Below are 144,179 nucleotides of genomic sequence, written 5' to 3'. Positions count from 1 at the left end.
GTATTTTCATCTTTTATTCCATGACATAAAATACAGCAGTAATACACCCTCATGATTTTTTTTAAAGCCTTTACTTGTCTTGAAAAATATTGCTAGACTACTAAGTTGTCAGGGACAGTAAACATCATCACAGGAAAACTCTTCTACTAACTAGTCTGCTTTCACAGCCTTGCCGGGTTTATAATCGCATTCTTAGAAACTATTCTAATTCAAGCTTTTTAAGATAAAGGCTGAAAGAGTTGTTGGAAACTTTGTGATGGTGATGTTGCAATCACAGTGTAGTTCACATATAGCTGTTTGATGTAATTTAGGCTTTAAAATTCATAAATGTTGAGTTCATTTGTGAAGATAATCATGATGAACAAAACATGTAAGTATACTGATCTTTTGTTGAACATAGAGCTTATTTTGTTCAAGTATCCAAAAGCCAATGTAAATATCCTGTTGTGTTTTTATTGAGGGAACCACGGTGTTGCTAACTTCTGGGAGGGCCTGCAAAAATTCATCATCACTGCAGAGCTGCATTTTCTATCTAAATGTAGTTGATTGTCAACATACCCTGGTGCTCTCCACACAGTCACCAACACACTGTCTAATAAGCTTGTACACATCACTGCTTTTGGGAAGCAAAGCAATCTCAGGTGCAGCTAGGATGGTGTCAATTTGGAAGAGTGGAGTAATGCCCATCAGTGCGGCGTTAAAAGCTTGAATATTGCTGAAAGACAATGGTAATGGTAAGCATTAAAAAAGCATGAGACCATCTTTATAAATGCATCTGAGAAACAGTCAAGTAAACCTACTGAAGCACCATCTTGCGAAGTGAATCAAAGATCTTGTGCTCCCAATAAGCATAGAATTGAGCCATGCATTTGGATTTGCCAGTGCTGGTCCCCATAATCAGACTCTCTATCTTGGTGAGGAGTGGACTGATAGCTGCATACTTATTTACAAGAAGGTTCACTGCCTTTGCCCTCTCACACTCAATGAAGTCACAGAACTCCTTAATTCCTGGAACAACAGACAGATAACACATTGCCACTATGTACCTGATGTGTCTGCTTATGGGCCATATTTCGAATGACTATATAACACTCTTAACCTGGTAGGTATCCATTTTTATCTGCCACTGGAAATTTGAAAAGGTTTGCCGATTCAATGGATTTAAGTTTTTCATCAATGTCTCGTTCATTCTTCTGAATTTGGTTCACAAGGGACTCAAATTTTGAAATGGCCTGGTTTCCACGTTGGACGAATTGTGGTATACCTGTAAAACAATTAAAAAATTTTAAGAAATTACATCAGTTAGAACTTTCAGAACTACAAAACTAGCAGCTACAAATATTATTATGGGGTATGCAAATAACTGGTATCCCCTGTGTAACACACCTAGAAAATTCCAGTTGACTCTTCTGCACCCAAAGCTTAGCACTCGCCTCAGTTCTTGCACCTGATCAGCCATTAGTGAGAACTCAGCATCATTTAGATTGTCTATCAGAGAATGGTAACGGTTTACTAACTTCTTCAGTCCTTTTATGTGCCTACATGCAAAACAAACAAAAAAAAGGTCAAAAAGCTTCAAAAAATATTTCAAGGATGTCTATTTTGGTCAAATGTCACAACACATTTTTTTCAGGGAAAAGTTAGGGAGACTACCTCAGAAACTTGTCTTCCTGCAGAGCAACATTTTGTGCCTCACTTGGTGTTAAGATGCCCAAGTAATCCAGATACTTGGTCTCAGCTATGATCTCCTGCAATTCAGGGGCAAAATTGACAGAGTAGCACAAATCCTTTTCCACAGCCTTCTCTGACCCCTGAGCAGCCTGCAATCACAGCCATATTAACATATAAGCACATTTTTATGTACACGTTAGCTTCGAGGCAGAGGGGAACATAGACACTGAGAGTACTTGTCTAGGCATTTTAATATTGTAATGGCCATTATAATTTTTCACTGCTATCTTTTTCTCACAACTGACAGATAGCTTTCCCTGTCATTGCAACGTACGATATTGAGCTGTGCGGAGTCTACACAGACAGCCCCAGCACTGTTGACTGTGATCAGCACACTTCTCTTCATCAGGAGGGACAGAGTCTGATTAGTCTCTGCTCGCCATTGGTTAAACAACTCAGTTTCATAGTCCCTCATACGCATAGCCACCTCTAAGAATTTGGATACCACCTGCAAAATAAATGAAAAATAAAAACCAGTCAGGACATTTTCATTCATACAGGTTGGGGTTGCATAGAGAGCAAAACTACACATTTTCAAAATTAACCCATCATGGATTGCTTGAACGTGTGTTGTTGTAACCCTGAATACAAGTCCTGAATAATGATGATGGTTTTCGGATCACCTGCCCCTGATTGGACAGGTTTTTAGGAGGCATTTACAGTACATAAAACCTACACTGTTCTTAAAGTAAGTCACACTCTTGGAACAGAATGCAGAGACTTCAAGGCATGTTTTAAAATTTGAATCTTGTATGAAAATGCAACACTAGTGGGACACTTAAAAATGATACTATGCAATGGTCAAAGACTTCCATCTGAATGTCCACGGCTGTAGCAGTGGTGCTTTAAAGGGAGTGAATGTAAAGATGCACCTCTTCCAAGATTTTTACAGTGCAAACTACAATATGATTTTAACATTTAACTTTTTTAATTGTTTTTACACTCACTTGTCATTCTAGTAACAAAAACTTTACTTAAGCAAAACAAGGACTTACTGCTTTTCCCTCTTCACTGTCCATCATCTCACGTGCTTCCTTGAAACGTCTAATGGGGTACCTCATGCGGTCTAGCAGGAAACGCTCCCAAATAATGGCTCCTGCCACAGGAGGATTATTCTTATTGAGCGGTGGGTTATCCTTGAGCTTCACGAATAGGTCATTTAGAAGGTCCATCTAGGCAACAATACCAAAGAAGACACATGAGAATAGCAAGAAATGCAATCTCTGTATCACCATGTCAACATTTAAATCAAACATGTCCTTCAAAGGTTTTTAACTGAGGCACCTCTTTGCAGTACTGAGCAAGAATATCATTAAACTTCTTCATCAACTGATTGTTGATGGCATCTCTGGAGCGGATGTGTTTAAATTTCAGCAGCAGGTCAAAGGCTGCCGATGAGGAACGTAGCGTCTTGAAGGAGTAATTGATGAAATTGATAGCTTCTCTTTCAATTGCCTTAAACAAAAGATACCAATTAATACAGCATAAATTTCAAAAAAGAAAAAAAAAAGAAAACTGACAATGTAGTTGCTGTCAGAGTTGTACCTGAACTTCTGTTCTAAATTCTTGCATGACCATTTTCCAACTGCTCATTTTGCGGACGTCAAACGGGTCAAATGAAACTTCCTCAATAGGTTGGACGAGGCAGTTTACACGGTGTAAAACCTCATCTATTCTCTTTGGATCACCCGTCACTGCTTTTAACTCCGGTCCAAAAATAATGTAGAACTCATCCAGAGTCTATAAGTGATTATTAATTTGGGAGAAGGTTACTGTCTGTGAGCAATATTTCCTTGGACAAATTTCTTCACGTAAAATAGAAAGTTATTAAATTAAATATGCTTGGTCTGATTTGGCTTACCTGCAAAATGTTATACAAGTCCTGGCAGATTGAAGCCATATAGTCTGTTTTTTCAAACAGCTTTTTGCGATCAAATTCCCAGCGGGGATCTCGGTCTGATTTCTCAATCCGTGCACGGACCTCAAAATAACTGGCCTTCCACTGATCCAGGACTTGCTTTCCATCCTGAGCCTTGGCTTTGGCCACCACCCTCTCGTCTCTGCAGAATATTAATGACTGTGGTGATTACAATCACTGCAATTTAACATTTTTTGTGTGAAACTTCTGATTGTATAAAAGTATAATCCTTTTTTTATTTTTACCCCAACAGAATTAATTTCAAACTCAAATGCTACCTTCAACATTTTCATATTTTTGTGCATGTTACTGCTGGCTTGTGGTTTGAGCTACTTTTACAGATTTTGCTTACTCACTTAAACAGAACACGGACATTCACGACTCTTGCAACCCGTTCAGACAGTTCCCAGGCAATGCGTTCCATCAGAGATTCCAAACGCTCATCTGTGTTGTAATGCCTGGATAATATCCAGATCATACGCAGCCCGTTCATCAGTTCAGGAATAGTGTCCAAGACCACTTTGAAATCCAGTCCTGTGACAAGGTTCTGTAAATAACAAAACACTGATGAGAAACACTGTATTTTTGAGCCTTGTTGTTCTGATGACATCAGCAAATTTTGTTTTTCATCTTTTCTAAAAGAAAAAAATGACAACATACAGATTCGAAATGAGGATGACTAAATATTGAATTTTTATATCGGGCTGCTTTGTTGTACTTGTACCTGAAGTTGTGTCTTGAAAATTGAAGCTGACTTCTCAAACTGAATTTTGAGACGCTCACACTGATTTGTTTTTTTGTTTTTTTTTACTGTAAAGCTGCTTTGAAGCAACTGATATTATAAATAAACTTGATATTTCTTTTAAAGACTACCCATGGTTACTCCTCACCCTGAAATGTCTCTCCAATGTGGTGAGAAATTGTACATTATTGACAGACTCCTCATGGCATTTGCTAAGCTCAGCTGTGGTCTTTTCCAGTTCCTGCATTATGAATGAGTCGGCACGGGTCATCACGTCCAGAATCTTCTTCACCACTTGCAGGTTCAGCTGCTCACTCAAACTACCGAAGACAGCAACACGTTCACGCCAGAACTCAATTTCTGCCAAAGGACCAGGTCCCTTTAAAAGAGAAAGAACAATGAATCAGTTAATTGTTTAAATTATCTGTTTAGGTTGCACATCACCGATCTACTGAGTATAAAATCACAATGCAACAACAAGAATTGCATCATGATTAGTTCATCTAAATTTCACAAACCTGTGGTTTCTTTCTTTTCTGCTCTTCAATGACAATTGTGATTTGTGTGTGCCAATTCATCACACACTGCTCTAGTTTCTCCACCATGCCTGGATTAGACAAGAGCACCTCCACTCCACCCTCCAAATCCATGTCTGGAATGTGCAGTTTAAATTCACCTATAACATAAATATCAAAATATTAAGAAGCACAACTGTTTTGATCAGTGATAACAATCAGAAATGTTTCTTGAGCATCATGTGACACTGAAGACTGGAGTAATGGCTATTGAAATTTCTGGTTTGCCATCACAGGAATAAATGACTTTTTAAATTATGTTAAAATAGAAAATAGCTATTTTGAATTGTAATAATATTTCACAGCATTATTATTTAAATGTTTAATAGTACATGCAATCTTGGTGAACATAAGGGACAACTAAAAAAAAATTAAAAAAGACTCAAAAACTCTTTAATAGTAATATGTATGTGTATATACAGTATACATTTTTCTGACTCTGAAAGTGAAACTATAATACCTTCAAGCTGCTGTAGGGTTTGGTCTATGACCTGCAAGAATTTATGTGCGCTGTGGAGCAGATCATCTCGGACCTCAAAAGCCCCACGGGGTTCTGCAGGCTGCTGTTTCTCATCTCCTGTTGTCTTACACACTGCGTCCCTCTCTTGAGAGCCAGCAACACCATGATAGCCACCATCAGTGAGCCTCAGCTGGTTCACTGAGAGAAGAGGGATGTACACCTGCAAAGAAAGCATTCAATAAAGATACACACTTCCATAGTATAATTAATGATAATCCATTTGTACGGGGATGAGATAGTTAGTCACACACATGGTTGAAAAGCCCTCCAAGCATCATCAAGGGATGGTCATTCATCATGCCAAACTCAATAAGTTTAGGCATCAAATTATTAGCCTCGTTTATATCTGCAGGTTCAGTGATAGTTTCTGGATAGAGTAAAACACGGGACACATCAGTTAAATAAGAAATCTTTCAAACACACGCACACACATTTTGAGAGCACTCCACCTACCATTGGTGTTTCTCAGGAAGTAGAGGACATTGTATTTTTCAAACCTCTGTGGGATATTGTTCACGTCCACATGAAGCTCTACGTGATACACAACCTGAACCTCAATCTTGTGATAACAAGAAACAATAAAAATAAAATTTGTCAAAGCATTGTTAAAAATAAACACACAGATGATCAGGGGCCTGTTTCATAAAACACGTTTGCAAAATAAGCTAACGTTAGGTTTATTTCAGTTAGTCTGACGTATTGTCAATTGATTTGGTTCAAAATAAGCCAAACTAACTGAAATAAGCCTGGGTTGTTTGGTAAACATGTTCAAACAGCGCCCAGATCCCCTACCATTCTGTTTAATAAATTTGTAAAATAAATATTAGACATAATTAATAAACTGAGAATTACATTGGGAGGTGGTTTATTCCCTTTTGTTGAATCTGACAGGCCCTCAACTACAGGATCCTGACTCTGATGAGAATCTTCTAGATTTGAGCAGTCCTGGCTTTGTCTGTTTTGACCATTTCTGTTTTCTTCAGTCATGTGCGGACAATGGCAAATAGAAAAAGAAAAAAAGAAAAACTTTGTGCAATTTGCATTTATCATATTGATAATAATAACCATTTAGGAAGCACACTCACTGTCAGCAGGGGTTATCTCTCTGTTTGAGATGAGGGAACCTTCAGACAGAACAGATGGGCTTCTCTCAGGGTCATTTTCTAGACAGGGAAATCATTTTATTTTCAAAAACGTAAAAGACTTGGTACCATTTGTTATTTAACATATTAGACCTTCCTTACGACTTCTTATTAATAAGTGAGCAAAGAGATATATTTGACTTTTTAACTTCAGATCTCAGGCACGCGAAAGTTGTTAGAAACTGTACACTCTGAATGGCAACAGATACATTTGCGTTGACATGAACACGTACCTACAGGAATTTCCACTTCGACCTCCTCTTCTCGTATATTCTTGAAGAAAAACAGCGCTGAGGGCGCCTCTTCCCCTGTGACTACGTTTAAAAAGTGTATGATTTTCTGCTCTTCCTCTCCATCACCGCGACTGAGTAACTCCTCAAAGCAGCCTGAATCAGGCAAGTCTAACATCACACATACTGCGTTTTTAATCCACTCCACTCGGGGGTCATCATGAGGCATTTTTGCTCTTCTTTGGGTGGGAATTACTACATAATGCAAGTTTGTAAGTTGTATGAGAAAACTATTTAGACGGTCTGTGTAGCAACCGAATGCGCGCTCTGGTTTAGTTGACGTTGCTATAACAACAGTAACACTGCGCGTCACGCGCGCACTGATGACGGTGTTGTGTTATTAATTTAATTCTGAATCACATTAGTTATTAAAAATAGAGATCAGAAGAAAACGTATTATACATTTCTTTTGATGTTCTGCATAATTAACATTTAAGTCACGCTGCTAAAAGTACACCTGTCTTTATTTTTATTTATTCGTTTTTTTTACGTGTATTTACTTCCTTGATACGTTCACTACGGAAGCGTATTGCATTCACTTGAGGAAAAAAAATCTACTGTTTTTCTGAATTAACGAGTTAATTATCTCAGAATTACGAGATAATTTTTCATGAAAAAAAAAGTTTTTGCTCTGTTTTTCTGAATTAATGACTTAATTATCTCAGAATTAAGAGATAATTTTTCATGAAAAAAGTTTTTGCTCTGTTTTTCTGAATTAATGACAATTATCTCAGAATTACGAGATAATTTTTCATGAAAAAAGTTTTTGCTCTGTTTTTCTGAATTAATGACTTATCTCAGAATTACTTTTTTATGAAAAATTATCTCGTAATTCTGAGATAATTAACTTTATTTATTATGATCGTTAAAATCATAATCAGCTTAATTTCATTAAATTGTACTCACAACTTGCTTCATATTCTGACTCTTGCATAACATCTTACATGAGTGACACATCACTGTGAACTCACGAAGTCATTATAAAAACTGAAGAAGCATTAGGAAAGAAACAAATATAATCAAGAAATAAATATATGACACACTGAAGAATGAAAAATGCCAGACACGGTATATTTACATAATGAACATTTATATATACAGGCATACACAGAGAGCTGTTTTAGCAGCAAATATTTTATCTCAAGGCATGACTATTTTTACAGTATTAATCTGCTTTTACATTGTAATAGCTAAGGTTGTATTGTTCAAAAAAATTCACAGAAATAATCCCCATGACAAATGTGAATTCTGAGGGAATGCCCTCCTCGATTTCTATGGTTGTCACAGTAGTACTTATAACAATAATACATTTCAAAACCTTTAGATAAGTTTTAGCAAAAACGTGCCATAGCCACAGAATGTGTGCCCCAAATCAGGTCCTGGATTACTCCCAATAATGCACATTTTGTATGTTTCCACAATCAAACACATCTGATTAAACTCATCAGCTCATTAGTAGAGACTCCCAAGACCTGAAATGGGTCTGTCATACAAGGGAGACATCCAAAATGTGTACTGGGTACCAAGGCTGTAATAATTATATTACATTATATTGTAATAATTATATTGTAACTAATATGAGAAAAGCCAAACACAGAAGAAATTTAAGATCATTACATACACCTTTCACTGATGAAAAACAGAATCAAGAAAGTGTTTTCTTTGAAGAACAAGATTGATAAACAATGCTCTACTCCCTGACAAAGTCTACACAGTCTAACATAGCTTCCCTGCTACACTTTAACCCGCATTTGGCACAGATTTATCTAATATATGGCTAAAATATGTTTAGTCCAACAAGAATGCATGTAAACTGTTACCATTAATGCCACATACTATGTGTGTTACCATTGAAAAATGAAAGCAGGAATTATAGTGACACCGTGGTACCATTTATATCACCCACATTATTTTTTAGCATCATCTTGATAGAAAGTAGCATCACAGATTTAGCTTGTACATTCACCGATCTTTGAAACTTTCCTCTTCTTTACTTTTACAAAAGTACTAGAAGCAAGACTTTCAAGGGGATATTATGAGGAATTTCAAACACAACTTGTTCACTCATCTTCTCTGCCAGCTTATCTTCTAGCCATCTCCAGGGGCGTTTGTTGCTGGCATGACTTTGGGTGTGTTTTTACTGTCCTCACCGCTTAAATTTGTGTTTTTACTGAAGCTCACAGCCACAGCCACAATAATACCAAGCAGCACTGCAGCTACAACTGCTGCTATTATCACTTTGTACTTAATATTCTCCCAGCGCTTCTTCTGTTTCACCTTAGTCGAGGTCTTTGAGAATTTTTCGCTCTGAAAAAAATACAATCATTAAAATAATTATTATATATATATATATATATATATATATATATATATATATATATATAGAGAGAGAGAGAGAGAGAGAGAGAGAGAGAGAGAGAGAGAGAGATTCTTGATGACACAGATGTGGAGTTTTTCTTCATTCTTTATCTGAAAAATAAGAGTGGAAAAACATGCAAGGCTTTGTACTTTTGTACTGGGTGTTTTGTTTTCTTAACTGTAATTATAGTCTTTGTTTGGCCAGTAACTGGCACCAACCACAGTGTAAATCTTAAATCATGCTGGTTCATTCAGGCCAAATGAGAACTGGCCCTCCGACTGAGCCTGGCTTCCTGGGGTTTTTCCATTTATTTATTTTTCTCTTCTCCACTAGTGTCACCTGTTAAGTTTTGGTTTCTTGCAACTGTTGCCTTTAGCTTGTTGTTAGGGTAAACACATTTGATCTGTATTTAACTGGATGACACTAACTTTGCAACATCAACATTGAACTGAATTGAGCTGAATAATGACATTACTGCATACTGCATTTAACTCATTTCATAATTTTCTATTTAATTTGTGATACTGACAGTTATTCAACTGAATTAAACTAAACTGAGATGAATAATAACACTGTTGTGCTCCTTTACAGCCGAAACTGAATTTGTTGCTTCTTAACTGATAAATTTTACAACCGTTACAGTTAAAGCTGCTTTAAAACAGTATGTATTGAATAAAGCTCTATATAAACAAATGTGACTTAACCAATCAAGACTTCCAATGGGATTTTTAGTATGTTTGTATGATAAAACATGAAACCAAAGTGAACTTGTTGCCTGACCGCATGGTACGTACTGCACAAACAGCCTGCTACACTATTACACAAGTTTTGTTCATTTCATAACAAAAGGAAATGGCTTTCTAAAATTAACAAGGTAAACTAAACTCAGGATGCAAATTGTACACTCTTTTTTCCGTACACCCCACCTAGACACTATTTATAGACTCCAATTTGACATGCCCTTTCTTTCCCTAGAAACACTTGAAATTCCAGAAACCTAGTTTATGATCATAAAATTCCTCAGCAAACCATAAAACAAGATCATAGAACCATAGAATGCAGAATTAATTGAGCAAGCTTTTTGTTAAGCCGTTTTAAAGGCATAAATTAAATTATATTTATTAAATGATAATATAAACTATCAATATGATAATATAGACTAACATGTTCAAGTAGTTTATCAGCTCGGTCCTCAAGCTCCCCGAGTTTTCCTGCACGCTCGTCAGCCTTGTTCATGTTATCCAACATGATAACTTTGATTTCCTCCACATCCTCCTGGGCCTGACGGAGGCGGCTCTGCCCATTCTCCTGGAGACAGATGAAATAGATTTATTGGGAAACACAGAATGACTGGCAAACATTGTTTACTTAGCGTACATTATCATCAATAAATTTCTGCAACAACATAATTTTCCCTATGAGAGACTAAACTGTCCTATTAGATGTTTAACAGAAGAGAAACGCAATTGATGACTGATTAAAAACAAAAAGTTGCAATGAAGACTTCCTGGACATCTGCCATGATAATAGGCTTGGAGTTCTGTTGACGACAAGCACTGGGAATGGAATTCTGGAACAGAGCCTCTGCTTTCTCACAGTTTAAGATGGAACAGCGCAGGGGAGAGACAGAGAAACTGTGCTATTTCATCAAACCCACAATGAGGCCTTTGTGAAAACAACATGGCTGAGAGCCACGAAATTCATGAGATCCATTTAGAGACTGCGACCTCACTGACATTAGCAGTCTACAGCATCACATTGTGTATATCAGCTGAGTCAGAATGTTAATTCCTCTCTTTGTGCTCAGAAGGATGCAAGTGACTTGAGGTCAAGGTTTAGTTGATGAGTGGCCCATCGCAGATGGGAAACTGTCACACAATGATCAATGAAATTATTCATTTTACAGGAAATAACACTTATTATTCATGCCATCTCACGTAAGAGCCGTACACAATAGAACAGTGATTCTCAAAAATGGGTCGTAAGTTTTAACAGGAACAGCAGGGACAAAAAACAATGCTGGATGCAAATTGTAAAAAATGCAACTAACATTATAATATAATTGCGTTTAGAATATCAAAATAAAGTAGTTTATGTTTTACAAGTAAGGAGAAACCCATATATTGTTTTGTTGACACTGAAGGCTAAACTCTAGAGTAGCGCAATGAGCATACGTTTTTAAAAATATTAACAGCATGGAATTTCAAGAGACATTTATCATTGAATAATAGACCAATTAATACTTTAACGTTTTGATTTAAAGAATTTTGTGTTTACATTTTTACTAGAAACAATATATAATCGGTGTATAAATAACCACATATGGATGCTAAAGCAGAACAGAAAAACAACAACTTCAGAAAACAAGACTGTCATAAAATAAATCATAAAATGGGCCACACACTATGCATAAATAAATATCAGTGTATAAATAAATATGTAAATATCTGGATACCAAAGCAAAATGAGAGATATAGTCTTATGGATTTAAGTAAACAAGTTTGAGGAAACAAGATTTTAGTAAAAATGTTGCCATGAAACGGACCACACATTGCACAATAAATAAATACAATTGTAATATACTAAAGAAATCTTCATCTTTAAAATAGTAGAAGCACAAAAGCTCAAACAAAAACTTATTACAGAAGAGCATGTTGATAAACAGTTTTTCATCACTCTTTGCTTATGAACAGAACTACAGGATACACATCTCTTTTTACATCCTTTCTTTGACTTCTTCCTTCCTCGTTTGACTGCTATATTGTCACGGTGTGTAGGGAGGAACAAGGAACACGCATAGGAGGATGAAACTCAAACAACATACTTTACTGGCCATCAGGCAGGGCAAGATACAGACAGGAACACCGGGGAGTAACGAGTAAACCAGACGAAATGGCACAACACAGACAGGACTATAAATACACAGGTAAATTAACAGACACGGCTGGACAAGGATAAACTACTAATGACATGAAACGAGAACAGGAAACAAACCAAATAAGGGCACAAGAGGCAGGAACACATGACACACACGGCAGTTCCCTGACATATATAATGAATATGGCATTTCCTTCAGACTAGGCAAAATCCCCTCTCTTATGTGTTTCAACTCAACACAATGTGTCATGCTGTCACTTCAACCCACCTGAGATAAAAGCTAACAACAATAAGGGTTAAAGAGCTTCTGAATGACATTCAAATGACATTCAAAAAACTAGTCATGTTTAAAAAAAAAAAAAAAAATCAGACAACTTAAAAACTAAAAACAGTTGTCTGACTTGAGCAATCAATGCTAATCAACTAGGCCCTATACTGTAGGCTATCTTATCCCTCAAATTACGTTTGAGTGAAAACTGCTATTCTATTGTCAAAACAGTAATCGTCTAGTCATCAAAATCAAAGTCAGTGTATAATTTAACTTTCATAATGCAGTGACAGTTGATATAGATGATGAAAGTAACTAAACCTGCGTAGACAACAGCATTTAACAAACTTACAGCAACTGTTTGCAGGGTTTACATCGAGTCGACAGCATTTACCTAACAAAGATGCTTTTAAGTTTGATCTAAACAGCTTGCTTTTAAACGTTCTTCAGCCGTCACGTGGCCATATTTTTTTATTTTAATAACTAATGGGATCTCCAGCTCAAAACGAAACAAAAAGAACATAAAGCTTCAAAGACAAAACAACTTACCACCATTGTTTAATCTGTCGTTGTTAATACACCATAAACTGTAGCCGCATATACTGCATCTGAAAGATACACCACCAGCTGATACGAGAAAATAACCGAAGCTCGATATCTTACAACTTCACACAAGTCTTCCAAAGCTAATCCTCCACTCTACTGCTGTCAGGAAGTACGCTGTTGGGCGTGTAGTCGAACTGCGCAGCTGCGTGAAAGTGCGTGTAGTGTCTTCTCTCGACTTGCTATGCTGCCTCTGTATGCTATTATACTGTGTGTTTGTTTTTTTTCTTCATGTACCAGAATGTGCACTTTAAGTGATTCTCTATCAGTTGTAACGGGTACAAGGTGGAAAACAACGATTTAATAAGAAAGATGTGCGTCAAAATCTTGTTTAATTTGTGATAATTTTAGCACTTGATTATTATTGTATAATAAACCTGGTATTGTGACTGACTTTGGAGTAATTTGTTCCTCTTTTGTAAGTTTTGGATAAAGGGTCATTCTATGGAAATGTCCATTTTTCTGTCCCTAGCCTAGGAAGTCAGTCAAGTTATCCACTCATCTCTTCATCAGAAGTATATCTGCATTCTATACTCACCGTCTCATCATCCGTTGAATTGCTCTGCTGTCAATAAACACCACTACTTTGTATTAATCCTTTGTGTGAAGTCTGCTTCCCTAACAACAGTAAAATGTTTATCATGAAATAATTCATGAATGCTTTCTTTTTAAATAACCTTTTGCAGTTTTGGAAATGTGTAGTAGTCTTGTGTGTACTATTCTTAGATGTATACTGTAGTAATGTGTGCTATTCTTTCTTAACATGAAGTGTTATTTTGGTGATTTTATTATACTAAGCTCCCCCCCCCCCCCCCAGAGATAGATGCATGTTTCACTCTTAAGGTTTATTTATTTGTTGGTTTGCCTAAATGTTTATTTTTGTAAAATGGTCTTTTGTGCTTTCCACCACACATGCAAATTTGGTTGATTGCGTAACTGCAATAAAGTAAAACATGATATAATGTATTTATATTATTTAGACACTTAGGCTATAGTTTGACAGAATGTTCTAATTCAATACGGGAATTCAATATGGGAAGTCAATTTAACATTTTCTTATATTGATATTATTTCTTACTCCTTAACAGTTCATCAGGCTCTTAATGATTTAATCTGAGCCATCATTGGAATATCTGAAGGTTTCTCCATCACTCATCATTAGAACCCATTGGCTCTCGATTCTGACTTGTACTTGCTCTTATGAAAAAGCACCATAGTTCTTAACTGTAGCATTTGTTATAATAAGGCTAGCCTATTAATCATTAGCAGGCCAATAATGACTTTTTTTTATTAATCTATATTGCATTTGTTATGAGAAACAACAGCCTTTAGAAACAATAACTACATGCCACAGTTGTAATATAAATCTTTAGGGAAAAATCTATTCCCTTAACAGATTATCTATTATAAATTCTACAAGTTAGACAAAATTTACCACACTAAATAAGCCTACAATAAAACGTGATGAATTATAGTAAAGGTGGTCATGAGTTTAAGAATATTTTAATGTTAGTGCTGGTGCAATATTATCTGTTCTCCTCTTTTCATCAGTCTTTTTAAGTTTGTGCCTTTTTTAGATAATGTTCGACTTTCTCCACAGCATTTTAAAGTGGCAGTTTCTCAATAGAATTCAAGTAGATCGCATATTTTACCATCAGCTTCACGATAGGAACGGCTCGCGCAAATCTTCTCACACTTCTCGAGGTGAACGCGCACAGAGTATAGGGTGATTCGCGCGCTGCTTGTGCACAATTAAAAGAACTGCGCTTCAGTCATGTTGTGCTGATAAGCGCTCCGTTCGGTTCGTATGTGAGGTTAGCGCTTATAAAAGGTTCAAATAAGTAATAAATAGCCTGATTCTAGGTTTCCGTACTTTAAGACAATTTGCTGTAGGCCTATTCCACATAATATGCAATAAAACAATAATAGGCTACAATATGATTCGTTAACACGTGATCTTGCTGTTCTTCTAAAATTAATCCGTGAGTAGGCCTACAGTTTACAAGCCCGTGGGAACGGATTGCGCGAAAGCGTGCACACGGGTTATGAATTTGTGAGTACGGATTCAAAAACCGAGGGTACGGTTTACAAAATCTGAGCGCACAGATTGGAAATTCGTGGGTACGGTTTATTAATCCGTGGGCACCGGATTACACACACCTTTCAAAATCTGCTAAATGTTAATTATTTTACCAAAATAAGAGGAATAATACAAAATGCGTGTTATTTTTTATATAATTCTGACCTGAATAAAATATTTCACATAAAAGATGTTTTCATAGTCAAGAGAAAATAGTTGAATTTATAAAAAATGACCCTGTTCAAAAGTTTACATATACTTGATTCTTAATACTGTGTTGTTACCTGAATGATCCACAGCACAGCTGTGTTTTTTTGTTTTGTTTAGTGATAGTTCATGAGTCCCTGCTGTTCTTCAGAAAAATCCTTCAGGTTTCACAAATTCTTTGGTTTTCCAGTATTTTGTGTATTTGAACCCTTTCCAAGAATGACTGTATGATTTTGAGATCTATGTTTTCACACTAAGGTCAACTGAGGGACTCATATGCAACTATTTTGGCCAGAGGAGAACTGGCCCCCCAACTGAGCCTGCATGGTTTCTCCCAAGGTTTTTTTCTCCATTCTGTCACAGAGGGAGTTTTGGTTCCTTGCTGCTGTCGCCTCTGGCTTGCTCAGTTGGGGACACTTAATTTCTAGTGATTATCGTCGATTTGATAGATACTATTTAAACTAAACTGAGCTAGACAATGATATATCTGAATTCAATAATGAAATGCCTTTAACTGAAAATTGAATGTTTAATCTTATCATTATACATTACTGACACTCTAACAGTATCAAATCCTCCAATGTGATACTGTTAAGTGCTATTACACAATCTGTATTGTTAAAAGCACTATATAAATAAAGGTGACTTGACTTGACTATTAAAGAGGGTTCAAACGCTCACTGATGCTCCAGAAGGAAAAACCATGCATTAATAGCCTTTTGAACAGAAGAGGTGTACATTTTTCTCCTTTCGTCTAAATATACATTATTCAGGTTGCAACACAGTATTAAGAATTAAGTGTATGTACCCATTTTTGAATGGGTCATGTTTATGAATTCAACTATTATTTTCTCTTGTGGACACAGTGTAAACATCTTTTAATGCGAAATGTCTTATTCAGGTCAGTATTAAATAATAATAAAAAAAATAACATGCATTTTGTATGATCCCTCTTATTTTGGTAAAATAATTAACATTTTGCAGATTTTTGCAAGGTGTATATGTAAACTTTTGACTTCAACTGTATATGAATCTAGAGTACACAATCCACTAACTATAAAAACACATTATTTTCTGATTGGTGTGTACATCACTTAAGTTTGTTTGGTGGCTTTTGTATATGCTAAGATCAAAACTTGCTTTTTTGTCCCTCTCTAGAGATGTAATGCTGATTGGTGGATGTACCGAACTAAATGAATACAAACTCATACAATAATAGAAAATTGTTTACAATTAGTGTATTAAGATTTAAAATGAGGGAGAGGAAGTTAAAAAAGAAAAAAAACATCATACTCACTTTTGCTGAGAGATCAAATTTTTATTTACAAAATATCACATTTCCCAGATATTTGTTTATGCTAATAAGACTCAAATCCAAGGCACTTAAAGGGTTTTTAAATTATTACCTGTAGTAGATGTAAAACTGATTCAATGTCTTGATCAAAAAGGTTTGTTTATAATAATGAGGGTGAATAACACATAAAAATGCTTAATGGAAGCAACATGAGATACAGCATAATAAGAATCAGGTTTACAAACATTCAACACAGTCAAGTCATTCTGACTACACAGACATCCGATGCCTTGACTTCTCCGAAGCAAAGTGCATAAAGCTACCCAGCAAACAAGAACATTCAGAGAAGCGATTTTTCATTGAATTGAGATATGAAAGTGTGTTAGCATTTTTAAATAAAAACTGCAAATTGAAAATTACAGTACAGGCTCTAAAACATTCCTCCGTTCTAGAAACAGGAAAAAGTTACACGTCTTGGGTTTCCCACAGTGCAAGGCCAAACTTTTGATGCAGTACTCTTAAATTCTGATTACAGTACTGACTGTATGTGGTACAGTGCAAGTGATACACTGCATGTCAAATTCACTGCAGTGATTTGAGGATACAGAAAATACCCATCATTCCTATCGAAATGACCTTGTTAAGGTGCTCTTGTTCCATTAAAAAAATGTTAATTCGTTCTATAGGATGAAAATCTGTTTATCTGTTTCTGAAGTTTGGGGCATTGCCAATTTTCAAGATTTAAGACAGGAAAATTACCCTAAACATCTTACAATTTTATAATTTCCTCAATGAAATTGTGTTTTTGTGTAATGCAACAGTTATAAGAACACATTTTTGTTTGACCTTTAACAAATAACAATTGTGGGCAAAAGCACAGAGACAGTGACCCATCAAATACAAAATATAGACACTTATTCAAAATATAGATCTAAAAGTATTCCATAATTACAAGTAACATCTTATATAATCGAATCTAACAGTCTTAAATATACTTCATAATTCAATAGATAGAACTTTCACCCATTACCTTCCCAAATCAATGCCAGTATATGACTATTTCTAGGGTACCTTCATTATGAATAATATTGCAAGTATTTGTATACAGCTGTGGCATTTTATCAGGCTTTAGAGAACCATAAAGACAGCTGAAGTGGCCACTAGGATGATCTTTCAGGAGGAGAGAAGTATGAAAACAGACAGCATTGCATCTTTCAAAATCCTCCACTTCAAGGTTTCGAAGCTGTCATTACGGAAGCTACTCTTTTTAAGGTGGTGTTATACCATAAGATATGAAGGTATATGAGCTAAATGTGCAAATGAAAGATATGCGTGTGTGTTCCTGAAGTTATGACCTGTGCTGGTGTGTGGACATGGTTGCATATATCTGTATGTGTATGTGAGAGTGTTTGTAACTGATAGAAATCCTATGGTGGTGGTAGAGTGGGAGGTTTGGATGCGGATGAACCGGTTGGGATCACACCAGTAGCAAGAAATATGATAACCAGTACAATGATAAGGACGATCACAACAATAACCACGATCAGTTTCACGTTCTTCCACCAGTAAGCGCGAGCAACCTTCTGAGAGGTGTGCTTGAAGTTCTGAGCCTAAGAAGCAGAAAAAAGACCAGTACAATGTCAGCTAGAGTGGGACTACCGGAATTATTTACATTATAAAATATATTAAAATAGAAAACAGTTATTTAAAATTTGAATAATATTTCACAATATTACTGATTTTTTCATGAATGAACATAAGAATATTTTTTCAAAAGTACTGAAAAATATTACTAACTCTAAAATTACGAATGGTAATGCACATTGTAAAAAAGTGTGCTGGGATTACAGTTGTAATATGTGATTAGAATCAAACTTTTTGTATTGAAAAGACACACCCCAGCTTGCAGGTCTTCAGATTTGCCCATCAGATCATCCAGTCTTTCTCCACGGGCCAAGATCCGATCTACATTCTGGGTCATAATATCCTTGACCCCATCCACTTGAGACTGCAGAGATTGAACTCGATTCACATCCTGTGAAGACTCTCCTTCTCTTGGTTCCTGCATTGAGAAGAATTCAAAACCAAGACATGATCAAAATAGCTCCAAGAATATGAAACTCTAGAACGTTTGTAACAAGTTATTTTGGGCAAAAGCCAATAGTTAAAAAACAAAACCAACAAAACAATTATATAGGCTATAAATTGATCAAAAACCTACGACTAGTTCACAAAAGTAGGTTTTCTAAACAATCTCAAATGTGACCTTGGACCCTGGATCAGTCATAAGCGGCAATTTTTGGAAATTGAAAATTTATCCATCATCTGAAAGCTGAATTAAATAAGCTTTCCATTGATGTATGGTTTGTTATGATTGGAGAATATTTGGTCGTGATGCAACCAGAGGCGGACAGTAGTGAAGTATTTTTACTTTGCTTTAAAAGTACTTTTCAAGTGGCTGTACTTTATCAGTGTTTTTCTTTAGAAAACTTTACTTCACAACATTCCAAAGCATAATATTGTCATTTTTACTGCACTACGTTTCATATTAAATATCATGTAATACTTAATTACATTAGAAATCTATTACGTTCTTACTTTTACTCAAGTAAAAGTAATTCAAAGATTTACTGGCGTAATAATCAAGGAACTTTGCTGCCGTATTAAGGGTGCAGCAGGCACAATGATATTACGCAGCGCCTGAAAGTAGTCCCTAGCTATATCATAACTAGTTACTTAGCTGGGGACTACTTTCAGGCGCTGCGTAATATCATTGCGCCTGCTGCAGCCTTAGTACGGAAGCAAAGTTCCTTGATTATTACGCCGGAATGAGAGTATAGTTCCTAGCCATATCGGCCTAGAAAATCACAACTTTTCATTTTCCGTCAGTCTTAGTACTCAATATAACTACAGGAGAATCAAGCTTTAAATAGGGAAATTATCAAAACTTTTTGGTCATTTTTGATGACCAAATGCTAATGGTCTAATCCGATTCAATGATCTATGCTAAGCTAAGCTAAAAGTGCTACCGCCAGACACAGAGATCGGCTGAATGGATTCAAAAACGGTAGTTGTAAAATGAGCCTATTTCCAAAAACGTGGAGTGTTCCTCTAATATCCTAATGATTTTTGGCATAAAAGAAAAATTTATAATTTTGACCCATACAGTGTATTGTATGTAATTAATGATTTGATTGACAGCAGTGGTTCTTGAGGCAAAGATGTTCAGTATGAAGAGATATCAAATATGACATGAATGTGCGTGAAACAATGCATAACATACAAAAATTTACACACACACATAAAATGTGATAACATCAAAACCTTGTCTTTTTAAATGCATATGAATATATGGAGTGCTACATTTAATCAGTCTGATATAAGAAAATTCATGATTTAAGCAATTAAAAACATACAGTAAGGGCTATTATACAGTGCTGCCCATTTCTATATTCAATAAAACATTAATCTCAAGAGAACTACATTATATGAAAAACTGTGCACAGTAATGCCTTTACATGAGAGATCATTAATTGGATTAAAATTCTATATACATCACCTACAGCCACTGTCATCACTAATGGACTAACATCACGTAGCTTCACACTGCACCGCGGGACTAGACAAGGATGCCCACTCTCTCCCTCATTATTCACCATTTTTATCGAACCGTTAGCAGTAGCCATCCGCCAAAACAGCTACATTAAAGGAGTTCAAACATTAAACATACAGCACAAAATCAGTCTTTACGCAGATGACATATTACTATATTTACAAGATCCCTCATCATCATTACAAGAAACAATTAAACTTATTGATTCATTTTCGAACATTTCTGAATACTGTCAACTGGAGTAAATCTTCCATTCTTTCATTAAATCACAATAGCTTGGATGTGACATCCCAGACATCACCTATCCCTCTATGCACCAATCACATCACATATTTAGGCATTAATATTTCCCCCAGGCTGTTAGTCTTAATTTCACCCCATTACTCAAAACAATAAATGATGATCTTCAACGCTGGATGAATTTACCATTATCCATTATGGGCAGAATATCAGTAATCAAAATGACTATACTCTCTAAACTAAACTATTTATTCTCAATGATCCCAACACAACCCACTCTCACCTGGTTTAAATCTTTAGACTCAATTATGATCAAATTTGACAGGAAAAATAAGACCCCAACAATTAAACTAGCTACTTTACAGAAACCAAAAACACAAGGAGGATTGGAAGCACCACATTTCTACCACTACTCTCTGGCTAATCAGATTCAACAGATATACAAATGGATTCACCCAAACTCATCAGAAAACATATGGCTAGATATTGAGCAAACAATTTGTAAGGATATTCTAATTTCTAATTTACCATTCTATAGTCAGACAATCACTCCTGTTTTAAAGCACCAACTATAGCAGCAGCTCTGACAGCGTGGTGGAAATTTCACCAAATCACAAACACTCCTCTTGTACTTGGAATATCCAGATTATACAATTAATAAAAAGACACTTAATTTGCACACATGGGCAGAAAAGGGCATAACACAACAACACATCTTTCAAATAAATAATCTGGCCTCATTTTCATATTTGGTTCAGGAATAACGGCATCGGGAGTAATAGTTTTTTGGAATATCTACAAATCAAATCATCTATCCAATCAAAAATCAACATTCGAACCGCTAATCTAGAACTTTCACCTTTAATCTCAAGAGTTAATTAATATATCGTCCTCAAAAAATCTACTCTCCAAAATATACAGAATAATATTTAAATCAGACATCAACACATTAAGTTTACCACATGCTAAATGGGAATCAGACCTATCTATTGCTCCGGATGCCGTTTTCTGGACACAAATCTGTAAAAATATCTACTTTATGACAAAAAATGCCAACTTGCAACTTATACAGTATAAGGTACTTCACAGAATCCACTTAACAGGACAGAAATTGTTTAAAATGGGATTCACTTCAGAAACATGTTCACATTGCACCCAAAATTAAACAGATACTTATGTTCACGCTCTTTGGTATTGTACCCCAATTATACATTTTTGGGAAAAAGTCACTGAATCATTATCCGTCACTATGGGATGTCACATCCCAAATTCTCCATCAGTTTGTTTACTAGGCGATATATCTATAAATCAATTTAGACAACACAAACAGTCAGTTACTCCTGGTAGCGCTAGCTATCGCCAAGAAAACTATCTTCATGAACTGGAAATCAAGAAAACCCATACATATTGCATCCTGGAAAAACCTACTAATTGATTATATCTCAATGGAAAATCTATCCAGTTCATCTCATAATACAGTAGAATTACACCCCTTCTGGTCAGCTCTCATCACCCTCCAGCAGTCATAAATCTGTTGACCTTCTTTGTCTGAGACCAATCACAACAACACATCCCCACCTAAACTACTATTTGAACTTAATTTGAATATTAATCTTTGAGTTTTGGGAAGGGGTGGAGGACAACATCGATAAGATTTATTTTATTTATTTTTCTCCTCTTCTTCATCATCTTTTTTGTTTGGCCTCCGGTCCCCAGTAGGCTATGACATCCAGGTCTGTATCTGGTGTGGTGGAGTTGCAATACGGATGGGTGGCTGTGAGGTGGGGCTTGTGTCTCACCGCCGTCTCCCTGAGCTATCGCTTCCACTGCCACTTGCCCAGGTTGGTTCTGACTTGCATGCCTCACTTTTTTTTTAATGCATCACATATCAGCTTAAATACATGCACACCTGTTACGAACCTGTGCATGTGTGTGTGTGTGTGTGTATATATATATATATATATATATATATATATAAAAAAATAAATAAATAAATAAAGGGAAATGGGAAAATTATAAAATATATATATATATATATATATACACACATACACACACACACACAGGGTAAGAAGTGCATTTAATAACATTTGTTGTCTTTATTATTACTATTATTATTATTATTATTCGTCTTTATTTATTTTTATTTTATTTATTTATTTTTTACACTACTTATATCTGTTATCAATCTATTATGATGAAATTTCAGTTGTATGCTTCCTTCCCCAACCCTAGACTCAATGACAGACACATGCGCACACACACACACACGCGCGCATACACACACACACGTATGCTCACAGACATATGAATGCAAATACAGGAGTTAATCAGAACAGACTTGTCATGTTGGCCATCAGTATATATATATATGTTTATTTGTCTGTGTTTCTGCATTTTGGCACATGTAAATATTGTCACCTTCTTTACTTAGTGTTTTGTTTTTTCTTCTCTTACATGTTTGATCTATGGGGTTCTGTATTTGGTACATGTAAACATTGTCACATTCTTTACTTGCAAAATAAAGAAAAAAAAAAAAAGATGTGAGATCATGTGTGATATTGACAAAAGCGATGCAACAAGATAGCTTTAACACATTCACAGCTCGAAACACTGTAACACTGGTAAACGCAACGCAAGACCCCATAATAATCATATTTTGCATTGTTCATTTTGCCATTTGAGTACTTTTTTCTCCCCATGTTTAGCCACGTTAAACACCTTTAAGTCCTCTTACACTGCTGAAAGTTCAGAAACAATAGTTGTTACCAGGAAACCAAAAGCAATGCTGTGTCACTACCTGTCCTACCCTTTCTATTCTAGTCACTGGCTGAATGTGTTGGTGTCACAAGGCCTTCAGAATGGCAGAAAGCTATTAGGCATCATTGGATACTGATGGCCTGAAGTACCATTATTGTGGCAAAAAGGGGCCATGTGATATCTATTACTACAATGCGATGACCACAACATAATACAAAGTAAAAATAGATCCCTCTAGTTATCCATCTTCTCCTTCTAACACTCCCTCTAATAACAGCAACCAAAGGTTTTCAAGATCAGACATCACAATTTCAAACCCCCAGTTCTTCAAAATGCTGTCGAAGAACTATATTTAAACCACAGTCTCACAAACAACTGCAGAGGATATCTTATATTGTGGTACTGTTGAAATTTGCACACACAAAAAAAGGTCTACTGTTGGTCAACTTCATCTTAAGCAAGCCAACATGCTGATCTCACACTTGTGGTTCACTTCAACAGTCAAAGGCGACGTGTGATGTGATCAGCATATTTGTAAACTCCAGTTAAAATATATTTAAATTAATAACCATTTAATAGTGTTGAGCTCAACAGTCGGTTGTCTTGTAAAGCGGTTATGCTTCACAGCTCAAAGTAAATTCAATCTGTGTAAACAAATCTGTACAAGAAATTTGTCATGCAAACTGGATGAGGCTTAAGTATAACAGTATTATCTAAACAGCACATTTATTTTAGAAATCTCAAGCAAATTGTCGACGTTAACTCACAAAAAGAATGTAGAAATAAGTAAGTTATAACTTGAAAATCGAGCTTCGCCCGCTTTCGTCGACCCACATCAACAGATAAAACTAAAACTTTAAAAATACCAATCTGACCTAGCGTAAAATTACTACTACTAAAATATGATTTACATGGACACAGATAGGAACCGAGTTTACACATTAGGTTAGTTAGTTTTAAATGCAATAAGCGATGCAACAAGAAGCACCTGTTGACTATTGTTCATCTCGTAACTTACCGTGCTATTTTGATCAGCCATGGTTTCACTCTTTGGTGTTTTAACTTATTCCAAGTAAAAATGAACAATTGGACTTTGTCCTTTGGAGTCGAAATGTTTGTAACCGTTTCTTCGAATAATCGACAGATGTAAACAGCGTCAACACTTCCTGGTCTTAATTCAGTCTTTTCCTCCAGCGAACGAGTTCAAGTAGTTGGCTTGGGTCCACCTCCCATAACATCCTCTAGAGGGCGCTGGATTCATGACGCAGAAACACGCGGAGACTCTTATCCAGCCATTAATCTGCACTTCAGGAAAGACACGATTGTTCTCGTAAGGCCACACAGACCAGTGAGTCAATTGGACTTTTCAATGTTAGTTATGTCATGAAAGTTTATTGTTAAAGTAGTCTTAACTACTTCAAAACTATTAGACTCCTATGAAGAAACAAAACTCTTTTCTTATGCCAATGTAACAATTGGCTCCACCTAAATGCCTCAAGCATTACATGGATTCAAGTCGAGCAGTACACATGACATCATACTAGAAAACAATACATAAACAGATGAAGAACTATCCAATACTTTGAAAAGTTTTATTTTTCAAAAGTAGATGTAGAACATACATTGAAAAGAAACCAAGTTTTACAATTTAAATAAAAGATTTTTAAAAGAGACACTGACAACAGTAACTTCATTTTTACAATCACTGTAAAAAAGTTATCAAAACAGTTCAATCTTAAAAGCAATCATATTACTCATGCTCTGCAACCCATGTTGTTTTTTTCCTGGTACATGTTTTTGAGCTTTCAGTTTCACTCGGGAAAAAAATATTCTGTGGTAGTTCCCTGTACTGCATTTTTAACATGATCCTGTCATCATTCTTCTCCTGACTATACTGTTTCGGCCACACATAGGTATTTTACATGACAAAGGACATATAATGAATTTACATTTTGATACAATTAAAGACTTTTATATAAAAGATCTGTATCAGTTTTCAGTGGCCTTGTTTAATGATGATATCGGTCATGCCATCAATCTTGTGCAGCTCCAAGTTCTGTTGATGGAAAGAAGAGCTTTTAGATTTACAGCAATCAAATGTTGTGACAATTCAGTAAATCAGAAATATGTAAATCAAGTTTCCTCATGTAAGCTACAAAACATTCAATGCATACTAATGCAAGACAACTATAAACAAAAGACAACATGCTATTATTAAATCAACAACAGACCTCCATCTACATTAGTTTTTTAAATCATTCCATATAACAAAGTACTACCCACTTTCTCATTAGCCAAGTGCAGAAGGGCCACAAAAGCCAATGGTACTGAGAGATTGGTAGCCATGGTTGAGGGAAGCCTAGGGGGAAATGAGAAAAGAAGAGTTTATGTACAGTACATGGAAGAAATACTAAGGATTGACATTTTTCTTGCATGAGCCAGAACAGTGAAAAGATACAAAGCACCACGTTTAAAAAAAAAAAAAAACATACCTTTGTACAAGATTCCTGACAGACTGGCTGAATGATTTTTCTCCAAGTACTTCTGTTGCTTCCTCACTGTCCACCTGCTAGAAATGGTAATTTAAGCAATTAAAAAAATAAAAAGGTTCGAAACTTAACTGAAACACACTGAAAAATAAAAAATAAAAGTGCTTTAATAAGCCCAGAAAGTTACAATTACAAACCTTTGCAGTTTTTTCAGGACTCTCTGTTAGCAGACCCCACATAGTGGTCTTCAGCTTCTTTATGTCCATCTTTTTGGCCGTCTTGGCATAGTTTATCTCAATAGTGTTTACCTAGAGCAAACGGCAAATACAATTTATTCACGAGTCATCCATCAAAAACATTTGAAATAAAAATAAATAATGTAGTGTAGTGAAGTAGCCCAACATCTCTACTCTCATCTTACCTTGTGAGGCTCAGGGACGAGACAGTCCTCTCCGTATGTAGAGATGTCATCTATGTCCAGAGAGAAAGGGGTCGGTCGGACTGCTTGGGAGTCATCGGGTCCTTCAAAGCCTTCCACATCCTCACTGTCCCCTTCCTGTTCACAAAAACCACTAATCATTTAACAGACCATCTTCATGACTACCTATGACATGACAATAGTGTGTGGTGTACCTGAAGACCAGGACAGAAGTTGGCTGTGTCATTGGCGTTGTTGTAGTCATACTCTCCTATGTCCTCACCCAGCTCTCCTGATAATCTTTTCTTTGCTTCTGCTCTAAACTGGAGTGAAAAAATAACCAGTCTTATTTGTAAGATGAACAAAATGAACCAATTTGGCAGTCAATCTCCAGTACAGCATTCTTCTAACGTTGTATTAGATGTGTCACAACCAATATTCTGTAGGGTACACAGCAATGCAGACAGGAGTATTAAACATTCAGGAACTTACTGTGTTGGAGGGTTTGAGGCTGAGCTGTGACAGGTTACTGGGTGAATACTGGAAGTCCGCTGGAAGCGTGGTTTTCTTATTGCTGGTGTTCAAAGCTGATTTACTAATAGTGGTTGCTGCCTGGAAATAAGCATATCATTGTCAGTTTGTCGCCAAGTAGTCTGCTGCTGCTTACTTGTACAAGCTTTTGCTGGAGGGATTAAATTGCATGGTATGAATTGTTGTTATAAACTTTTTGTCCATTATGGTAGTCATGAAAAGACAGAATATGAGAATTAGCAAATGCAAACTTACTCTAGTTGTCCGAAAGAAATTATGAAAGTTGATATCTCCCTTAAAGTCAATTACGAGGGGATTCTTTGGTGCTCGTTTTCGAGGTTCTTTGTCTGGTTTGTGATCCTCTAGACAGAATAAAATATAAATTGGGTGAAAAATGGCACAAAGAAAAACAAGAAATTAAAAAAAAAAAAAAGTTCAAATCCACTATTTTTTGTAGTTAAACACTCCTAGGTTAATCTATGACTTACGCTTATGTCCAGGTTTGAAGAGCCAGTAGCCAGGTCCGACCCAGGTGGCCATGGTCCTAGGACTGAAGTACGAGTACTCTCTGGGCTGATCAGACAACTGCAGACACATGGTGGCAATATCCACCTCGCCAATAGGAATAACGCCACTGTTTATAACACAAATAAACCTCACAGTGATTAGGCATAACAAAACAGCACAGAAGAAATTGATTAAAATGAAATGGGCTAATCTGAAAAGTCAGAGACATAAAATACAACATGAAATGTAGCAGGTAAGGTTGAGCTTAGGTTTGATATCTAAATAAGTGAAAATGCACAATATCAAACCGTAACTATTCACTAACTGTGAATAGAGTGTGAAATAATCTGTTTGCAGTGTAACAATTAGTAAACATTTGGTGCAATACATTTTGTAAGCACTAACCGTCCTTTCTGAGGGCTCTTTGAACAAGCTTCTCTGTGTTCCTTAAACTCCTCACAGTCTCCCTGTCTGCCCTCGTCCACATCTACATCTGCGTCAAAATTATCCCCAAAATCTGGACCCGCACCCTCATCTGGCTCAATGTCTGCATTGACATCGAACGCGTGCTCTCCCTGCTTCATATTCTCAAGAAGCTGGTTGAGATGTGTGGTCTATATTGACAATAAGAATGAGAGAACCACATCAGTTTAAAACATTTAAAATCACATTATACTTTAATATAATTAATACCTTTCCAGCAAGGATGCATTAAATTGATCAAAAGTGACAGAAAAGACATTCATAGTGTTACAAAAGATTTTTTATTTTTTTTTAAATGCTGTTCTTTTGAATTTCATCAAAGAATTCTGGAAAAGAAAAAGTATCCAAGAAAAAAAAAAAGAGACTCAAAACTGTCTCACCTGTTCAGGCGTCCATCTAGTAAAGGAGAAATCTTCTAAGGATGGACAAATTGGTCTGTCCTCTAGTGTCTTTAAATGACCTGGAAGAATTAAAAGGAATTAAAAAGCTCATGCTGTCAAACATCTCAGTGTGGTCATACCTTACAACACATGCAGAAACATTTAGGCTATGAATCCAGAATATTACTTAGTAAACCCAAGACTAAACTGCTCCATGACTTTGAACAGAGTGTGATGTGCAAAGCCAGTTTACCTATAAACGGTGAAGCAGGAACAAGCCGATGGGGCACCTGCACAGGAGGCAGCTGTGACTTCAGCAAGGTCAAATGTGAAGGGAAACGCAGCTCACAGCGACTGTCTTCACTGAACAGCACAGAGAGGAACACTCCTGCTGTACTGTTCTCATCAAAGGAAGCGGCCATTCGCTGGAACATGGGGTCCACCTGTGAAAAAGAATGTTTTAGGTCTTCCTAGACTGTCACCTTCAAAAATGCTTGGGATCTTCACTCAATATTCTGGGAACAGGTCTGAAGAGCTCTTGGATTTCATCAAAAATATCTTAATTTGTGTTCCGAAGATGAATGACGGTCTTATGGGTTTAGAACGACATGAGGGCGAGTAATTAATGACAAAATTTAAATTTAATAGCATGATTTTCTTTAAAGCTATTTAGAAACAATGTGTATTGTGAGACGTGCCATCCAAATAAATTTGACTTGTCTTCACTTTAGTCATATTATTCACCTCACACTTCATCTCCGATTCAGAGAGATTGATGTTACTGAGGTTCTGCTCCACTGTCTTCTTCTGAGGTCTTTTCTTGGTCTGTTTAGCAGCCACCTGCTCTCCCTGACCACCTTCTGCTACCTCAGCCTCCTCCTCACCATCTTGACCTGGAATGAGCGAATTTATTAATACTGTGCAGGATCCTAGGCACCATGACACCATTCATCCACCAGGAAGACAACAACGACCTAACCCTCTCTGACCAATCCAACATACAGCGAAAATAATCTTGTTATCTATGTTCTTGTAATATTCAAGCAGACCCATGACTCGAATAAATACTCACTCTCTCTTGGTTTGGTCTCAGATCCCAAGCCTCCTAGTACTCTGTAAGCATCAGCGTGAACTGCATCCACCCTCACCGCATAGATTTTTGTGCTGGCGTCCAGGGTCCCCGCTGCCACCTAGATCAACCCACCAACACAGTTGCAATATTATTTCTGATAATGAATGTAAACTGGTGCTCCGTTGAAATTCAGCGAGTTTCTACCTTGAAGTTGAGCTCTGAGTCTTTCTGCTTGAGAATGTCTGCCATGTAATCAATGAGGTGTAGGCCAAATGCATTCTTTGTGGTAATTTTCTGTAAAATAATAAGGTAACAACAAGTAATAGTGCTGTTGCATTTCAGATGCACACAAAGCAGGAAAACAGTAAAGTGCAGCATAAATAAATATCAACTCACATTTTCAGTGGAAAGCTTGATGCAGGTAGAATAGTGCTCAGATATCTGTGCAGATGACAGCTTAGGGACAGCAGCAGGTGTGCCTGCAGTACTTTGGTAAAGAGAAAAAAAAACCACAAGCTTGTACTCTGTGCTGGGCTGGCTTATTTTCATTTTGTAGCTGAACACCGGGGTTTTAACCTACCTGTGGCTACCGGCCTCGTTAATGGAGGAGTCGGTCACTCCGTGAAGGTCGATGACCCTGGATCTGCGTCTTTGACGTCTCTCCTGTTCATCATCGTTTCCCTGGATATTGTCCAGCAGAGGTGTGCTGGTGGCCGACAGCGCGGCTTTGTGTCCTATTGCCGGTGAGGACCACTGTCGTGGCCGGGATGTCGGGGTACTGAATGCGCTCATAACGAAACTGTGGAACAACAATAGCTTGTTGTGTATCAATACACCTCCATGTAGCGTTTCCACCAAGTTACAGTAGTTAGCTGGTAACGTTAAACACCGGAGACCTCGCTATGTAAACAACTTCAAGTAACGTTTATTTAGCTAGCTGGTTAAGATAAGAACGAATAGATAGCAAACATTTCCACAATATTGACGTAATATGAAGTCATAAGTTTATAAACCTAAAGCGAATTCATACATGCAAACGGTTCAGTTTCAGGATTCAATAAAGCGTTTTTTGAACCCTTGTTAGCTAAGATAGCTAAACACGCTTCTGAAAACGAACGAGATTAAAATAATAAACTGTGGCTTTGAAAACATACCTTGAAGAAAGTACAAACAACAAGCGTCCAAGTTATCTGCGATTATCTGATGATTTGTAAGCAGTACAACCGATCCAAACTTTCTCTGTTCAGACAACCATTTGAAAACTAGCGCCGAACGGTTACACGCGTCATCAGTGATGTCAGACGTAAACGTCAGATTGTGCGCAAAACACAAAATTTCATTTTATTCCACAATGCATATTTTATTTGAGTACATTTATTTGATTAAATAATTTATTTGCTTTCTTTACTTAGTATGAATTAAAAGTTAAACGTGAATTATTGACAAATCACGTCAAGTTTTTAATTATTTCATGAAGGTAATATTGGAATTCAGTAGTAAATGCCTGAAAAAGCAGCATCCTACCAAACCGTGACCGGTGTTGTTGACCATAAACTGTATGTGTTGACTAAAAACGAATTTCTCATTGTCCGCTAGATGGCAGTAAAGTCGTTTCAATTCTGTTCATTATTCCTAGTGATTAAACTAAACGATTCGAGTGTCAATCAGACATAATTAAAAATAAATAAATAAATAAATAAAAATAAATAAATAAGAAACCTCGGTAAGTTTCCAGTCTGGTCCTGAAGGTCATCTAGTTACTTTGCTGAACACATCATGAGTAGCCTAATTAAGGCTAAGTTTCATAAGAGAGAAACGCACATAACGTTATATTTGTATTGTATTTGTTTAATGAACCTAAATATTCGAACGTCGTTTTATGCTTTTGATCTTTAGATTAGCCTATTTATAGCTATTACATCACTGGATAAAATAGGAGAAGAAATCCCAGTCAAAGAGATTCGTTTGAAAGGTGAATTCATTCATATGAATATTTACATATTTAATGTCCATTTTTAATTGAAAATGTCATAATAACAACACCGTGAATGCAAACTGAATTATTTAAATTAAGTAGCCTATAGGTTTTAATGAAAACGAAGATATATAATAGCCCCATTATTTACAATAAGTACATTTAAAAATAATAACATTAGTAAGACTTGGGGCCAACTTTGCCAATTGTATTGCCCTAGGGAGCATCTTACCCCAATTTACCCTATTCTATTCTATTCTATTCTATTCTATTCTATTCTATTCTATTATATTCTATTCTATGTTGAATGAACGTAAATTAATGATGGCTATTGGTGGTATAGAAGTGAGGATTCCATTTAAAAGGACAGCTGTGTTAAGATGATAAAAAAAAGAAAAAAAAATATTTTTATTGGATTGGAGTCCTGGATAAAAGCAAAACTCCTCCGTTTACCTCTATTTAACACTAGAGTAGATAAAAGAGGTATATCTACTATATTGCACCTTGAGGTCTGCATTGGTAACCTGCCTGGATAAGAGGCAAATACCTGCAGTGTGATTACTGTGATATATTTTAAATGGATTGCTGGAGGATTCCGTTGAACCATCAAGAGAATATTTTCCTCCAAAACGTGAAAACCAAATAGGCTAGAGAGGGAACAAGTGTGCACATGGCCAGTGTATATCATTAACTATGGCATTTACCCACGTTAAATGTCAATAAGGCTAGCTGGTGGGATTTATGAGTTTGCAGATAACACAGCTGTATGGGCCCACTGACCGCAATATATAAACATAACCAGATCCGCTTTGTGAATTCATGCTGATTTGGCTTTTCTTTCCTTGCTTGTGTTTTTTTTTTTTGTTTTTTTTTTTTGTTTACCTTAGCCTCTCTGTCTCTTGTTTTCTTCAAATTTCCTTCTTCCTTCCTTCACATAGAACCATATAATCTCATACATACTCTCTTTCCTGTAAGCTATAGTAGCTTAAAGAGCTTATTTTAAACGTAAAGTCAACTGATGTGTATTGAAGCAAAGTATGAGCCTGCAAGCATTGACTTTGGTGTCAACACCGCTTCACACCACAGAAACCCAACTCCTGCAGTCCTGCAGATAAAGATACATATTCATTTTATTTGGACTGTGAATACCTCGAGGAGAGAAGGAGCCTGAAGTTCTTTCCTTTCTGAGTCAGCTGGTGGTGACCTCTGGTCAGACTTGTGATTGACATATTCATTATACTGCATATGTTGCCACAGCAAATCTCTAAGGATAAACACTACAAATCTAGTAATGCAGGAACTGATGATGAGACCACAAAAGAGTTACAGAGTGAATCAAGGCTAACAAGGTTTTCGCAGTGCTAAAATAGTCACTTTAGAGTGACAGAAACAAACTTAAAGGCAGCCACAGCAGGTAGGAGGAGAAGATGAAGGCCTTGAACTCCCAAGTTACAGCAGGTAGGATTTAGTTTTTACACCGATCTAGTGGAGTAATCTTCTGGTTAAAGGTGAAAACGGCATGGAAGACTTTTCAGAAATGTTTATGATTGGCATTGTCCTCTTCTGACACTGCCTTCAGTTAGTCTATGAAGAGAGTGAGATGGCCTTGAATTTGGTATTTGATGTATTTTGTTATTTGAAGCCTTAATCAAATGAAATATTTTGATATCCAGAGTTTAACCTGCTGTAAATATCTTAATATTCCCTGCTTAGCACAGTGCCAGTTATTTAAAAAACACTGACACACTGTTCTGTTTATGAAGAGTTGTGGACAGAAAGCTTGAATATATGATGGAAACGTGTATTAATTACATAATACATAATTACTATATTGTTGTTTCTTTATTCTGGCTTCAGTAATTTCCTAAACAGTAATTTCCTGCTTTACTAGTTTGTTCTCTTTTTTTCCTGAAGAGTTTCTGGGAAAGAAAAAAATAATAATTTTGATCTGCATGACTTTGTCACAGTCTTTACTGAGATAAAGAACACAACAGCCTATTCAGCCTATTCAACTCTGGAGGTTTCCCATCAGTGATTTTCATCTCAGGTGAGGGTTACATCTTGATTTCAGCAGGGTCTTCTGCTGTGTGCAGAGTTAATTAAGGGGGAGTCTGAGAGAAAGAAATGTCATTGTGCACCTTGTGTCCCCACCAATCAGCAGTTTATATCAGACAATTTGATCGTCTCCTGATATTATTGAACCATGCTGAGCTAAAGATGAGCTCTGTTTTAAGCATTGAAACAAATGAAAGATGTTACATCTTCCAGTTTCTAATTTACATTTGAAAAATATTGCTCTAAAAATGTACAGAACTTCAGTAAAGTTTAATACTGAAAATAGTTTTAATTTAATGTGTTCTATATGAAGACAAAGATGTTGATGATAAAACTGTTTTACTATCTTGTATTTACCAACCAACCCCAATATTTCTACTGTTTTCTACTGTATTTCTACTGTTTTACCATAACTTTTATATTCAAAACTCAATATTTATACTGTTTACCATACATAACTATCACTCAAAAAGCCATTATTTATTTATTATGTCTTTCTCAGGAGAGTTGCTTTTAATAAATGGCCTAAAAGTTGAATTTTAAGATTTTTAATAAACCTTGCTAGAGTAAAACAACCTGATAATAGTTTTATTAAAATGTCTATTATTATTTTGTATCATTAATACTGTGACAATAGCTTTAGTAGCTTTACTTTTTATATGAAAGATACTTGTTGATAGATTTTATTTTTAAGTTTTTTGAATGACTGTGATTTACTGTGAGAAATTATTTCAGTCAATGTATTTCAGTCAGGCTTTTGTAAGTTTTTGGTGGGCAGTAATTCAGGTTCATTCAGCTCTCATCTTGCTCTCATTTCTACTTCATTCTATTCAAAGGAAATTGCATTCAATTTTGGGTAATAGAAATCCAGGTTGAGGGAGGATCTCTCTGTGCAATGTCTTGACCTATAAGGGGTTGGTTGATGGGATGGGTTGTGCTTTTTGGGACGGAATGACACATGCAGACACATAAGCACACGTGCACTCTCTATTTCTTAGCCTTTTCCATTTGTTTTCATGTATCTATTCAATGCATATTAAGGCTCAGACGGTCTACAAGATATATCCTTTCTGTCCAGACACACTGCTCTTAATCATGTATTCTCACTTTCCCCTTTACTTATGAATTCATAATGTGGGTCCGGTTATTAATGTGAAAATATTGCAACCAAATTGGAGACATTTAGGCCTCCTCCACATGAATGCAATCATCTGCTGCCATCTGCCCACTCTTTTTAATTTTGTCCCCAAATTCTCTGCCATTCTCCTCTTTGTCTCTATTTATTTCCTTCACCTTACAACAGTCCTTCCAGACTTTAATATACAGTAGTTGTCAAAAATAATAATCAACGAATAATAATTAGATTCACTACATTATTGTCACGGGCTGATGAGGCACAACTGCAGGCAGACGACGGTGATACAAACAAAAGGTATTTTAATTAGAATATCAAAAAGGTAGACAAGAAATCAAGCTTACATAGACGAGAACGGACGAATACACAGGGAGAACTGAAGATTTATAAAGGATGGACCAAACATTGGAGACTAATGAGATAATTGCAAACACAGGTGAACTGAATGACTAATTAAACTGAATGGGGAAAACTAGGTCACAGGGGAAAACAGAAAACCAGACATGTAACAGTTCGCCCCCTCCCGGCAAGGCGTGACCCCACACCGTAATATAATAACTGAGGAGGGAGGGTGGGGGCTCTGGAGGAGGATGTGGAGCAGGAGGGTAGCAGAAAAAAAAAAAAAAAAAAAAAAAAGACAAGAGAGAGTCCAAAAAAGAAGTCCATGGGGGAGTGGAGGGTGGGAGGAGCCAAGGGGAAGCCAGGAGCAGTTCGATGAAAATCCAGAGACCAGCCAGGAAGAGGCCCCAGGGCGGAGTCGAGGGAGGGAGGAGCCAGGGTGGAGAAGGCCTTGACGACACCCTGGGGACGACTGACGGAGATGGAGCCGATGGAAGGGGAGCCCAGGATGGAACAGAGCAGATGGAGAGCCAGGGTGACATTAAGGATCCGGAGGGCCAAGGCGGAGTCCGAGGCTCAGGCGACTGAGGTGGAGGCGGGGAACCGGAATGCCGCGGCGGAGCTGGAGTGACGGAGGATGAAGGTGACGCTGACGGGAAGGAGGAGCCTGACAGCGCCGAAGGGGAGGAGTGACTAGGTGTAGCCGCAGGAATGGAGCCCCAATGCGGCGGATGGTCGACGACTGACCAAGGCAGAGCCGGAGGGACGAGGGAGCCCGGTGGAGCAGGTGGGAGGACGGGCCCCGGTGGAGGTGATGGAGCTATGAGCCAAGGTAGAGCCGATGGTTCGGAGGGCCGAGATGGAGTCTAGGGTTCGGAGGCTGGAGGTGGAGACAGGGAGTCCTCACACCTTGGCAGAGCTGGCAGGTGAAAGTCCCGAGGCGATGGCTCAGGGCGCCCAGCTGGCGCAGACTGAGGGTGAGCTGAGGGGCTGACAGGCACCAGCGGGACTAGGGTAGAGGAACTGACTGGCTTGAGAGGAGGCGGGAGAGGGAGGCTGGGAGGGAACACAAGAGGATTCGAGCTGGACGGAACCAGCGGAGACACCGGAGATTCCAGGCTGGACGGAACCAGCGGAGGCACAGGAGATTCAGGGCTGGACGGAACCAGCGGAGGCACAGGAGATTCAGGGCTGGACGGAACCAGCGGAGGCACAGGAGATTCAGGGCTGGACGGAACCAGCGGAGACACAGGAGATACAGGGCTGGGTAATGCCTCCCCAAACCAGTCAATAAGATCCCACATGAAGATGTCCTTAAGTTCTTCGGAATAATTGCCAGTGGCCAGTTGCAGCTCACCCTCAGCTTGGGCGGGGCTTCCCTCCAAGCCCTCGATCTCCACTAGGATTCCCTCGGGGACGGACGATGTTGCCGGCTCACGCACTTGGTCAGACCACTCCTGGGGCTCAGGCTCCGGGGTGACGATAGGCTCGATCACGGGTCTCGGATCTGGCTCACGTGTCACGGCAGGCACAGGCTCTCCATCTGGAGTGGGCTCCGGCGAAATCTCCGTGCAGTAGGAGAAAGGCTGGCTGGTCACTGGTTTGGGAGTGAGGCTGGAGAAGTCCTCATCAGCGGGGCAGACGGAGAAGAATAGTCCATTGTTCTCCAGCACCCACTCCACACATGCGGCAAAGTTGTTCCGAGGACCGCTCCCGGGGAGGCGTGCCTTAGACCGCTTGCTAAGGCTGGCGATGTAAAACACACAAAGCGAGCGGTCAGGATAGTGCGTTAGGCACGCCAATTCCACAAAATCCCTGGTGTAATCTTCTAGGGAGCGGTCCCTCTGCTCCAGGCATAGCAGGGCAATGTTGGGATTATCCATGGGAAAGGGGGAGGAAAAGATAGGGGAACAAAAAATGCCGCAAAAAAAACTGTACAGGTCCGTTCTTCTGTCACGGGCTGATGAGGCACAACTGCAGGCAGACGACGGTGATACAAACAAAAGGTATTTTAATTAGAATATCAAAAGGTAGACAAGAAATCAAGCTTACATAGACGAGAACGGACGAATACACAGGGAGAACTGAAGACTTATAAAGGATGGACCAAACATAGGAGACTAATGAGATAATTGCAAACACAGGTGAACTGAATGACTAATTAAACTGAATGGGGAAAACTAGGTCACAGGGGAAAACAGAAAACCAGACATGTAACAATTATATGTTTACTGCATTATGCAGTTTACATTATTAACCTCTAAATCCGATCCTTGCAGTGCGGTTTGATATATGTTCTGTGGGTTTATTTTGTGTTACATGTTGTGTTGCATTTAGTGAGTTTTCTGTGAAAAAAAAAAAAAGCAGCAGAAGAAAAAAGTCCATTATCAAACAATTACATTATTAAATGTAATTTTCTTCCAATGTTTACCTCTTGGAATATCTTCCTTTTATTTTATGTGACTATTAAGCTTTTCTTTTCCATAAAATCTTGAAGATTTTATAAATAATGCAACTTTTACGCCTACACACCAGTCTTTTATTAATTTTCCTGGTACAGTTAATAAATACCTCAGAATAAATGAAAACAATGTAAAATAATCTCTCTAAAAATAATCTCTCATAAAAATTTTATTTATGTACATACATATTCATATTCAAGATGTAATATATGTAGATATTGGCTTATATACGTGTGTGTGTGTGTGTGTGTATTTATATATATATATATATATATATATATATATATATATATATATATATATATCACATTTGGTCCCAATAATGGACCACACACACACACACGTTTGTTTTTGTGAAAAGTGGGGACATCCTATAGGCGTAATGGTTTTTATACTGTACAAACTGTATGTGCTATTGCCCTACACCTAAACTTAGCCCTCACAGGAGACTGTGCATTTCTACTTTCCCCCCAAAAAACTCATTCTGTGTGATTTATAAGCGATTTGAAAAGTGGGGACATGGGGCAATGTCCTCATAAATCACCTTCTCCTTGTGATATCTTTGTCGTACCCATGTCACTATACAAATTTGTGTCCTCATATGTCACAAACACACACACACACACACACACACACACACACATACACACACACACAGTTTCCTGAGTTTCTTATGTCACTGAGGACTTCATTACTACAATTATCTCATGTCCTTTAGATTTTAGGGTTATGATGTCCTCGTAGTGAGAGCAATTATGTAATTCTAGCTACTAATTGCATGTAAGGGTTAGAGACTAGAGGAAAGCATTACTATACTGGCATGATGCGCTAAAATCAGAGGTGTAGGGGTCACCCCGTCCTGCTCCTGCCTTGACTGATAGCTCAGAAAGCGCTTTGTGAGAGCCAAGAGCAGATTAATACTGATGGATGTCAGGGACACTGTGAGGAGGCACGCTAAGCTTTCTGGGAATCACAGACACACTGCCACCTTAAATCTGCCAAACACTGGCAAAATCCAAACACGAGCTCCCAAAAAAAATTACATAGGCAACGGGACCAGCCTCAGCATCCTAATTTTCCATTCTGAAATTCTTATTTGAAGTCTCTTTGATTAACTTGAGTAAGAGTTTTTTTGTTGCACTTCAACACGCATGTTTCTTGTTTTAGCTCAGGTTTGGATGCGATCGATTCACTCCTTCATGTGAAGTAGCCTTTGAAAGTATTTATTGCCTCCCATCATCCACCAAAACCGGCTTGCCAAAGTAAAATCTAAACAAATCAGTCCTGCTTAGTCTATTGATTAATGTGGTAACATGTCAAGGTGGATCTGTGGTTCCTCATGACTTTTAGTGCTATCTTTTAAATGCAGGCAAATATGGAAAGCCAAATAAACATAATTCAGTTTTAGATCTTTTACAAACATAAATGTAAATGTGAACATTACAATGAGGACTGCAGACGTCAATCAAGCCCTACGAGACAAGAACTTTTAAGATAAACATAAATATTTATGACTTGTTTTTAGAGATAATGTTTGGTTGCTATGATTCCTTGTTTAATTTTATGTTTCTATTTCTCTCTTTGTTTTCCAGCCTCATGGAAATCATCACAGTTAAAAAATAAAGTTGATCAAACTGCTTCTTTAAACACAGTGTTTTTAGTATGATATATTAGTGCTTTATCTTGAATATTTTATCTATTTAAAAAAAGACAGCTGGTAAATGTCTCAACAAATTAGTAAATACCTGTGTTAAATAGCAGCCATATATTAACCAGTGTTGTTTTACTGGCTGTTTTTGGAAAGCTTTTTTAATGCCATTCTGGGATTTAATAACTTTTGTCTCATTTTTATGACAAGTTGAGTCTGTGCCGTCTCTTAATCTTTCATGCAGATATAAGAGCACATTATCTTTGTGCGTGCACAGATGCGCAGAACTTCATCTTCAAGACATTTGATATGTTCTGTTATCTTTAATCCCCTCAGAAAGCAATAAATCTTTCAGCACAATCATAAAGTGTCTCGTTTAGTTTTTTAATTTCTGCACAATTTGACTATTTTACATGCACATTAAAATTCTCAGACGGCATTCACAACAGGTTGATCATGCACACATTTCAGTTTTGGTTAAATCTACATTTTATCATGAACTTATTATAAACAAAATTCATTTTAGAATACTGAAGAGCATGATTTTAGCATAAAAACGGTTGTGCACTGATTTTATGCAATACATGTATGTTTAAGCTATACACCTAGTGAATGAGACCCATGTTTTAAGTAAACAAGTGGATTGGCATTACATGTTAATTATACACAAAGAGACGTGTTTAAATTGGTATCTGATTAAGCAGTTACAATCAGCTGGAGGGAAATGGAAAATAAGAAAATAAAAGAGAAACAGAGAGAGGGAGCGAGAGAGAGAGAGAGAGAGAGAGAGAGAGAGAGAGAGAGAGAGAGAGAGAGAGAGAGAGAGAGAGAGAGAGAGAGAGAGAGAGAGAGATGAATGGGGACTTTTGTGGAGTTACAGTAACATTTTTGTCTGTGTAGCACTTAGAGGGAACACCTGCTGCAATCATACATCTAGGCATCCAACCATGATGCTGTTTTTTTGTTCACTCACTCCAATTGTTCCTTCTCTTCTTTTGCCGGTTCCCCCTTAACATGTACTGATTTATTTCCTCCTTGTAATTCTTTTCTTTCTTTTTCTGTAGGAGTGAATGTCAGAGAGATTGTGTGTAAATCTGAGAGTGTGTGCATACTCCACTCCATGACACACTCAGTAGTCCGAGTAATAGCATGGTGACCATAACATCTGGACATGACGACATTGACTGAAAAGCCCCCAGAGACAGCTGATAAGCAGATAATTCTATTTGCAAAACAGAGAAGGCTGGTTAATGCAAACTCAATGTAAATGGTGTTAAGGAATGATGGAGACTTGAATCCTGATGACAAAGAAGTAAAAGGAGAGACTGAGTACATTTACATCCACACCAATACACTGATAACTAAATCTAAGTCTATTGCAATAACCTGTTTACTGGTAAACAACATTTACAATACTTCATTAAAAATCTGGTTATTAACTGTGATTATGTCAAAGAAAATGAATAAGAATTCCACACAGAGAATTGTTTATTATGTGAGTTGTGATGTTAAATAAGGCATTAAAAACCCAGAGTATTCCAAGATGTCAGTGAGAAAATTGTACAGACTCATATTCTCCTCTCATTCTTTTTCTAATGTGTCACATTATGGTTGCATGAGATGAAAACACATTTTTTATAATTTCTTGGGTCAAGAAGAGTCAAGAGTGTACAATATATTTCCTCCTTCCCTGCAGTGAAACACTCGCTCTGGTTGGATGCACTTAAAGAAACAGTTTACCCCAAAAAATGCTGATTTGCTGAAAATGTACTCATTCTCAGGCCATCTAAGATGCAGATGAATTTGTTTCTTCATCGGAACAGATTTGAAGAATTTTAGCATTACATCACCGGATCCTCTGCCGTGAATGGGTGCTATTAGAATGAGACATAAAACAGCTGATAAAAGCATCACAGTAATTTACATGGGTCATAAGGCAATAGGCTGCATGTTTGTAATAAAGAAATCCATCATAAAGATGTTTTTAACTTAAAAAGTGTCCTCTATCCAAAATATGTCTTTCTCAGTGCAGTTGTCTAGTCTGAATGTACAGATCAAGCACTGTTTATGCGGAAACTGTCTCAAACAAACAAGTTCTAAACAAATACGAATATGGCCAAATATGGACTTTTTCACTGGAGGAACAGCTTTTAACTTCACAAGATGTTCATTGATGGACTGGAGTTACTTGTGGATTATTGTGATGTTTTTATCAGCTGTTTGATTTTGATGGCACCCATTCACTGCAGAGGATTGACTAAGTAATGTATTATTAATCGAACAATAGGCCTTTCCTGTTTTTTCATTTTAAAATACTTATATAATTTCATGGCTTTTTCCAAGTGTTTTCAGTTTTCAGAAGATTCGATTAACTAACAGCTTTGCTTTCTCATTACTAATGCATATCCCCCTTTTCTTCCTTGGCCCCAAGATCCTCATTAGCTATGGAAGGTCTGCCATATCCAGCCTACCTGACCCCGGACCACCTGCTCCATAGCTTGCTCTCACTGCTCATGTGTGTGTTTCCCACCAAGCCTGTCGTCATCATAGTATGCAGACTCCCCATGATAGGCTTTGGCTGACCTCAATTGTCACCACATCACACTGTGCTGAAGAAGCTACTTTGAAACTATAACCTTCCAAGATACAAGCTGCTCATAATAGTTCATCTAACAACAGTGAAGGGGGTTTAAATGAATTTTCAATGGCAGACTTAAACTTGACAAGATAATTACTTGCTTGAAGAGATAATTGAACATAATTACTCAAAATACACCTACAAAAAGGACACACTTTCAGTCTTGAATAGCAGCATTTTCACTTTAAATAAAATCTAAAGTACTAAAATAGGTTATGAAAACCTATTAGTTTTTTGAACTGGTTTAATAAACCAAACAAATGAACAGTTTAGAAGAGTGAGTTGGATTATTGTTGGCAGTAAAGCCACTACAACAGTGAAGTGTGTTGGTGTATGCCTTCTTACTGAAAACAGATTAATCCTTCGTAGTCTACTATCATTTAAACTCCTTATAAGGTTGCTTCCTTACTTTGAACAGTTTTTAGCCACTGTCACTGTTGACTAGAGGTCAAGAATTAATTTTCTGTTTATAAAAATGCTTTGAGATAAATACTACTGCAAAATAATGTGATGCAGTGTATTGAACTTATTTAAATAAATGCACAGGGAGAGAGAAACCGTGAGCACATGTTCAAGTGCAAAAATATGTGTGAATGTGAAAAAAAATCTGAAGAACACCAGCGGTTCCTCACACATTTGTGTGTGTGTGTGTGTGTGTGTGTGTGTGTTTGTTAGTGTGTCACTGACAAATCATTCCTTTGGACTAAAGTTATAAACAAGCTCTCACTTAGTTGCAGTGAGTGGAAGGTGTTGATTTTATTCCATTAAACTCCACTAGCTGTCTTTGACTTTGTCAAAAATCAAAGTCAAAGACAGCTAGTGGTTAAAGATGTATGAATATACTTTAATGAACATGCTCCATTAAGCAAACAAAAAAGAGAAGCTTTGAACTTGGCAAACATTTAAAACACTTTGCTCATGAATGTGTAGAGAAGAAAGTGCAAGATGGAGTGAGGAATATCACTAATAATCACCTTTACCAATAATATAAATATTTAAGTGTCATTCATTATAATGTGTCTGTGACTTATAAAACCTTAATTATTGCAAATTCTATAAAAAATGTTTCAATGATCACACAACTAAGAAAATTAACGAAAAATTAAATTCTGTAATGCAAATAGCAGCTTTTTAGGCTACTGTGCATTGCACTCTCACTTTATTGAAATAAAACCCCTTTTTGGAATCAATTGGATTAGTGTTCTGCTAAAAGATCCAAGTGTGACTCAGACTTGCCCCCTGGAAACCATTTTGCTCGTAAATCTCCAGGTATTTACATTATGCCATGTTTCCTAACGATATTTCCAGAACCATAAAGTCCATAAAGAAATCAGATTCTGTCAGTTAACTTAGTGTTTTAATTTGGTGCTTAGGGCCTTTAGCCAGCCTTCCAAGCTTGTTTGGAATGGTGTTTGCATCTAATTGTAATTTCACAGATTTTATTATCTCAGGATCCAACCACATTTAAATGATCTTATTGTGATCTTATAAGTAGGTTTTGCCTCTCAAATTATTTTTCTCAATGTACATTACAGTTCAAAAGGTTGGCAGTAAGTAAAAAGTTTTGAAGTTTTAAACTTTTGAAGGTTAGTGGGAATAAAATACATAAGCAGAAATCAATCCGAGATTTTAAAGTTTTAGGGTCTCCCATAATGTAAAATAAAACAATGAACAGCAGATGAATGCATTATAATATATTCACATTGAAAAGTTTTTTTTCAGTGTAATGTCAAGTCATAAACAACAAAGACATTTTCGTTTGCCCTTTTGTAAAGGACAAAATACAAAAAATAAAAGTTTTATCAGCATTGTTACCTTTTATGTATTTATATGACAGGTCATTTCTCACAGAGAGCTGAGCAAGATAGGCGTAAACCTGCAAAATGTTCACAATAATGAACACAGTGAGCACACTCCTGCCTAGAGCAAAAAGGCCTTAATGTTTCCAGGCATATTTGTGTATGCATGCATGTGCATGCATATATCTTTGTGAATGTCAAAGTTGTTTTCTGTCCAGCTGGCTGGGATCTAGCAATAGTCTTTTAATTCCATTAGTGAAGGAAGGGTGAAATGCACACAGAGAAACAGGCCCTCCATCAATGTGTCATATCTGTCATATTAACAACCATTGGCTCCCTACATATTCAATAGGACTCCAGCTGTCTTCAAGACCATTGATTTAGACACAGGAAACCACTTACTCAAGATAACAGTTTGTCCTCGCCTTTAAATTTGCTGTTAGATCACATCTTATATTACAACACTTACCGTATTACATTCTCGATATATACTCTAATAGTGGCGGAGATGCAAATGTACTACACTAGTAATTCATCAGGTGCGTACTAAAATGGCAGCGCTAATGATGGGGTTTATGCAGTATTTGCAGCTTTTATTTTCCATTATAACAGCACATTTCAATGCATAAAAGGTACTTGACTCAGTCAATATGGTGTTTATATCTACAGCTGTGGAACAGGACATAATGCACCTGCACCCATCAGTGTGGTAGTTAACACCATTACAGGCTCTCACCGTGTTTCAAGTAATGTATTGAAACAGAGGCTGGTGTGTAATGCATAAGTTTTGGAGCTTCTAGAAAACACAGTGTGTTTTTTTTTCCTGGCAAACCTCTTGCAGGGAATCCACCCTACTGTATACGGCCTCGCTGGGAGATTTTGGCATGGAGGTTTCAGCGGGTTGAGGAATTATAGTTGGTAGGAGAAGCAGGATGAGGCTAATGCAGGCGTTTCTCATCCTGTGCCCCTCTACTAAGGGTCATGTTCTCGGTGGGGGTGATCCCACCCTCCTCCGGGCTGGAATGTCAACATCCCCTCCTGCAGAGCAAGTGAGAGATAGATAGAAGGGGACGGAAAGAGGATGAATGAGAGGAGAGAATGTCAGTCTCTTACTGCTTTCCATTAGACTGAATAGAGAGGTAGGAGGGACCTTTAGTCTTTGTCATGAGCAGGTGAAATCTGTTATCACTGGCTGAGGCTGCCACATTCACTCGAATCTTAAGTGAGATTGAACACAGATAGTGGTTCTGTTAGCAAAACAATTTGGTTAAAAGAGTCTATATACACTACCCTTTAAAAGTCTGGAGTTGGTAGGATATATATATATATATATATATATATATATTTGGTTTTTTTGGTAACACTTTACTTAAAGCCTTCATGCATAATGCATTGTAAAGGGTTATTAAAGGGTACAATCCATTATGATTAATATAGTATAAGTCATAATGTGTATTGTAATACATTATGTCATAAATAATTATAACAATTAATTCATTAGTGTTATAATGTATTAACTGTGGTTACAGTCATTCATGAGATTGTCCAATGCATTATAAGGTGCATTACAACAAGGCATAATTAATGCATTCAAACTATAAAGCATTTTACATAAAGTGTTTCTGATTTCTTAATGCTCTTATGTTTCTTTTGCTCACCCAGGCTGCATTAAGTTAATCAAAAATACAGTAGAATAGCAATACTGTTAAATTTAAGGTTTACTAATTAACATTTTTAAATGTCACTTATTCAGAGGATTTTCAGTAACCATCGGTTCAGTTGCAAGTCTTCAGTCAGTGTCAAATAAATGTGCTCAAATAAATTTCTTATTATTGCAGGGTATTTTTTTCCAGGATTATTTGATGCATAAATAATCCAAACAAACAGCATTTATTTGAAACAAAACATCTTGGCTGTATGTATATAATACACAACATTTTATATGTATGTAAAGTGCCCTCCGCTATTGGCACCGTTGGTAAATATGAGCGGAGCAAAGGCAGCTGTGAAAATAAATCTGCATTGTTTATCCTTTTGATCTTTCATTCAAAAAATGAACAAAATTCTAACCTATCACTGAAGTAAAACAATTGAATTTGGGGAGAAAATCTCATGATGAATAAATGTTTTTCTCCAATCCATGTTGGCCACAATTATTGGCACCCCTAGAAATATCTCTGAAATATATTCCCATTCAGATTTACATTTTTTTAGCACACCAGGGTGCTAGACAAGGAGCATGAATTTGTCCAGCCATGGCTTCCTGTTCCACAGGATTATAAATATGAGGAACACAAAGGCCAAATTCCCTTAATCATCCGACACAAGGAGTAAAACCAAAGAATATAGTTCTGATGTGCAAAACAAGATTGTTGAGCTTCACAAAGTAGAAAGGGGCTGTAAGAAAAGAGCTAAAGCATAGAAAATCCCCATTTCCACCATCAGGGCAAAGAGGTTCCAATCAACTAAGGATGTTACAAATCTGCCTGGAAGAGGATGTGTGTCTATATCGTCTTAATGCACGGTGAGGAGGAGAGTTTGAGTGGTCAAAGACTCTTCAAGCATCACAGCAGAGATTAGTTGAGTCTAAGGGTCAGAAAGCCTAAAAATCTATCTATCTGTCTGTCTGTCTTGTCTGTCTGTCTGTCTATCCATTTATCTGTCTGTCTGTCTATCTATCTGTCTCTGTCAGTCAGTCAGTCAGTCAGTCAGTCTGTCTGTCTGTCTGTCTGTCTGTCTGTCTGTCTATCTATCTGTCTCTGTCAGTCAGTCAGTCAGTCAGTCAGTCAGTCTGTCTGTCTGTCTGTCTGTCTGTCTGTCTATCTATCTGTCTCTGTCAGTCAGTCAGTCAGTCAGTCTGTCTGTCTGTCTGTCTGTCTGTCTGTCTATCTATCTGTCTCTGTCAGTCAGTCAGTCTGTCTGTCTGTCTGTCTGTCTGTCTATCTATCTATCTATCTACACACACAGACACAATATTTTAATAAATATATTTCATAAATCCATTTATAATAAACTATCCCCCGGTTTCACAGACAAGGCTTAAACCTAGTCCTAGACTAAATTGTAAGTTTGAGCTGTTTCAACTGAAATAAACTTGCACTGGCCGATCTTACAACATATCAGTGCCTTTGTTTTGTTTCAAGATGCACCCTAGTAATGTTTTTTTTTCTAAGCATGTTTATAAAATTACTTAAATGTACTAATTGAACTATGGCCTAATCCTGGTTTAGTCTAAGCCCTGTCTGTGAAACCGGACCATTATTTCCTATTTTTCACAAAGATTAATGCATTGCTTTTTGGGATTGCTTTGTTTTCCGAAGAATACATTCCTGCTGCCTTAGATTTTGGTCAAAACAGGGTGTCTGAGGATATATGCATTATTTTAGTCATGGCAGTGCATATAATGCCTATGAATGCTGCTCATTAGCAGTTCTGGAACATAAGTATGTGTGAAACTATCTTTGATCTTCAGCAGCTCCATGCTTTGGGAGCATCACATGATTTTAATGAAGTACCCTTAAAATGGCAACAAACCTTCCAAGCGTAAATCTAAAATCAGGCTGAATCTGGATCCATTTTACTAATGGTAAAAAACAATTAGATATAATAAATCATTTCGATGATGTATTATATCTATTCATAAAATGCACCGAGGATGAAAAATAATTGTTTAATTTCTTTTCTAATGATGAGATCGATTACCAAGCTGCTGTTTGTTGCAGAATTTCAACTTGATCTTTAAGTTCCCCAACAGGATGTTAGCATTAGATTAAGGACAGAAATGCTGTTTGAATCCAGATGAGTGAGAGATTAACGGTGCAATACCAAGGGCAGTGCAATGTGGGACATGAAATCTACTACAAATGCAAAAGAAGGATAGAGCGGATAGAGAAACAAATCCACAATATAAAACAGAGCTATTTTTACATGCCTACAACAGAAAAATCACCAGCACACTCCTCCATATTCCACATGCCCTGTCAACAAGAGGCAATTTCATTTGTCATATCCAATGTGCTTGCTGCAGGCCAAACACATCATTGTTGTTATTTAATCACATGTGGAGAGCTTGATGGCAAACTGAAAGAAAAAGGATATCAGGAAGGAGAAACCAGAGGGGCAGCTTGAGTCTTTTTCCGCTTTTCTCCCTCCTACTATTTCAGTTCTGACAAACCCAGTATCTGGAGGGTTTGAACCGCGACTACGAAAGTTGCTTGGATTTATTTAGATAATAGTATCTACACCAAAGTAGCATATGAGATAACTCAAATGTTAAATATTTTGGATCAATGAGGGCTATTATGAGTTAGTGGTTTAAAATACGTTACATATACGTTTAAACTGCAATTGCTCAAAATTTGGACATGCAGTCTTATGTGGGTTTTAAAGCCTGATGCATGTTCACTCCTGACATGGTCTCTAGCCTCTAGCATCAGCACTGATTCAGCCTGCCTAAATTTGTAAGAAAGAGAAAAATGTCAGTATACAAACATAAAACACTGCACACACTCATTCATATGATGTTTCTAGGCATAACAAACAAAGAGAGGAGGATGGTTTTATCTCACTTCTCAACACACTCTCAAATGCAGTTGAGACTGCTACCTTTGATTTTAAAATAAAACAATTCACAGGATTTATTGTTTATTCTTTAAATGCAGGTAACATATTTATACTTTGACTTACAATAGCATTTCTGACTTGACTAAACAACTTAAAGGGGCATAAGCGACTGGTTTTCCAATACAACGTTATAAAATGGTACATTGATGGAAATAATAACATTATTGTTCAGTGATGAACTGTAACATCTTTTAAATTGAACATATACACTTTTCACCATTTAATAACTACGAAGACAGGCTTTAGAAAGACAATTTGCATTCAGGCACTGATTTGAAAGTTTGCAATTCAAATGTTTTTAGAATAATTGTACACATATTTTATCTTCAAAAGAGAACACGTCACTCAAAATGAGGCTTTTTTTTTCTTTTTTGGTCTTATTTTGAAAGGTGTTGACATGCCTAGACCTGTTCTGCTTAGATTTAAAATCCATATTTCCTCTGGTTAGCATATACAAGGCTTTGAGAGTTGGATAGAGGCACTGACTACCAAAATTCTAGTGGAAGACCACCATCTTCCAATCTTGCTATTCCACAAAAGGATCAGGTAAAAGAATGTAAACATTGTTATAATTCAGAACTATCCTTGAAATGGCAACCTCACTGAACTGTAGGAACAAAATCCTCATATAAAGCCCCTAACTTATTTCAAGATCCTCTGAACTCTTTGAGTTCATCAGTATTAGCAGGACATTCCATACATCATCTTGTAGTCTAGCTGTCAATCATACCCTGTATACTTTTTTCCTCAGAGAAATGTTGCTACTGAATCAAAGAGCAAAAGGAGAAATAACTCTTCGGCTTCCATCGTTCTCCCTCATTCACTTAATGATTTGGTCCACTGATTGTTTTATTTAGTCAATTTTGTCCTGTCTGTCAAGTTTGAGCTATATTTATTTAGGTTTTCTCAGTTTCAGAAACTTCTTTCATCCCTAATAATTTCCAATGAGTTCTTAATGCATAAAATTAGCATGGATGCACTGATACTAAAATTGTAATAAAGATAAGCTAATACTTTTTTGCTATATAGCTAAAACTGATAAATGGCAGATGATAGAAGTAAATAGTTTGTTTTATCTTAGTTAAATAAAAAAAATCAATAGTTTCAAATACTACAAGTATTATGATATAACAATCATTATAATATATATGAAAGATCATAATCATTTGATGTTTATTTCAATTATTAGTGTTTTTAAATGACAAAGATACACTGTGTGCATCCCTAAAAACTGAATAATTCAGTAAACATGTAGAAGCCATTACTTTTAAAATACAAATATATTAAAACTTTAAAATGTATATTTGAAATGAATACTTTTAGCTCTAAATGCAGAACACAAAGTCAACTACAGCACTGAATATATAACATTGAATTCTTTAGAGATTCGCCACAAGTCTCCAAAACCTTCTTAAGAAAAGAGGGCGGCAAAACAGATTGACTTAGAGTAACTCCTTTTGACAACTTTCGTAGGAGCAACATAGATCAGCCCTGCTTAACAGACGGGGCACAACTCAACATCTGACCAGACAAACCGAGTGGAATTTCAACAAGCTCTCGATCATCGATAGCTCTACCCTTTACTGTGAGACACAGACTTTTGTCTTTCTCTCTGCTTATTAATTTCAATGGCTCATTTTGTGTGTCACAAATGATTAATGTGATCTGTCATAACTTGCTGAACCTACTTGATCTGCTTCACGACTTCTAAAGCCAAATGGAGATGTTCAAACTCTTCCCTTCAGAGCACACACAGGCCTGAATACAGATATTTTAGATAAAGCATATGCATACAAAATCCTTCACAAAAGCATACATAAATGAGAGCAAGCCAGCACAACATTGAAAGCAAAAGTGGATGGCCATTATTTTAACTTGGCCCACTGGTTCGGTTTAGTCATATCTGGTTCATTTTGTTGATGTATGTTCAGTCATACAACATAATAAACTAACTCTTTTATAATATAATACAAATACATATTTGAAAAACCGCTGCCAAAAGCATATAAGAAATATTTTCATACTTTTTAGATAAACTCATTAACAGGCAATGTAAGCTTAAACTTTCAATAATAAGTCATTAACAATTATATTCTTAACCGATCAGTTGTTAATGTACTTCCAAATATGAATATACTTATGAAAATATATGAATCAAAGTTGAGTTACATTTCTAACTGTTTACATAGACATAAAATAATGATCTGTACACTATTTCGTAATATCTGGTTAAGGGGTCAAATTTTCCTTGATCTATCTAATTAAAAAGTTTGATGTAGAAAGTGACTAAAGGTGTAAAATATGAATGATAAAAGGCACAAAACGTATGATAAAAGATGTGGGGTGGCATCTGAGACTCTGCGTGGCCTTCTAAAGGAAATGAAGTAATGTTTTACCAAGGTCCCAATCATTTCAGTCTAACCTTACCTATAAGTGCACAGATGTTGTTTTGTGAGGCTGTCACATTGTAATGCAAGCTTTGCAAAGAGAGTGTTACTGAAAGATGGAGCAGCGCCAACTCTATTAGACAACAAATCCCCAACACACAAGTAAGCACTGGTACTCTTTTTGCAAAAAAAAAAAGAGAAAGCATACGCAGAAAACCTAAAGGTACAGCAGCAAAATGGCTTGATCGATTCAACATGTCAGAGAGAAGGTGGAAAATGTCATAATGTCATAATTTAGTCATGAAAACTAAATTATGACTGGGCTTGGTGCAAGAAAACTGACATAAAATGACTTTTAAAATGATATCATGACCCCTTTAATGTAACTAATGAAAGCATTGCCAAGCATTCTTGTGATCAGAGTCTTATAGGACATTTCAAGCCAGTGAAACCAGCAGTCCAGGCCTCCTGTGCTGGATGGAAGTCAAAGCGCATCTTTCTTTCAGAATAACTGATGAACTATACCAGCTGGACTCATGTAGAGGTATGTTTAAACATGCACACTTTCATTCACACTCACTATGTTTACGTACGAACACGAATAATAACTTTAAGTGAAATTAAGCAGCCATGCAGAATGGCCTTGGGAGGGATGTGAGGAATGCTGGAGGGTGCATGAGTCTGTGTGTGAATGCTTTCATACACAGCTGTTGTCCTCGCCTCTGTGTTCTCTTCTCTTGGGTAATTACTCTGATTATATAGAGATAGAGCTGATGAGAGCAAATCCTCCTGTGCTCACACTCACATAGATAAATATGGTCCACAGAGGTGCCACAAAACCTCAACTGGCAGATGAACAAAACTTGGATTACTCTGTTTATGTATGCGATTACCTATATGTTTTTCTCATCAGACATTCCCTATGTTCATCTTAAAGGGATTGTTTACCCAAAAATGAAAATACTTGCCCTCATGTTGTTCCAAACGTTATACCATAATAAGAGTTTCAATTTCATAAAGGTTTGGAATGACATGACCATAAAAAATAACCTAATTTTGCAGCATAATAGACTTCTTTCAAAAACATTTAAAAACCTAATATTTCAGACGTTTGACTGGTAGTACTGTAAATGCCTTCACACTATATACATATATATAGATATATATGGTAACACTTTATTTTAGGGTCCCTTAACTAGTTGCTTATTAGCATGCATATTACTAGAATATTAGCCATTTAGTAATTAAGCACATATTAATGCATTATTCTACATGACCTTATTCTAAATCCCTAATCCTAACCAATACCCAAACTTAACAACTACCTTACTATTAAAATTAGGAATTTATTGAGGGAAGATTTGTGGTTAATAGTGAATAAGTGTTCCCTATTCTAAAGTGTGACGATATAGTGTGAAGTCAGATGCGGCATAAGCATCACAGACCGTTCTGAATTTCTAAAAAAGATCAGGAAACCTTATTCCTGGAATGAGCTGTCAGCACCTGCCAAACAGTCAGGCACATTCTGATCACAGTCATTTACCGTCTGGAATATTCTAAACATATTGCAGCATAACAAGCCTGGTGCCACTGTGTGAACAATGAATGCTCAGGCCCACAAACATGTGAAGAGCCAGTCTGTTACAAATCATACATTAGAACAGCATGGATCTTCCTTTTGGAAAACGGACACCACTGTCACAATCCCAGTCGAGAACAGCAGCAGGTGGTCACTTCAACCCCCCATCTCACATCTTTCCCTTTTGTCCCATAATCCTGTGTATCTCAGTATCATATTGCTGTGACTGTATCAAGGGAGGTGCCTGAAGGGCTAATTTTACTCTGGCCTTGTCCAGTGTGAGAGGAATGCGTGCGCGTGAATGCTTGTACAACAGAAGAACTACAGAATTGGCACTTGGCTAAGCAGATCTCAGCAGACAGCAACTGTTGTATCCAACCAGAGATGCAAAAATTTGAGTATGCAGCATAAAAACGGGCCAGCAAAATCACAACATCAGTCGGCTATCCCATACTCCATTCCCCATTCTCCTGGTTTGACGGAGATATACATATTATTCTTTTGTTGCCAGTGGTCAGGTGACACAAAAAGGTATCTAGAGATTGAAATAGGTATGATTTGTTTCATCCTAATCACTTGAATCTTTACAAAGAAGGCAGCTGTTGCGTCTTTCTGAGTATTATACATGAGTGTTTGAATCTTTCAGGACTGCATTTTGTAAAAGTGTCATAAGCGTAAGTAGATCATAGAGTCTGTTGGTGCCGGTGGTTTATGATCTACTCACTGTTTATGATGCATTTGAAAACGTACCCAAGAGTTCTTCAAAAACACTTGTTCTCGACCGCAACATCATAGCAGCTCTAATAGAGATTTTATATGAAAGAATATTACAATAGTTATTAATTGAATTATAATGGTAATTATTATACTCCAGCTCCCTTTTTTTCTTGACAATCAGTGTCACTGTAAATTCATATCATTGAAGTGTTCAAAAGTACCACATTTCTTGTAAATGTTAGGAACAATTCTGTTATATACTGATGTTTTCATTTATTTGCTATTGCTTAATAAGTGTTTTCCTTGATTTTGACTTGCAGTCTCTGCAGCTTTTTATTGCATTACTGAGTGCATAATTTAAAAAAGCAGATAAAAAGATGTCTTACTTAATTTCAGCCTATATAAAAATAAGATCCAATCAGTTATTTCCCAATCTATGAGCACGTTTCTCTAATATTCATGCTGTTCATCTCCAGTTCATTCCAAGGAGTAAGCCACAGTAACAGTAACCAAGGGGCGGAGCATAGCAAAGGGTCGATTTTGAAAAAATAAAATAAGCAGAAAGGAGGGAAAAAAGAATAATCGACCGAAAAAAAAATACATAGTACAAAAATTCTCTGCGCATCACATTTTTGTCCTCCAGATCTATTCTTCAGAGCACACAAAATCAGGACAGGCATTCAGAGCTTTCAACACCACGCATTTGTGTTTCCAAGCACACCTTGAAAAGTCATTTAGTATGGTTCTTTTGTATTTTCCTGTGTTGATATTGGCAAATGACATTGTTCATTTTCATTTCACAGGCTGGATCATTGCTCTAACTGACCGTGAAGCCACCAAGGCATTTTCAGCAGTATAATCTCTGCCCTCTGTGTTTTTGTTCGGTCTCAGCCAGTTTAGAGATTTTGAAGGCAGAATGTTCTTACAGAGAAAATATGCTGTGAAGTCTGCAGTAATCTCCCACTTGCAGATAAAGCACTGAAGAAACTACATGTGCTCAGGTATCATTTGAACCAGGTGGGCCATTTTTAGAGACTCAGGGGATTAAGAGGGGTACCTTCGTTGATATTTCTTAGCCTATTCCTATTCCTCTTATACTCAGGTATAGTCGATAGACCAATACAAGTGGTCCTATTCAATATTTACAGTATAATGACTCATTGTTCCACTGCATCACATGTCCATTAATGTAAACCTTTAAAATGTCTTCAGGGATCAATCAATCAGGCTTTCATTATGCCAGCACAAAGCAACATGTAATTTACATCACTTTGGTAACAAAAAAAAAATCTATGTAAATGTTCCTCTAATCATAATTATAAGCCTCATGAATAGAATGGGACAAGAATGAAAGATGAAGGAACGTTTGAAATTAAAAACACTTAGCGTGTGTGTACTCAACCAGCTAAAACACACATCTCGGTATTCGGTCTCCTTGACTCTTGTGCTTTTGCGCTCTCATTCTTGTAGGTTGTTACTGGAGTAAAAGCTGGAGGTCTCCGACACGGTCTTGGAGATGCTGCGAGAGGATGAGCCATTGGAGGTGAGCTCCCTCGAGGGGCTGTGAACTGCCGGCCTCCCAGCGGCCCCTCTGATGCTCCCAAACGTGACCTTCTGGCCATCTTCACATGGATGCGTCACGCAGGAAACGGTGGTCTCCATTCGACTGGCCCTGTACAAACTTGTCTGGGTTTGAAGGTACCGGGTGGACTTGAGCTCTAGACCCTCATAGGATCCCTCAGGGACGCACGGACAACAGTGGAATGCTTGCTTAAATCCGGCACGGAACCTGAGGAAACATTTAGAAATGTAGGAGATGATGATGATGGGTTTAAAGTTGAAAATTGACTAGAAGATATTAAAGCTTTGTTGTCTTTCAAAGGCTTTTGTGATGGATTTCTCAGTGAGGCGGTAAAACCAGGACACATTAGAGAATAATACATCACAGCATTGGACTGCATTTTATGGCACAAAAAGATGGATCATTTTGAACAATAATGATATTATAGCGAATATTACAGGGACTCTGGAAAGAGCTAGACGTGCCTGTGTGTGCACGTCAATTACTGTGTTTTCACTCCAGGTGAAATTACCTGTCATTGAGGCAACAGTAGATAATGGGGTTGTACATAGTGGAGCTCATTGCCAGCCACATGATAGTCAGATAGACCTGCTGAATGAAGGGATGCTCAAACAGATGCGGGTAGAACTGGTAAATCAGGAAATAGACGTGATAGGGGAGCCAGCAAACGGCGAACGTACATACCACCACAATCATCATCTTGACCACCTGAGGGTCGGCAAGAAGAGAAAATTTCAATATTAGTTATACTGTATGGCTATAAATACATGTTCTGGCCTTCAAGCTGATTTCCTGGGCTTTGCATGCTGCCCACATTGCACAAAAACTGGCAGAATGCTGACAGACGAAATGTCCCCTAATCATTTTCTTGACAATGAGAATTAATTTTGCATCAAAAAAGTGTAATCTTTTGTATCAGCCCGACATAGACACATTGGTTTAACCAATGCCTTGAATTTAGGTGGAACTACTTGTTGGTCTTATAAATAGATGACAGTTAGAGTATTTGGGAAACCAATTAATATTTGCATTTCAATTTTCTGCAACTAGCTTTAAAGGCACATTCAGTAATTTATTCCTCATTAAAACAAGTTTTGCATTTCTCTCATTTAAACTCACATAAAAGAATGCAGTCATATTTCACATAGACCAAGTTGCCTCATGAAGGTCAGCATTTACAAAATTGTGTGCCAATGGTACATTTAAATAACACTTTTTAAATCTGGAATAAAATATGACAAAAATGGTATTTAAAGCATGAATTGGGCTTCTTTAACTCCAACTACACACACTGGCCTGGCTATTGTCCACGCATATTCATGAGTGAACTAACAGGCATCTGGCTCTTCTAACTGTAAGACAGGACTTTCCCACTCATTTTATTCAACTTAATGTCTCATCACTGTCAGGGAACTGTCGTGTGTGTCATGTGTTCCTGCCTCTTGTGCCCATTTTTGGTTTGTTTCCTGTCCTTGTCATGTCATTAGTAGTTTATCCTTGTCCAGCCGTGTCTGTTAATTTACCTGTGTATTTATAGTCCTGTCTGTGTTGTGCCATTTCGTCTGGTTTACTCGTTACTCCCCGGTGTTCCTGTCTGTGTCTGTGTCTGTGTCTGTGTCTGTGTCTGTGTCTGTGTCTGTGTCTGTGTCTGTGTCTGTGTCTGTGTCTGTGTCTGTGTCTGTGTCTGTGTCTGCCTTGCCTTGTCCTGCCCTGATGTCCTAGTAAAGTATGTTATTTGAGTTACATCCTCATTTCCTGTGTCCTCCCTGCTGTGTGCACCGTGACGATCACCTTATTATCCATATTTTTCTACACAGAAGTAAGCTATTTTCTGTGAACGTGCAAGACTTTAGATTCATTAACTGCTACAGGTAATAGTTTTTTGCACTACAATGTTCATGATTCTGAAAATAAATTAAAATAATATTATAAGAGACACCAGTATGCAATATCAAGCAACATAACATGTTTTGTACAGCTAAAAAAAAAAAAGAAACTGGTAGCAGATGACAACTGAAGCCTCGCATTCAAGTTATATTCAAGGCTATTCAAGTTAACAATAGCCGTACCTGCACTTAAGTTACAAATAAGGTGAATAATGTCACTGGAATCATGCATATCTACAATAAATCTTCTGTGTGATGCTGCATTCATGTTTCTTCAGCATATGTCCAAAATGGTACCAAAATATATATATAAAAGTGCACCTTCAAATAACATCTTATTTTTCAGCTAATGTATCTTATTATTCACTACTTTGACTTTCTTGTTTTATCAATCTACCATAGAAAAAGCTGCCTTTGGACTGCTGTCAATAATCTCCACCTGTCCCGAATACTCTAGGTCTGTGAAAGGTAGGTCAGTTGCCTTGAACTACTCTTGTTCTACAAGGCTAGAGATTCCTGATCCTGAAATGGGCCTGAAATCAGCATGAAAACCACAGTGACACACTCTGCCAGAGGCCAGGAGTATGTAGAAGCAAATCACTCAGTCACCAGCAGACTGTTAGAGGCTCTTTGATGTTTATGAAGCTCAAACAGAAGACGGTGACATACAGGCTCTCAGAGGTAGTATGTCACATTGTGTCTACTAACAATGGTTGCTTAAAAAATAGATTAAAATATTTTGTGTGAGGAAGATGGTGAGGCATAATGCTATAGCAATGATATGTAAAGTAGATATTGAAGATGAGCATATCTTGACTTCATATCCTTCAAGTGTGGCCAATGAGGCAGACACACATACACACAGAGAATACAGATGAAAGAAGCAAACGGACCTTCTCACTGCGGGTGAGTTTTATAGAGATTATTTCATGCAGTCTTGTTTGACCCTCCTCCCCTTGTGTGTGGACTCTGTCTGCTTTGTTAACTCAGAGTTTAGAGTCTGACCTGCACTGTGTGAGTAGGCAAATGTCACAAGCTTAAAAGATGATGAAAAAAGGACGAGCAAGAGGGTGATGTGATGAAGACCTTGCGTTTGGCGTTCAGCTGCTCTTGATAACGGTCAGATGAATCTCCTGGGATCTCACTGGCCCACAGAGTCAAACCCACCACCAGGTAAGCACAGCCCATCACCAGGAGAGGGAGGAAGTAAATCAGCACTGCTACACACACAAAATACCTTCAAAGGGAAAGAAAGAAAGAAAGAAAGAAAGATACAAATATTTTTATATTAACATTATTGTAATTTCTAGATGTTGCGATAATTAAATTATCATGCGATTTTAGCATTCTTTTTCACTAACACCTGAAATCCTGTTTGCTATTTTAAGTTTCTGGTTTTCATGGGATGGGAAAAACCAACAGGAAAGTCCACACTCATTTGATCTATTTAAAGAAGTCGTGGCCTAATGGTTAGAGAGTCGGACTCGTAATCGAAAGGTTGCGAGTTCGAGCCCCCGGCCGGCAGGAATTGTAGGTGGGGGGAGGGAATGTCCAGCGCTCTCTCCACCCTCAATACCACGACTGAGGTGCCCTTGAGCAAGGCACCGAACCCCCAATTGCTCCCCGGGCGCTGCAGCATGGCTGCCCACTGCTCCGGGTGTGTGTTCACGGTGTGTGTGTGTGTGTGTGGATTTGTTCACTACTCACTGCTGTGTGTGTGCACTTGGATGGGTTAAACGCAGAGCACCAATTTCGAGTATGGGTCACCATACTTGACAATACGTCACGACGACTTTTTTTTTTTAAGAAATCTTTAAATAGATAATCCTATTGATTTTATTGATCGGTTTAATTTAACTCTCATTCTTGATCTTTTGTTTATTATTTATATTATAAGAATGCAAAACAAGGCTTATGAAATAATATACAGCAAAAGAAAAAGAAAGGTATTGTGGCTATGAATTAGACATTTGATCATTTTATCATGATTTTACTACATTAAAATGAGGGAATGGATTAGTACAATATGGCCACAAGTTAATGTGTCTATCTCCATAAAATGATTTATTTCAACCACTAAAATCATCTGAGAAATGCATTCATGTAATTGTAATCATTCCTTTAGTGAATTGGGTGCAAACAGCACATCCAAATAAATGACGTTATCAGATGGTGCAATTCATTCTCGGTGAAATCTCCTCTCTGACTGTAATGTACAATTCCACTGATTCTTTTCTATTCTCAAAACAGCTTTGCTTTGCCAAATCTCTGTCAGACTTGAGTCATGTTGCCTGTCCAAGAAATCTAGGCACAGCTCATTTCTTGCCTCTAATGCACTGGGTCTAACAAAGAACTAAGATTATAAATCAAACACAGTGCCACAGACAAGAAGTCATCTATCAAAAATGAATATATTACTTCATATTAATCCCTAAAAAGCAATTGCAAATTGCTTAATGCATAAATTATTAAATAAACCTGTAACAGGGAAACACAGCAATCAAACTGCATCACGGTTCCCTTACAGTCTAAATCTATTAAAATGCACCGCAAGTGTTTGAATCACAACGTTGACTTGCAAATCCACAGCCAGGTGACAATACAGTGTTTACTTTCTTAAAGGAACTTCTCAATAATGAAGTTTCCAAATCCACACATGAAAAATCACAAATATGAATGAACATTTGTGAATATTATGTGATATAATAATATTATATTCAGCCCTCATGAATATTAAATAGCCCAGTTTTAAAGTAATCGTAAGCTATCATTCGTGTTGTAATTGATAATTGAGACAAACCAATTTCAGATTGGGTTATATTACTGCGCTCCTATAAAAATCCTTTTTCTCCAAATTGAACAAACTAGAGATGTTCTCTAAGAGCAGACAGTAAACACTGCAGGAAATGCCCTCAGGGCCAGACTGAGAGATACTCGTATCAGGAATGCCACCTGCCAATCTGAAGACAATACAAGAGACGAGTTCTCTGTAATATTGTTGCTTTCTGCGATTCCCTCTATGAGGGATTTGAAAAATGAGGCCATGATTAATTATACTTCCATTCTTTCATATTCCTTAGTGACACAGGTGGGCTGCTGTCATCAGGAGACTTGGACTTGGCCCAATTCATCCACCCCCTTCCTACGCTAACAGCTTCTCCATGGCTGATGTTAAAGAATGTGTCCAGGAAAGATGATTGAACCAAGTACAGCTGAAATGTACCTCGCTCACCATTTCACTAACAATTAAGTGCAACCAGGAAAACAGGCACTGAGAGAAGGAAAAGAGAAGCCGAGAGACTGAGAACGAAAGCTTAACATTTCTTTTTCTAGTTTCAGGTTCTGATGGAGGTAATGGTGTTTTTTTGCCCCTGCACTAAGAATATACTACTGGTTAAAAGTTTGGAATAATTAAGATCCTTTCAAATGTTGTTGAAATAAGTCTCTAATGCTTACCAATGCTGCATTCATTTGATCAAAAACAGTAACATGATGAAATATTATTACAAAATAACTTGTTTATTTGAATATATTTTTAAATTTTATTCCCATGATGGCAAAGCTGAATCTTCAGCAGCCATGGTAAAAGAAAAAGTTATAAAACTTATAAGTTTAAGGCAACCAGCTTCAGCAGATTTCTGAGTTTTCTCAACTTCTTGTTTTATGTTTATACAACAAAAAGTTGAGAAATTTCCTAAAAAATATGTTTTTTTTTGTGGAAATACTTTCGTGGAAACCGTGATAGACTGCCATTAATTATTCCAAACTTTTTACTGGTAAAGTGTTTAAACTGTTTTTAATGAGGAAGAAATGAACGAGTGCACTTTTAAATAGGTGAGGAAATGAGAAAACATGCAGTGCTGAATCTCTGTTTGAATCTCAACTGTAATTGATTAAAAAAGGGTGAAAATCAAATCACTTATTTCAGGAGACCAAATTAACATAAGGCAATCAGTGCACTATTGACAGTTTTTTCTTATTGCATCTTGATGGTAAATTTTTGACAATTTATTTTTAAGAATTTAAAGGGATAGTTCATTGAAAAATGTCATCAGTTACTGTTATTCTCATCTTGTTCCAAACTTATATGACTTTCTTTCTTCTGTGGAGCACAAAAGTAGATATTTTCAAAAATGTGACCCTGGACCACAAAACCAGTCTTAAGTGTAAATTTCTCGAAATTTAGATTTATATAACATCTGAAAGCTGAATAAATAAACTTTCCATTGATGTATGGTTTGTTAGGATCGGACAATATTTGTCTGAGATACACCTATTTGAAAATCTGGAATCTGATGGTGCAAAAAAATCAAAATAATGAGAAAATCGCCTTTAAAGTTGTCCAAATGAAGTTCTTAGCAATGCATATTACTAATCAAAAATTAAGTTTTGATATATTTATGGTAAGACATTTACAAAATTTGATCTTTGAAAACATGATCTTTACTTAATATCCTAATGATTTTTGGCATAAAAAAAAAATCGATAATTTTGACCCATACAATGTATTTTTGGCTAATGCTACCCAGCGACTTAAGACTGGTTTTGTGGTCCAGGTTCACAAATGTCTCTGTGTTTTTTTATCTAAACAATGACAACGGGGTCTAATGTTATTTTGGACACCACTGACTTTCATTGACAAAAACAGTTCATCAAATATTCATCAAAATGCTGTATAATCTTCATGAAAGAGTCAGGTAAAAGACAGAATTTTCCTTTCTTATGTACTTCGAATTCCTTTAACTATACAGATTTAATCCATTTATTTCTTAATATTAAAAGCTAATATTGCATCTCTGCATAGAACATCTACACACAGGACCATACAACTGCAGCACTTCTGCACAGAACATCAATTTATGAATAGTGCAAAGGTTTGGCTGACAACATAAAAAGGGAGCTAATTAACATTATAAAGGTTATGCCAAACAGTGATACCATCTTGTCCCGCCCCACTTTAAAGTCATTCTGACGCCACGTACACACTTTCATGCATTCCAGTACATTTAGACAAGCAAAGTAAAATTCCAGAGAGAAAGTGATCTTTCATCTGTGGATGTGGAAATTTCATCAACATTACTGAGAAGTTCCTGTTTGAAATATTATAGTAGTTAAGTGGCGAATCGCAGTCTTAATCCATTGAGTATATTAGAATGCCATATGTCAGAACAACCGGTCAATTCACAGTCACAGGTAATGAAGAGATGCAGCAGTATGCCAGCTAGACCGATTGCTTTCAGCGTCAAAGCCAAGACTTTCTACTTGCACTATGACAAATTATCTGACAGAACTGTGTTGAAGTTGCCAGTTAAAAGAGATGGCTCAGCATCACACTTCCAATTGGTTTACACCTTTCAGATTTGGAGTGTCTGTGTTTACCATGAGCAAACAGTGTGAGGAACTGTCATGCAGCAGTAACTCACTAATGATATCTAAAATACAAGTTACTGTTTTGTTTCAGCAGCACATTTAGGTAAATGGAGCATAAAGAACATCACAATACATCTGTTATCAACTTCCTTCTCGCACAAAAAGAAAAATGAGAGTAATTAATGAAACATGCTAATAGAATGTTTGCTTTTTGAATGCCTCGCAGATAGGAATAATGAATTAATACCCAAGGTAGAACACTTTGGGTGCAAATACAATCTTTATGGCTTTTGTCATCCAAAAAAAACAAAACAGCAATCAGCTATTAGTGAGGACATTTGCAATAAAGGGAGAAATTGCCAATTATTTAATTTGAATCAGGACCCAGATTTGGTAAAAGTATGCAATGAAACCAGATGGAAGCCTAATTAGAAAACAAATAAAGGTTGATTTTTCCCTCATTCTCACCTCTGTATGTCCTCTAGCTTCTCTACTAAAACTTCCATGAGTCTTGAACATTTGCAAAAACAATCTTTGAATTTGTTCTTTCAGGATTTGGACACGTCAGTCAAGTATCAGAATAACAGGAAGGGAGAGCGACTGGAACATCTGATATGGTTTATATGTGCCGGACAGGATGATTATTCCTTATTTAGCAATACTTCACATCATATCGCTACCACCAAATGTTTGACCAATTATGGAAATGCCCAAATTGCAAAAATGTTGTGACCAGTGGCATAGCTAAGGGTTGAGACATTTTTAAGTATAAGTAAGTACAAGTGTAAGGAAATACTTTAACTTACTTTAACTAAAACTTTATTTTCTTTATATGGAGTTTGTTGAATTGTGCAATTTAAAATAGTTTATTTGTTCTCTTTAAATGCTATTTTATGTTACTTTTAGTTAGTCTACAACAATAAATAAGAATAATGCAAATTAATGAGTTAATGAAAGTAATTTGAGAGTAATAGGATGTAGATGAATACATTGCTATTTAAAAATGTATTTATTTTGGTGTAACTTGTGTTCTAGGCATGTTTTATTAATTTTATTCAGTGTGTGTAGGGTGAAACATGCTAAATCTAAATCTACTGCTAAATCTCTATTTTCATATATATTATCAATCAAAAGTTTGAGGTTATTAAGATTTTCGTTTTTTTTTTAAGAAATCAATACTTTAGCACGGATACACCAAATTGATCAAATGTGACAGTAAAGAAATTTATAATATTACAAAAAAATCCTATTTCACATAAATGCTGTTTCAATTCATCAGAGATTCCTGAAAAAAATGTAGCATGGTGCATTCAATTGATCAAAGACGAAAAAGACGTTTGTAATGTTACATATATTATATTTATAATGTTTTCTATCTCATAAACATGGGTATTTCTCATTTCAAAAGAATACATTTGTTATTGACATGTTATTGAAATGGTATTTATTTGACCCCTTTTTGCACAATGGCCCCTCTGCAAATCTCTTCTTTTTAAATTTCTATAACAGCTACCGGATGCTGCACCGCAAGTTCTTCTGGTTGAGTCTCATGGCAATTTGCAGAAATCAGTGCTGCACAGAGCGCACCCTGTCAGAATCCAGATTGAGGAGAGCTCAATTTACCCATTTTCTCGCAAGAGCTGAGAAGAAACGAGAGAGACGGAGGGAGCGAGAGAGAGAGAGAGATGAAGCCTGCAGCAAGCCTGTGGGTCGCCAAAAAAGACATCTAAGTTTCAGGCTAGGCAAACTGAAACAGACTGGCCACATGCTATTAGTGAGCTGTCAGTTTTGGCAGAGGCAGAGAATGTGTTATCTGTGAACCACCATCAAACAGAGCCAAAGAACACGATGAAAGGGTCAGAACAGTGGCGGGGTGCTGAGATAACATCATATATCTCTGCACTTTTTGTAGTCACGGTGAATTCAATTCTCAAGTTTTTTTTTTTTTGAGGAAAGATAATGTGGTATCTGCCTGATGTACCATGTAAGTTTATTCATAAGTCAGCGTGTATACAAATGCTTCTATATAATTGTGCTTTTGCAGTATCAAGTTGTTTATTTGAAGGATGAAAAGGGAAATGGGGGTAAGATGATATGCAGTGTGATGCTGGCTCCTGTTAAAGTATTTGATTCGATCTCTTTAAAATCACAGTAGTTTCTCCTGGACAGCAATGAGATCAAGATGAGACTTTTACTTTAATTGATAGTTCTGCTATTCTGTCTGAAACTCTGCTCTCATTAAAAACTTAACATGTACTTAAAAAAAGATATTCTGAAAAAGGTCTACTTTTCGCACAAATTAAAGTCAGCTGGGTAGGACTGTATGGTTTGCGATTTTACTGATTGTAACTGACTAATGAAAAAGAAAAGAAAAGCTCCAGGTTTACTGTGATTATTTCTAGGCCAAAAATTTTGTGATTACATATCATTATGACTATTAATAATGATGATAGTAATGATCTTTATTATTATTGCTATATTATAACTACAACTACTACACAAAATATTAAGTAATTTAATATTCTATAAAGTATTAAAAAATAAATCATAATATTTCACAATAAAATAAAAAAGATGCTGTATTATACTAAAAAAGACTACATAACTATAAAGCTACAATACTATTGGTAACACTTTATTTTAGGGTCTCTTAACTAGTTGCTTATTAGCATGCATATTACTAGAATATTAGCCATTTAGTAGTAGTAATTAAGCTCATATTAATGCCTTATTCTACATCCCTCTAAACTTAAGAACTACCTTACTAACTATTAATAAGCAGCAAATTAGGAATTTATTGAGAAAAAAGTCATAGTAAATATTGAATAAGTGTTCCCTATTCTAAAGTATTACTATTTCGCTACTTCAACTAATCATGCAGCCTTATCTTCTTTTGTATTCTGTGGAAAGAAAATTATGCGGGTTTGGACCTGGACCTGGACCTGGACATGAGGCTGATGTATACTAAATGTATACAGATTTTTAATTTTTAGGTGAACTATGCCTTTAAATGAAACATAACAATAAAGTAATTTTTCACTTTATTTAAAAATAAAGTGAAAAAAGTCATCTGGGTGGTCTGCGTGTGTATGTGAGAACAGAATAATATACATATATGTGTGTGAATGTTATTTGAGTAACATACAGATAATTTGTCAGTACTTGAACATAAACAGGAGCTCATGTCAGGTATGTTGCATGTGAGCTTTCATAACACACCGGACTATTTATTCTCTGGCATGTGTCTCCAGTCTGTTATAACACCCAGCACGGCGAAGCCATGAATAAGAGCTAGACACTTCAAACCCAGTTCATGTGCTATAAAACAGACCTGGTGTCACTGCTAATCAGACTCATCTATTATGTTAACGCAAGACAGGTCTCATCTCGGTTTGGCACACTTAACCCATCTGTACAAGTCATTACAGCTTCATTATAAAAATACTAAGTGCTACATCCATTCAGACGTGGACGGTGTGATTGTTAAGCATGCTGTCCGTTGCTGACAATGACACTCAAAAGTGGAATTACAAAAGATTTCATTGAGTGAATCTGTTATTTACAATCTGTGCTAAGAGTATCACATAGGCTATGTGCAGACTGGTTCTATTTCTTTCACACTAAATTAGTGTGAAGCTCTGAAGAAGCTTTGGAGATGAGCTAAACTAAAATATCTAATTTAAGACAAACAAGATGACTGCCGTATTATGAGTAATCTTTAAGCTGGTGTTGATGAACAGCTCACTGCTTACAGTGCTGAAGACAGTTTGGCTTCCAGCTGAGCGCATCCAATCTCATGTGGATCTGAAGATGCTTGTGCTCAGTTTTTACTTCCTGCATGCTTGTCAGAATCGAGATACTGTTAGACGTTACTGGAGTACAGTGCACAGCAAATCATTCTTACTCTGTATTTTTGGACTTGGTTTTCAGTAAAAAATATCTAAACATTCTAAAAACAACAAAGTACTTGAAAAGCAAAGTTGTATGGATCTTACTTTTTTGCTGTGGCACTTTAAAACTTTACTACACCTTTTCTTCATTTCTAATCCTAGGAAGAAAAAGGCACACCAATTAGATCTTGCTACTAATGATTTTATGCTTATTTGCTCTAATTAAGGGTAAGTATATCAAATGATATAATAAATGATCATACAAGATCAATAATAATTTAAAGATTCCAGTTTGACAGGCTAGATGAGTTTTATTTTCACCCAGAAAAGTTATTTTTCCACATTTACTTTAACATCTCAGAGGAGTCTTCCTGACTAGTGTTGCCCTCATCTTGCTCAATGGAGCTTGTAAAACACTATTCTCTTTCTTTTCTTTTCTTTTCTTTTCTTTTCTTTCTGCAATTTGAAATGAATATTAACTATAAAAAAAAAAAATTCACCCCAATGGCAAAAGGTTTTTTCTTGTTAATGCATAAATCTATCAAACTTTTGTGAGGTTTAACATATGAGGTAAGTTACTACAAGATATATTCACTGAAAACAGATCTTAGATGATGTTTGCATCTGGTTTTAAGATGGGTTTTCAGTGATCCGATCGCAAGTGGTCAGTCGAGACACATTAATGCTTCCACCTGGTATTAACAAGCGTTCCAAATATGACTACTTGTGTTTGGATTTTGTCGAGACACTCTCCTCAGCACACTCTACAATACATCACTTTTCCAGAGCACCGAGAGCAGTGCTCAAATACCATCCGATTGTTTAGTCTGATTCACGCTCCACTGTTTCTGCATCCAACGGCTCTATCGGATCCCAAAAGAAAGCAACAAATGGTGCTAATATACACTCAAGGTGCACTGTAGTACTACTGCAATTCATGATCCTAACTGTTATTTCAATACTAAAATCTCAAATGCCCAGATAAACCATAATCCATGTGTTTTCACACATTATAGCAAAGTCTAAATCGCTTGTGTGATGGGCGAGTGATTGCGAACTTGCAATCTGAGCCAAATTCGGGACAAATGAGTGTTTATACTAATGCCAGGTGTAAATATGGTCTTATTATCTTATTGTTCTCAAGTAAATTTGTATTATTTTAATTATATTTTTTGTGTAAAATGAGACAACAATAGAGATTAAGATAAATTAATTAATGATTCTTGCAGAAAAGTGTGAATTATAAAGAAATATACTGTTCAGTAGAAAATGGATGTGTTAGCTTCCACACTCCATGGTAGGACCACCAGCGAAAAGGTTTTATATCACAGCTCAACTGTGGTGTGAAAGACACGGTAATGGAAGAGGGGAGTTTGGGGAAAATGTGAAATGAGTTTTAGTGAGTAAGTGAGAGATGGTGGGGTGCTTAAGGGAACATCTCGGGGGCCTTAGAAGGCAGACTCCTTTACTAACTAACAGAGAAGGACTTGCACTTCTCACTCACAGCAGTAAAGACACAGAAAGAGGAATATTACAAGAAGTACACAAAAATCTGTACGAAACAGAATGTGAGGGAGAGGCAGAAACAGGTGATTGAAATATACAGAGGAAGAAAATAAAACAGAAAGAAGGGAGGGAGAGAAAGAAAATTCGGTTTTTAAGACAGGGTGTGTTAAATCATAATAACACTGGTGTCTTTCTCTACAAAGATAACAGCAATGATAATAAAGATGAAGAATCTTGTTGAGTAGAAGTTTTGATTTAGGTTTAATGCGTTCAAGTGTGTTAATATGTAATAAGTAATATTACAGCACTGGAATGTGTTATTGTTTTGCTAAGTGCTCACTGTAGTTGTTTATTAATAAGCGACGGCAGCAATGCTGTCTCCAGCACACAGTTCTCAGACACATGTTTCTATTTCGATAATAAGTCAAAGTAGTTTTTGGAAATTTTTAAAGATTTACATTTGTGTTTCAACTTGCAAATGAGCAAATGCTCCACAATAGATACCTGATATCCGGATGAGTGCATCACATTCACTATTAATGGAAACAGTTCACTTTTTAGCCAAGTTATTTGTGCAAAATCGGATTTCATGAGTTAAGCGGTTTTGTGACATCACATCTGGCACATCTGTGCATCCCCCCCACATAGCTGTCCTCACCGTGTTTCAAAACAACGCACCGCCCATGAAAACTCTTTGCAGAATGATCTCGGCTTCTATTGGGCTCGATGTTCGATGTCTTTGTGAACTATTGTCACAGCACTTGACATTAGACCTCAGCACTTCAGATTAAAGTCGATCTGCAAACAAGCCAACTTTTTGACAGTATATAACCACAGTACGGAGGAGTAATAATCATTAGTGTCTGCTCTTGTAAAAAAACCCTTGGGCGAGATTTTCAATTATGTTTGCTTTAATAGTCTTGCACTCTTGTCTTTTCTCTCTCTTAGGACCATGATTTTCCTGTGTTTACTGTTTTGTTTGTAATGAAGCTCCTCTCTGTTGTTATATAAGCAACATGTAGGGAAAAAGCAGTGCTGATTTTTGATTACTCCAAAATTAGAGAGTGATAAAGGTAATATTTACAGCAATATCCAGAAATGTTGGTGAAATTTGTTCTGGAAAAGGAATTCCCATGCACCTACAGTCATAAATCTACATTTAAATACATTTCTGAAACAAATATTCAAGCTGAGCATTTTCCAATATCAGTAAATGGTGGCATGGGGCAATAAGCAGATTAGTTAAGTGAGATTAGTTTAGTAAAGTGAGATATTTACATCGTTTTGAAGTCGAGGATAGTATACTCAGGCCAGTCGATGTAGCAGACCACCCTGCCGGGCAGCTGGTCCGTGTCGGAGTAGTAGTACTGGGGGAAGGCCAGCAGAAGAGCCAGCAACCAGATGACCCCGATGACCACCTTTGTCTGAGTTGCAGACATCCTCTGCTGCAGGGGATGAATGATGGCCATATATCTGTGGAAGAAACAGACAGATGTGCTGAAAGCTCCACATCTGTTGTATACTGAGGTGATTACTGCTTACATGTTTTTCTTTAAGCTTATTTCAAAATGAGCAAAAACAATAAAAATGAAATCTAAATATTCAAAATTGAACAGACACATTTAATATGAAAACATTTAAAGGAATAGTATAATGCAAATTTGCTGTAAATTTATTCACCCTCAGGCCAACAGAGATGCAGATGAGTTTGTTTACTCATAATAGCAGATCTGGAGAAATTAAACATCACATCACTTGCTCACCAATTGATCCTCTGCAGTGAATGGGTGCCGTAAAAATGAGAGTCCAAACAGCTGATATAGGGCTGAACAATAAATCGCATGTGATGATCATGCGCAGCGCATCAGTAAAGCCGGTTCTGTGATTAGTAGTAAATCTCCATCATAAGCTTTCAGATGGAGCAGCATTTAATACACAGAGCCGTAGTTCACTGACAAGCTACACAATATCAAAACACAAACTCCAGTCTATCAATTGATGTCTTGTGAAGTGAAATGCTGCATGTTTGTAAGAAACATCCTGTATTAAGACATTTAACTTTAAACTATTGTTTCCAGCTCAAATACAAAGTCCTTGGTCCATAATATTTCTTTCTCCATTGAAAAAGTCATCTTGCTGAATTGGGAGAGAAATATACACAGATAAATACTGTTTACAAGCAAAAATAGTCCAAAACCATTCTAAACAAATATGTTGGTGGATTTTGATGTGAGAGGACAAGAGAGGATGGGACTTTTTCACTGGATGAAGCATTACTATATATTATGGCCTCGCAAACAGGCAACTTTTTACTTCTCAAGATGTTCAATGATGGACTGGAGCGTGTAAATTACTTTTGGATCGCTGTGATGTTTTTATCAGATGTTTGGACTCTCATTCTGACGGCACCCATTCACTGCAGAGGATCATTTGGTGAGCAAGTAATGTAATGCTAAAATTCTCCAAATCTGTTCAGATGAAGATACAAAGTCATCTACATATTGGATTGCCTGAGGGTGAGAAAATTTGCTGGAAATTTGGAGGTTTGGGTGAACTATTATTTTAATGCACGTTTATGGTTCAGTAAATATTGTGTACTAAATGTTTTCGTTCTGGTTAAGGAAAATTAATTTTATGTAATCAAATAAATTAAAGTCTGAAATGCATTCAGTAATTTGATGTTAATTGAGTTCTTTTAAGTCTTAATTATAAGTCTCATTAAATAGCATTTTGTACATAAGAAAAAAACCTTTTCATTTATATTTTTATCTCCAAAGAGAAACTCTTCAAAGTAAAAGAGTGTATTCACTTTCCTTAGAAAACCTTGGTGGTGTAAATGAAGACAAACTGTCTGCTTGCGGATTTCACTCTCAGCACATTCTATTTAAACCACTTATTTTCCCGCTGTGATCTTCATTGATACTTTGCAGCTCAGGTTGTGCTTGAAAGCATGAGCTATTGTCCTGCTCTGCACTCTCAACAAGTTAATCTGTCAACACATCAGTGACTTCATCACATTCACACAGACACACACACACACACGTTGGTTTTTGTGGGGACTCTCCATAGGTGTAATGGTTTTTATACTGAACAAACTGTGTGTGCTATTGCCCTACACCAACCCTACACCTAAACTTAGCCCTCACAGGAGACTTTGTGCATTTTTCAAAATTAGATTTTCAAAAAAACACCATTTAGTATGTTTTTTAAGCCTTTTGAATTACGGGGACATATTGTCCTCATAAACCACCTTCATATTGTAATACCTCTGTCATACCCATGTCATTATACAAATTTGTGTCCTCATAAACCACATAAACATGTACACACGCACACACACACACACACACATACCTCTCTGTCCAGCATGATCTCATTGTTATCTAAGATAAATCCTCTTAAATCATTTGCTCCAATATGGAGCTGTATCATTATAAAACAGAATGAAAATGCCCAGAGAGAAAATCCCACACACACAGTTTACAAACCTACTGAGCGTCTACAATGGTGGATTTGTACAGTTTTTAGATTTGGGTTTGTGCTTTAGTAACAACAGGTATCATTATTATAATATGAACTCTGCAGTAATAAAGAAGATGTGTTTCAGTTATCGGTTATATGGACAGTGAAAATACACTTGTGGCAGGATTTATTTAACTTATTCATTTGGAGCTGGGAGAAACCTTGCAGAACCTAATGTACCACTTTCAGATAGCCAGGCTATGTTCGCATTTTATCTGAGGAGTAAAACATTGCTTTGTTTCCCTCAGAAGCTGTGTGCGATGTGTGATCTCTACTAGAGTTGAGAACCAAGATTTCCACGATGTTCGGTTCTGTTAAAATTTCTCAGTATGAAACATACAGTGATTTTTGAGCAAATGACTTTTATGAGCTGTTTCATTTTGGTGAATCACTAATAATTATAAATTGGAACAGTTTCTCAATTAATCTCACTGATTTACTAAACCGCAATTCAGTGGCGAGGCCAGAAATTTTAAAGTGATTGGACCTTGGTGAAATTAGTTTGAGTGCTTACTATCAAACTAAAGTGCATTATTTTACATAAGATAAAAATAGGGATACAAATTTCAACAGTTGGTTTTTGGCTGAAAGAGAAAATGGTCAAAAATGCAAACCAAAATATATGCCTAAATTGAAAATAAAAATGTGACTTTACTTAAAAATGTGATCCATTAAGCTTCCTACACAACAGATAGTCTTGTGTCATATATTGTTGAAAAGCATAATTGTCAAACAATATCAAGTACAGCTATTCAGCTAGCTTCACTAAACAGGGACAGGCAACTTCGGTCCTGGAGGGCCGGCGTCCTGCAGAGTTTAGCTCCAACCCTAATCAAACACACCTGAAGAAGCTAATCAATGTCTTCAAGATCACTAGAAAGTTACAGGCAGGTGTGTTTGATTAGGGTTGGAACTAAACTCTGCAGGACACCGGCCCTCCAGGACCAAAGTTGCCTATCCCTGCCCTAGTATATCACATACATTTATTTAAAGCAGGTGTTCTCATTTCAAACAAGCCCAAACTCAACATAACACACTGCATATCTTAAGATAATCATTGTAGTGGCATTACATGCTGCTTTGCTAAAGCCAAAGGATATCCGGGATATGAATATGTCTCGATGATGATGATACTTTTTTCAACACCATTTGAAAATGTTGAAAAGTTCAACCAATACACCTTTTTCCCAAGGAGTCTATTGCATTTTAGATTATGGGAGGCACTTCTGATCTGGAAAGTTTCACTCAAAAACAGTGAAATATATCATTTAAAATACACTTCAAATAATCCTTTTCTGTCAGTTTGATTGAATGAGCTGTAAATTTTCCGTCATGTTCTATTTTCAGATGGCAAGAGAATAATGTAACGGTTGATATTTTTTGGTGATATGGTATATCAAGAATATCTATGGCGAGAGCTCTTTTCAGTCCACTGAATTCTTTTCCTCCTGATTATTTTCTGTAACAGTATGAAAAAAGACAGCATACGCTGCGCATTTGTGGTCTGCTCTAATTGCTGGTGCCTTTATCCTTGTGGTTAGCGCACTGACATATAGCGCAACTATGCCTCCGGCTGACCAGTGTTTGAATCTTGACCCAAGGTCCTTTGTCAGTTCCTTCCCCCTTTCCTCCCAACACTTTTCTGTCAATCTCCATTGTCCTGTCATCTAAAAGCACAAAAAGACCCCAAAAAAAAAATATATATATAATATTATTGTCTCTGATCCCTACACGCAATTTTTACTGGAATGTTTCTAAAGCAGGTAAATACAATATTTTCTATCTGTCAAAATGATAAAAATCACTCTGAAATATCACTAAATGTTCCAGTTAATGAACATCTTTGATTAAGGCAACTGTATGTGTAATGAGGACTGGAGCGTGACAACAGGGATAAGATCCAAACGCAAGCTTTATTATACAGATCGTGGTCAAGGCAGGCAGGGTCGATCACCAGCAAACAATAACATCCAGGGCAAGGCAAGAGAGTAAACAGAAACACAGGCAATGGTCAAGGCAGGCGGCAAACAATCAATAACCAAGAGAACAGTCCAGAGTCCAAAACACAGGCAAGGCAAAAACAAGATAATGACAACGCTCAGAAATGTCCAGATAAAGCGGAACAAGACTTCGCAAAGGCCTGTTTGGCATGGCCCTCTTTATATGGCCGCCAAACAGGAAGTAACCATAGAAGCAGAGGGAGCAGTAACAGTCTGTACTAGGGCAAGAGCTCCCTCTGCTGGTGTGGCGTTACAGTATGTTACATAATACAGACATATATTACATATAAAACACCTGTGATATTGAAAGAAACAAGCTTTTGGGGTTATTCATGGTCTGTTGAAAGTAATTCATTAAATATTTTAAACTAAAAAACCTATATTGTTATTGTTGCATTCATAGAACAAATCTTTGGTTGACTGTTTACAGTTTAACCAAAGTTACAAGTTTCTCCCTTCATCCGTAAGTGTTAGGTATGGTGGGTGGGTATACTGGGAAGGGACAATAAGTAAAGACCAAGCAGGGACTATTTTACTGGTTTGGACTAAGCAGTCAGATTGACATCTCTTGCATTGACCATTCACCATAGAATAGGCCTAGCATACAACTGGAAGATGAGTGCTCATCCAAAATCATATTACGTCAATTCAATTCAAGTTTATATAGTGCTTTTCACAATGCAAATCAGCTTTACAGAATATTAAAGTTTCTACATTATATTTAGTAGTAGCTTATCAATCTCAAGTTGATGTCCATATGGCAGAAATGTACAGTAGAATCACGCAGTTAATTAATGACATGTAATCAAACAGATGGTGAGCAGATGGTTAAAAGCAATGATCATATGTTGCGATCAAACTATAGCAAAATTTGGTAGTTTTGTATGTTGTTTCAGGGTTGGCATCATCTGATGTCCTCTGAGGTCCTTCTTTTACTTATTCTTTACATTTTCGCACGCCCCCTGTCCAGGTGGCAATATTGCAGTTAAATCTATTTGATAGAAATAATGAGACAGACAAAGTTGGCTGATATTTAAAGTTGAGCCGCTCTAGTAATGACTTTATTACAATAATTTAATCACAGTGTCTAACTTCATGAATATCTCCATTCAGCAATAATAATTCTTGAAGTCTTTACATGTGATCCAGTAAAATTAATAAACAGTGTTTTCTGCATAACCAAACCCTTATCTTGGCTTTATATATATATATATATACTGTGTGTATATATATATACACACAGTACATTCTTAAGACATATTACTGGAATCAATTTAATACTTAGATCACATAAATAGACATCACCAGATCAGACTGCTTCTATATGCTTCATATATCAAGAATAAAGCATTTGACCAAGCATCCATATAAGCATAAAACATATTAAGTAAAATACCAATCATCTGAACAGAATGCTTGAGCTATCTTTCTGTAATACAAAATAAACACTTAAATTTGATGAGTATAACAAACGTTTTTAACCAATAGGGCCTATTGTAATCATACAAAACTAAATCATATAGTATAAACAGCAATCACACAATAAATCTCTCCTGAGATAAACACCCCATTTGTAAACTTTAATACATTAACTTAACATTAATATGGGATTTCAGCGAGCTGTTAACTTTGAAGTTAATATATATAACACACAGGCCGTTATTGGCCGTTATGATGAGCGGAAACAATCTCCGTTATTAACTCTTAAACCATACATTACCTCACTTAAACGGTAGATACAGTTGAGTAACATGTTATCTTGACATTATATATACATTGTGACAGGATTTACCCACCTATTTGATAGAAACAATGAGATGGACAAAGTTGGTTGTTATTTAAAGTTGAGCCGCTCTAGTAATGACAGTCTCTTCCTTGCGGCTCACCGTTACCATAGCAACTCTGGACCACACACCGTCCCCACAAACTGTCCACTCAGGATATTTCATATCACAAGAAAGTTGTAGCAATATTAAAGAAAATCATAAACAAAGAGGAGCAGATATTATATGCATAAATACCTATGTAATCAATTGTAAGGAATAAACATACACATAAAACGTATATACATATAAATACATGTGATCAAACATTCAGGGTGTCACACTCTCCCCAACAAAATTGCTCCAGACATCACTGTCCCTTTAACTCTCACAAAAATGTCCTTTCCTCAAATTTCCGCAGATTTCAGGATTTGTGTGTAAGTATACTATAGGTAAGTCTCTACATTTATATCTGTCTGTGCATATTCCAAATATCCTACTCTAGCATGTATTACTCTTTAATATTCATCATTAGGTCGAGTAGGGTGATAATGCAGGAGAAGACTCTATCTGATAGGAAAGTACAGGTGGGGCATAACCACATGTCATATAAACTGGTCCCTGCACCCCATGAGGATAATATGGCTGTCTCTGAACCGGCATCACTTGTACTGCACTTATTTCAGTAGGCGGTTCATAACTGGGTTGACCCAAGTAAGAATATGTCAAGAACCTTGTAGGATTCCTTTCTCTCTTAGGTCTCCTCAAAATCTCACTTTCAACACTCTCTTCCCTCTGACTAATCATCTGTCTAGCTTCCAGCTCCCCATCCATTCCTTCTAGTTCCAGCACAGCAGGAAAGTCATCAGGTGGCTGAAGTTCTGTGGACACAGGTAAGTATTCTCTTGGTGTTTGGAATTCAACGGACACGGGCAAGTATTCTCTCTGTGGTTGGAATTCACTAAATGCAGGTAAGTATCCTTTTGTGTCTCTTTTATTCCTTACAGGCTTATCAACGCTGTTCCCCAGTCCCCTGCCGACTCTCCCGTGGTCTTCAGATACAGGTCCTCGCCTCATGAACCCCCTTTGTAAAGGTGAGCGCAACCAGTAGTAAGTTCGTGGAGTGTCACTGTTTTCTGAACATGTATCATTTGAACTTGCTCCCTTCGGCTCTTCTGCTGGCTTCACCCATCTTTGTTTTACTCTTTTAGGTCTGCACAACTCATTGACTTCTGGAGGTGGCGGGTCTACAGGTAGGTCATTAACCAGATGAAGCAGGTTCCGATGCAAGGTACATATCATCGCCGGATTTTGGCCTCTGCTATATTCAGGATACACTTGATAGACTGGACCATTTCCTACTCTTTCTCTGACCACGTGCACTGTTCTTTTCCAGTATGATCTTAACTTGACAGGCCCACCTCGTTCACTCGGGTTACGAACCAGAACTCGGTCACCTGGCTGTAGAACGACACCTCGCAGATGCTGGTCATAGTAATTCTTATTTCTTGCGCTTGCTTGTTTACTGTTGTCCGATGCAAGTTTATATGGAGCAGCCATTCTCTGTGCCCATTTCCCTGCATAATCTCGAGGTGAGTACTGATCATCCTCCAACCTCAGACCAAACAACAGATTGACTGGCAAGTGAGGGTGACATCCGTAAAGCAAGAAGAATGAAGAGAACCCTGTCGCTTCATGTTTGGTGCAGTTATACGCATGCACTACTTTTGGGAGGTGCTCCTTCCATCTGTCTTTTTCCTTCTCTTCCAAGGTTCTTAGCATTTGCAGTAGTGTTCGATTAAAGCATTCTGCAGGATTAGCTTGGGAGTGATAGGGTGTCGTTCTTGAGATGCCGACACCTGTCATCTGCTGCAAAGTTGCAAAGAGCTGGTTTTCGAACTCACGCCCCTGGTCATGATGGAGTTTGCCAGGGTAGCCAAATCTTGGGATATAATCATTGAATATTCTTTCGGCAGCTGTTCTTCCAGACTTGTCTTTTGTCGGATACGCCTGGGCGAATCTGGTAAAGTGGTCTACCAGAACCAAAATATAGTCATATCCGGCGCGACTTCGTTCCAGGTGCAAGTAGTCGATGGACACCAGGTCGAATGGGCAGCTTGAAGTGAGACTTCCCACTGGGGCTTTAACTTGCATTGCTGGCTTCTTTTGCTTGATGCATCAGCACTGCTGGGTGACATAGTGCTCAATCTCCTTCTTCATAAATGGCCAATAAAATCGTCTCCTGGCTAGGTCAAGAACTCTTTCTGTTCTTGACCCATGTCATCGTGCAGTTGTCTCAAGGCCTGCTGCCTAAACTTAGCAGGAAGGACAAGTTGACATCTTTCGAGGGTCTTTTGATAGAGTATTCCCTCTTGGGGAACCAATTTTACCCACTCATAAATCAATCTCTTGGTGCCTCCCTTAGCAGTTTTTCTCATTTCAGGTGTCAACTCGCTGCCACTTTCCTTCAGTTTTATCAGTTCGCCAATGTTGGGATCCTCCCTTTGGGCTGTCCTCAACTCAGTGCAGTCGATGTCTACTGGCTCTGAGAAGTCTAGGCCAACTGGGACTTTGCACTTAACATGAGTCAGCCTGCCAGGTGGTACAATTACATATTTTGGGCCAACTGTAACAACAGCCTCGTGGCTCGTGAGAGAATGTTCCTGAATGAAGCTCACCTGGAAGGCTGCTGGTGCATTGGCAAGTCCAAAAGGGATGCGTACCCATTCATATAATCCCCAGGGGGTCGTGAATGCTGTCAGGTATCGGGACCCTTCAGCCATAAATCCCTGATGGTAGGCTTTCCCCTGGTCTAGGATCGAAAACCATCGGTAGCCCCCGAGACTGTCAATGAGGTCCTGGATCCGGGGAAGTGGGTGCCTATCTGGAACTGTCTTTTGATTCAACAACCTGTAGTCAATACACAGTCTCAGGGTGCCATCTTTCTTACGAACACACACTACAGGGGCTGCATAAGGAGACTTTGACTTGACTACCCACCCCCGAGCTAGCAAGTCCTGGATGTATTCCTTCACCTCTTTGTACAGGGGTTTTGGGATGGAGGCATATGCTCGTTGAACGGGGATATTGTCCTTCAAGCTGATTGACATCTGATGGCTTAGAATACACCCAATATCATCATCTCCCTGTGCAAAGGATTTTGACTCTTCATAGAGCATTTCTCTGACTAATTTCTGCTGTTCTTCTTCTAGATAACTTACGTCAGCAGGCGGGTGTCACAAATTGCCTGCCCTGAAATTTTCCTTCTCTTCTTGAAGGACTGCTCCTTCTGTCTGCCTCACTGGTATATTAACGCCACTCTCCATGTCTTTTTGGATGACGTGGACTATGGGTTGAATCCTCCCCAGGGGCGTACATCGACGAATGGTGACTTCACTTGCAGTAAGATTGTTCAAAGGGACCTTGACGTAGGGCCAGTCATTCCCTTCTATCTCCATCAGCCCTTCTCCAATGTCTAGTTGTGTCAGTGATGTACTCTCGTCACCAGATTCAAACAACACTACTGGCTCTGAGAAGTCCAGGCCAACTGGGGCTTTGCACTTAACATGAGTCAGCCTGCCAGGTGTTACAATTACATCTTTTGGGCCAACTGTAACAACAGCCTCGTGAGAGAATATTTCTGAATGAAGCTTACCATTGAATTGGCCTGTTCATCTCTAATATTCAGAGCCACCTTCAGTTGTTCTGCAAATGCTCGTAAGCCCTGTTCTGTGTCCATCTTTCCCCGTATTATCTCTTCAATGACATTAAACCCTAGTAATGGCCTCTCTAATGGCATCTTACCTACGAGGAAAGGAACTTTAATAGTTCAATTTGGATAGTCATTTCCCTGTAGGTTCACTGTCAACTCTATCCATCCCTCGAAAGGAAGCGGATCCCCATTAACAGCTGAAACGCTTAAGTCACCCCCGCCGACTATCTCAGACAGGGGTCGAAGGACTTGATCTGGGACGTATCTACTTTTCCAATTGTGATCAATTATACTAACCTGTGCCCCTGTGTCTAATAGAGCACTTACTGAGAAACCGTTTATATGACACTTAAGGACAGCTTTCTTTCCGATGAGCTGGGCTACTCGGTCACAGAGACCTTTGTCTTGGGCATAACCGTGGGTAGGGGCCTGCTAATCTTCCTGACCCAGGTACTTCCTCAATAATTTGGGGCTGAGGTTGTTCGGTCACTGCTCGCCCCCCATCAGTGGCCGTGGGTCGTTTTCCAACACCCTATCTCTCCTTAGACAGCCCACTGCACGATGTCCTTCCCCACCACATAAAAAACAATGATTGCAAGAGGTCTTTGCTACTACATTTGGGACATACCCGTCTCTGTTGCTTTTGCTGTAGCTGGAAATCGGTAACTTTGCACTGACTTTCAGTTGTCTTTCCCTTTGCAAGTGATTCAGCAGTCTTTGTAAGAGCTTCAATCTGTGCACTTAACCAACAAATTTTCTCAGTTTGATAATTTTGTCTGTTGCAGTCTATTTCCTTACCTCGGTTGGACTCACACTGGGCACTGAGGGCATTTGAAACTCTTGGGCATGAAGCATGTCCCAGCAGACGTTGTCTTTCACTCTCATCACTGGCTATCTGGGTTACTTACTGGGAGGAGTGCTTCATCTGTCACCAACCGGTTCATAAGCAGGGGTTTCAATTCTGTGCGAAACTGGTTGTACTTTGCGCCCATGCCCTGATAAACTGTTCTCAGAGACACATTTTGAATTGTTTGTTCATCATATTCCAGGTCTGTTGCAGCCTGTTTAGACAGAAATATGAGTTTTTGTTTCAGTCCAATCAGTCTATACAGAAATTGTTGGGGAGTCTCACTGTCATTCTGTCTGCCATACATTAACTCCAGAAAGAGCACTGAGCTACTTCTCTCATTCAGATGTGACTGAAGGAAACTCTTTAACTCTGGGATTGTTTGTCCATCCTTGTTCACTCACGTCCTTAAAGTTTCCTGGCTTAATGACTCTCAAGACTCCTCTGATGATGTCATTTTCACTGTGGTTTGCTGCAAGTCCCTCGTCTATTTGCTTAGTTAGACTTGTGTATCTTACATCAGAGGTACTGTCACCGGGAGATCATACTTTCCCCTTTCCCACCATTGAGCTGCTCAGGTACAGCTGATTCCAGGTCTGTTGAGCCTGATGAAGACCTGAGGGTCGAAACGTTGCTGTTATTAAATTCATTTGGAGCAGCTATTTTCAGTGTGCGGACTTCTCTCCTTTTTCTCTGCTCAGGTTCACTCACAGGTAAACTATTGCTAATTTTGGGATAATCTGATTTGCTTGGGTTAGCATTGATCTTGTATTGCATTAATGTTCTACCTAATTCTTCGTAACAGTCTACCATCTGATGGTATTCCATCTGTTGTGTTTGTGTGTCAGTGGTAAGTGTAAGCTGTGTCAAGTAACTCAGCTTCATGCAAAACAGTTTTTACATTACGTTTCTGGATTATTGCATCAACACTGTCTTTCAACAGTAACAACGGAGAGAATCCTCCATCCTCTAACTCAAGAAGAGATTCACTGGACATATAAGCAACTATATACTCAAAGCAGCACTCCTCGTCAGTCACGTCCAACCTGCTTTTTCCTGTCTGCAGTCGGCTCCAGATGATCCACCAAGCTGATCAATTCATCATGGGTGAGTTGATGAAGTCTTTTCTTGATTTCCCAAACTGTTACTTTTCTCTTGCCAGAGGCCATCTTTTGAAGATCTCGCTGTTGATGGGTTCACACTTGGCTCGCACCACGCTGCACCACTTCTCCACAGCCAGGAAACTCCTTCACTCTAATGCCTTGGTTCTCCTGCCACCGTTGAGCTGCCCTTCGTGGTCCTCGCGCTGATAACCCATCACTTGGCTGTTCTATGGTTCACTTGCATTGGATCTGCATACCAGTAGGTGGCACTAGATCCCAGACGAGCCCCCAAAATCTGTAGCACGCCCCCTGTCCAGGTGGCAATACTGCAGTTAAATCTACTTGATAGAAATAATGAGACGGACAAAGTTGGTTGTTATTTAAAGTTGAGCCGCTCTAGTAATGACAGTCTCTTCCTCGTGGCTCACCGTTACCATAGCAACCCTGGACCACACACCGTCCCCACAAACTGTCCACTCAGGATATTTCATATCACAAGAAAGTTGTAGCAATTTTAAAGAAAATCATCAACAAAGAGGAGCAGATATTATATGCATAAATACCTATATAATCAATTGTAAGAAATAAACATACACATTTAACGTATATACATATAAATACATGTGATCAAACAATCAGGGTGTCACATGTTCAAGCAATTATTGTCATGTATGCAGGATTCTTCTTTCACACAAAGGAACAATTTTGTCTCTTGTGAATGGGTGGACCCTTATGTTTGTTTACCCATGGAAAAAAGTCCCAAAAAAAAAAATTTAGCTAAATTAGCTTCTGATTCTAATCCCTATGGTCTCATTTGACAACATAATCTGGTTTACTATATTAACTCCAGGCATTAAAGGCATTAATGGAGTTTTTTGTGACACCCTCCAAGCCAATGTTAAGCAGAGTTCTTGATAAGGTTGACTGGTTCACTTCTGTTTCTTTATTAGAAAATTGTCTCTGTATCTCCTTAAGTGACTACTGGCCTCTCTCTGTGACTTCATTAAAAATTTGTTTGTGCAGAGAGTTTTGAGGAACAAACCTTTTGTACTTTTATTCCCTTCTCCTGATTTTTAATTAGTCTCTAACTTCCTGGAATACTCTAGTCTAATATTCACAACTGTCCTTTAGATTCACAACCTGAATAATGATCCATTTATTTTAATAAATCATAGGTTCAAGCCAATTGTTAGGCAGTTGTGTCCTTGTTAAGACAATTGTTTTTCCTCTGTGTAAATTTAGAGCCCCTGCATGGAATGAATATTTATGCATATGGAATATTTCTTCCTTTTTCTTTGTCTTTTCTTTTCTTTCTTTTTTTTGGTAAACTATGTGACATTGAAATAAAAATTCTGTCACCATTCACTCACCTTTATTTTGTTCAAACCCCACATAACTGACTTTCTTCAATGTCAAAAAGTCAATATGAATACAAATCTTTCCCCTTTCATTTTGATTATATGGAATAGCATGTGCAGAATATTGCCTGCTCTTTTCCATATAATGTGACGAGTCGGCTGCCTCCCCCCTTATTGTCATCACCACCCCGTCCCGTATTCGCCGCCCTTCACCAGGCTTCCGACGGGAGTGGGTGTGTGAGAGGAGGGGCGCTGAAACAGCCAGGGCTGGTGGCGTGTGATGAGGCGCACCTGATGTGAATAGAGCCTCATCACCGCCGCCGTTTAAATGCCGAGCGCGCCTCTCCTCTGGAGATCGGTCTCTTCCCCGTGCATGCACGCTGGTGTCCTCGTGGGTCCAGGAAGGGAGCGTCGAGTAGGAAGACTGCCGCACCCGTTAGACGGCCGACGGGCCAGGATGCCGGGCCGTCGAGTCCCCCAGATGCTCCGGGGGCTTAAGAGAAGGATGTCGCCGCTGAAGGAAGCTGCCGCCACTCGCTCCCGGACCCGAGAGGGGAGCGCGTGTGGCCACCGGACTCCGCCCCTTCCCTGGACCCTTCCCTCCTGAACACTGCCCTCCTTCACAAGCCCCACAGCACGACGAGGACACCAGATCCCCTGTTTATTTTGGACACTTTTCCTCCTTTGGACACTTTATTTTAATATTTTTGTTTAATAAAAACCACTCCAAGGCCTGACGCCACGCTCACTGTGTCTGTCGTTCGCTCCTCCCGCCACAATAAAAAAAAAAAGTGAAAGCGGAAAGATTAGCTCCTAAATGACAAAAAAAGCATCATAAAAATAGTTCAAATTGTGAAGCAATATGACAGCCTTGAATGTTATTCACTGAAAATCTTCCACTGTAGCAAATATTGCACCACTGACAGCGTGATGTTTGTTTTTGTTAGAGGAAACTATTGCTTTGAATTTCCTTGAAATTCAGTGCCTCAAAGTATAAAAGCAAAACATCAAAGAGAACAAAACGTCAATTTGACATTCGCAATTCAGTAAAATGAGAGAACTTCCACTCCACTGATAATGGGAAAACCTTACAGCTAAACCACCAGCAAGCACAAGCACACACACAAGCTTATAAGTGATGGGCAATCTGATTTTTTCCCCATGAATTTGTTTTCAGCCTCTCCAGTCATGCTCAGTTAAAGTGATGTCCTGAAGGACAACATGATTACATACAGTGCGAGAAAAGATGAGTGAGTAATGAGGAACTGACAATAGACTCATGGCAGAGTCTCCAGCAGGTGAAGAGGTCAGACGCACCACAGACATACATTTGAGCACATATGTTTGACATAAGTGGAGCTCAGAGCAACAGATCATCGGTCTGAACAGCGACAGGGCTAAATCAATAACGACAACATGCTAGAGGGAGCAGAGACGGACAGTGTGGTTACACAATGTGATGCTTGCAGTGCTTTTCTTTCAAATTTAGCTTCTGTCTGGTAATCTGATTAAGAATCTTATTCCTGCCACACATGACAGTTTGAACCTCTGAGCCATGCGTCGTTTCACCAGCACGCAAATGCTCTTTAGCATGCCGTCACAGCTCAACATTGAGGACTCTGTGCTTGTCAGCACCTTTACATGTTTTTACATGCAAGAAATTAAATAGGGAAGAAAAAACAGCTGAGATGCGTGAGAGTGTGAGATGTTATATTTGGACAGAGAGGCAGTCGTTTATTGCTAATAAAGCATGTAACACAATTATGTCACACACTGCAGCTCAACCTAAGTGATCTGTTTGCACAGAGGTGACAGCCTTGCTACTGTTTGTGAATGTACACCCGTCTGCATGTGTTAACAAAGCAACTCTGACTCAACCAGAGCAACAGAGCTGAAATCTGGGCAGGAAAAACACATCAGCCAAAGTGCCTAGGAGAGATTTTGTATTGGAATAATTATTTACAACTGGGTTTTACTGGATGATTTTTATACTTTTATGTACGGTAAGGCAAAATAAAGAGCAATATCCATGTAAATAAATATTAAAATATAAATATAATTAATATTATACAATACGATTTAAATATAAATAAATAACAAAAAATATAATACATAAAAATACGTTTTTAATTTTTTGAACGTCTTTGTTATTATGCTTTCATTTCGCTAATGCCTTTTTTTCTCATATTGTGATATACATTCTAGTAAAATGGGTTAGTGAAAAGAAAACAATGTAGGGAGGAGTTTTAGTTCTATCCAGATGTTTATTGGATGAAGGCCAATCTGAATGTAAGCTTGTATTCAATTGCAAGAATGGGGCGGGTTTAAGTAGACTAAATGATTGGAGAAGTATTTTGATATTAGGAAGATCCAACTATGATATTTTGATTTAAAAATATAAAACTAAATTGAAAAATTAAATACATGGATGATTTGTTCACAATATTATAAATAGCATGCATTTACAAAATAGATATAGGGTGCATTTTCATTTTATACTGACTTTAACTGTTTCATCTAAAACAATTTAAGTTTTTTCAGAAACCAAGCATTCTGAAAATGCTAATTAAATGTTATTTCTACATTACATCTTTAGACATAATTCAATTTTCAATCCTCCTATTGCCCATTAGTTGATAGTAATCAAATCACTGCCTGACAGAAATCACTTAAAACTGGCAAAAGATAAAACATGCTAAAATTCTACTGAAACATTCTACTCCTACAACTACTCGGAGTGCTTACTCTGTAAATGCCTTCTTTACAAGAAAAATCAAGGCATTTGCTTGTTTGTAAATCCATGATTAATTTGCTGTGTGCTTCATGTTTAGATAGAATGTAATCTTGGCTTGCTTTTTTTAAAGAATCTTCCTAAGATAAATAACCCTCAAGTATTTCCTCTATAAGGACCTGAACACACACAGTGTAGTCTTCCCTTGACGCCTGCTCTCCATCTCCCCCATGGGTCTCTCAGGTAATAGAATTGTAAAGAAGTTCATGTGTCTGCATGTAGATAGATGAAAGCAGGCACTGTTTTTGAGTATTACCTCTGCTGTGTCAAAAGGTTGGAAAAATTACATTTTAGAACAGGATGAGGAAAGGTCAGTCTTTACCTGGAATCCAGCCCCACTTGTGAATAATCACTTACATGGTAATTGAATGAAGAAACAAGGCAGACGCAGCACTCTTACAATTACCTCATCCCTACTCAACCACACACACACACACACTAAAGAAATTAACATTTCTAAACAATGACTATGGAAGGTTATGAGTGGGATTATCATCTATCATATGACATCACAGACAAATGACCTCTGCCACCTATGTTCTGATCATTCCTAATATGAACCTGAAAAGAGCTACACCATTATACTTGTGTTTGGATTGTAAAAGCAGTACTAATCATTAAACAATTATTAGTATCAATATCTAGCATTACTATTACTGCACATCCATAGTAACCATATAAGTAGTCAATAGTAGTAAGATGCCCCTACCTTAATTAATTTATTTTGACATTTCATTTGAATATCAACCTGTGTAATTAATACTCAGCCAGTCAAATAGTTTTGAGGTTGATTGATCAATTTTGTGTTTATAGAAAATAGTGATATTGTATAATGTTTGTTGAATACCAAAGTAGTGTATGTGTGTGTGTGTATACTTGTTTATGCTACATTGTGGGGAACCAACGTCCCCATGAGGATAGTAAAACCTGAAATTTTTGACATTGTGGGGACCGGCCTGCAGTCCCCATGATGAAAAAAAAAAAATCTAAATAGTAAATGATGTTTATCTAAAAGTGTAACAATACAATCAGTTTTTCTGTATAAAACTAATAGAAGTCTATGGAAAGTCCCCACAATTCACAGAAACAAAGGTGTGTGTGTATGTGTGTTCTTTTTTCTTCTTCTTTTAATAGCACATTGGCTGATGCATCATCGTGATAAACTTATATTTAAACATTACAATTTAAAAGTAGGCTAAATGCACAATGTTAAGAGGATCATCTTCCCCCATACCCTAACATAGGCTAGTTAAAGTTACTGATGTAAAACCATAATAAATGAATATGGAAACTACTAAGCAGTAAAAGAAGCATCAGGAAAGCAGAATCTTTTCTGTTTTTGACCATAATGGTGGCCAATACCAAATGCCATTATTTTCTACAGTCGGAAGGAAACTACCATGGCCATTTTTGTAAGGGGCTTCTTAAAGAATGAAACTAAGTAATCATTTAAATGTTGCGCGCTTTTTACTTTTATGTATTGTGTACATTTTTAAACAACAAAACATGCAAAGAAACCCAACGTTTCCTCACGCGCACTGCTGAGATCCGCGCGTATGTGAATGGAAACGATTGAACTTACCTGTCGAGTGCAATCGCGGTCATTGAATATATAGAAGCGAAGACCGCGGCTATGGGAAAGAAGTTGTGGAATCGGCAGTAATAGAGTCCGAAATACCATTCATTGTGCACGGAGTAGACAAAGTTTATAACGGTGTTGAATGCGGACATTGACGCTTCAGCGAATGCCAAGTTCACGAGGAAATAGTTCGTCACGGTTCTCATGCGTTTGTGCGCCAAAATGATCCATATCACCGTGACATTGCCCACCACGGAGACGATGACAATTGTGCTGTAAGCCACTGCCCAGAGCACTATTCTCCAAACCGGTTGCACAAACTGGTTCCAGTATATCTCGGTTTCATTCTGTGCAGTGGAGTTGGTTGTCCAGTTACTTTGGAAGTCAGTGGAAGTGATGAGCGAATCCATTACTATTAGGGAAAAATATTGGGTTAAATGTGATTAAAATAATACGTTTTGGCTGGATGTCGTATTAATGTTCAATCGACCATGTCTCCTTTTGAGAAAAAAGTCAAATTATTAAATTTCATGACGCAAAAAGAGTTCAGATTCGTGTCCCTCAGTTGTATTCAATGAGAAGGCAGAAAGAGCCCTGTGATTTTACCAAAGAAGACAAGACAATAGATCGCAACGCTGTGCTCCTTCACTTTTCCTCATCACGAAACCAATTTTAGCTCTCGGTTACACGCACCTCGCTCCCCTGAGCGTCACTGCCAAGTGCGCAGCGCGTGCCAAAAGAGAAGTCGCGCGCACAAACGAGCAGATGCTGTGAACACGCGCTTCTGAGAGAAAACGAATGGGACTCGTCCTTTCAAATGAAGTTCTGTTTTTTTTTTTGTTTAATACGAAATATGAGTAATCTGCATATTTGATTCAGAACGCGCCAGGTGTGCCACGCAGGTTGGAAGATGATTTTGGTGGCGCGCTGACGACGTAGGCTTATGAAACAAAAAGAATAAACGTGTCATTGGAAATGCTTTTTTCTCTCTCTTGAATATGGGATATGATTAATTCACAGCGCATCTTGTAAATTCAAGTTGGAAGATACTGTGTGGTGCTTTGAGGTTGGACAGAATATTCTAATACGAGACTTCAAGTTACGATATATTCATAACAATGTCAGTGATTTGATATGATGCATTTTGCAAGATCCTATTCGCATTAAACCACTTAGTTACCTATCCCAGCTCATTTCAATTTGACACAAGTAATCAGTAAAAGCTCACGGTCCCCACCTGGTGGTTCCATCTCAGTTTAAGCTCAATCTGTCAGTCGGTTAAGACAATGCATGATAGACAATGCTAAATATATATTTTTTATTATTTTTATGATAAGTTGTAAGCTATTTGGGCAGCCTCAGAATCAGTTGGAATACTATCTGCAAGCCAACATTTGCCCAACGTCAGTGGTGTACCTCACTGAGGCTCTGAATGGGCACAAATCCCTACATCCATGTTCCAACATTTAGTGACAAGCCTTCCCAGAAGAGTGTAAGCTGTTATGGCTGCAAAGGAAGGGATTAATGTTTTTTTTTTTTTTTTTTTTTTTTTGTGGGGTCGTATAAAACATGAGGCATGTTTTATATGTTCAACAAGATGCAGGACCATCAGTAAGGCCAGACCCTGACGTTGTGTGTCATGCAGCCATTCCATCCTAGAGGTTTTTCCTGGGGTTCTGGGGAAAGGCTTTTTGGAGGCCTTTCAAATTATGGACATTGCTTGCTTTGTACAGCGTGTTCTCATTCTTTTGGGCATAACTTTCCTGTCATCATTCAGCATACAGAATACACACATTATTCAAGTGTATGTGTTCATGTAACAAGAGATGTTTTGATGCTATGATTCAGAGTAAGCCCAGGGAACTGCCCTTTACAGAGCACATTTTCAGCATTTTAGTGAATCACTCCTTTGACCATTACATGGGCATTTTTTTGGTGTTGCTGTGAGGTGTTGTTAACTTTTTTCTTTTTGCATTCAAAGTGACTGGTTTCTGTAGCTCTATAATGATTTAAAATAAACATTTTTTTACATAATCACACACTAGAGAAAAGATTTATGGTACTATCTTATTTTTGCTATTATAGTTAGTTTGTTTTCTTCTTGTGAAAAAACTCAACAAAAGGACTCTGCAGGCATGCAAATTATGTTGTAGTGGACCTCTTTTATGATAATCAATTCAATGGGTTTAGAAGGGCTGGAAAGCGCATCACATGCATTACATGAATTGAAGATTCCTCCAAGAACCTATGTGGGACTTAGAGAAGCATGTAATTGTGATGTGCTGTGACAACTCATCAATGTTAAATAACACGTAACATTACAGCATCTGGGTTGCAGATATCTAATTTCACCTACACATATGGGCATATTTTTATTTCCTTAATAGTTTTTTAGTTATTATTGTTTTGTTGATTGTATAAGATATTTTCTTTTATTAAACCGGTCAAGATTATCTTGAGAAAATTGGTTCACTTAAAGGATTGAATGCAATGCAGAAAACATATCTGGGCAATCCTTTAATGCTCTCGTCTTTTGTCAGGCTTGTGTGTACTCTACCTTTTGATCATAGCAACATAATATCCTCTGGTGAACAAATCAAGATTTGGCTGACCACTGGTTGTCAACAAGACAGAAATCAGAAATTTTATTTCACACACCAATTGTCATCTACATGGGTCACATTTAATACCTTGAGAGAAAAATTAGTAAAAGAGAAGGCCAACAATCTGCCCAATGCTGAAGGACCTTCATTCATCTTAAAAATATCCCAGTTCTTATAAGCTCAGTGTCTCTCGATCCATTTGGACATGTGCAAATTCAATGCTTGCAATAAAAATGAAGAAGTGGTTTGTTTATTATTGTCCATCTATCCAGTGCTGCAACATTGAACTGAATTTAATAGAATGTGGAATGGCAGCTTTGTTCCACAGTAATTGGATGTAAAATAACTGCTATTTTTATTTTCATAAGGGAGAGAAAACAAGCAATTTTTCAATTTTTTTGAGTGTTAATTTTCCCCTATTTTCTCAAACTATGAAACTAATAAATATTGTTTTGTCAATAGACCTTGGAGTAGCACCTTAATTTTTAGACAGGAATGAAAATGAGGCTTTGAGGGATAGAAATGCATGCATTCATTTGTTTAACAACATATTAATTGTTCAGTTGACAAAAAGACATTCAGAAAAATAATAGACAAAAATGTTAAATTCAATCATTTATTTATCCATTAAAATATTGATAGTATCCTTCATGGTGCATTTTGTACGTTACTTTGCTATAAAAATTCCATAACACTGAATATTACACACTTAATAAGAGTGCAGTTATAGATTTCATTCAGGTCAATAAACATGTCAATAATATGGCAGAGAATAATACTCTAAATGTATTTTTAAAAGATCCTCTGAGAGTTTGCGCTGCAGTGAAAAGCTGGAGGCAGGACTGTGAAGACTTTTGAAAAATGTAATTACAACCACAAAGCTACCTGAGAGATAATCAATGTCTGTGAGCATGCTGTGTATGTGAATGGAAAAAATTAAATTTTTCACAGGATTTTCTGTGAAACACGGATATAATGCCATAAAACGTCAACAACAAGTAGGCTACTTCTAAAGCTATTGATTAAAGCTATTGTGACACATCATACAGAGATATTTTCTTTCCAGGGCATATTTAAGACACTTTAGTTCTTTAAGCTAGACAAACACGTCTCCTTTTATAAAACAGATCATCAACTGGCTGTCATGGGCATGTAAAGTCAAAGGATATGTCAAGACATCGGGTTTGATGGGAGTTTCAATAGTCTTTAGAAGGAAATTATGTAATCAGAATTGCACTCAAGCATATTTGGATGTCTTTTTTCAGTCTCTTTGTTATAAGAGAGTGTCAAAGGAAGTATTTCATTTTATTAATCTATTAAAGCATAAACAAATATCTATAAATATAGATAAGCTCAGATATAAATATCAGATCTATCTATCAGGCTTCAGATCTATCTATCTATCTATCTATCTATCTATCTATCTATCTATCTATCTATCTATCTATCTATCTATCTATCTATCTATCTATCTATCTATCTATCTATCTATCTATCTATCTATCTATCTATCTATCATTTTAAATGTGCTGGCCCTTTAAAAGGTTTGTCCAGCACGTTGTTCGGCGGGACGGAAGTTGTTATTTGGGATAAGAGTTACACCTTGCAGCTACTGATGTGCTCTTTAAAACAATTCATAGGATTCGACAGCTAAGCTGAACATTTGATCAAAATGTTTATTATGCGTTCAGACGGGTCTTAGGCTTTTTAAATCAGGCTGCCGTCTCTCCAAGAACAAAGGCTAATTGAGTTTTATTAGCAGCTTCGGCTAACATCTGAATGCATGGAAATCTCAGGCTAACTGAAACCAATTAATGCTGTCACCATGCCGTCTTACGAAGAATGGAGAAAAACCATTCACTTCTATTATTTCGTTAAGTTCTCTCTAAATGTCTATTCAATGCTGTTCTCGGTAAGTGTAACGTTACGTTTAAAATGAAAGCTGTCCTAGCATTGCTTTGTTTCTCCCTCACATACTGTAAACACACACACTCGCACTGAATGAGTACGCTCATGTGTTTGTGTTGAACGTGTAGGTATTATTAATAAATAACTTTATTATTGGTAACAGGGACTGCATTTACCGGGTCATTTAGAGATGCGTGCTAGTTTCACTTTAAAAATTAAAGTGTCTCAGTAAAAGCAATAGACGCGTCTCTGACAGATTTAAAGGCGCAGGACGTTGTTATGTTTCTGTAAATGTGTCACATTGTACTTATGGCAGTGAATGGATTCTGTATTAACATTGATTTGTTTTTATGGTTCCTGAAAATTGTTGGAGACTATAATAATATTGAAATGATATGGACTTGGTCTGTTTATTTTCTTTCCTTCCTTCCTCATCCTCTTTATCTGTATAGATCAGATTGTATATATAGAACTGTTCAATAGGGATGCAAACTACATTGGTTATTGGGACTTTTTTTTTATATATATATCAAGAAAATATTGGGCATTTATTGACCAACACTAAATATTTAATGCATTCTGCCTAGATGTATTGTGGGGAAGTCGTGGCCTAATGGTTAGGGGTCCGGCAGGAATTGTAGGTGGGGGGAGTGAATGTACAGCGCTCTCTCCACCCTCAATACCACGACTGAGGTGCCCTTAAGCAAGGCACCGGACCCCCAACTGCTCCCCGGGCGCTGCAGCATAAATGGCTGCCCACTGCCCCGGGTGTGTGTTCACTGCTGTGTGTGTGTGTTCACTGCTGTGTGTGTGCACTTTGGATGGGTTAAATGCAGAGCACGAATTCCGAGTATGGGTTACCATACTTGGCCGTATGTCACGTCACTATTATAATAATAATAATTAAAAAAAAAATCATATAATCATACCTTAATGTGAAGGGATAGTGATAGATTATGGCAAAAATGTATAAAAAATGTAATGCACGTTTATGCACATTTTAAAGTAATATTAAGGCAGCGGCTATTTGCACTGTGCAAATAGCAATAGATGCTATGTACACTCTGTGTATCAATTAGATACTATTTACACTGTGCAAATAGCACATTTTTTAGCTATAGATACTATTTACACAGCGCAAATAGCGATTCACCAAGTGAAAATAGCAGTATTTTTAACGATATGCTATTTACACTTAGTGCAAATAACTATAGATTCTATTCACACTGTTAAAATAGCAAGATTTTAACAAGCAAGATTTATACTACTTATTGCAAATAGTGGCAATATGCACCTCAGTATTGTAGTACATTATAAAACAGTACGCAATAATAACGTATTGAGTGTAAATTATAATTTTAATTCAAATTATTAAATGGATGCCACCTTATTGGGACAATAAAGCCCTCCCTACACCGACCCTATCCCTACACGATACTTTTATTTTCAACTTTTTGATTATTTCCTTCATTTTTATTGAAAATGCCTTTCTGATGCTATATGAGAAAAGTTCGGCAAAAGGCGGGTTTGAACTCGGGTCGATCGCGTCAGAAAGCACATGGCTTACCATCTACACCACTGAAATTGATGTGAAACAAACATCTTTTTTTAGTGTTGACTATCCTAATCACACCTTAGTGGGCGGAGGTAGTGTAAATAGCCTTTGCCAACAAGGCGGGCTATTTGCACTTAGTGTAAATAGACACTCCGTATTAGGAAAGGTTGCTGTACTTCATTCAAAAATGTACATTTTGTGCATCATTACATGTGCACATAACACATTCAGATACACTCTTAAAGGGACAAGAGAGAGGACCCCCACTCCCCTTTTTTGGGGGACGTAAAAAATAAAATTATATGATTAAAAACGTTTTTATTTTTTTACTGTATTTATACAGTGATATGTTGCTTAATAATTAATTAATTAATATTAATGAATAACTATTACCATTTGTTTATTTTATTTTAATAATGAACACAGTGTTCTGCTAGACTCACTAGTCTTCTGTTTTCTCACAGGAAATGCAATAAGTCAGTGCCTTATGGGATTATCTTGACTATTAGAGTTTTGGGGTTTTTGGAACATGATGATACAAGCAGAAAAGCCTCTCAGGATACTCTTCAAATCATCCTTTCTCTTCCCCTTCTCTACTCTTAAAGGAACAGTCTACTCGAAAATAAAAATTCTCTCACCACTTACTCACCCTGGTGTCATTCCAAACCTATATGAAGAAAACATTTTGAAGAATGTTGGAAACCAAAACCAAAAGAAAAAATACCATGGAAGTCAATGGAACCCGAAACGGGTTGGTCAATAACATTCTTCAAAATATCTTCTTTTGTTATGGAATTTTCATTTTTGGGTGGACTATCCCTTTAAGCTTGTCTCATAGCCTTTACGCTTTCTTTATTGGGCATCCCTAAAACACTACCATTTATCAGTGAACAGAAAATAATTGAAGATGTCAGGAATCTGAAATTGACAGATGACAAAGTTAATCATACAACAAGATTTATTAAATTAACCTTCTAGGAAGAACAGTCAGCGAAGAAAATTGCAAATGAAGTGGTTTCAATTAGTTTGCTGTGTGCTAATATAGTCTTTTGTTAGGATACAAATTGATATTAAGACGGCTACATCAATCTTCTTTATGATTTGCATCATTTTATTTACATTAGTTGTGCGTTTGAGTTCAGCACAGGGATTAATGTGAGGAACACAAATGATTCATTGTTTGATTTTACATCAGATGACTGATCTGCATGACTTGGTTGTGCATTGAAACATTGATTTCAACTTTATATCTTTGCTGCATTTCTGATTTAATGATGTAAACGTAATGTTATGAAATGATGTAAGATGATGTGACTTGTAGGGATGTTTTACCAGACCTGCCCTTGTTTCTTTAGTTGCTCGGTCTGTGCGTGCTCTGTATCGGTGTGTATGCAGAAGTGGAGAGGCAGAAGAATCGCACCCTTGAGGGGGTGTTTTTGGCTCCTGCTGTGGTCCTCATACTGCTGGGTCTCGTCATGTTCACTGTGTCTGTGATGGGTATGGTGGGATCCCTCAGGGACAACAAGACTCTGCTGCACATGGTGAGTGTTTCTTGTCTGGTCATATGTGTGTTTATTCAGGAAAGACCTTCTACCATGTTACTTTTGGATTTTTTTGTGCTATGACTTAAAGTAAACTTCTTGTGCAGTTTCTGTGTGTGCTGTGTGTTCTGCTGGCTCTCCAGGCTCTTGCCCTCATAATTGCCCTGATCTTTGAAAAGACGGTAAGACGTAAAGAAACATTGAGAGCAGAGGCACTGTTGAGTTGTATGGTCTGTTGTTAATGATTTAATTTTTCTTTGTCTTTAGACAATAAAATTGTTTCAGAACAGTATACGAGAAGGAATCAAGCACTACTATGATGACCTGGACTTCAAAAACATATTGGACTACGTGCAAGAGAAGGTTGTTTACCAATATTATTACTGGAATCTAAGTGAATTATACACCCACGCCGATATGGTCTACGTCAAGTCAGCCATAAATAATATCCATCTTTCTGGCAGAAAAATATAATTTGTCAATTACAGTCACATGCATGCACAATTTTTTTCATAACACAGGCACACAAATGCTCAAATTTTGAATGGTTCTTTATCCCAGCTTTCTACACATTTTAATAAGGCAAAAATAAAAATGCTTTTACTCAATAAGGATGCATTTAATGAAGTTTAAATTGTAATAATATTTCACAATATTACTGTTTTTACTGTATTTTTTTAAGTAAATGCAGCCTTGGTGAGCATAAGACACTTATGTCAAAAACAAATTCTTACTGACCAAACTTTGTAATGATAGCATATTATATGTTTATATTTTCAATATTTTGTAATAATTTTTATAATAGAAAAAAATACTGCATAGTCATATTTGTTATTGTTATCATTATTATTCATGCTAAGAAGAAAGTATCACTCAAATTATAATTAAAATTCCCATTTTAGGCTGCTTTTTTATCACAAGCTCACTTTGTCTTTTTTAGTTTTCTTGTTGTGGAGGAGATGAGTACAAGGATTGGGAAGTAAACCAGTACCACTTCTGCAATGGCACGAGTCCCTTGGCCTGCGGTGTTCCCTACACCTGCTGCATACGTCAAAGTGTTAGTCATTCCGTGCACTTCTCCCAGTCATGATACATTAATCAGCGCATACGTCGCCCCTGTACATGGTAGTCTGATGAGAAAAGCCTGCATCACAGGCTGTTTTTCATGAATTCGCCGGTAATCTTTTCTTGCTGAAAAGAATGTGCTTTTTTCTTTTTGCAATGGAAGCAGTCTGACCCACAGGTCTGTGAGTACAGGGAGCTGATTTCTGAGATTTTTTCTGGTGGGTTTAGAGAGCTTTCTAGTAAATGCTGTTCCCTATGAGTCAGATGAGAGTGCATCATGATGGAGAAAATTTAATTTGCCTGCCCTGCACTGCATAGAGTCTGCTCTACTGTTTATGAGTGCCCCTTTCTCTCTCTCTCTCCCTCTCTCTGAGTTAATAAATGTTGATTGGGCACTAATACGCGGTTCTCCTTTTGGTATGACAGCTCACTGCAGTGAAAGAGCACAGAACTTTTCAGGCTAAGAATCAAAGACTACCAACATGATCAAGGCTTCGGATCATTAAGCAGTTTCAGATATTTGACTACAGATGTTTCTTTATCAGCTGCAATCCTAATAGCACAAAATGCCAAAAATGGCACAAGATGGGTCCAAACATTCAGTAATCTGATGTAGCGTTTTTCTGCCCAGGATTTGATAGAAAATCTACAAACACAGTAAAATGTGTTAAAAGGGTGTACTATGCTCTTATTGGTTGCTGAAAGCATAAGGATAGTTCACGCAAAAATGAAAATTCTGTCATTAATTGCTCACCCTCATGTTGTTCCAAACCCGTAAGACCTTTGTTTGTCTTCAGAATACAAATTAAGATATTTTTGATGAAATCCGAGAGCTTCATATAATTACTCTTGAATGGACTATATGTGGACTATTTTAACGATGTCCATAATATCTTTCAGGGCCTTGAACGTCTCTGTTGCATTGCTGTCTGTGTAGGGTCAGAAGGCTCTTAGATTTCATCAAAAGCATCTTGACTTGTGTTCCGAAGATGAATGAAGGTCTAATGGGTTTGGAATGACATGAGGGTGAGTAATGTCTAATTAAAGACAGAATTTTCAGTTTTTGGGAGAGTTATCCCTTTAAAATTCTGGGAAAATCTAGAACTTTCTAATGTATCCTTCATCTCCATCTATTTCAATTCACATCATCTTAAAACATGGCATCCATTTTTTTTAGAAAGCTGAGGTAGAATGTCACATGGTATGAAATGTATAAGAAGAATTGGAATGGGCTTTTGGGAAGAGGCAGGTTTAGAGTCTATTTGTAATCTGATTAGATGGGCTCCCTGCTCATCAGTCCTATTACAGATTCCATCACTGCAATGACCCTCTGCTTTAAAGGTTACATCAACATGCTTATAAGTGTGTGCTGGAATTCCATATGCAATTCTGAAACATAAAATTCATTTTAAGCTTTTTTTGTTTCTGTTCATTTATAAAACTCTTGTTGGGAAAACTCCATCATATTTACAGTCACTTCTTAATATTCATAATACAAGCCGTAATCTACGCTCTAGTAGTTTCATAAATTTTGGCATACCTAAAGTCCGTCATTGTAAATGAGAACTGGTTCTCAACTGACTTACCTGGTTAAATAAAGGTAAGTCAGAAATTAAACCAGAACACAACATTTACAGTTAGCCAACACTCTTCTGCACCATCAGCATCACATTGACCAAATGTCACTTGAAAAGTTTTTCAAAAACTAGTTTTACTAATGAGTCCTTGTGTGTTTATTTCTATCAGGTCGGAGAAGTTGTGAACACACTCTGTGGCTACAAAACTATCAACCAGCAGGTAAAATGGAGCTATCTAAGGTCCACCTTCTCACAATTGCCTGCAACCAGCCATCACTGAATGATGTTAAATGACTTGCGTCATTTTATATAATACTCGCTCTCATATCCAGCGATGCATTTGGAGAGATCATTTGCCGGACCTTGACACTTGAGATTATCTTTAAAGGAGAAGCTGTGACAGGAAAACAAAAACCTCCGATAGCCATATAAAGTGCAATCATCTGTAATGGTGGCATCATTCAGTTGTTTGTCCCATAGATAAAAACCAAGCAAATAACATCAGACCAGCACCACATCTATTATGCCATTACGATGGACTCTAGTTGTGATATTTTAACCTCGTATCCGTCATAAAATCAGAGCATTACCTGCCACCTGGACCGAATTTGATTTCTTTCTCTCTTCTGTATTACAGCGTGAAACTTTAGATGGCATAATTCATGTGCGTGGCTGTATCCATGCTGTGAACCTGTGGATGGGAGACAACATTGGAGCTACTATTGGAATTTGCTGTGCGGTTGGACTACCCCAGGTTTTATGATCATCTTTTCCTTCTTGTGCTTACTGTTTATTTATATCATCCCATCCTGAAATATATGTATCTCTTCATCGTGTATTTTTCCTTCTGCTCTTTATATCTCCCCTGGCATTCCACATTTCCATTTTGATTGCCTACTACCTATTCAGTTTGACTCTTCCCTCATTAGAGAATCCTCTGGCAAACAATAAATTATAGAAAATGGGCATCTGCACTGACCAGATGCAAATGCCCAATGAGGGGTGAATAACTCTCGGAGAAGCTGCTACCCAGTCTTGCTAAAGCACAAACTTTGAAACATTTTTCCAAAATAACTAGCCTGCTCATCTCTCTCTCTCTCTCTCTTTCTGTCTGCTGAGTTGAGGGAAGAGGTCACATTAAATACAGGCACATGGCCATGCCGGCACATACCTCCATTAATGCATTAATCCTCTAATTAGAGCAGAGGAACAGTCCACTTGCACAAATATGATGGAGTGTGTGACAAAGATCCAGTCTAGTAAATCAAAGTATAGTTGGATTAATGATCCGCTTCTGTTTATGCATGGTATTACTGTATATTTTATAATATGCTTTTACGTAAATCAAGGATTTGTCTTTATAAATGACAAGTGAAAAGTATAGATTTGAAAATTAAAATAATAGATATTACTCTTCTGATCCAAAAAGTAAAAATAAAAAATTGGTGAGTACATATACTATACATGCACATTACATGTACATGTATAGTATATGTTTCTATTTTAATATATTTCAAAATGTAGTTTATTCCTATGATTGCAGAGCTGAATTTTCAGCGTCATTTCTCCAGTCTTCAGTGTAACATGATCCATCAGAAATCTTTCTAATATGCCAAGTTGGTGCTCAAAATGTCTTATTATTATCAAAGTTTATTACAGTAGCTCTGCTTAATATTTTGTGAAAATCACAACTTTTTTGTCAGGATTTTTTTATGAATAAGAAAGGACAGCATTCATTTGAAATAGAAATCTTGTGTAACTTGTACTTTTCATCAATTTAATGTGTCCTTGTTGAATAAAAGTATTAATTTTGTTAAAAAAAAAACTTACCCCAAACTTTTGAATTGCAGAGTATTTATTTATTTGGTGGCTTTAGTAACAATAAGCGTAACCAGCATTCTGTCTCACTTGCAGATCAAGTGTAAAGAGTTCTTTATGATCCATCGCCAAAAAATATCTCTTGACACTTAACAAATTTAATGTTTCTTTTAGCTTCTTGGTATTCTCCTGAGCTGTCTCTTCTGGAATCTTTTGGTGGAGATGAGTGAGTCTGAAGACATGGTGGACTTTAAGTTCCTGAAAGGTGCCGGTTTTAAGTACAGCGATCTGGACCTCTCGGGTGCTGGATGGTGTATGTGTCTACCTCGTGACGGAGGCTACCTGCCTGTTCCTGTAACAGAGCCTGACACCTGGGCTCCAGACCCCATCCCTTTTGACCTGGAACAAGAACAGCCCAAAATATCCTTTACACATTCACACCTGAAGAGCCACATAGCAGAATCAGGTATGGGAATGGATGAAGTGGACAATCGAGCTTAAGAACCACAAAGAAAAAGAGGCAGCGTCTTTTATTTTTATTTAATTGTGATTTTTATATAAAAAGTTCACACTGTGTGCTAAGATAAAGTGAGTTAGTTGCACTACATGTTGGTAAAAATGTTTTTTTTAGGCATGAAAAAAGGAGAGGTTTGTATAAAATGTTTGATAATAGATGGAATCAAGGTAAGAGATCTCCACCTGCTTGTATTTATCAAACTTTTAAGAACATATCACTTCAAATGCTGTTTACATAGTCCATTGTTTTTCACCATTTTAGTTCGTTCTGTGTCTTATGGGATTAAGGGAATTTCTTTTATTAGTCATTTTGTTATATATAATAATTCGTAAGGTGCATAGAAAGGACTCTATGAATTAATTGTTGGCAATCAATTAGGCTTATATTACGATGACTTCAGGGAAATTGGTAGCTTTGGAATTCGTCAAAGATTATCAATGTTGTGACTGGCAGATGAAGCTGGACATTCATCTCTAGTAGATGCATTGTTTCTAAAAACTTTTATATGCACATTTGAATTGTTTTTGCATTACACTATTGTCATGAGCCCAACTTTCCAAGAAAAAAGGAACATTTGGGATTATTATGGATCTGCTTTCTCTTTTAAAAAGCATGAGGTTTGTGTAATGCTGACATTCTTTGTTAATGGAAATAAGTACTAATGACATTTTTATTTATCAAAGTGTTGCCTTAAGTACAACAGAAGCTTTTTCCCTGAGTACCTCAGGCTATTCTACAATAGCCACATTCATTTGCAGGTAATTTGTAGGTAGAACTTTTTAAGTCCTGAGTCCTGGCCTTGACCACTACTTGAAGTTTCATTTGTCTTTAAGTAATTAACTTAACTGTCGTGAACCTCTGTTTTAAATGTGTAGTTCAAGTTTCATCTTTATTACTGTTTGGGAAGATTGAAAAAAAAAAAAAAAAAAAAAACCTTTAGCTTGAATGTTGTCATAATTACAACTGTCTGCCATTAATGTATAAAACCTGCCTTTTAGTTGTCAGTAGTCATTTTGAAATACCTCACAATCGCACCTCTTTGCTAATCAACCTTTTCAGGATGTTGCTAAAGATGGACTGCTGTGCTCCAGCTAATGTAGCTCTGGTTTTGTAGTAATATTAATGTGACTTTCAATAAATTTTGCTTGAATTAACCTTTTAAGGATGTCTCTCAGGTTTATTCTGCGTTGTTGAATAAAGCCCGGAAGTCTCTCAAGCCTTTTAGTGGAGTGATAAGTGGAGCTGTGAAAACTTCTAAGGAGCTGGGGCTTGTGGATTCTTGGAAACTGGCCGCCTGAGCTCTTGAATGCATGAGCCGTTTTCTAGTGCATAATCACACTTTTTAAGTTGTTCTGGAGAGTGAATGTTGCATAATGACATCCCAGTGGTTCTGGCAATAGTGTAGATGATTCTGTAAGGCTAATGTATCTTCCCAAAGCACTCAAATTGCATTTAAGGACTCCGATAGCAACTTGGCATATTAAAGCGAGTCTTATTGATGCTGCTTTCCGAGCATCATCATAACACATCACTCACATTAATTCCTGTGTGGAGCAATCTATCTTAAACCTCTCTCCCATTATTTCCTCACTTATGGTGATGGCCATCAAGAGGTTTTATGTGGAATAATTATAGCCGGTGTCTCAATGGGAGGAAATGAACTGCAGCACTGAAAATAACACTTCGTGCGCTGAAAGCAGGGAACAAAATGCATCCACGCTAGCGTAATTATGATAATAATAACAGCATTAATAACAGTAATTAACAATTTCTGGCTTGAGGGAGGCACAAGGATTGGTTCTTGGTTTTATCAGATGGATGAGTGCATCAAAAGAGGATGAGGCTAGGAGATCAAGTGATGCACTGCAGATGAATTGTCAGTGCTCGAGTAGATTTTTTTTTTTCCTGTTTGGCATCCGAAAAATCTGGAAAGCTGCAAAAAATGGCTTATCTTACTTAGTATTTTTGTCTTGTTGCTAGTCAAAATATCTAAAAATTCTTAAATCAAGATACTTTTACTAGATAAGCAAAATGACTTAAGATATTTAGTCTTTTTTCCAGGGCAAAAAAACTAAATTAAGTGCATTTAGTAAGATAAGCCATTTTTTGCATTAAATGGGAAGAGAGTAAAATCCCAGCTTTGAAGTTCTTGAGAAGAAGGTAAGAGAACCTGGTTATTTACTGATTTACTCTTGGAATAGGAATAATTCACCCAAAAATACAAATTTGCTTGCACTCAAGAGACATTTTACATCATTTGGCTCTCATTCTGATGGCACCCATTCACTGCAGAGGATCCTGTATTGCTAAATTTTTCAAAACTTGTTCAGCTAAAAAAGAAATGAAAAAAAAAGATCTACATCTTTGACCTGAGGGTTAGTATATTTTCAGCAATTTTTCATTTTTGGGTGAACTATTGCTTTAACAGTGAGGCAACGCAGTGAGCCAGCAAGGGCAAAAAGGTCAGGTTTGATCGCAATATAGAGAAAAATATAGCTTTATCCCCTCCCCAAGGTTTTGATGTTGTTCAAATTGACATTTAATTTCAAGCAATTATGCTTATTGGTGGACAGTTGGTGACTCAAGTATCTACAATTTCACATAGTAATTATTATGCTGCTTCTCTGAAAGTGTAATACAATATTTAAAAGGCTGTGCTGTTTGTTTGTGTCTAATAGAGGGGGAATACGGCTTATTGCGGCTGCAGCTTAAAATGCTGTGTCTCTTTATCAAAGTAATGAACCCAGCGCATCTATCTCTTTGGGGACTGTGAGGAGAAAATATTTTCTCTACAACAGGGATTTGGAGGTTTTGTTAAATCTGGATTAAGATACATTAGTGTTGACCTGAGATTGGCGTCTTTGAAATAAACACCTTAAATGTCAAGAGAACACATTAAACATTAAAATTCAGTTGCTTGTTTTGTTGCTAAAAACAATGAATAAATAAATAAGCAAGCCCATCTTTTTTTATTGTCTATCATTCTGTACCCAGAACATTTAATATGTGAAAAGAGCAAAAAGCGCAAAAAAAAAAAATGGTAAGTATCAGACTTAAATGAACCTAATAAGATAATAAGGGTACAATTTGAACTGCAAATGATAGAAAATAGGTTCAAAATTACAGTGCTGGTTTTCTAGCACCCGTGCCCTCCAATTCTCTGTATAGCCAATTTTCTTGTTTCATAAGGTGTTATAGAAACCTGCATCTTTAAGGTCAAAATATTTGAATCAATCATTGCAGAATTTATAAGTTGGTGCAAGCGACATCCATATTGTTAATGTTTTCATTATACATTTCAGACTTTGGTTTGCTGGCATTCATTCTTCTGAAGTTTACTACAAGTGTAATAGCTATGCACTGCGCCTTGCCTTGCTATTATCCCTGAGGTAATGCGCACCTACTCACCTCATCTCATCATCTTCTGACAAAAAACCCATATGGTGCTATCACCGAACGAATCAGACTGGGACTGCCGTGCTCCGGACAGCAGAATGAATCCAATCTCGCCAATGAATATCATTGAGTGTCCCTGATTACACACACAAATGCAATGCAAGAATTAAGTGGATTCTGTCCACACAAAGAAAATGGCTTTTCATATGCATCAACGTGCTGCTGCTTCTGGAAATATTCAGTTTGCACAGATGATTGAGAGCTGTCTTGAATGATGAGTGGCAGTTATGGAATGTGTTCCTAATGGATTGTCAGTAAGGACCATGTGTGGATGATGAAGGAGTGACTGATTGACAGTTATATTAATGCAATATCGCATAGTCTGCTGTATTGTTTAAAAAAACAAGGCTTTATCCATTTCCATTAGTAATTTCCATTTTTGACACAATTTGTCAGTTCGTCAAATTTGTATGAACTTTAAGAGGCCAAACAAAAAAAAACTATATATATATAAAATACATTTATGTAAAATAAATATTGTTCAAATCTATTTACATATTTACTGACAATGTGCACAATGCACATTTCTTAATATTAAGCATAAAATGTGTTTGAATGTCACTACTGAGGAAGATCGTCTGATTGTTTTGAATAATATCAGTCTTTAAATGCAAGATATTTAAAGTGTACCTGAAGTATACTTGCAATAATTCCACTTTTGCGCACACAAATGCTTCAGTATGTCTTTAGTTGCATTAAGCACAAAATTAGTTGTAGCCTATATACCAGTTTAGTATACAAAAAGTACAATTGCAGGGTATTTCTATTAAGTACATAAATATGTAAATGTATTTGTAGTATACTTAGCAATAGCATGAAACAAATTTATTCTAAATGCATGTAAGTATATTTATTTTTCTTATAAGTTTTTCGTGTCACCAAGCAATACGTTATGTTGTAAGACATTTTACTATAAAAAGTTGAATACAGAAATTTCTTAAGATAAAAATTATATTTGCACACTTTCTGATTTTCTTTGTGGAATATGTAATGTCCAGAATGAATGTGTTGTGCTACATCTGTTGTTCCTCTGCTAGGACATCTGTGTGCACTGCAGGGCAACTTGATTCATGTCTATTATTAAAATAAATTGATTAAAAATAATTTGAAAAAATGCTCATAAAAGTGGTGTTAGATCTGAGAAATATTCTTTGTGTTTGCAGATGTCACTTGCTTTGATATTTGGTTTTTAATGCGATAAAATGAACACATTTGTCATATTACAGTGCCCAAATAATTATTGGGTACTGTTTATAGTTGTAATCAAACCGTATGTTTGATTAACCCAAACAGGTCTGCTTTATACGTAATTCTTTATTAACAAGATTCAACAGGAATTGCAAAACCTGAATCCTGAAGGATGAGGTCATCAGTAACGCAGGTTATCTTGAGTCTCTATTTGTTATTGATTGTGTGTGTGTGTGTTTTGATGGACACAGAGCATTGAGCTTGTGCACTCAGTTCAGAATCTGTTATAAATTGGATTTTTCTTAGTAGTCAATATATGTCAAAGCACATATCCTGACATTGTGCTGTCATTTGTGTTCATGAAAAAAAAGAAAAAACAGCTTAAGGCCACAAAATTGTGAATCCCAGCTGTAGGAGAGAAGTCACGGAGCAATAAAAAGAAAAACAGTTGGGTAAGTATGGCCAGTTATGAGATTTTTGTTGCCATTATTTGACAAAGAACGTGATGTTAAATATATTCATAAAATATCCATGTTTTAAATGTATTCTCAAAATGTAATAAGGGGTTATGGCCAGTTCAAACAAAAAACTTGTAACACTTGTGCATTCCGACACAACCAATTTAAAATGTTAGGATTTATGGTTGTGGAGTGAATAGTCTGGTTAAATGAACAGATGTGGACATGAGAGTGCACAGTGTCAGTAATGTCCCTCTACACAGCTCTCAATGGTTCATTTGCCTGAGTCCCAGTTATCTACTTATCGACCTTGTCACAAGTCCATAGCATTGACTCACTTTGTGGATGTGTTAGCATGAGTGGGTGTGTGTGAGGGCTGAATAACTGGGAGAGGGTTGCAGATTAATTCTCTTGTTCAGTGTTCAGTTTTTGTCCCATGTTCCATAGAGTTGTACTTCCTGTATTGATGAGTCCTTTTGATTTGATTTACTCTCCATCCGTGCACTGCTACTGAGATCAGGTAGGACTTTTACCAATCATGTATTTTTATTTTTAAAATCAAAACTTGCTCTGTGTTGTAGCTCTTTTAAAAAAAAAGGAAAATGGGATGATCCGTTGAGCAACATGAAACATGTTGTTAGGGTTATGTGACTTATGCATGTTTTTATCTGCATTTGGGTTGTTTGGGTGTCTCCGCTGCCTGTGTAAATCATTGTTTGCATTTAGAGTCTTTAGAACTTTGTGTTTTTGAGGTAAAGTGGCATTGCTCAAATGTCATTTTACAGATATGGATTACTGTGGCTCGAGGAAGTTTTGAATTCAGTTGTTTTTTTGTAATCTTTTTACAATTTTACAAAAGATGTGTATTCTATTTCAAAAAATGTATCACAAAAATATTAAGCAGCACAACTGTTAAAGCTTGATAATGAGAGCTGTTTCTTACGGAAGTTCTAAGCGGCCATGCATTATTATATTTTTTCTGTCTTGTTTTCTCGTGATCACGACTTAATTTTCTCGTGATCAGGACATAACGAGTTGTTTTGTCGTTATCACGACTTAATTTTCTCGTGATCTCGACATAACGAAAGTTGTTTTGTCGTTATCACGACTTAATTTTCTCGTGATCTCGACATAACGAAAGTTGTTTTGTCGTTATCACGACTTAATTTTCTCGTGATCTCGACATAACGAAAGTTGTTTTGTCGTTATCACGACTTTTAACCACGTTTAACCACGACTTTGTTTTGTGGTTATCTGGACATAACGAAAGTTGTTGATCTCAACATAAAAACCGTTTTCTCACGACGTAATTGTAGCTACCGTGAGAAAATCAGGGTCGCAGTTGCAGACCCGACAGCCTCCTTCTCAAGTGTCCAACACTTATGTGTAAGTTGTCAATCACTGACAGACACAGAGCTAAAATGGCCGAGTATGAATATGCATGACAAGTATTCTATCATGGATCAATGTAGTCGGTCACACACACAACACCTTCAACATTTGGGATGGTACTTATACCATATTTTTATTTTTATTATTTCAATTTGAGTGAGTCCCTAATCAAAGTAAAAGCGAATCCGATCATCCATGATGCTGCGATGATGCTGCTTCTATAGCATTTTCTCATGCCGAATACACAGATAAAATTAAGTCGAGATAACGACAAAACAACTTTCGTTATGTCGAGATCACGAGAAAATTAAGTCGTGATAACGACAAAACAACTTTCGTTATGTCGAGATCACGAGAAAATTAAGTCGTGATAACGACAAAACAACTTTCGTTATGTCGAGATCACGAGAAAATTAAGTCGTGATAACGACAAAACAACTTTCGTTATGTCGAGATCACGAGAAAATTAAGTCGTGATAACGACAAAACAACTTTCGTTATGTCGAGATCACGAGAAAATTAAGTCGTGATAACGACAAAACAACTTTCGTTATGTCGAGATCACGAGAAAATTAAGTCGTGATCACGAGAAAACAAGACAGAAAAATTATAATAATGCATGGCCGCTTAGAACTTCCGTAGTTTCTTGAGCAACAAATCAGCATATTAGAACAATACTGTATGTGACACTGAAGACTGGAGTAATGGTTGCTGAAAATTCAGCTTTGTAGGAAATAAATTTCTTTTTTTTTTTTAATAAATTAAAATAGAAAGCACTTATTTTAAATAGTTCATTTAAATTACTGTATTTTTGATGAAGTAAATGCAGCCGTGGAGACTTCTTTTAAAACTATAAAAAATTCACAAAGCACAAACATTTGAACTGGAGTGTGTGTAGAATAAAAGTTAGAAGTAAACAATTAAAAACGAGCGATGACATTTATCTGTATGCATTTTAATGCATGAGATAATCTGCAGATTTGATAAGACAAAAGACTTATTATTACTGAATCGGATTTCATTTAACGTGATGAATATATTCATGTTTCTTTGTTTGCAGATGGCTTTGGCATTTTTTACATCCTATTTAAAGGGTCCTGTGAGCAGGACCCATTTCATGCATTTTGATCACTGCACGGTTTAGTTAGATGTTTATTTTAATAGCTTCCTCCAATGAAAAGTAAAATGTTCATGGTGAATTAACGCTGACAATACTATAAATCTGAGCATTGCTCCTAAACTAATGAGCAACTGAGAGAGTGTATAGGAAAATGTCCAATTAACTTTTGGCAATGTGGGTCTGTTTAGACGGAGTGCGAGTGCCTGACGTGAGAGAGAGTAGGGAGGTTAGCGAAAATGCAGGAAGAGAGCGAGGACACTGAGCCAGTGCTGTAAGTGGGTTGAGTACAAATGTGGACCCATTGATTGAGCCTGTGAGTGAGAATGGCCAACAGCATTTCTCTTTTTCCCCCTTTCACCATTGTTCTTTCTCTCTTGCTCTGCTGGCCATCGGGTGTGAAGGACACCAATGTGACAACTAATTATCCCGTTTGGAACCCCACAGAGCTAATCAAATGCAGCACCATTCCTCCTTATTATGATCTACAAGTTTAAGCTTCCTCACTTGAGCAAGTTTCTAACGGATCTTAGCTGGAACTATAGAGCAATCCTATGAATGAATGTTACAGAAGGAAAATATCATTATGATGCATAGGCCCGGTTTTACAGACAGGGCTAAGACTAAGCCAGGATTAAGCCAATTAGTTCAATAAGGACATTTAAGTAATTTTTATAAACATGCCTAGAAAAAAAAACTTTACTGGGGTGCATCTTGGGCCAAAACAGAGGCACTGATATATTTTAAGATCAATCCGTGCAAGTTTATTTCAGTTGAAACAGCTAAGATTTATATTTTAGTCTAGGACTAAGCTTAAGCCTTGTCTTTGAAACCGGGGGATAATATATTAGCTGCATTATAACTTTAGATGACCTCAGTGAAAACCAATTATCATGTTGCTTTTAATGGTGCACACATTTATGTATACCAATCGAAAGATTGTTGTTGTTTTTTTTTGTTTTTTTTTGAAAGTCACTTACACTCACTGCATTTATTTGATCAAAAATACAGTGAAATATTATTACAATTTACAAAATATGTTTTGTAAATTATTTGATTTTTTTTTTATACATATTATAAAATGTTTTTTTTTTTTTATTCCTGTGATGCAAAGCTGAATTTTCAGAAGCCATTACTAGCCATTAAGACATATATCTTCGGTCATCTGTTCCAGATTCATATACATTATTTTTATTTATTGTTAAGTCTTACTATTTAAATGTTGTCTGTTCTCATGTCAGATATGTATGTATGTACCAAGAGCACCTTAAAAACCACAACAAATTCCTTGTGTGTCTCCACACACTTGGCGAATAAAGCTAATTCTGATTCTGAATTCACATGATCCTTCAGAAATCGTTGTAATATTCTGATTTACACCTAACGTTATTTAGTATTATATAAAATATTTAGTAATTTTTTGGGGCATTTCAGGAGTTTTTTATGAATTGAATGAATTTTCGTGAATACAAAGTTCAAAAGAACAGCATTTATTTCAAATAAATCTTATGCAGTGTTATAAATGAATTTACTGTCATTTTTGATCATCCTTTCTGAATAAAAGTGTTACTTTCAGAGGTTTTGGATGGGTGATCTGTTTTATTTCAAATTGCACAGGAGTTAGAAAAATAAACAATTTACTCAATGTAGTGTTCACAAAAACTGTGTGAACATTTATTGGACATTTATTGAATTGCATTCACAATATTTGTAAAAGCCTGAGGCGGTAATTCTGTTTCACATTTGTAATAAAATCAGTAATTGAGCACATTTCATTTGTGCTCAAAAAGTGTGTATGAAAATCATAACCTGTGGAATTATTCTAGTGGCTTTAAAGTGAAGGGAAGAGACTGGCCTTGCAGTTGGACAGCACAAGTTTTCCTCCAGCTCGTGTAATTATGTATCTTTCCATCGGTCATTTGCTCTGTTAATTATTTCACTATTGATCTGCTATTGGCAGTGATTCAGCAAACAGCTCAATGCCCAGTGTGTGCCACTGCCGCCAGTCATGCCCCTGACCTTCTGTTATGATGATCAAAACTCATAACAAGAAAGAGTGATGATTTGAAATATTTTCAAGATGTTACAGAAATACACATTTGGTTTACATTCTTTCTTATCAGTATTAAATCATCTTCTTTGTATTATCTCAGGATGGACCATGATCGAGGCATGGACAACAGTCGTTACCGTTATGAGGAGGAGGAGGGTGAGTAGACTTATGAAACCACACACACACACACACACACAAATATGAGAGCTGAATGGTTAATCAGGCGATCGGCATGACAGTAGTCATATGTGTATATTGATCTAATTGAGCACATTTTAGCCTTGCTCTTAGTTAGGTTGTAGAAAACTGAAGATAAATGTAACGTGAAATATTAAACAAATAACTAAAGAAATAATAGTCATTATTTCAAAATAATTATTGTTATCAGATCTTTTAATTTTGCCACATTTGATGAAGTAACAAACGAAATGGGGTCATTGAACATTAAAGTAACTGTATTGTAGTTTTGTGTACTTTTACGAAATTGGAGACAACTAAAGTTAAGTAAGTGAATTCCACTTACTTAACTTTAGTTGTCTCCAATTTCACAAAATTAAATATATAACTGTTATAAATATATAACTGTGGATAGCTGTACATGTGTATTTGTTGCAGCTGTAAAGCCATCCACTCATTTTGAGGAATTTCCAATACATACTAAACTCACAACTTGCATACTAAACAGATGTGTAGGGGCAGAGTGGGAAAGAAACAGAAGCCATACACAATATTAGAAGTCAGTCTACCATCAGAATGATTTTGAAGCTAATATGTGACCCTTGACCACAAAACCAGTCTTAAGTCGCTGGGGTATATTTGTAGCAATAGACAAAAATACATTGTATGGGTCAAAATTATCCATTTTTCTTTTATGCCAAAAATCATTAGGATATTAAGTAAAAATCATGTTCCATGAAGATGTTTAGTGAATTTCCTACCTTAAATATATCAAAACTTCATTTTTGATCAGTAATATGCATTGCTAAGAACTCCATTTGGACAACTTTAAAGCCGATTTTCTCTGTATTTTGATTTTTTTTTGCACCCTCAGATTCCAGATTTTCAAATAGTTGTATCTCGGCCAAATATTGTCCTATCCTAACAAACCATACATCAATGGAAATATTATTTATTCAGCTTTCAGGTGTTGTAGAAATCTCAATTTAAAAAAATCTACACTTATGACTGGTTTTGTGGTCCACGGTCACATATTTTCAAGTAAAAAAAGAAACTTACATGCATTTGCATTTGCATTGAACATCACTCTATATGAAATTGCAGCAATAGCAAACGATAGTGATCCAGTCAGATCCAGATGGACAAAATCCCACCCTAATGTAGGCTAGTCCCATTCTATATTTTGAGAAGCCATTTCACTCGGATATACCTCACTCTTTTTACCACTCACCTTTTCTTTTCATTGTCTGTTCACAATTTGACAGACACCATTTAGGAATTAAAGTGTCACACACATCCGGCCGTTTTGCCACCTCAAAGAGATAGAAAATTAAACATTGCACAAAGCACATTATGTCCAAATTAGTGAATTTATTACTGTACCAGCAGCTAAAAACATTTTTCACATTTCCTCTCACTTTCAGTCTTTTCCTCCTCCACTTCGCATCTCATAAAACATACAGTACAGTAAGATGAGGGATAATTATAGTTAAAATGACAAAAGTAACTGTTCCCCGAGGGAGAAAATAATATATGAAAATTGTTTTTGATAGTCAATCTTGGGGGTGTTCTCCATCCATATTACATATTCTCCATATTACAAAATGTTATTAGAATTTTAAATACGTTATTGTTATATATTTAAGCATTTATTTAAGTTATTTATTCCTGCAAAAGCAAAGCTGCATTTTCTGCACCCAATACTCCATTCTTCAGTGTCACATGATCGTTCAGAAATCATTCTAATATGCTGATTTGGTACTCAAGAGCATTTCTTCATATCGTAAAGGTTGGAAACAGTTATATTTGTGTGTAATTTGTCTTTCCAACAATTTCCTATAATAATTAGATGAATTATCAATTGAGAGTAAACTTAAAGAGTATGTTTTGTCTTAGGGCTAGATATTCTCTTATATTAAGTGTTTGTACTTGGACTTTGACGAACAAATCGTTGCAAAGCAGCTCTACAGGAAATTACGTTTCCACAATATATTTATATATTGCAGAACCTTAATATATTTAACTTATGGAAGTATGAAGATTTGATTGCAAATGACTGTAGGTCATTTATTGATCCTACAATGTCAGTATTGAGGGATACTGAGTCAATAGTTGAACCGGATCATGCCACTTTGGTCACTTGATCATGTTTGTTTGAGTGAGCAGAACATTTTCTATGGAGCATGAAATTACTTTCCAAAATCAATGACATCTAAGACATTGAACAATATGTTATTAATCTTCTTATCAAAAAGTGTTCTGCCTTCCACAGACCAACAGTCTATTTATATTGGTGTGCCAGTGCCCCGCGGTTACCGGCGCAAACGCAGAAGGAGACGTTCGTCCGTGTTGAGTCGTGATGCAGCTGCAGCACGAAGACTTAGACACGACCATCACAGACACGAACACTACGATTCTGATGACAGAGACCGCTATGATCTGGAGGCGGGAGGTCTGGATCAACCAGAGCGCAATCTACCACCAGACATCAACAGAACCAGTGAGTCCTTAATCAGCTCCGAAACAGAGCTAAAGTCATTCAAATTAGTGTTTCCCGTATTACATCATATGATGATACATATGATTGAGCAGGATGTTAACTTAAACCTTTACCAACACAGAACTTTCCACATACTTCTTTATTGCCAGTATGGTGATCCAACAGACTTGTGATCCAAAAAAACAGGTAGAATCACAATGGATTCTATGCATATAGGTGCAAGAGATAGGAAAGGGTTAAATTAAAAACCCTGGGAGGCAATAGAGGAAATGTATCTGAAAGTTAGAATGCAAATTCAAGGGGACTACAGGGAGCAGTACCGCCATACATTTCTTTGTTTGTGTGTGTGAAATGGAGTTGTGCTGAGTTTATCGGATATACCCCGCACCCTCACTCTCAATCTCGTGCTGAGGCGAGGGCAGGATAGAGCCGTCACTGCAGAATAGAAGACCATGAAAAACAATTATGGTGATGCATCTCTAAACGCATGAGAATAAACAACTTGCGATGTACCAAAGTTTGCAGTCAGCACAGAACAGAGAAATAAGCACACATTCAAAGAAAATGCACTTTCATTTGTTACATTTATGCTATATTAGTTTATAACTTGTCATCTATAAAATGGGCCATAGTTTAGGTCAAAACAACATACCATGCTACATTGTATTATTTATGAGTTCTGATTTATAAGTTACATTTAGAATAGAGCTGATCAGTAATCCTAAAACCCAGAAGAGATTTAAAATTAGCCATGGATTTTCTAAGGAATTTCCAATGGGTTTTTAGAGAGGATGTTTTTGATTTATGAGGAAAATACGCTCTTTTATGGTATACAGTCATTCCTCAAACATGAATTTTAATGGCTGTGGCTGTGTTTTTAGATGCTTGCAGGTGTTATTTTGATATTATATTTATAGTAGTTGTTTATATTTTCAACTAGCTTTTATTTGTATATTTTCATTTTGCATTTTACTTTACTTACTTACTTACTTTTGTCATTTAGCAGACGTTTTGTCCAAAGCGACTTACAAATAAGAAAAAGTAACTAAAACTAAAAGTTACAATTCTATAAATACTATATAAAAAGTAAAGTCGTGACGTATTGTCAAGTATGGTGACCCATACTCGAAATTGGTGCTCTGCGTTTAACCCATCCAAGTGCACACACACAGCAGTGAGTAGTGAACAAATGCGCACACACACACACACACACACACACCCGGAGCAGTGGGCAGCCATGCTGCAGCGCCCGGGGAGCAATTGGGGGTTCGGTGCCTTGCTCAAGGGCACCTCAGTCGTGGTATTGAGGGTGGAGAGAGCGCTGGACATTCCCTCCCCCCACCTACAATCCCTGCCGGCCGGGGGCTCGAACTCGCAACCTTTCGATTACGAGTCCGACTCTCTAACCATTAGGCCACGACTTCCCCCACTATATATACCCACATATTTAAGAAAATAAAGAAATTAAATAAAATTGACACATGCATATAACAACATTTCAATAATAAACATATAAATGAAAAAACTAAAATAAAAAGCGATACTTCTATCCCTTGCCGGTGTCCCTGCCCGGTGGAGTCGCACGGTAGAATTTTAATTTTAGTTTAGGTTTTATTTTTTTTTTATTTAACCATTTAACACTAGCATTCTACTACTTGGTTTATATATATAAGACACTGATGCTAACTATTTTTTGAAAAGGAGCTACAATAAAAAAAATTTTGTGTGCAAAATCTTGCAAAGTCATGTTGAATCAGAAAACTGGATTTTTTTTGGAAAACATTTGATTAAGGTACTAAATTTTTTTTCAAATAACATTGAACATACACCTTATTTTTTATTAATTATTTAAAAACCACTGCCATTAAATCCATAACAAATTAAAGGAACCCATTAGCCTTCATAATTGGCCTTACAAATTAATATCATGACTACGCAGCTCTATTATTGAAAACCTCCCATTTTTTCAGCATTATGACATGGATTAAAAAAGGCCATAAACTACTTTGCTGCTGACATGAAACTCAAAGTTATCTTCCTTCCCTCACTTATTCTCAGCTGTGAGTAATTACAACTCATCATACACTGAAAAAAAAACAAGTCAAATTTACTTAATTTTTTTTTTGCAAGATTTTGCACACATTTTTTTAAAAGTAAAATTTAAGTATGGAATTAAGTCAAATCTACTTAACTATGTTATGTAAAATTAGCAAAGGAAATAAGGCAATTTAACATGGTTGATGAGTAATTTCTACTTAAGTTTACTCTGCAATACTCAGTCACAGTTTGTAAACTTTACTCAAACAATGTGGCACTGACAAAAAGCACGCTCTTAAAGTATGGTTCACTTACAAAGGTTTCCCTTTTAAAAACAAGCACAGTGTGGATTCTCGTGCAACTTCAGTCACAGCTCACAGCTTTAGTCCTCACACAGAAAATTAATGAACAATGGCTTACGCTGCGCCAGTGTTCCTCCAGGCACAGTCAGCCATCACAACACTAGATCAAATAAACCCAGTGGGTGTCCTTGTTGTTTCTTCTCAACTTTTGGGCACATACTTTCACTGGTGCTGCACTGCACTTTTTATTTATGAAGGCCAACTCATTCTGTCATCTGACTGAGCAAAATCCAAACAGGCAAGTTTTCAATCACTTCTCTTCCTGTTCATCTCACAGTGTCCCCAGCAGCAGAGCGACTGCGCTACATTTTGGGGGATGATGAGGAAACCATGCCCACACCCACTCTCTTCACCGAGATGGACACGCTGCAACACGAGGGCGACGAGCTGGAGTGGAGAGAATCAGCTAGGTAGAAAAACATACATACAAATGCATCACCTATTGGAAATTAAAAATGTGTATTTTATATTATAATACTTCTGCCTCAGTTTAATATGCATCATAGATTCCTGTGGCTCTGTGGCACTTTCAAAACATTGCTGAGCTCTGTAGCCATAAAGCTATGGATATTATTGTTGACTAAAATGAAAACTTAAACTGTTATAAACATTTCTGTTAATTGAAATAAGGCTGAAATATAAATATTAAACAAAAAAAAAACTTTAACTAAATGAAAATAAAGAATGTTCCCTAGGCAACTAAATAAGTTGAAGAGCTCAAATTAAAACTAAAAGTGTAAGTAAAAACTAAAACTGAATTAAAATTAAAACCAAATTACATATAACTTAAACCTAAATATAAATATTTAAAAAATAAATGACACAAACAAAATTGAAACTAAACATGCAATAAAAAGTCAAAATAAAAGCCTATTTTAAAATATTAATAATACTATACTTAATACTAAAATAACACTACTACTAATTAGTTATAGAGAATGTACTGAGCTGTACCAAATGAATCAAAAATGGAAGAATGTGATATTTGTTTATTTCATCAGAATGCACAGATATTTGTCATTTACAAATATCTTTTGTATATACGACATTTTGCCCCCAAAATGTCGTTTAACAACAGGGGCATGCTAACCAGCAACACAATAACCCCTTGACTCATAAAAACCCATAAAAAGCATTTTGTTATGTTATCATTTTCACAAACAATGACATTTGTTTAGAAATCATCATTATTGTTGTACTACCATTTGTTGCCTCTAGTGCATAGATCCTTAAACCAAGGCTGGCCTGTGATATCCTTTGATCTGGGCCGTCATGTCATATCACAGGAGGACTGCACAAAGCAAATTTTAATTTCTAATTTATCTTAAACGTTACAAAATTTATACATTTGCCTTGGAGATAATATAAGTGAATTCAATCTAAAAACATGTCATTTTTTAATGTAAAATGGTTGCCAATATTTTCAGCCCATTGCCAAAAAATCAGATTCCGATCAAATTTGATTTATGGCCCTTCATACTAAGATCTAGTCACTTCTGCTGTAGTGAGACAGAAATTTCACATTTCACCTTAAAATAAACAGCATTTGGGCCTGAACAACATCGACATCAGAAACTTCCTTTTTTCTCTGCTTGACTTCAACTTTGTGTGTGTGACTGCATATCTGCAGGTGGGTGAAGTTTGAGGAAAAGGTCGAGGAGGGTGGGGAGCGATGGAGCAAACCCCACGTTTCCACGCTCTCCCTGCACAGCCTGTTTGAACTGCGGACATGCCTACAGACAGGCACCGTGCTGCTGGACCTGGAGGGCTATTCACTCCCACAGATAGTCGGTGAGCAACCAGCCTCTTTATTCTGGGTGCTTGTCCTTTAATGGGGGGGGGGGGCACTGATGTGTTCTGAACCATCTCAACCTTTGTACAGCATATATCGTTTTGCATACTGAAGTGTTTTTTTTTTTTTTGATGCATTATAATGTTTTGCTCTCATACCGGTGTACTTTTCAAAGCAAACCACTTTGTTTCCTGTAGATGACATCATCGAACGTCAGATAGAGGAAGGGTCGATCGGTCCTGAGCTGAGAGACAAAATCAGCTTTGTCCTGTTGAGAAAGCATAGACACCAGACAAAGAAGCCCATCCATCGCTCCCTTGCAGATCTGGGCAAGTCTGGCTCTGGAGGCAGTGAGTGTTCAATCTTTAAAACGTCTCTGTTTCCTGTCTCTCTATCCATCCCTACTCATATTGTGCACAACAGGTTGAAAAATGAAGGAATACGTGAACAGTAAGTAAACTATAGCACTGCAGTGGAATTGTAGTTTTCTGTTGTCAATTTGCAGATGTGTTTCTGTGCATCTTCAGGTATAATGCAGCCTAATTGCTTGTTTTTCCTAAAATTACATTTCGTCTGAAAATGATCATTATCTCCTCACACATAATGTTCTGCAGAATCAGCAGAACATTCAGGTTGCTATTTTCCACACAAAGTGGGTATCAAGCTCAGGAAAGGACAAAATCTAAGATTTTCAGTGAATAAAGACTTTGGATTTGTCACACAAAAGTGTATGGCTTCAGAAGACAACTTTTATGTAATGCTTTCATCCTTTTTGGAGCTTGACAGCCATTGGTCACCATCCACTTTTGTTGTTTATAAAAGACTGACACGGCCTTTGTTAAATTCGACCTGACCATTGCTGAATAAAATGATATGGGCTTTAGTTGACATAAGGGTGAGTAGATAACAGACTTTTTTGGTCCCAAATCCCATTTCACTTCTTCCAGTTATTTCATTGCTCTCCTTTTTTCAGTTCATTAGCATCAACTTATTAGAAAAACACTGTCTGCATAATAGTTCATTAAAAAAGTTGCAATCTTGCTTGTATCTTATAGCTCGGAGCCCAGCCCGATCCCCTGCTGCTAGAGCAAATTTTAACCGCTCAATAGAAGATCTGCGAAGCAAACAAGCCAGCTATGGCCGACTACGTGAGTCTACATGCTCCTATTCATCCTGTGATCCTTGTCTCCACTTTTAATTATTCTACTCATCTAAAAAGTGTCAGTGATGATCTGTTAGTTTGGTTGAAACCAGTTGAAGAGTTCATTCTGCTCAAGATAGTGTGATTGATCAGCTTTTCCTGTTTTAAATTGCACTATAAATAAAGCTTTTTCATTAGTGAGTGATGTCAGATTAGTTGTCAAATAGCTAGCTGGTGAAGTAAGACTTAAAGGGATAGTTCTCCCCAAAATAAAAATTCTGTCATTAATTATTCACCCTCATGTCATTCCAAACCTTTAAGACCTTCGTTCATCTTCGGAACACAGATGTTTTTGATGCATTCCGAGAGCGCTCAGACCCTCCCATAGACAGCAAGGATCCTACCACGATCAAGGCTCAGAAACGTAGCAAGTGTACGCCGTTTATGTAGTTTACGCTTTGATCTGAACGTAAACAACATATCGGCGTACATTTGTTGCATATGTTGTTTACGTATGTGATACACTCCAAAATGGCGCTAGAGGGGGACGCGGAGGAGACGAATTGTTGAATAAAGTTGTTATATTTGTTTTCTTTGCTCACAAAAAGTATTCTCGTAGCTTTGTATAATTACAGTTGAACCACTGATGTGTCATGGATTATTTTAACGATCTCCTTGCTACGTTTCTGAGCCTTGATCATTTAAGGATCCTTTCTGTCTATGGGAGGGACTGAGAGCTCTTGGATTTTATCAAAAATATCTTAATTTGTGTTCTGAAGATGAACGAGGATCTTACAGGTTTGGAATGACATGAGGGTAAGTAATTAATGACAGAATTTTCATTTTTGGGTGAACTGTCCCTTTAATGATTAATTGTGATGAAATATTTGTAATGACATTTCATGTGTATAATTTGTGCATGCGTGTCTGCAGGCCACGCTCAAAGCAGGAGTATGAATGACATTGCAGACACACCAAGCACAGACCAGGTGAGTCACATGGTTTCACAATGTGTCTTCATCTATACATACAGAAAGAAGCCACAATTTGTCAAGGCACAAACGCATTTGTATAGTTCACAACAGCAGCTGCAAGGATCTATGGTATTTGCTTTGAAGCTATTTTTAGCTGCCGTGACCAGTTTTCCAGACTGACTTCACAAAAGCAATTCTAGAAATTAAGGTCTCTTTCGCTTTCTTTAGCATCATTATATTGGAATGTGATGTATTAATTTAAATACATGAAATTCATATTTTTTTCTTAATAAAAATAATGCTAGTGCTACTGAAAACTGGAAATCACCAAACCGCCATTCCTTTATAAGAATTGACATTTTACAATTTGAGTCAAGTGTATTGATGTATTTGACGTAATGTTGATTTTGTCAAAACTGTGCTTGTACTAAAAAGAAAACTACAGCATATATGGTAGTATGTTCTTATGAAGAGGACACTGTGATTATGTGTGGCTCTGCTGTTCTGATGTGGCATGCTTTGCCGTGGCCTGGTGTCTGGGTCGGTATTGATCTACCACTGGGGAAACGTGCCATCTGACTGTGTGGTCCTCGTGCTAAGCTCTCACATGCCGAGGGATACCCGGGAGCTGTGGCCTGATCCCTCTGGAAAATGGTGTCACTGTTTCAGTTTGGTCAATGGGTGCACAATGTATAAGGCTATAGCCATCTGTCACGACACTTGTTTATTACTGCCCTGCTTTTGTTGACGAAGATATATTATAACAGCAAGTTTTCATGAGTAAAAATCTCCTAAACAAAATGATTTTGTCCCTAAGTCTATATATCAGTAGAATCAGAAAACAGTCTTTTTGGCGAACCGAAACTGAACTTAATTTATAAAAACCGAATGAGTATTCGAGTATGGTAACATCTACAGACACAACACAAAAATGCTTGATTTTAACATGTAGACTACCGCTCAATAAAAATCCTATTTTAATTAGGCAAGGATGCATTAAACTGGTCAAAAGTTGAATTTTCTATTCATCAGAATCCAGCATCACATTTTTAATAGTTAGTTTACAAGTATTAAACAGTAATTTTTCATTTTTTATTAAGTTTTTAAATTGTAATTTTATTTGATATTATTACTGGATTTCACTGATCAAATTAAGGCTGCCTTGGTACTCATAAGAGTCTTCCTTAAAACAACAACAACTTTTGAATAATAGTATAAATCATTGAAACAATAATTGAATATTTATATCTAGACTTCCCATTTAAAACCAAGCCTTATTATAGAAATAGGAAAACCTAATTTCACAGCCTCAAAAGGCTGCCGGTATAAATTTTTGTAGGACTGCTAAAACCATTTCAAGTTGTTTATAGAGATAGGAAAATTTGAAATGTTATCCAAAGGTTTTTGAAATAGGCCAAAGTAGGAACACATTGAGCTTCGTCTGCCATAAACCAGCGGAGCCTTTCAGAAACTCCATTCTTACGCGTGCCTGACATACAACATGAAGTTGAGATCAAATCCTTAAACACGAACGTTGTAATACTAGGGGACTTATCTAAATCCTGACCGCAACTTGTTCAAGGGCTTCAGATGGAATTGTTCTGCCTTCGAAGTGATAAAGGCTACATGCATTTTAGTAACAGAGCTTAAAATGTACAAGTAAATATGTGCGAGAAGTTTCACAGAGTGTACATAGCAGTAAATCAACTTTTGTCTTTAAATGTGCAGTTATTTGCACATATAAAGACCACAATTACAGATTATTAAATTTTTAATAGAAGCTTTCATTAATAAAAAGCAGCACACAGTTAAGGGTTAAATGGCAACATAAGTGTCCTATGATAGAACAGAAGGGCTGCATGACAACATATGGGGTCTGTGATGGAACAGAGGGGTTAAAGGCAACATAAGGGTCCTGTGATGGAACATAAGGGTTAAATTACATCATAAATGTCCTGTGATGGAACAGAGTGATTAAATTACAACACAAGAGTCCTGTGATAGAACAAAAGGGTTAAATGTCGACATGAGGGTCCTGTGATTGAACAGAAGGGTTAAAGCCAAGGCAACAGACAGAAATGGTCCAGTGATGGAACAGAAGGGTAAAATGACAATATAAGAATACTGTGGTGAAAAAGAAGGGTTAAATGATGTCATAAATGTTCTGTAATAGAACAGAAAGATTAAATTTTAACCAAATGGTCCTGTGATAGAACAGAAAGATTACATTTTAACCAAACGGTCCTGTGATAGAACAAAAGGGTTAAATGACAACATAAGGGTTCTATGATGGAACAGAAGGATTAACTGACAACACGAAGGTTCTGTTATGGAAGAGAAGGGTTAAAGGACAACATAAGGGTCCTAGAGTACCTTCTAAATCGTTTTGTATTATTTTTTTCTTTGTTCACTTTGATTTTAGCTGAAGAACAAGTTTATGAAAAAAATCCCCAGAGATGCAGAGGCATCAAATGTTCTGGTGGGAGAAGTAGACTTCTTAGAAAAACCCTTTGTTGCCTTCGTTCGGCTGTCTCAGGCCACCACTCTTGGAGGTCTGACAGAAGTCCCAGTGCCCACCAGGTAACAGTTTTGCACATTAAAAACAATATGTCTGCAGAAAGATAATGAAAAATGTTAATGTTCTAAAAGAAAGTTTTGAACGTGTTTTCTCTTAATGGACAGATTTTTGTTTGTGCTACTTGGGCCTCCTGGCAAAGCCAAATCTTACAATGAGATTGGACGGGCCATTGCCACTCTCATGGTGGATGATGTAAGTTTGATTGTTTTGTTTGTTATGCGATTAATATTTTTCATGTAGTCTACGGTAAATTCTTACCATCCTTAATGTGCGATTTTTCCAAATAAACTTGGGAAAGAAGATAAACATTGCCCTTTAAATTGACCAAAGATTGATTTGCTTTTATCCACAGCTCTTCAGTGATGTAGCATATAAAGCCAGGGACCGAGAGGATCTGATTGCTGGCATTGATGAGTTTCTGGATGAGGTGATTGTGCTTCCACCTGGAGAATGGGACCCCAAAATTCGCATAGAACCCCCCAAAAAAATTCCCTCAGCAGACAAAAGGTAAAGCTTATTCTTCTTGTACTCATTCTTTGTTTTGCCCACATGCTTCCATCTTAACATTTGTCTTTATTTCTCTGAGAAGGAAGTCTGTGTTTTCCCTCAATGAGCTGGGTCAGATGAATGGAACAGCAGGTGGCGGAGGACCTGTTACTGAGGATGAGGTTATGCCTGCTCCACACGAGCTTGGCGAAGAATTGGCGTATACGGGGAGGTGGGTCCATCCATCCATCCATGCATACATCCATACATACATACCTAACTTTAAATATGGCCTACAAACTTTTAAGCTTCAATGATTTTTTAACAATTTTTAAAAATGTCAAACAAGAATTTTTCAAGACAACAAATTGTCTTAGCAAACTTTACTATTCTAGATGAAAGTTAATGATTTTAATTTTAATTAATTTTAAATCTACTTATTTACATTCAAATTTGAATTGCAATTCTGCATCCTGTTTGCAACCTTGCAAACAAAAAAACAGATGTAACCCCAATTGTAATCCTTAACATTTTCATAAGTAACTGTAATTTAATTATACTTTTTTTCTTCTCAGTAACTGTAACAGATTACAGTTACATTTATTTTGGGTTACACTTTATTTCAAGGTGTCGTTGTTACAGTGTAATTATACATTTAAGTGCTGAGTAATATTAATTAACTACATGTACTTACAGCGACTTAAGACTGGTTTTGTGGTCCAGGGTCACATATGGTTAGGGTTAGGATTAAGGTTTGGCTTAGGTTTACTTGCATATATTTATGCATAATTTATGTAACGTGTAACAAGGACACCTTAAAATAAAGTGTTGCTTTATTTTGTAATTAAATTACCTAATTCCATTACATGTAACTAGTTACTCCCCAACACTGTTGATCTTTAGGACCTGGTGTTCTTGTACTTTGACCTTGCAGAATCTCTAAAAAAATTCCGTTGTAAAAAGACAGAGAGAGAGAGAAACTTACGTTTAGGTATAGCTTGAGTTCTAAAGAGCTCAAAGTGTTCTTGCTTTATCTGTCTTTTCAAATAATTGAAAGACACCTCAGAGCTCCGAGGTTCAGGAGAGTTCATATCTTGATCAATATGTCAAAAAAAGGAAAATGTAATTTGCTTTTTGGCACTTGCGCTCGAGGAGTTGTGAGGACTCAGAGATAGAAAATGGGTGCCAGTACTCTGCTAATAATCAAGATAAAGCTCACATCTGTCTGCCTGTCTAATACAAGCTAAAGAGGACAGGTCTCTGTTGAATAATGGATTAAACATCTATGTTTACGGGACAGGTTCTGTGGCGGCCTTATACTTGACATCAAGAGGAAGCTCCCCTGGTACCTGAGGGACTTTTATGAAGGCTTCCACATTCAGTCCATCTCTGCGGTGCTCTTCATCTACCTGGGCTGCATAACCAATGCAATCACCTTTGGGGGCCTTCTAGGGGATGCCACAGACAATTACCAGGTACAGCTCACACTTTTCTACTTGACACAGAACATGACAGTTTGTTTAAATTTGCAAGTCATCTTCCTTTCTGGAGAATTTTACAAGCACGCTTGTGACCTAGCTTCATCTATAGCTGTCTTCTTTTTTGTCCTTCTCTTTCTAACCTTGTTTCCTTGTCTCTCTCCCTGTTTAACTCTCTGTCAGGGTGTGATGGAGAGTTTTTTGGGCACCGCTCTAGCAGGAACTGTATTCTGCTTGTTTGGCGGTCAACCCCTCATTATTCTTAGCTCAACGGGCCCCATCCTCATCTTTGAGAAACTGCTTTATGAATTCAGCAAGTGAGAGAGCCATCTGCACCAATCCAACATAAGTCACAGTCTATTATTGAGGACAATTCAGTATAGCCTTGATTGCTCACTATCATCAACATTTAAAAGACCCTCGTAAATCATCTCTCTTCAACTAATGCAAATAAGTGACTTCTCTCTTGCTCTCTAGTGTGCACTGCTCTTGAATTTATCTCTCTTTATTGTTTCTTTAAACTTTCTATTCCTCAGAAATAATGGGATTGATTACATGGAGCTTCGACTGTGGATCGGAATGCACTCCTGCGTACAGTGCTTTTTCCTGGTCGCAACGGATGCCAGCTACATCATAAAGTACATGACGCGCTTCACAGAGGAAGGCTTCTCTAGCCTCATCTCCTTCATCTTCATCTCTGATGCCATCAAGAAGATGGTGGGAGCCTTCAAATACTATCCCATCAACACCGACTTCAAACCAGACTACGTTATGGCCTACAAGTGCGAGTGTTTGGCGCCAGAACCGAGTAAGTCCATTCTTGGCGTAGAGCATGTCAGCACATCAGTCTGAAATGGTGGAGAAGTAATTGACCCTTCGCAGGGAGTATGATCGACAGGCGATCTGACCAATCATAATGCCGAATCTGATAAACTAACCAGACTGGAGAGTAGATTAACAACGGTGGACTTGAACTTAAAAAATACTGGGTATTGACATCTTTCTGCATTTGAAAAAAAGATACCTTCTGCTGTTCATTCATGTTTATTTCATGCTATAACTATTAAAGAAGAAGAGTTGATCGGTTCATGTGCCGCTTGACAGCAATCTGTCACGACACATTAAAGAGCCCAAACAGCATTTATTGTTTAAATTTCTTAAAAAATGACAAAATTTGGAAGCTGAGACTTTGTTTAATACCAAAAGTTACCTGCTCTGTCTTGTCTGTCAGCACGTTGTCAGTTTCCTCTTTGCGCCACAATGTATTTTTATTTACTGCGTGAGAACATGTGTGGTGTGAGAGCACCATGGCTTTTCGGATATAGCAACAGTAACTAAGGTGGGCGGGTTTTTGCGAAGGGTCAATTAGATGTAGAGCAAATTTGCATTAATTTAGTGTCATGATTTACATACTAAGAATAAATGGTAACACTTTACAATAAGGTGCAATTAGATACCATGAACTAGCAATGACCAACAACATTTGATATAATTTATTAATCTAGTCTTAATCTCTGTTTATTTATTGATATGCTATTTTTCAAACTCATATTTGTCTGTATGTTATTAATACTTACGATTAACTAATGTTAATCCAATTTTCACTTTTTATTTTCAATTTTACATTTACATTTATTCATTTGTCAGATGCTTTTATCCAAAGTGACTTACAGATAAGGAATACAGCAAGCTTTTGTTTAGGTTTAGGTTTCTAATCTAAAATTGTTTGTTATTTTAAATTGTAATATTTCACAATTTTACAGTTTTACTGTAATTTGGAGCCAATAAATGCAAGCTTTAGTGAGCATAAGAAACGACTTTAAAAAACATCTTACTGTAAAATAAAAATTTATCTGGATTAATATGCTGTAGGTAAATTAGTTATTATTTCATCATAAATTAATCTATTAATTTATGTTAATGAATCAGAGCTTATTGTACAGTGTTACAGAATACATTTCATGTTGGAGTCACTGCACTGTCAGTATGCATAAATTAATATATCCAATAGTAATTTATTGATTAAACCAAGTTCCTTTGTGTGTTTGAAAAGAATTGGCCGAGTGCATGTGATTACTGTAACTTATTTGTGTCATGTTTGTTTTTGCTGCAAACCCCAAACGTGGCCTCTGATTGATGTGAGTACTTTTCAATAAGCATGAGTTTAAATCAGACAAATGGCATTTAAAAAAACAAATAGTTTGTACTTAGTTATATGGCTTGCAGGTGTGAATGTAAACTAGCAATGAGGTCCTTTGAAAGTATTTTAGGCATGCTGGATCGTTTCAAAAACCAAATGAACATTTCAGTGGAGCTACTACACCTGCAGTCATTTTCAATTGCCAAGGCTTTGATCCTGGATAAATCCTTCTAACAAAGTATTATTCAAATTTCCATTTGCTCTGCTCATTTTCCTCTCTGATTCTCCCTCTCTCTGTTTGTTCAGTGGCACCAATGATCTTCGATGTTGTAGTCCCAGTGCCAGATAATTCCTCTGCTCTCTTTGGTGTAAGTGCCTCATGTCTTCACCTCACTCACATCTGTGTTAGCATGAGCTCAGATTAGATTACAGTTTTTGAATCCACTGTATTTGCACTAACTATCACTGATTTAATAACCCACAATGATACTTTGTGTTTTTGTTTTATATCACTATGAAGGAAATATCAATCTGATGCAAATACAATTAATTTATTTCACATGATCTTACTGATCTTAGTCTGTTGTATTGCTGTATATTGTTTTTTGGCCCTGTCCTGTTTTATTCTCTTTTTCTATTTCTTTTTTGCCATTTATCCACCACACAACCCTTCCATCCTTTGCCCTGTCTACATTCCTCTCTCGTATCCCTGACTTCTACCTTTTTCTCTGTGTTTGTCCCATCTTCTCAGTTGAATGTAACAGCTCTGGACTGGACTCAGCTGAGTAAGAAAGAGTGTGTGAAGTATGGAGGCTCACTGGTGGGAAAATCCTGCAAGTATGTTCCAGATCTTGCTCTCATGTCCTTCATTTTGTTCTTTGGGACCTACACTATGACTGTCTCGCTGAAGAAGTTCAAATTCAGTCGCTACTTTCCCACAAAGGTAAGACTAGTGAAGTTTCTTTTTTACTTTTTCTTAACAAATTCTCACAGAAACAGTTTTTCACACTTGCACTTTTCTGTCTTTCACTTCGACCTTGTTAGTATCTTGGACATATCCTTTTCTCTTTTTCTCTGTTATGCCAAAACCTTTGAGACTGTCTATAGCTAGGTTAGGATAAAAGTTATCTCTATTCTTTATTTTGCATGGTCCTAGTAGCTGATGAGATTCAGTAAGATAAGAAGAATATTTGATAGTGTTAGATTAATCAAAAGAACTTTATACCTGGAGACTTGTGAAAGGTAAACAATGTCACATGAGTGTAATCATGCATGTGAAACACTTTATATTAATATTTATTTAAAGCATATTTTTGTGCTGTACACTTTTTGATATATGATGCATTTTTAAAGAAAATTGTTGAATCATTTTACACCAAGACTGGCGTAATGGCAACTTTGCAACCACAGGAATAAATTTGATTTGAAAATATATTAAAATCGAAAACTGTCTTATCTTAAATTGCAATATTATTAAAAAAAACAACCTTGAAGAGGAAAGGACATGTCCAAGAAAATAACAAGGTCGAAGTGAAAGACAGAAAATTGCAAGTGTGAAAATATGTTTTTGAAAGTGTTTTTTTTTTTTGCAGAATTGATCTCTGTATATTTGTAGTCCTTTTTTTTTACTGTATTTTCAATCATATAAAAAATGCATCCTTAGTGAGCATAATAAACTTCTTATAAAAACATTGAGCACAAGATGACTATTTCATATTTTATGTTCTTTAACATGATGCTTGACATATTTGTTAATAAATATTATGAAATAAAGCAAGATCATGCAGTATTAAAACTGTTCCTCATAGATACTGTATTGCACATATATGGTGTCTTACATACTGTATAAAAATGAATTTATTCTGTGTTTAAAAGTGAATTTTGTGAGGTTATTCTCTGTAGTCTCCCAGAAATTGCATCATTTGTGTCAGATGTTCACTCCCTGAATATGTGCCTGCAAAGAATAAATAAATAAATACTTTCCAGTGAGCTAGTTTTGATATTCATATCTGCATTCAAAACTGTTGAAATATGACAAAAGGTGGCAAGTTTGCAGGACAGTATATTAAAAGTATCTCTGCACTGACATTGTGCTCTTATTTCTGCAGCTGCGCGTTTTATTGATTATTTTTCTATCTATATATTTTCTATCTAGCTAAGGAAGTTGATTAGTGACTTCTCCATCTTCATGTCCATCATGACGTTTGTGGGGCTGGACATGATAATAGGTTTGCAAACACCCAAACTCATTGTGCCTACAGATTTCAAGGTGAGTGTAAATTAAGTTCAACTGAAAAATAAAACTGATCTTGATGTTTTGTGACTTTTCAATAAAGAAGCTTCTTTAGTTCGTCACAGTGTTGTATTGATTTTTTCCTTTTCAAATCACGTAGCCCACACGTCCTGACAGAGGTTGGTTTGTAATGCCATTCGGAAAGAATCCGTGGTGGGTTTACCTGGCAAGCTCCGTTCCCGCGCTCCTTGTCACCATCCTCATCTTCATGGATCAGCAGATCAGTGCTGTCATTGTTAACCGCAAGGAAAATAAGTTAAAGGTATCCATGCAGTGAGCAGGTCCTTCACCACCCTTGTTCTTTTCATTTCCATTGACTTCCTTGCACTCTCGCTCTGTTTGCTACAGAAAGGTTGTGGGTATCACCTGGATCTATTGTGGGTGGGCGTTCTGATGGCAGCCTGCTCTTTTATGGGCTTGCCGTGGTATGTGGCAGCCACCGTAATTTCCATCGCTCACATCGACTCACTGAAGATGGAGAGTGAGTCTAGTGCTCCAGGGGAACAGCCGCAGTTTCTAGGTGTGAGGTGAGACAGACAACTTGTTTGTGGTCTCTCACTGACATTATTTCTGACTGGCTCTGTACATAGTCACAAGTCTTTCCTTTAATAACAGCCATATATTATAAAATGGTTATTGAGAGAGGGCTATTAAGACATATTACAGACTCGATTGTCAGAAAATCTAATTTACATGAGGAGGCGGACCACATTTATATCTGAATCGTAATTAATCTAATGTACATGGAACACATGCCAAACCTCATCTGGATACAGTTGAAAATGTTGAACTAAATACATTTATGTACTGTGTTTGGTGTAAATCAGGCACAGTATTATGTTTAAAAAAAAAGTATATCAAGTAAAAGTAATACATATGATCATAAGTTGCCACTTTGTTATTGTTCAGTATAGTTAAACACAAATAAATGCAATAAAACTATGGCTGTCCAGTACATATGAGTTCTCCACTCACGCTATTTTTCTATTGTCTTTTATCTCACTCTTATTGCTTCTCTTTCAATTACAGAGAACAAAGACTGACAGGAATCCTGGTCTTTGTGCTGACAGGAGTGTCTATTTTCTTGGCCCCCATCCTGCAGGTGAGCTTGTTGAAATGACAGAGATAATTAATACTGACTCTGACCTATTATTATCATAAAAAATGTTCTGTGATGATGTCTGTGTGATCTACTCCACAATTGCTGTACTATTTCAAATGGGTAAAAAGCAAACAAATGTTATGTACAAATTTGGGGTCAGTGTGTTTTTCTAATGTTTTTGCAAGACTCTTATGCTCACCAAAGCTGTCTTTATTTGAAAATACTGTAAATCAGTAATATTATAACAGTCATGGCCTAATGGTTAGAGAGCTAGGCTTGTAACCTGAAGGTTGCAAGTTCGATTCCCAGTAAATTAAAATAACTGAATATATAATTGAATGTATTTTCAAATGTTTTCCTGTGATGGCAAACCTGAGTTTTCAGCATTATTACTCCAAGTTCAAGTTCAAGTTTATTTGTATAGCGCTTTTTACGATACAAATCGTTCTACAGGAAATTAAGTTTCCACAATATATTTATACATTGCAGAACCTTAATACATTTAACTTATGGCAAAATTTGGTCATTCTGTATGTTGTCTGAGCACTGGCATCCTCTGAGGTCCTCTGAGGGGTTGACATTATCTTTTCTCAGGTGTTCGGTCATCTCAGATCATTTAAGGGTTGGATCCAGACTGAAGCTTCTGTAATTCTTAGTTACCATGGGATGTTAATCCCGTGGCAGAAACAGAGAAACAAATAGAGACATAATTAGCGTAGCTGCTGTTCCATCTAAGCAAAAATGATTTGTTCAGCCCAAGCTAAAGAATAATAATAAATGTACATTTGATCAGATATAACTGCAGTACAAGATTATAAAATGCATTATGTGAATGCTAGGTTGAAGAGATGTGTCTTTAATCTAGATTTAAACAGAGAGAGTGTGTCTGAACACCGAACTTTATCAGGAAAGCTATTCCAGAGTTTGGGAGCCAAATGTGAAAAAGATCTACCTCCTTTAGTGGACTTTGCTATCCTAGGTACTAACAAAAGTCCAGAGTTTTGCGACCTTAGGGAGCGGGTTGGATTGTAGCATGGTAGAAGACAAGTTAGGTACACAGGAGCTAAACCATTTAGGGCCTTATAGGCAAGTAATACTATTTTGTAAATGATACGGAACTTAATAGGTGACCCGGTACGAACTCTAGCCACTGCATTTTGGACTATCTGTAGCTTGTTTATTGAAGATGCAGGACAACCACCTAGCAGTGCATTACAATAGTCCAGTCTAGAGGTCATGAATGCATGAACTAGCTTTTCTGCTTCAGAAACAGGTAGCATGTTTCGAAGCTTGGCAATGTTTCTAAGATGGAAGAATGCTGTTTTTGTAACATGGGAAATATGATTTTCAAAGGACAACTTGCTGTCTAATATAACACCCAGATTTTTGACTTTAGAGGACGTAACAGTGCATCCGTCTAGTTGCAAATTTTAATCCAAGAGATTCTGTGTACTGTTTTTTGGTCCAATAAGTATCTCTGTCTTATCTGAATTTAATAGGAGGAAATTATTGGTCATCCAATCTTTTAAATTTTTTACACAATCTATTAGCTTAGATAGTTGAGAAGTTTCATTTGGTCTTGTTGAGATATATAGTTGAGTATCATCAGCATAACAATGAAAACTAATCTCGTATTTTCTAATAACATTACCAAGGGGCAACGTGTATATTGTAAATAGCAGAGAACCTAGGACAGAACCTTGTGGTACTCCATACTTTACTGGGTGTGACTGTACATCACTGTACTTGTGATGACTCCATTTAAATGAACAAAGTGGTAGCAATCGGATAGGTAGGATCTAAACCATCTTAAAGCCTGCCCTTGAATACCAGTATAGTTTTGTAATCGATCTATGAGTGTGTCATGGTCTATAGTGTCGAACGCAGCACTAAGATCAAGTAATACTAGCAATGAGATGCAGCCTTGATCTGAAGCAAGAAGCAAGTAATTTGTAATTTTAACAAGTGCAGTTTCTGTGCTATGGTGAGGCCTGAAACCTGACTGAAATTCTTCATAGAGATAATTTTTTTGCAAGGAGGAACACAATTGAGCAGACAACTTTTTCTAAACTTTTAGACATAAACGGAAGATTTGAAATGGGTCTGTAATTTGCCAGTTCATTAGAATCTAGTTGTGGTTTCTTAATAAGAGGCTTAATAACCGCCAGCTTGAATGGTTTTGGGACGTGACCTAAAGATAACGATGAGCTAATAATATTGAGAAGCGGTTCTTCTGCTACAGGTAACAACTCTTTCAGTAGTTTAGTGGGTACAGGATCTAATAAACATGTTGTTGGTTTAGATGCACTGATAAGTTTATTTAGCTCTTCCTGTCCTATAGTTGTAAAGCACTGCAGTTTTTCTTTGGGTGCGATGAATGAAGCTGAAATACTAGACGCAGTAGAATATACATTTGATATTGTATTTCTGATGTTATCTATTTTATCAGTAAAGAAATTCATAAAGTCATTACTATTAAACTGTGAGGGAATATTTAGATTGGGTGGCGTCTGTTTATTTGTTAATCTAGCCACTGTGCTAAATAAGAACCTTGGATTGTTTTGGTTATTATCTATGAGTTTGCGGATATGCTCTACCCTGGCAGCTTTTAGAGCCTGTCTATAGCTGGACATACTGTTTTTCCACGCAATTCTAAAAACTTCCAAGTTAGTTTTTCTCCATTTGCGCTCAAGATTACAAGTTTCTTTCTTGAGAGAATGGGTATAACTGTTGTACCATGGCGCAGTACGTTTTTCTCTGACCTTTTTCAATTTGAGGGGGGCAACAGCTTCTAATGTATTAGAGAAGATAGTGCCCATCCTGCTAGTCATTTCGTCTAGTTCATGTGTATTTATGGGTACACAGAGCAGTTGAGATAAATCAGGCAGGTTATTTGTGAATCTGTCTTTGGTGGCTGGAACAATAGTTCTGCCCGGACGATAACGCGGAGCCATATAATTAATATCAGTAATACGCAGCATGCACGATACAAGGAAATGATCAGTAACATCATCACTTTGAGGTACGATATCTATATTGGTAAGATCAATTCCATGTGATATAATTAAATGTAGCGTATGATTAAAACGATGAGTGGGCCCGGTGACGTTTTGCTTGACTCCAAAAGAGTTTATTAGGTCAGTAAACGCAAGTCCTAACGCATCATTTGTATTATCATGTGAATGTTAAAATCTCTGACAATTAGCACTTTATCAACATTAACCAATAGATGTGAGAGGAAATCTGCAAATTCTTTTAGGAAATCTGTATATGGCCCTGGCGGTCTATACACAGTAGCCAGAGCAAGAGATAGGAGAGATTTATTTTGCATATCTAACAGTGTAACATTAAGCAGAAGTATTTCGAATGAGTTAAACCTCATGTATCATATTTTCTGAGTAACATTGAGAATATCACTATATATTGTTGCCACACCGCCGCCACGACCAGTCTGACGGGGCTCATGTTTATAACAGTAGCTTGGTGGAGTAGACTCATTTAGACCAAAATATTCATTTGGTTTAAGCCAGGTTTCAGTCAGGCAGAGTACATCAAAATTATTATCTGTGATCATTTCATTTACAATAACTGCTTTGGGTGCGAGTGATCTAATGTTAAGGAGCCCAAGCTTTAAAAATGGTTTTTGTTCATTTATTTTGCATTTTTCTGGTTTAATCACGATCAGATTTTTTCTAGATCCTGCATTAAATTTATATTTTGACCTCGCTATTCGGGGAACAGACACAGTCTGTATAGATTGGACAACGCAAGTACTTCTATCATTTAAGTGGGTCATCATAGTAGTTATTTGAGAATTGGCTTACTAGTCAGATGGAGCGTAGCGTCCTGGAGATGTTGTGCGACAGGAGTTCTGCTTCGACTCTGCTGGGCCATCATCACGGAAAAGCCTAGGACGCTCCCAGAAAATATTCCAATTACTAACAAAGAGCAGTTTCTGTTCTTTACACCATGACAATAACCATTCGTTTAAAGCAAACAGTCTACTGAACCTTTCGTGTCCTCGTCGATACGTGGGAAGCGGTCCTGACACGATGATTGTGGTCGCGGGCGATGTGCTGCGTACCGTCTCGATCAGGCTCCTGAAGTCCCTCTTCAGTGTCTCCGTCTGCCGCAGCTTGGTGTCGTTAACCCCCGCGTGCAGCACGACAGCACCGATGCTCTCGTCGCCCTTCAGGATTGCGGGTATCTGCGCAGAAACATCGAGAACACGAGCACCGAGGAAACAGTGAGTGTGCAATTTACCTTCAGCTAACGTAGCACGGACGTGCCGGACGATGGAGTCTCCGACGATCACAGCGTCGCGTTCCGTCTCGCGGAGGGGAGCGAAGGGGTTCCGGGTGGAGATCTCAAAGACCGGAGGCAGAGAGGCCATCGCCCGGGGCCTGGCTCGCGTCTTCCGCTGCTGGTCAGTCTTGAATCAAGTCAAATCAAGTTGAGCTTTATTGTCATTCCGCTACATGTGGGGACATACAGTGGAACGAAATGTCGTGCCTCGCAGGACCACGGTGCTACATAAATACAGACATACAACAATGAAGTAAAAAACACTATAAACCTATACACAACTAACGTTAACCTACTGACAGATTTAACTATGACAGAATGTCACATGGTCCATCAGAAATCATTCTAATAGGCTGATCCGGTGCTCAAGAAACATTTATTGTCACAGTTCTAAAAACAGTTAAAGAGAATCATCTTCTATTGGTCAGATGCAATAATGTAATCACACAGCCATGACATTAAGCCTTTTTTATTATTTGTATTCATGGGTTTTTAAATGTAGTTTAAATGTGTTTTTAAAGGTCAAACATTCTTAGAAAACCTTCATAAAACTAACAACTTTTTTCTTTAAAGGTAAGTGACCCTGTAGGAAGCACACTATTTTGTTAAAATTAAGGGCAAAAGGAAGATGCATCAGCACTTCCAGTTGTTTTTCTGAAAATTATTTCACTTCCATAATCTGATGAATCTAAAGAAAAAAAAGGTTAGGTTTTAGACATCAGTAAATCGACTGTATGGTGTTATTTACCAGAAAGGAGACTGAGAATATTCATATAATATGAGTTCATGTTTATAAGTAGATTAAATAGATTTAGTTTTGCATTCATGTTGACTTCAAGTGTAACTGGTGTTGCCTTGGCAGCTGAAGTGTATGTTTTTTTTTTTTTTTCTGTTTATAGTTCATTCCCATGCCGGTCTTGTACGGAGTCTTCCTCTACATGGGTGTTGCTTCTCTTAGTGGCATCCAAGTAAGTGCCTTTAGGGATCTAACCTTTAACCAAACAAACTGATTGGAACAGCCAATGTACATTTATTGTTTTTGACATTCCTAGGTTTTTAATATCATACCAAACTTTCAAACTATACGGGGAAATATCACAACCTGTAGTTTGCATGAGAATGTAAAACTCATTTGCATGCACGCTACAACTGCGTTTAGTGATTAGAAATGAGTGATTTCTCCACACTGTGACACTGCAGGGATGGGAGAGCGTGGTGTTGTGGGACTGGATATTTGCAGGCTGGCTGGGTTTACTGAGGCAATTTTGAGCTGCATTTTGATGAGGCTGTCAGACTGCAGTGAGAATCCAGCCTCTTGTGTAGCTTGGCAGTGGCCAGGTGCTGTTTTTCTGTGCTCTAGTAGTCTAGTTTAATGTCAGTTAGAGAACAAGAGGAGGACAAAAGGCAAAATGATGGACCTCAAGCTGAGACCTTTACAATACACTGAATGAATACAAATGTATTTAGCTTTATGCTGCTTTGAGGCTAAATGCTTAAAAGCTGAGATTGACTCTAAATCGCAATGTGCTCTTTTCTATTTGTGAAGCTTTGGCATGTGGATTTGTGATTGTCTTATGCAAGTGAGAGAAAAGAATGGACTAAAAAGGAAGTTAGAAAAAGTCCTATATGACTTTAAGTCCTATATCAAACCTGTATGGCTTTCTTGCTTTCAAGTTTCAAAAAGTACATGATAGCATCATAAAAATACATAATTAAAGTTGTCCATATGACTCTTGTACTACATTTCAAGTCTTCTAAAGCCATCTGAAAGTTTTGTGCGAGGAAAAGATCAAAATGTACATTATTCACTGGTAATCTTCCCTTCAAAAGAACTGTAACCAGGTCAGATCACGGAGTCAGTCAAGAACCAGATCAATCCGATTTGTTAACAAATCATTCAGATAGAATCATTTTGTAAAGTGAATCAGCTCATTCAAATCATTGAGATTGAACCATTTTGTAAAGAGAATCCATTTATTCAAATCATTCAGATCAAATAATAATTAAAACAGGCCTTGTCCTCGTTCACTTTTATTAGACGGAAAGAGCCATTTAGGTTTGAAATGATGTGAGAGTGAGTTTTAATTTTTGTCCACTGCGTATCTAATCAAATATTCTGTCTTTTCTAGTTCTGGGACAGGATCAAACTGATGATGATGCCAGCAAAACACCAGCCAGATTTTTCATACCTGCGTCACGTACCGCTGAGAAGAGTCCACCTGTTCACACTGGTGCAGATTGTGTGCTTAGCTGTTCTCTGGACCCTCAAATCCACATTCCTCGCTATCATCTTCCCCGTGATGGTATGATAACATTTTATATTGCCACACAAAGACATCAATGTTTATCACCAGTCAAAACTACTTTAGTTTCCATAAAGCTTTCTGAATAGAATCTATTCAGTAAGGGATCAATGTACTTCACTACTTTGTGGTGAAATCATGCTGTGAACAGGCCGTCCTGTTGAATTCTAATGAATTTCCTGTGGTCTGTAATTTAGTATGTAATTCACTTCTCAAGGTTCTTAAGATTAATAATCATTAAGAATGAGTTAAGCATACAAAAAAGTTTTTTTTTTGCTCTCGATTTCTCAGATTCTTGGTCTCATGGTGGTACGAAAGATGTTGGACATGGTCTTCTCTCAACATGATCTGGCTTGGCTGGATGATATCCTGCCTGAGAAAGAAAAGAAGAAAAAGGAGGATGAAAAGAAAAACACCAAGAAGGACAAAAAGAAAGCCAAAGGAGGGGATGACATTGAAGACGTAAGTGTTTTAGTAGCCCGACTACTCAAAGAAAGATGTAGGCTGCTGGGATTTTAGTAAAATAAAAATGATATATTTAAATAATTTTTGACATCCACACTGTTGTATTGTGTTTCACTGGTGCCACCTTCTGGTGGAGAAGAGCCTCATGCTTATACCAATACAGCCTCAAAGACAAACATGACACATTCTACACATAAGCATATACTAATCTTCATCCCTTCTTTGGCCCACAGGACAAGTATAACCCCAATACAAACTGCTCCCCCAGTGATTCGGAATTGGATCGCAGGTACTGTGTGCTCAAACTACACGTTCCCTACCGTGACCTCTTACAGGCGCCAGACTCTAACTCAGAGTGGGCGGCACGATGCCAACCAGGCAGTTACTATTACTGATACTGACTTTATTCGTTTATTTTATTTATTTTTTTAAATGTGAGCGCATTTCCTCTTAAATATGCACCTCCTCTACATTTAATAATACTAAAGATAGCATTCATACATACAGTAGAAATAGATGACAGATGACAAATAGACGATAGTTGAGAGGCAGCTCAGAATATTAAATGTGTAACTGCTAAGACCTATAAATAAGGTCATGCAAGACCTTGTATATAGTTTTTGCTATATTCTCATTGCCCTTCCCATGCGCTTTGAAGCAATGCAGATAGAATTGTTTTCATGCAACCACCAGTATTTTACTCTGCATGCTATTATAGAAAATGTGTAAATTATTGTGTTATGCATATGTATTTTTTCTTTTGTTTATATTTTCACACCAAAGAAACAGCACACATAAATAATCATTATTGAACTTCCATAAGTAGATGTGGGTACAGTTTCTGTTTATATAAATACTGGGAAAGATGCCAGTGAGAAAAGTTTATATTTGAATTACTTTTTTGCAAGTGTTCTAAAATACATTTTTAGTAGCTATAAAGAGTGTAATGTAACAATGTATATTAGTTCTTTTAAGGAATTTTGGTTGTTTCTTTCCCTTATAATTGTGGTTCCAATAAGAGTGCTAATAGAGAATAACTCTGTGCTTGTACTAGATTTTCTAGGGTGCCCCCCCCCAGCCTGGTTGCTCTCACACTATATTCACAACCCATACTTATCCAAATGTGTGCCTCTGTATCATTCTGATATAGAAATTATGTAAAATCTGCTGGGTTTCATGTCTGCATTGCTGTTCAGGGGGCATGGTTTGGATGAAGTGTTCACTTTAACAAAGGTTCCATTTGTTAATTTTAGTTATTACATTAGGCATCATTTGGATTATTATCATATTAGATATTATCATTTTTTTAAATTTTCACATATACTATTGTTAGTTGTTAACGAACATACTTTATTATAATACTATCACTATATATTATATTTAATATAAATAGAAAATATATATGGAGTTAGTAAGATCTCATACTGAAGATTTAAAAGTATTAAATGTAAAGACTTTCACGTTGTTACAAAATACAAAAATAAATTTAAAACAAAAATATTTCTAAAATCCTGTTCTTTTGAACTTTCTATTTATCAAAGAATCATGAAAAATGTATCGCGGTTTCCACAAAACTGTTTAATATTTAAATAAGTGAGCTAATACGATTTCTGAAGGATCAAGGCTGCTGAAAATATAACATCACAGGAATATATTATATTTTGACATAGAAAATAGTTATTTTAAGTTGTGAAAGCATTTCACAATATTTGTCTTTACTGTATTTTCAACAAATAAATTCGCCCTTAATGAGCATTAAAAATAAATTTATAAATTACAGGAATGTTAAAAATGTAATATAAATGTCTGATCTAGAAATGAACATTAACCAAGAACCAGAATTATTTCATGATTCCTGATGCATTAACTAATGTTAATGTTGAACCTTCTTGTTAAGGTTTACCATAGTTGATCTAGTCTTTATTGCATTTAAACACTTTAGTTATCTCCTTAACCTAGGACAAGCATACTGCGCCTTCTTCCTGCTTTGGATGTCCTGATCCCAAATCTATCCCCTGGAACACTTGTGCTGTCATCTGCAACTAACATCTTAATACAGACTACTCCTCAGCTGTTCCTCCTTCTTGTCATAGCCCTCTCCTCTTACTCCTCCTCACTCTTGTAACTGGAAGTTGCCATTCCACAGCATCACTCTGCACCTGAAGATCTCCTGTCCGTCATCCCCGGCGATGCCAATGACCAGAGGGATGTCCTGCCCCGTGCCCCAGGTGAAGATTGAGATGGAGTCGGACTATGACGACACTGATATTAACCCTAGAGGCAGACACAGAGATCACAGGGACATGAGCAGCGAAACAACGCTATAATGTCGGTTCTCCAGTTGTGCAGTGTGGAACATTGCATGCTCCTTCTCAGCTGATTTGAAGATCCTGTGTGGCTAATGCACAAGTTTGTTCGCTTATGGATCAGACAGCACTTTATGGGTACACACAACTGTGACGTGGCATGAGAAGTCAGATGTTGAATTATTTTAAAGGGCAAACATTGAGCCGAAATGTATGATTTATGCAACGGATGCATTAAGCATCATTTTTGTTTCCTATTTTAAAAGGCAAAACAGCTGAAAATGCAGTCAAATTTTATGAATTGAAAAAAATATAACGCTGAGATAATGGGAAGGCAGAAAGATTATTTTCTTACTACAAAAATTAGACTATATTTTAGACAAAATCTGTTTATATTTATTCAGTGCAAACCTTATAGAAACCTAGACCAACTTTATATTCAAGATTCCAGTACCTTTGATATGATGGTTGACAGGGATAAACAATTCTGATTTTGTTTTCCTCTGTAACTGCTACCGCTGGGTCTAGTAGTATTGCCTTTCTCCAAACAGCCATGCTTTTCCTTCCTTTCCCCTTCTTTTCCTGCCTATATCACTCAAAAATCAAAGCTGGGGAAAAGAAACAACCAAAAACAAGCTTTGAAATAGCAAATTAAAGAGGTTTTGGCCTTGCACTTTGTTTCCTTAAAAGTTTCAGAAGGCTTATGTGACTTGTGTTCAGTTGAGATGTTTTTTCTGTTTATGAATGTGTGTAAATGGAAAGGTTGCAAATAATGGATATTGGCCGACATGAGATTTAACCTCTGCAGGAAAAAATAAAACTTTTTAAGAAGTAATATTTCTGTTTCCTGGCAACTTGAATTTTGGTAAAGGAAATGAGGTGGCAGATTAAAAATATTTACTGAAATTGATGTTTTTGTACATTTAATTCATAGACCTTTGAATTCTTATTCTTATTTTTGTTTATTTTATTGTACATTTCAAATTCCTTGTATATATTAACAGTTTATCCTAAGATGAGACATTGACTAACATCAGCAGCAGGTTTAAAACCACTACATTTACAATCGATTAAATATTTAATCAGGTCATTTACAGTCAAAATTACTCAAGAACATAAATCAACACTTATACTTTCAGTACTGATTTTGAAGGCGGCACCAAAACCATTTTATCCTGATTGCTGACTCAGTGAGCAAAGCACAATAAATTAGACTCTAATAAATTAGCTTCCATATGCACTGAACAACATTGTTAAAGAACATGACACATTACTACTAGTGTCTTCAGGGCCCATGGTGAAGCCATCACTGAATCCGTCACTCTCCACTAGTGTGGGTCTCTTACCACACATAGGGCAGAGTTTGTTCCTCTCACATGAAGCTCGCATCCATATGATCAGGTTCCAGCATGTGCCTGAGGAGATGGGCAGAGCTCCGTGCATGTGCTGGCCTCTGTGTAGCAGAACTTCAGTTACGTGATGCTCCACTTCCACACACTCCGTCTCACTCAGAGGCACCTAAAACAAATGTACACTGGACACTGTAAATACACTTTAAACATGCATTACTAGGCTGCATGCTTGTGCTGCCCACTGATCGTCCAGAACTGTCAATGTCTTTGTAAAGTAAACTAAAGTGTTGTATGATTATGAAATAAAATCTCTTCTTGAAGAAAGTGTTTGCTTGTGATTTTAGGGGAGATGAATGGTGAATGTGAAATTATTTAATTTTATTCGACTGATTGCATGCTTTAAGCAGATTATACATTAAATCAGGTTTTCCAAACTTTCTGATGCAAAGGCATCTTAGTAAGGACTCCCCTCTTCTAAAATAATAATAAAAGAAAAAAAAAACATTTACATAAACTGATGTGTACTGATTTGCATGTGAAAATTATTAGGCATAATATTATGCATGTGGTTTCCAAAAGTAAATAACCAACATGTATATTGTCACTTCACATAATGCCATAGCAATTGATTTCTATATCGATTATAAAAACTATATAAAATGTATTATAAAAACATTTAACAAGTATTAAATCTAGAAAATACTCATAAATTATTCAGTTTGTATTAGGCTTTTTTTTTTTACCCAATATTAGAGTATAGATAGATGTAGAAACCTGAATATTGAGATATGAAAAATTTAAGTTAACTTTAGTTAATTTTGACATGCTAGGGGTGTGTGTGTGTATATATATATATATATATAGGCCAAAAACTGTCTGGGAATTCTCAATAGTTGTCTTCATAATCATCACATCATTTTCAAGCTCTATTATAAACTATAACTCACAGCACCTGTCTTGTGTCTCCAAAGAACAGGTTCCCCTCCGTAAAGTCTTTCCCCAGTGATACATTGAGAGTGACTTCAGCGTTGTCGTAATGATAGTTAAGGTCCAAGTCTTCAAGCATATCATACTTGACCATGAAAGCCTTGTGACTGTCCAGACAGCTTCCTCCACAGTCACTGTAGAGCAGAGCTGTGAGTGGACGCAGATAGACCTCCCTCAGTGGAGTGAAGAAACTCTCATCAAAGCCCAGTTCATTGAGGAGAATCTGTATTCATTGAGAGAGATGTCAAATTATTAATCAAAGAACAAAATTAGCCTGCCTTTTGATGGCAATATCAATCACACAAACTGGATTAAGTGTGTATGATAAAAATGTGTACTCCATAATTGTTCATGGTATTTGGCTGGCCCTTAGGTGCATCAGACTGTTCAAAATGCTCCAGCTCTTCTATAAAGTCCTTGCAGAATTCCTTTTGGAACACTGGGAATCGGAAGACCCTTGGTGCTGCAACATACACACTAAACAGAATTCGTTGGCATTATTTTTCTTCCATAATTTGACAGTCAACAGATTCCAACTGAAAACTGTGTAAAGAAGCAGCTCACCTGCCTCTGTCTGGATGAGTTTCATTAGTCCTTCCACGGTTGCATCACTTGAAGTACAGTATTTTACCAACTGTAAAAACTCTGGGGCCAGAAATGACTCCTTGCAAAGGATAGATTATACTGTACTAGTATATCAGTGAACGAGTTTCAATCATAGACTACCTGGACCACTGACTATAAGTACCTGCAGATGATAAAAATGCTGATGTAGAGGTGCATAAATCTCCCTAATGGTAGCCGCTCTCTCTGCTGATTTCAATTTATGACTCTGGCGTCTTTCGATTTCTGCATGAATCTACACAACTGAATAATAAATAACCATCCTCTTACAGCCTTGATCTCCATCGTTATCACAGGAGTGATTTCTGCTCCAGAGCTCACTCACCTTTCCAAGCACGTCTCTGAACTGAGATTCAGACACGCAACCCAGGGACCTGAGGATCTTCAGCAAATGTCACAGGTGTTCTGAAAGAAATGGCGAAGTATTTAACATTAAGAGATTAGCCAGTGTTGCTATAGATTACTTACATTTTGATAGTCCTTCCTGAACTGGTTCTCTGAGACGAAACGAACGTGAAGTTTATATTCTTCAAGAAAAATATTATCTCTGAAAAAAAAAACAGCTGCATGTGTCAAATTTCTCCATGGTTTAACTAATACCAATTTTATAATGATAACTACATAATTTTATATATTTACACAGGTGTAACAGCTGTTTATACAACTTTTATAAGCGAACGAGAACAAATTTCGACACGGTTAGACTAGTTTGAGCTGTCCATCTGTTCAGAGCTCCGCCCAGTCAATGAACGTTTTGTTTTGGAACAACCAGAAATATGTCCGTATAGAAACAAACAGCGTCGATAAAAATTAATACCTAATTTAAATATTCAGATGTAATAATGCTACATTTATCTATGCATATGAGTATATATATTGGAGACATATCTTGCATTAGTCCCCATCCAAAAAGAGCGATAAATACCGAGAGTAATAAAAGTAATGTTTACATCCTGGTGGTACGTCACTTAATTCCTTCCGTCCGATTGTTATTGTGCGAGCGTGCAAGACTCGAGTTGACCAGAAACGCGTTTTAATTGTACCATGTGTCGGTGCGCCTGTAGTTTTGAATTTAAAATTGTATGATTTTACAGCTGTGCCATCTGTTATGTATTTAAAGCCTGGGACCGTATTTTTGCAGCAGAATGTTGAGTGTGGATTCATTGCCCGTTGCCGAAGAGGAGGTGGTGGAGTCCAGCTCAAACAGACTGGGGGACATTTACATGTTTGTTGCCGAGGGCTGTTATCCTCAAACCATGAATCCGATTCGCAAGAAAAATCTCAAAAGATATGCTCAGAAATTTATGATTGACGGTGAGAACAAATCTTGCATTCGGAATTATTTTAATAAATGTTAATAATCTTGGATTCGTTCAATGTTTTGCAGTACTTCCTGTAAAACAAAGACAGAAAGCTTTTATTAATATTTCTCAAATTAACATGTTAACGTTGACAGGCCAAAAACCTCTAACCTATATATAAAATCTCCTGGTTTCACAGACCAGGTTTAAGACTAGTCCCAGATTAAAATGCAATTCTGAGCTGTTTCAACTGAAATAAACTTGCACTGATCTTAAAACGTTCCTTTGTTTTGTTTCAAGATGCACACCAGTAATGTTTTTTCTAGAGCATGTTAATAAAAATTACTTAAATGTCTTAATTGAACTATGGCCTAATCCTGGTTTAGTCTAAATCCTGTCTGTGAAACCGGGCCTACATGTATATCGGTATGGTGCTTTATAATTATCACTGGACAATTTTCAAGTTTTTTAAACTAACATATATCTCCTCCTAATGTTTGAGGTGATTTTTTTTCTCTAATCCAGTCAATTTTAGTATGCAAAACAGTTTTTAAAGGAAACATAAGCACTGTTTTTACACATTTAGTGGTTTAGCTATTCTTACTGGGTCATTTTTGCTTTATTTGTATTGTTATCTCTAATCTTTCTCTATCTACAGATGGTCGATTGTATTATGTTGGACCAAAGAAAGAAGAAAAGCGAGAAGTAGTGATTGAGGCAGAGCGGAAGAGACAGATATTCCTGGAGTGTCACTTCAATGACATTGGACATCACCTAGGACAGAAGAAAACTGTTCACAGAATTCAGAGTAAATACTACTGGCTTGGCATTGTCAAGGATGTTGTGGATTGGGTATGCAGTGGATGTCATTAATCTGACCCTTTTAGGAATGGATGTGTTTGCTACTGTCATGTTTTTATTCATACCCTCATCTGAAAATCACTGTATCATCTGTTTCAGATTAAAGTGTGCGAAACGTGTCAACACGCAGAGCGGAATAAAAACCTGGCTAGAACAGTACGACCCATCAAGGTGGATGGTCCATGGGACATTTTGGCCGTTGAAATAATTGGTAAAAGCTTGTAAGGGACTTTTAGGAAGTCTAATTTGTTAGCAGGACACATTTCTAAGGCGTAACCAAATGTCTTAACTTGTGTTATTCGAAAACAGGTCCATTCCCAGGCACTGCGCATAGAGGGAATACACATGTTGTTATTATTACAGATTACTACAGTAAATGGGTAGAGGCCTTTCCTGTACAAAAGAAAGATGGTCTCTGTGTTGCGCGATGCATTTCCTCATCTACTTGCAGGTGAGATAATATTGCCTCATTAATAAAGAATAAATATGCTTATTTGCTAAAATGTGACCCCTCCCCCCAGATTTGGTCTTGCAAAGACAATATTTTGCTCTCAAAGTGCTGACTTCTGTGAGGAGGTAAAACTTTTTTTTTTGTCAAAATACCAACCTTTTATGCAAAACAGATGATTAATTGGAATTTACCAGCATTATTATTGATCATTTTAGGTTACAAAGCACCTGTGTGACCGGTGGAACATAGCACAAAGAGTTTTGCCGGTAGACCAGCCGCAGCGGAATGCACTGTATGATCGCAGCAGCAATCTGCTGAGAGATGCCATAAAACAGATGGTGGTGGAGAAACAGGTGGAGTGGGATGATTTTCTCGATCCAGTTTTGGCCACCTTTAGGACATCAGTCAACCCTACGACAAAATTTACACCACACTTTTTAATATTTAACAGAAACGCCAGCCTTTCTAGTGAGGTAAGAGAATGCACTAATTAGATATGATAGTTTTGTGACATGAATGAATGATTTTATGTAATAAGTAGTGTGATTTAGTGTAAAAAGTGGTCCAAAAAAATTTATAACACATTGTTTTCTGTAGTTAATCATGATTAATCGCACCTAATGTTAGAGTTTGTAATCATAAATATTTTTCAAATTAATGTAGAAACAAAATAAAGGAGAGTCAATAGGTGGATGTCCAGCTCCACCTTTCTGTACATAATGGGTGGAGGTAGACACTCCAACTCCGCCCTAACCCTACCCATTACCCTATTGCTAAACATAACTCCACCCATTACATCATTTGGCTCTAAAGTGAGCACTACTTTAAATGAAGATGGTATATTTGAATGAAGGCAAGTATCATCAATACTGATACTGCTGTCTCTGTGAAATGGATTTTTAAAGTCAGCTTCACAATCTTCACATAAACCCATTATAATAAATGTCATATTTAGCTATGCTGTAATTTAGTGTGTTGTATATAGTAACATAGTAAATGTTTCTGTCTCTGTTAATGTCAGCTCTTTGTGTTTGAGAACTGTCAGTTCCCTTTTCTCCCACTAAGTTTATTTAACACATTCATTTTCACAAAATATAAGAAAAAGGTTAGATGGAACATTTGGTTTTAATTCATTTTTATGTGAGAGATGTCGCATATCACACCCATCATCCTTACAAAGAGGAGCGAGGGGAGGTCATCTACATGCAGACCACCGTCAGTCGAACCCACCCACGGCACACAGAAAGTAATAAGAAGTTACACTGACTGAATTGCTATTAAAAATCCTTTTTTTTCTTATTTTTTAAAAACACAGTTTGATCCTCTTGGTTGCTATCAAGACCAGGAGGATGAGACCCTTAATGAAGAAGACACAAACGCTTTTCTTTCCTCCATGCAGGAGCGACAGAATAACATCAAACAGATGGTAAAATCTGAGCATTTGTTTTAGTTAAAATCTTTTAGTTAAAAAGTTATTGACTAATTGATCAGTTAAATGAAAGAATCACGGTACATGTCTAACAACTAGCATTTATTCAAAAAGCATGTCTGAAATCACTGCTTTTAGTGCAGACAAGCTTGTAGTTTCACACCATTGTTCTGATAATGTTCTTTTTGTCTACACAGGTAGTTACAAATATGAATGTTGCATACAGACAAGAAAAGAAAAATGCAAAACGCAAGGCTAGAAATATGCCTTCTATCCCTCTCACTGTGACCGACCCATTGTTCAGCACAGAGGAAACGCCCTCAGCAAAAAAGCTCAAGGAAAGCCTCTACCTGTCTTTTCCAGTAGAGACAGTCCTAGCCACAGTCCAGAATGTACCTGAAGCCAAGAAGAATAGCTTGGAATATCCTCTAACAGACTCTGATGTGCACTGAAAATCTTTTTTGATTTGACTATTCATAAAGCACTATCCACAAAGTGTATTTGCATAGGCTATAGCTTAGAAGACTTGATTTCTGCAGTAAGTGGTCCACAGAGAGCAGGTCAAGCAGATGAACTCTTGTTCACTTTCTGTTTCAGCACATAATGTAGCAGATTAAAATAAGATATTTCACCTCAAGGCATTCATTGACACATGATGGTCTTTTTGTTTAGTTATTGAACTACACACCCAAAGATTTAGTTGTTTTGCTTGGTTGACTCATGTCCTAAAATACATTTTTATCTGTATTTGCTTTAGATGAGTCATCTGACCTACATAGATTTCAGTATTATCTGAAAGAATGTTGTGAACTTTTTTTCCCAGATCATTATTATATAACACCAAAGTGTTTCTTTTGTCTTTGACAGTGAGTCTGAATTTGCAAGTGGCAATTTTGCTTTATTGTTTACTTAATCACTTATTCATCCATGTGTGTGGAAAGAAAACATTAAGGTTCTTTTTTTTTTTTTTTTTTTGCTCCATTATGTACTAAATTATGATTAGTACATCATAATGTACTAATCATAATTAGTACATTATGATTTTTGCTCCATTATGTACTAAATTATGATAAATGCTATTCAACAATGACCTGTTTTCATTTGTAATAAACAGATTTGTTT

General features: G+C 37.0%; 7 protein-coding genes and 1 pseudogene across 9 annotated transcripts in view; 2 read left to right on the top strand and 6 right to left on the bottom strand.

The window, feature by feature from the left end:
• Window positions 1–7,210, bottom strand: part of LOC306870989 (dynein axonemal heavy chain 10-like) — a 31,515-nt gene extending 24,305 nt beyond the window's left edge. The window contains exons 1-19 of the mRNA XM_079418624.1: window positions 6,862–7,210; window positions 6,572–6,649; window positions 6,339–6,463; window positions 5,940–6,045; window positions 5,738–5,853; window positions 5,427–5,646; window positions 4,910–5,067; window positions 4,540–4,770; window positions 4,006–4,196; window positions 3,593–3,791; window positions 3,277–3,471; window positions 3,016–3,186; window positions 2,727–2,903; window positions 2,006–2,179; window positions 1,654–1,811; window positions 1,387–1,538; window positions 1,100–1,264; window positions 801–1,008; window positions 559–715 (exon numbers count right to left, since the gene is read on the bottom strand). Of these exons, the coding sequence (XP_079274750.1) occupies window positions 559–715; window positions 801–1,008; window positions 1,100–1,264; window positions 1,387–1,538; window positions 1,654–1,811; window positions 2,006–2,179; window positions 2,727–2,903; window positions 3,016–3,186; window positions 3,277–3,471; window positions 3,593–3,791; window positions 4,006–4,196; window positions 4,540–4,770; window positions 4,910–5,067; window positions 5,427–5,646; window positions 5,738–5,853; window positions 5,940–6,045; window positions 6,339–6,463; window positions 6,572–6,649; window positions 6,862–7,087 (3,207 nt within the window). The 5' untranslated portion in view covers window positions 7,088–7,210. The remainder of the gene's footprint in view (window positions 1–558; window positions 716–800; window positions 1,009–1,099; window positions 1,265–1,386; window positions 1,539–1,653; window positions 1,812–2,005; window positions 2,180–2,726; window positions 2,904–3,015; window positions 3,187–3,276; window positions 3,472–3,592; window positions 3,792–4,005; window positions 4,197–4,539; window positions 4,771–4,909; window positions 5,068–5,426; window positions 5,647–5,737; window positions 5,854–5,939; window positions 6,046–6,338; window positions 6,464–6,571; window positions 6,650–6,861) is intronic.
• Window positions 7,211–7,965: 755 nt separating this feature from the next.
• LOC306871220 (vesicle-associated membrane protein 5-like) lies at window positions 7,966–13,220 on the bottom strand. The gene is made up of 3 exons (XM_079419000.1): window positions 12,972–13,220; window positions 10,442–10,585; window positions 7,966–9,225 (listed from the first exon to the last, which is right to left on the bottom strand). Exons 1-3 carry the CDS (start codon window positions 12,975–12,977, stop codon window positions 9,007–9,009), a joined length of 369 nt encoding a protein of 122 aa, XP_079275126.1. The 5' UTR covers window positions 12,978–13,220; the 3' UTR covers window positions 7,966–9,006.
• A 3,393-nt stretch (window positions 13,221–16,613) lies between these two features.
• On the bottom strand, window positions 16,614–24,452 carry LOC306871526 (vesicle-associated membrane protein 8-like). Its single transcript, XM_079419541.1, has 3 exons — window positions 24,238–24,452; window positions 18,504–18,668; window positions 16,614–18,216 (listed from the first exon to the last, which is right to left on the bottom strand). Exons 1-3 carry the CDS (start codon window positions 24,256–24,258, stop codon window positions 18,034–18,036), a joined length of 369 nt encoding a protein of 122 aa, XP_079275667.1. The 5' UTR covers window positions 24,259–24,452; the 3' UTR covers window positions 16,614–18,033.
• Window positions 24,453–24,786: 334 nt separating this feature from the next.
• LOC306870612 (condensin complex subunit 2-like) lies at window positions 24,787–30,661 on the bottom strand. 2 transcript variants are annotated; one of them, XM_079417989.1, is made up of 18 exons: window positions 30,254–30,661; window positions 29,680–29,898; window positions 29,496–29,586; window positions 29,304–29,393; window positions 29,100–29,217; window positions 28,772–28,920; window positions 28,281–28,470; window positions 28,028–28,107; window positions 27,570–27,778; window positions 27,146–27,291; window positions 26,913–27,019; window positions 26,619–26,738; window positions 26,342–26,449; window positions 26,130–26,264; window positions 25,906–26,016; window positions 25,712–25,788; window positions 25,503–25,578; window positions 24,787–25,275 (listed from the first exon to the last, which is right to left on the bottom strand). In XM_079417989.1, exons 2-18 carry the CDS (start codon window positions 29,889–29,891, stop codon window positions 25,216–25,218), a joined length of 2,079 nt encoding a protein of 692 aa, XP_079274115.1. In that variant the 5' UTR covers window positions 29,892–29,898; window positions 30,254–30,661; the 3' UTR covers window positions 24,787–25,215. The 2 variants fall into 2 exon arrangements, with proteins under 2 accessions (XP_079274115.1, XP_079274116.1); XM_079417990.1 differs by having other exon boundaries at window positions 24,799–25,275; window positions 25,712–25,785; window positions 30,254–30,395.
• A 23,253-nt stretch (window positions 30,662–53,914) lies between these two features.
• LOC306870991 (substance-P receptor-like) lies at window positions 53,915–85,775 on the bottom strand (the record flags this gene model as incomplete). Its single annotated transcript, XM_079418627.1, has 5 exons — window positions 53,915–54,245; window positions 54,550–54,746; window positions 57,011–57,161; window positions 67,969–68,163; window positions 85,369–85,775. 5 exons carry the CDS (start codon window positions 85,773–85,775, stop codon window positions 53,915–53,917), a joined length of 1,281 nt encoding a protein of 426 aa, XP_079274753.1.
• A 3,753-nt stretch (window positions 85,776–89,528) lies between these two features.
• LOC306871138 (tetraspanin-15-like) lies at window positions 89,529–99,109 on the top strand. The gene is made up of 8 exons (XM_079418856.1): window positions 89,529–89,880; window positions 92,787–92,972; window positions 93,080–93,154; window positions 93,240–93,335; window positions 93,913–94,029; window positions 95,784–95,834; window positions 96,252–96,368; window positions 97,607–99,109. The coding sequence occupies exons 1-8, from the start codon at window positions 89,794–89,796 to the stop codon at window positions 97,931–97,933; spliced, it is 1,056 nt and encodes a 351-aa protein (XP_079274982.1). The 5' UTR covers window positions 89,529–89,793; the 3' UTR covers window positions 97,934–99,109.
• A 4,294-nt stretch (window positions 99,110–103,403) lies between these two features.
• LOC306871845 (electrogenic sodium bicarbonate cotransporter 4-like) lies at window positions 103,404–137,135 on the top strand. The gene is made up of 26 exons (XM_079420034.1): window positions 103,404–103,571; window positions 107,714–107,769; window positions 110,063–110,290; window positions 112,967–113,099; window positions 114,320–114,480; window positions 114,679–114,831; window positions 115,537–115,629; window positions 116,556–116,611; window positions 119,019–119,176; window positions 119,279–119,366; window positions 119,527–119,681; window positions 119,764–119,892; window positions 120,961–121,135; window positions 121,322–121,455; window positions 121,675–121,946; window positions 123,612–123,646; window positions 124,030–124,221; window positions 125,434–125,547; window positions 125,672–125,833; window positions 125,920–126,098; window positions 126,601–126,673; window positions 131,878–131,946; window positions 133,108–133,281; window positions 133,573–133,743; window positions 133,980–134,035; window positions 135,893–137,135. The coding sequence occupies exons 2-26, from the start codon at window positions 107,715–107,717 to the stop codon at window positions 136,071–136,073; spliced, it is 3,396 nt and encodes a 1,131-aa protein (XP_079276160.1). The 5' UTR covers window positions 103,404–103,571; window position 107,714; the 3' UTR covers window positions 136,074–137,135.
• A 141-nt stretch (window positions 137,136–137,276) lies between these two features.
• On the bottom strand, window positions 137,277–139,742 carry LOC306871846 (2-oxoglutarate and iron-dependent oxygenase domain-containing protein 2-like; annotated as a pseudogene). Its single transcript, XR_013785831.1, has 7 exons — window positions 139,484–139,742; window positions 139,341–139,397; window positions 139,140–139,250; window positions 138,956–139,055; window positions 138,730–138,854; window positions 138,357–138,614; window positions 137,277–137,570 (listed from the first exon to the last, which is right to left on the bottom strand). The product of XR_013785831.1 is annotated as a 2-oxoglutarate and iron-dependent oxygenase domain-containing protein 2-like (transcript).
• Window positions 139,743–144,179: the final 4,437 nt, after the last annotated feature.

The sequence above is a fragment of the Barbus barbus genome, assembly GCF_936440315.1.
Source record: "Barbus barbus genome assembly, chromosome: 6".
NCBI classification, from domain to species: domain Eukaryota; kingdom Metazoa; phylum Chordata; class Actinopteri; order Cypriniformes; family Cyprinidae; genus Barbus; species Barbus barbus.
The sequence above is the reverse complement of the archived record's forward strand: the minus strand, read 5'-3'. Positions and strand labels throughout refer to the sequence as shown.

What these genes read in the sequence shown, in the direction of transcription:
- LOC306870612 (XM_079417989.1), bottom strand. Translation starts at nt 29,891, where the DNA reads ATGAGCGCATTCAGTACCCCGACATCCCGGCCACGACAGTGGTCCTCA. An exon ending in GTCCTGAAAAAACTGCAAAG is followed by an intron (nt 25,789 to 25,905) that starts GTTTGTAATTGT and finishes TACCATTTCTAG; the next exon opens with CAGGTGGACAGTGAGGAAGC. An exon ending in TGCACTTGGCTAATGAGAAA is followed by an intron (nt 25,276 to 25,502) that starts GTGGGTAGTACT and finishes TTCCATCAACAG; the next exon opens with AACTTGGAGCTGCACAAGAT.
- LOC306871220 (XM_079419000.1), bottom strand. An exon ending in CTGATAAACTACTTGAACAT is followed by an intron (nt 9,226 to 10,441) that starts GTTAGTCTATAT and finishes TATTTTTTTCAG; the next exon opens with AGCGAAAAATTCTCAAAGAC.
- LOC306871138 (XM_079418856.1), top strand. Translation starts at nt 89,794, where the DNA reads ATGCCGTCTTACGAAGAATGGAGAAAAACCATTCACTTCTATTATTTC. An exon ending in TGGACTACGTGCAAGAGAAG is followed by an intron (nt 93,336 to 93,912) that starts GTTGTTTACCAA and finishes TGTCTTTTTTAG; the next exon opens with TTTTCTTGTTGTGGAGGAGA. An exon ending in ACAAAACTATCAACCAGCAG is followed by an intron (nt 95,835 to 96,251) that starts GTAAAATGGAGC and finishes TCTGTATTACAG; the next exon opens with CGTGAAACTTTAGATGGCAT.
- LOC306871526 (XM_079419541.1), bottom strand. Translation starts at nt 24,258, where the DNA reads ATGGCTGATCAAAATAGCACG. An exon ending in TGGCTGATCAAAATAGCACG is followed by an intron (nt 18,669 to 24,237) that starts GTAAGTTACGAG and finishes TTCTCAATGCAG; the next exon opens with GAACCAAGAGAAGGAGAGTC. An exon ending in CTGAAGACCTGCAAGCTGGG is followed by an intron (nt 18,217 to 18,503) that starts GTGTGTCTTTTC and finishes TCTGCTTCTTAG; the next exon opens with GCTCAGAACTTCAAGCACAC.
- LOC306871845 (XM_079420034.1), top strand. Translation starts at nt 107,715, where the DNA reads ATGGACCATGATCGAGGCATGGACAACAGTCGTTACCGTTATGAGGAG. An exon ending in ACCAGACATCAACAGAACCA is followed by an intron (nt 110,291 to 112,966) that starts GTGAGTCCTTAA and finishes TTCATCTCACAG; the next exon opens with TGTCCCCAGCAGCAGAGCGA. An exon ending in ACACACCAAGCACAGACCAG is followed by an intron (nt 116,612 to 119,018) that starts GTGAGTCACATG and finishes CTTTGATTTTAG; the next exon opens with CTGAAGAACAAGTTTATGAA.